Genomic DNA, 144,179 nt, shown 5'->3' on the forward strand with positions numbered 1-144,179 from the left:
TAGCTTTACCCCCTTTCCTTTTCTCTTGTCTGCCCAATGTCCCATTGCAGGGAACACTCTTCATTTCTACACATCCCCATCACCTCATCCAGACCCTGCTGTCACCTACTACATTTTCTCCAAAGACACCGTAGACAGTACAGAGTAGATCAGCAACAAGAATGGCAAAAATTCCTACCTGTATTTGGAAAAAAAGCCAACAAAAAGGCAGCCCATACTTTGTTGCCACACTTGTAGCTCGCAAGGTCAATGCTATCCTGGGCTCCATCAGAAGAGGTGACAGGGAGGTGATTGTCCCTCTCTACGCTGCCTTCGTGAGGCCCCATCTGGAGTACTGTGTCCAGATCTGGGGGTCTCAGTACAAGAAAGATGTGGAACTGTTGGTGAGGGTTCAGAGGAGGGCCACAAGGACGATTAGAGGGCTGCAGCACCTCCCCTACAAAGAGAAGCTGAGGGAGCTGGGCTTATTCAGCCTGGAGAAAAGAAGGTTGTGGGGGGACCTCATTGCAGCCTTCCAGTACCTGAAGGGAACATGCAAACAGGAAGAGAATCAACTTTTTAAAAGGATAGACAATGGCAGGACAAGGGGGAACGGATTAAAACTAAAGGAAGGAAGGTTTAGATTAGATATTAGGGGGAAGTTTTTTACAGAGAGAGTGGTGAGGTGCTGGAACAGGCTGCCCAGAAAAGTAGCGGATGCCCTGTTCCTGAAAGTGTTCAAGGCCAGGTTGGATGGGGCCCTGGGCAGCCTTGTGTAGCTTCAGGCCTGGAGGTTGGTGGCCCTGCCTGTGGCAGGGGGGTTGGAGCTCCATGATCCTTGGGGTCCCTTCCAACCCAGACCATTCTATGATTCTATGATTCTTATCCAGCTGTAACTCTCCTAGAAACATACTAGCCAATGCTCAATGAGGCTGAATTCATCCCTTTCATTCATATATCATAACCTCTCCTGAAAGATCTATTTCATGAATTGGACTTCACTTAAGCCATGGGAGGGGTATCAGATTAGTGGTTTGGCTGGTTTAAGGACTATTCTGCTCAGGAATTTGTACAATATGCTTCATGGACTATATTCCCCTCATGACTGTCTTTAAAAACTTTCTTGATGAACATGGTAACTAAATGAGGCAAGTATACCTACCTGTCTTCAATACTATTGTTCTTTTACTGTTTTTTTCTTCTCTAAACATGAGAATCTATGTTCAGAAAGTGAATGAACTGAGAATTGCCTTAATTTTTCTTGTTGGATGAAAACAACACAGGTTCTGCCCTTAGGCTTCCATATGTATATACATATACATGCCTATACATGCATATGCACACACATGCAACTTTGTGCATAAAATATTAATATAATGAAACTGATTATAAAAACATCCCCCACAGTATAAGATGCTTACATTAAAAAATATATATCATGACACATATAATAATAAATGCAATGTACTACTTTTAAGATGTGCAAATAGAAGCCTTCCTGACTAGTGGTAGTCTGCCTTCTCACTGTGCTATGAAAGGATATGATTGAGGTCATGAGTTTTTGTTGAACTGTTCACTTAAAAGCATAAAGGCTTTATTTCTGGAGAGGAGTTCCCACTGAAGTCAGAGAAGGATAAATCTAGCTGTAAATTTGGCAACTACTTTCATCTGACATGCTGCAAATGCTTCAGAGCTTCCTTTTCCCCTTATATTTCATGAAATAAATCAAATTGAAATAAAGTGAACTGTTGGAGAGAAATTTATTGAGCCATGTTTACATGTCCTGCAATTCCAGAGTTTATGACTGCACGGCATTCAGGATGAGCTTAACTCTTAGGAGATTAGAAGAAATGCTGGTTGTTAACAATCCAATAAGAAAATTCATATTCTTTACATTAACTTGAAGTTCTTTATGCAACATGTGTTATCAAAGTTTTGATCTCTGCTTGAGAATTTCCAGTATTTTACAACTCAAAGCATATAAATCAGCTTCTCTCTAGATTAGCTGTCCTGCTTAATACCAACAGCATGTTTATTTATCCACATGACAGATATAGTTTAAAAAAAGAACACACAAGAAACATCACTGTTCACTTGAGAACTTAGAGAAAATAGCAATATGTAAAAAGATGACCTGAGGTAATAACATTTGTTTGCAAATGTCTTTCTGGATACAGATAAAGTAAGAATTCGAGCCATTTATCAGAGTTGTGATTGCACTGACATCTCAAAATGCAGGAATCTGCCCTAGGAGCTCTTGGGTTACTTCTACCTCTTCTCCCACACTCTGACCGTGCCTCGCCCAAAGCAGCAAGTACTAGGAAGGAAGCTCATGCTCTTCCTAGTACTATCACATTCTACACACTGGATGTCTGTTTTCCGAAAGTTCTGCTTTAAGATGAAATAACTTCCTGATGATAACTTTACCCCAGAGAACAGTTTTTTTTACCTACAAACAGATCCACTAGGAAAAACAGTGGTGACAATAATTTTCTTCTGAAATCCACTGCACTTTTTATGGTTAGAGACCTAAGGAAGCAATGGGGACCTCCAGGATTCCGAAAGCAGCCAGCATAGGACATGCACTAGCAGCTAAAGATGTTTTCTCAGATTCACAGGTCATATTGTGGTATCACTATTCAGCACTCTTCAAATTAAAAAGTGTCCAAAAAAGATACAGATTCCCAGTTATAGCCTATCTGTAGTTGCAGGGACTCCCTCCTAACTGTGGGCAATAAGGTCACATTCCCTCCATCAGCCTTTGGATGAGTGCTCCAACCAACAGATGAGAACATGAAAAGAAAAAACTGTTGCCAGTGGCGTATTGCTGGAGGTGCCACCCAACCATCATGTCAGGTTCAGTTGTTGGGCTGTGATGCATCCAACAGGGAAGTAAAAAGCAGCATACCTTCCTTGTGAAGTGCAGGGAGACTGCTTTTGAGTTAGGTGCTTGAATGTACAACACTGTCAAGATTTTAGCTGTTTTGGCTTGCCCAGAAGCAGACCACCAAGCCCTTAGAAAACTTTTAACAGGAAAAAATACAAGCAGCTCAGGAATCCAGGTGCTTCTTGGGCTAGATTCAAGTTGACAGTAGTTTGGAATATCTGGAATTTGGGTTTTGGTGCTACAAGTCTCATGTATTAAATGTTCAAGGCTTTTAGTCATTTTAGATCTTTTTAGTATTGTGTCTGGCTATCTGGTCTTACTGATGAACGCGAGTTGACCTTGAAAGAGATACTTGCTGGAATTCTTCCTTTTTTTGCGTGACTGAAAACTTGGAATGTGGCTCTTTACAGTACAGTACACTTAGAGCAAGTTTAGACAGTCTAAAGCTCCTACAGCTGAACTCATGATTTCCCAAAAACAACAAAAAGAGCAAGAATAACATTAAGGAAGGTATTAGCCTTATTTTGACAAAACTGTTTGTTGTAAAAGACGACCTGCTGTCTATTTACATTTAGCTGAGGAGACTTGGTTTGGTTTTAGGTTATGTATCATGTGATATCTTTGTTTCTTCATTCTCTGAGATCTTGTTCCACTAAGAAAATGACTTCCCACTTCCTCCAGGAAGTGGTTTATTATAATTAGTTATTATATACTTGAATATTAATACTAAAGGTTTAAAATTAAATCCAAAACTACATGAATGTAGTACATAAAGCTTCTATCATTCTATCAAGAAGACAAAGGACAGAGAATTCATTAATATTAAAAAACAACACAAAAATTTGAGTTACCTTGGACAAGCAAAAAAAATACTCACATCCTTCAACTAAATTGCAGCTGACCTGGAAGGATGTAATCAAAACCTTCTAAATCCATATATTATGCTCACACCTAAATAATCAGTGGGTTTTGTTGTTGTTTTGTTTGGTCAGGCATGCTAATATCATGTTGCAGTTACAATGGCCTGCTTGCCTTAGCAAATTTATCAATTACATAACTTCCAAAGGTCATATACTGTGTAAATGTAAGAACTTGCACTGTTGGCTTGTACATGTGTTGATTTAACCTTGCTACGGAAACCTGCAGTGTAGTCTTCACAGGGTCCATTAAAAAACCAAACCTTTATACTTAGAACTTGTTTTACAAATTTAGACATTTTCTAAACTTTTAGAAGAGGCCTAAAAATCATATGCATTTAAAAAAATAAAAAAGCAGAAAAGCAGCCTCTCCTACTGACTTCAGATTACCTTTTCTCAGTTTACAGACAGTTTTGCAACCTCCATTTTCTTATCCGTTAGTGAAGCAGAGTTATGCTGGCTTTTTAAGAATCGTTCCTAACTGTACACAAATAATATATACTCATGTAGAACTAAGGTTACCTTGATTACCTAAAAAAAATAAAGGGTAAAGAAAAAAGTTTGATATTGCCTATATATTCCATGATAAAAAAAGAGAAGTGGATACATTAAGAAAAAAAACAAACCTGCCAAAAACCCCATGATTGTCTGGGAAGTTTTCTAATGGCAAGAGGAATGAAGCTTTGGAACAGACTGTGTGGGAGCTCATGGAGTCTGTCTTCAGAGGTCTTTAAGAACATCTCAGTAATAATTTCAGTACAGTTGATCCTGCCTTGTGGCAGATGGATAATTAAATTAAGACCTTAGGTCCTCTCTAGCCTTGTTTCCTGTAATTAGCTGTTTTACCCTACAAATTCCCATTTCAACGATAATATCATGTGATTGTGTGATACTATCAAGTGAATAATTTTTTGTTGCACACCCTTTTCTTGCAGATTTTGCAAAACTTTGTAAAAAAGCAGTTTATACTTGTTCAGCAACTGTACATAATATTGTTTAGTAGCAGAATCTAAATTCACTGCTACATGTTTTCTCCTTCATACAGGGAAATATAACAATTCTGATGACTATGAATAAGGAGTTGATAAAATTAAAAAGATGCTGTTTATTTGACATAATTTGATCTCAACTCTCCTGAAATCTCAATTTACTTCCATAAGGTAGTGCTTTTAATAATCTATGTTTCAATTGCAACAAAACCATTTTCAATAAAATTAAAGGCTATCCATGCGGCCTAACAAATTTTTTTTTCTTTAGGTATTACAATTTTTTCTGTTACTTATCAGACCCACAATTTACTAAACTTCAGATTTGGGGAAAATTGTCACATCAGATTGCATGCAGCAGGCCAGCTTCCTTCTTTTCCCCTTCAACCTTATTTTATTCCTTCAAAGCATTAAAGCACAAGGTTCATGTCAATATCATAACAGTAATTTCCTAATTCAAGGAGAATCAATCAAAATAAAACTCTTCATTTCTGTATCACAGATAATATCCTAAGAATACAAATTTATCAAACACCATATAAGCTATTTGTTTTCACTTTAAGCTAAGAAACTAACAGTTTCAAAAAGTTAATCACAAAAAAATTCTAAAACCTGATCAACATTAGCAAAAGAGCAGAGCAACATGATTTTATATGGATAATTATTTGCCTAATATGATGTTTTAACCCTGAATTCTCAAGTATGTACATAGGCTATTGCAATACCCCTGAATTCTGCAGACAAGGAACTATCTACTTTTAAATTAGCAATTTTGAGGATGTTGTTAAAGTTTTGTGCCAATTTTGGAGAGTGGGAAAACTGGCAAAACTATCCTGGGAACCAACTGCAAGTAATCTGTTCTCTAGGGATAGAGGTTCTTGGTTTGACCCCAGTTTTTCAGAAACTAGCTGTTGTATTTTCTGCCAAGAAATGAAAAATAGACATGCACTTATTGAATTTTCTTTATTTCATATCAACTTTTTCTTCAGAAGGAGAGTAAGTCTGAACTTGGGGTACATTTCAAATAGCATGCAGTTCCCATCCACTTTTATAATTCTTTAGTTGCAAGCTTATTACCATTGCTTAAGAGCAAACCTATTTTCACAATATTAAAAACAGGAAAGGACTCGTTGCCTGTAAAAATGAATTATAGCTTAACAAATGAAAATATTTTAAACTACTTGATTTCACTTTCAGCTGTGCTGCCTGGCCTAGAATCTTGCTGCAACTTAAATAAGAATAAACTTTAGTGCCATGAGGAAATATTTTTTTTAAATCTACAAAGTTAATATTTATGATAAGCACCTTGCTCTGCAGATGCTCATTGGCCATTACTGAATACCTCAGTGAAATTTCAAATCCAAGCACACCATTTGATTCTAAAATAGAAAGAAACCAATAAAAACTGAAAAGACAAATCTTCTGCAATTAAGACCCTTAACAACACCTTGCAAATCTACTAAGAGGAGGATGTGTTTATGAAACATCCGTATGTGCACATACAAACAGGAATTCAAATTAACTTTGAAAGCCTTCATTTTCTTCATTATAAAGGGCAGGAAACTTCCTAATCAGGACATTTTTCATTCTTTAAAGGCTGAGACTACTGAATCTCTTGGTGGTTTTGGATCCTTCTGTCTCTACCCCATAATTGATTTACCAGAAGTTATCTGGCTTTGTCTGACCAATTTTCTGCAAATCCAGCTCTCTCCAAAGGATGCTCAGGCTATTGTAAGTTACCAGCCTTGGCCTGCTTTCTATTCTCATTCAGACAAGTTCAAGCCTGAACAGACAAACTCCCTAGCTATATGTGTTTTTTTGGGATAGATATACAAGTAAGCGCATTGTCTTAAAGCACTCTTCACTGCTATTGCATAATTCTCTTCTTCATGAGTTGAAATGTAAACAGTTATTTCTAAGTTTAGAAGAGCAGTAAAAAGTTATTCATCTCCACATCTCATCCAAGAGAAATCAGTGCAAACAGAGTTCTCACCTCAGTAATCTCCCATTATTACCTTCCATTTTATTTTACCAGAAAAAGGACACCAGCTATTATGAACTTTATGTGGCCTCTTCATACCTTTTCCACCTTACTACCTGGCCTTCCTCCTATGACTGACTCTACAGTACTTTTTTAAGACCATTTCCTGCTGAGGGACACCACTAGGTTCTCCTCTTCCTTACTAGTTTGATACTGAACTGTCAGTATATGACATTTATTTTAACTGAATTAAGATATGAAAATAGTATCTTGAAAATTTATTCTTCTACATCCCCTTTCACATTCAAGACTCCATACCACCCATTGGGTTTAACAGAAGTTAATCATTTAAATAACTTTGACATATGGCCTTACATGTCAAAAATCTGGAAGAAGTAAAGCAGAAACTCATAGATACTCATACAAAATTGTAGAAACATTGAAGGCTGGACAGGCCCCTGGAAGCCATCCAGAACAAGCTGCTTGAAGTCAGTCTGTGAAAAACACCAGACTGGAGGTTTTTGAGAGTTGGCTACATGAAGTCACAACAGATTCAAGAATGGAATTTCCATGGCCCCTGAGCTGCACCACGTCCCCTTTTCTAATGCCCTACCTCCAAAACAGCAGTATGTAGTCACTGTCCCGTGTTATTCTGCCTTCCCCTTCTCAGAAGAGTTCAGCTCCTTTGTAACACTTCATCGCATTGATCACATTGGTGTTGGCTGCTATAAAATGGCCCCTTCACCTCCTACTTGTCAAATTAAAACCAAGTCCAGCTGCCTCAATCTGTCCCTGTAGGTGAGGTTCTGTAGACCACTCGAGACCTCAAACTTTGTTCTGAAGTTTCTTATCCAAAATAGAATCTGCATAAAAGAGCCATTCTTGCAATCAAGAACTTCAGGATTTTATTTCTTGTTTATATTTTCAGACATTTTGTGTAAGCACAACAAACAGTTCCATCTGAATATTCATTATTAGTGCTCAGATGGTATTTACCACAAGTGATTCTTTAAGTGCATGTGGGTTGATAAAAAAAAAAAAAAGTCAAGCTTCATTTGTAGCTTGACAATAAAGGGTAACTGCAAAAAAGGAGAAACTTAAATTTGTACCAAATCCTGATATTTACAACTGACATGGATTATCAGTCAGCAAGTGAGAAGGGTGGAGAAAATTCCAAAGCCTGTCTTAAACCCAGCTTTGAGAAGTAATGCTCCTTGCAACCTGTGAGAAAGACTTCAAGATCACAATAACAATGAGACATTGTTATATCTCTGTAAAACAGTCACTTTCCTGAGGATAAGGTAAGCATAGTGAGCTTTAAGAATGCAACAGGAAGTTTTAGGCAACAGCTCCCAAAACGTATTAATACAAGTCTTCTACACAAGTAGAACCACAGTGTAAAGTCTTTTCTCCCTTCCTGGAGCTGTCTTCTGTGGAAAAAAAAACCCCACGTTAATTCTTCTTCAATTCACTTAATTCTGTACAGAGCTTTCCTTTTTGAAGTGTGTTGTAAATTTATTTCATATAGTGAACAAAATCCATTAAAGTTGCAGAGCTCAGTACTGAAGATCTTAAGGGACATAAGTAAATGTCCTTGTAAAATATGTAAACTTTTGTTTTACAGAGCATGTAGAATTGCTTTAAACTAAAAATGACAGGGAGAGAACTACCAGCAGTCCTAGGCAGTAGTGATGGACAAGGTTTGCAAGGCAAGACCCTATGATGATATAAGTAAAAGAGAACACATAATCAAAACAAGTTTTAAGTGAAGTCACCTCAAACTTTCGCATGTAAACAAGGAAGTATCTGCAAGGCACCATGATAGGGTAACCCCCAGACCTTTTTTGGGAAATCGTCATGTCTCTCTGAAGTACCTACACACATACATACAGCATACAGTCCGGAGAATAAACACAAGGAATTAGAGATCTGTGTGCTATTGCAGACATCGTTCACTGACTCACATGACCAGAGTGTTGCTATGGTTCGATACAGGCTCTAGGATAGACTGGTTGGGAAGGTGAAGCAGAAGAGTTGCCCTTTATGTGTGAGCAACAGGAACGCGTGGAACTCTGAATAGGGATAGGTAAGCCAATGGAAAGTTTATAGCTCAGGATTAAAGAGCAGAAAAATATGTGTGATATTTCACTGGGTGTCTGCTTTAGGTAACCTGATGAGAAAGAACAAGTTGGGGAGGCCTTCTACAGACAGCTAGAAGTAGCCTCACATTTACCAGGCCCTGGTTCTCATGGGGGGCTTCAAGCACACCAACATCTGCTAGAAGGGCAACACAGAAAGGCATCAACAGTCCTAGAGGTTCCTGGAGATCATCTACAACTTCCTGGCACAACTGGTAGAGATGCCAATTAGGAGAGGGAGTCTGCCGGACCTCCTATAAAGAAACGCTTGTTAGGGTATGTGAAGACTGAAGTGACCATGAGATGGTGGAGGGAAAGAGCAGGTCAAAAAACAGGACCACAGTCCTGGACTTCCGGAGAGCAGATGCTTGCCACTTCAAAGGTCTACTTGGAAAGGTGATACGGAGTAAGGCTCTAGATGGAAAAGGGGCCCAGATAAGCTAGGTAATAGTCAAGGATCATGTTCTTCAAGTTCAAAACCAATCCATCCCAATGAGCAGGAAGTCAAGGAAAAAAAAACAATGAGGACTGCATGGATGAAAAAGAGCACCTGGCAAAAGTCAAATACAAAATGTAGGTATAGAGGAAGTTGAAGCAGGGACAGGTAACCTGTAAGAAGTACAGAGACGTTGTTCAAGCATGCAGAGGTACATTTAGGAAAACCAAAGCCCACCTGGACTTGAATCTGGCAAGTGATGTCAAGCATAAGAAAACTTTTCAAAAAACTTAAGTTGCAAAAGAAAGGCTGGGAAAACTGTGGGCCTGCTGCTGAGTGGAGCAGTGTCCTTTGATAACACAGGACATGAGAAAGGCTAAGGTACTGAGTGTCTTTTCCAATTCAGTCTTTGCTAATAAGATTAGCTTTCAGAAATCTAAAGCCCGGGAGACTGGGGAGATTCTAAAGCAAGGAATACATCTTGGTGGAAGATCAGATTAGGGAATACTTAAGCAACCTGAAAATACATAAATCCATGGGTCTTGACAGAATACACTCACAAGTGCTGAGAGAGCTGTCTGAAGTCACTGTGAGGACACTTTTATTATATTTGAATGATCACTGCATTTGGGAGAGGTATCTGAAGACTAGAGGAAAGTGTTGCTTATACCTTAAAAAAAGGCACAAAGAAGGATCCAGGAAACTTAAGGCCAGTCAGCCTCATCTTAATACCTACAAAAGTGGTGAAGGTAATTCTGAGAAACAGGTCCAGGCACATGGAGGACACTAAAGTGATTGGGAGTTGTCAGGATGGATTCCAAGAACACTGCACATCTTCTATAGGAGGAATAGATGAGAGAGACGGGATTGTTTAGCATAGAGAAGAAAAGGCTCAAGGGAGGTCTCATCAAGATGTACAAATATCTGGAGCAAAGCTGTAAAAAAGAACCAGGTTCTTTCCAGTGGTGCCCAGTGACAGAACAAAAGACAACAGGGGAAAACTGAAATACAGGAAGTTCACAATGAACACAGGGAAACACTTTTTTAAAATTATTTTTTTATTGTGAGGGTGACAGAGCATGGGGATAGGTTGCCTAAAGGGATGGTGGAATCTCCCTGGAAGTCTTCAACAAACATCTGGATATAGCTTTGGGCAACCTACTCTAGGTGGCCTGCTTGAGAAGGGGCTCAGATGTCTTCCTGAGTTCTCTTCCAACCTCAACTCTTCTGTGATTACATCATATACTGAATCCACCCAGAGGAGTAGTGATCAAATAAAAGAGCTCTGCAACTTTCAGTGAAAATAAGTGATCCTGAATTAATCAGAGTCCTTTCAGATATTACACACAGACTCAAAAACTGATGCTAAGATGAAAACTTGCCTTGAAGGTGGTAAAACCATGATTGCAAGATGTTTTAAGTGAATACCTTTTGCACTCAGAATTGCAGTTCGTGAGGAAAATATTCTGTTGGAGAGTCTGCGAAGCATTCTTCATTTGCATTTTCTCCTAGACTTCAGCACTGTGTGTGCTGCTCTTCTGCAAATGACTCCTATTATCATTGTCATTGAGATCATTATCTTTAACCTGTTTCCATCTTGGTTTTGTCAATCTTGTTTCAACAATTCATCTCCGGTCTTTGTATCCCACTCCATTGTGAAACAGTTATCTTCCCCTTTGCTCACTTTGTACCAGGCATCACATACAAGAGACAGTAAAGGTGAAAATTTTCTCTCTGGGCATATATTTTCTAGGTATACAGAGCAGTTTGTGAAATACTGCTTGCCTAGATCATGTATGCAGTCAAAACTATAATACACAGTCATTTAAACTGATTTTAACTTCTGTACATGCAGAGTCAGAGTTTCCAAAATATTATGTCAAAATTTTTCATGGAGACGGGAAAGAGTGCAGCAGTCTGACCAAATTTCAACTCTTTGGTCCAAAGCATGGACAGCACACAGTCAGTCAAAGAAAGGTTGCCAGCGTTGTTTTAACATTGCAACACAATGTGTTTTCTCCAGTGTTTTCTTGGAATTGGCAAAACTCTTCTGGCTGAAACATTATGGAAAAAATTAGGTGGTGAGCCTAATATCATCTAACGGTACATTTTATTTTAAAAAGGTTAATATTTGGTCAAGTTGCAAGTAAGCTAAGATTAAGGTGTTATAACAAGGAGTTTTGATAAATCTCAGTAATAGTCAATGCTGCCAATACCAGCAAAACACAGTGCCATATGAAGGTGCCATAAGGGACTCCAAGCCAAGACACCAAATCGAGCAGTAATGGAAACAGACACAAACCCTGAAATTTGAAACATGCCAGAGACTTGATCAGTTTTTAAGTGTCTTTCCTGTCCTTGAATTTCTCCATATGATAGTTTATCTGCATTACTATATAGGTACACACATTAAGTTCTGACCTGATGCTAATTTCCAACAGATGCAGGTATTTTGGTCAAAATGCACTGATCCCTAAACTGAGGTTAATTAAGAAAAAAATCAGATTCAGAAATCGTAAGACACAAGTTAACATTGCAGAAAAGTTGCTGGTGTTTGCATTTGTAATTACAGAGGATTATTCAATATCAATACTTTGCCCACAAGTCATACAGCACTAGGCCAACAAATAACGCCTGATGTTATGAATTATTTGAACAGGAACAAGTAAGCAAAAAAGCACCATCCAAGCATAAGGTTTGGTACATCAGGTTATTAACAGTATAGTTAAGAGTGAAATTACAATGAATAAAAATATCTGTTCTATTTTAAAAAGAAAACCATAAAATAGTTTTTTGGGAATTCTAAACTGGGAAAACCTGGACTAAATACTTCTATGGGTTACTTCAGTATAGGTTTCTCAGGCCATCATACCTCATCTAAATTCTTCAACTCATGATGAATAAGACTATTAATATGAACTTAATTAGAACCAATATAATATCATAAATAAAGAATTAATCATTAATTCTTAGTAATTTGTTTTATGGAAATCACAGGTAAATTAATGTATAATTTAGGATGTGAGCCATCTACATCTTAGCATATGATCCTTCCTCCGAAGTCTACACTTGAATTTCACAGCTTAGGGTCTGAGAGAATGACTGGACGAAAGCATATATTTCTGTTATGAAAGAGGCCAGATTACTCAACCTAAAGGTCCTTTCTAGCTACTGGATCTAGTTCATTAGAGATTGAACAGGGAGAAAGCACAATTTATAAGGCTATATAGCAGATGTGGAGTTCAAAGAGTGACCCACAGGTGGCACAGAAGGTAAAGGCCGGGAATGCTGTGACTGTTGCACAGAAGCAACACAAGTAATCCCTGTTCAGACACACTCCAGATTTTTGTAACCACAGGGCTTTTAATCTGCAGCCGGTTGGCTCACTTTGGACTATCAGCAGAGAAGTCCATCTTCAGGGATCATATGTGCATATGCACAGCCCTCTTAAACAGCCAACCATTTATTGCAGAGAATGACTGCACACTGGTTACTGCACCCACCACCCATGCACTGCAAAGCAGACTCTGCATCCTACTTACAGTAAGAGTGGAGATGCTGTGCAGATTCTCCTGTGTTCAGGCAGTAAATCCAGTTTGTTGGACTAGATAGCTGGGTGCTGTTGCCAGGACCTTGCAGCCTCGTAATCAAAAGCAGACCTGATGATACTGGTAGGCATAAAGAATAGTCCGCCACTGACCTACATTTATTAATGTTAAATAGTCAAAAGAACTAGTCTAGAAAGTATAGGTATACAGATGAACTTTGATGCTCAAGTATCTGTTTGAATGCCAATGACAAGCATTTTTTTAGGAATGATAGGCTCAAACCTCAATTAACTTCATAGACATAAACATCCTTGGTAAAAATCCTGGAATAAATCAGGTAAAAAAGGATGCTTGGGGTCATCTCATCCAACCCCCTTCTCAAACTAGGCCCAGAGTCAAAGTTAGATGAGGTTGCTGCAAATCCTATTGGATTTAAAAAAAAATAAATCAAAAAGTGAACATAGAATCATAGAATCTTTAAGGTTGGACAAGACTTCTAAGATCACAAAGGCCACACTATAACCCTCATGTCTACAAAGCCATGTCCTGAAGGGCCACATTTACATGTTTTTTGACCACCTCCAAGGATAGTGACTCCACTGCCTCCCTGACTAGTCTGTTCCAATGCCTGAACACTCTTTCAATTAAGAAATTTTTCCTAATATCCAACCTAAATTTCCCTTGATGCAACTTGAGGCAATTTCCTCTTGTCCTATCACTAGTTATTTGGGAGAAGATACCAATAACAACCTCTCTACAACCTCTTTTTGAGGTATAGAAAGCGATAAGGTCTCGTCTCAGCCTCCTCTTCTCTAGACTAAAAAAAAACTCAATTCCCTCAGCCACTCCTAAGACTTGTGCTCCAGACCTTTTACCAGCTTCATTGTCCTTCTCTAGACACACTCCAGCAGCTAAACATCCCACAGCATCTCTGGGAAATTGTCCAGGGCTTAGCCACCCTCAAGGGAAGAAATTTTCCTGTATCTATATGGGATGCCCTTGCTTCAATTTGTGACTGTTACTTCTTGTGCTATAGCTGTGCACCTTCAAGCTGATTTTGGCTCCATCTTCTCTAGAACTACTCCATCAGGTAGTTGAAGAGAGCAGCTGGATAAGGAATTCCCCTCCTTATGTATACAACTGCCTAAGTGGTTAGGTGATTCATACACGATTGCACACTCAGGTCCATCTCCCTCACATATATCAAGAGTTTGTGCACTTTGAAGGCAAAGCACCTCACTTCTTGTCTGTCTCAGGCTAGGACTTAAACAGAGGGACAAACACTAAATAATTTGCATTAAATGACATGTCTGATGAAATAGGAAATGAAACAAAGGGCTTATTCTAGGTAATGTCTGAGCCTTAGTCTATAAAGTTGTGTCCATTTTCTCACTCAAATGAAAACATAGTTGAGCAGTGAGAAATCTCCACCATAACTTGCTGAGAGACAAATCCCCCACATCTACATGCTCTGGTTTAAAAGGTTAGAAAATAAGTCTCCCATGTTTAAAATTATTACACATCAATTTAAGGATATCTTACCCAAGTCTGACTTGGGGCAGGGGTGGTGAGTAAATAAAACCCTAAAAACTGTAACATTTTTTTATTCCTCATGAACTTAAGTGTGTGTTGAAGGGAAAGGTCTTGGAGATGGCTACAGGATATGAGACTTTAGAGGATACGGGTAATTCAGTCTGAATTTGAAGAAATAATAAACAACTAATTTGAAGAGAAAATTATTATTTGGAAAAAGCAGAAAAATCGAAGTAAATTTTAGTTTGTTCGAAATTTTTGTTCATCAAATGTATAAGAAAGGCTGAACAAAATGTCATATATTCTGCTAATGCTTCAGTTTGTCTCACTGGAAAATTACCAAGAAAAGTTTCAAGTATGCAAATAAAGAGGAACTAGGGGGAAAAAACCCTGTATGGATTAGAATACAGGAAGGGAAGGGCAGCAAAGAATAGTAGAAGGAAGCTTTTAACTCAGATGTTTGACTTTATGTAGACAGCTCAGAAAATGTCCTGAAAGTTTAGCTGTGCATCAGTTCCTTCTATGGGATCTAATCTGAACTAGTGAGGACAACGGATATTTATCTTGGAAGTACATGCACCTTGACATTAGGTCCAGCTTCAGTGATAATTATTTGATAGTGACAGAGGAGGGCTCCAACACTTGGTGAACACTTGCAACCTCAGCTGAAGTCAGCAGATGCTTGCAGAGGTATTTATAACCTAATGCAGTCCTCTCAGCTACCTATAGGCAGAGGAGGTACCCTTCACACTGTTTGCACCACTATTCTTTACTTAGCCTGCAAAACGTATGATAAACAACAGCAACACTTGTATTTGGTTATCATTTTCCAGTCATATCCCATGCATATTAATGTAAAAGTTTCTAAAAAGTATAGATATAAAACTGGTCTCTATAGTGTATGCTAAATAACTAGTATAATTAGTACTAGTACTAAAAAAATCTATGCAATAGATGTGAAAAAGACTATTACTTATGTATGATAATGCTAACTGAGGAGGTACAAAAAGCTTCCAGAAGCCACCAGTAAGGTTTCTCAGACATTTCTGGAACACCCTTGTGATGGTTTAGCCCTGTCTGGAGGCCAGACACCCACGAAAGTCACTCTATCACTTCTCTTTTCAGCTGCACAGGGGAGAAAATATATATTGAGAGGGTTAGGAGTTGAGATAAGGACAGAGAGAAATCATTCTGCAATTAGTGTCATGAGCAAAGCAGGCTCAGCACAGAATAAAGGAAGGAAAACACTCTAATTTTTGACACTGCACTGCACACCCAGTGACACCAGAGTAGGGTAATGAGAAGTGTGACCAGATTTTAAAGCACCTCCCCCTCTTCATCCCTTCTTAGCAGACTTCACTTTGGTCATGATTTTGCTCCCTTCTTCCCTGGATTGTGGCGGGGGGGGGGTGGGGTGGGGGTGGGGGGTGGGGGGAGGGGGCAGCGACTGGGGAAATGGAGGTTTTGGTCAGTTTTTCACGAGCTGTTTTCCTTCTTAGCTGGTGTGGGGTGCAGGGCGGGGTGGGGGAGGCATACCTCACACCCTTCCCCTGCTCCAGTGTGGGATCCCACACATGGGAAACATTCCTCCATGATCTTCTCCAACATGAGTCCTTTCTTACGGGACTTCAGCTCTTCCCCAGCTGCCCCAGCGTGGGTCATTTATATGGGGTGCAGTCATAAATCATAGAATGTCTCTCAGTCTCTCACACCAGACTGCCACAGCCTGGTCCCCTACTCAGTCACAAGTGCCCCCAGCAGACCCAGCGTGGGTGTCTCTCTCACTCATCTCTGTATCTCTGTTTCTCTCCACAGGCTGCAAGTGCTGGCAGGGGCTTGCTCCAATGTGGGTCACAGCATCTTCTACATGTCTTGCCCTGCTCCAGCGTGGGGCCTCTCCACAGGCTGCAGGTGGCATCTTGGCCTTTTCCATGGGCTGCGGGGGGACACTCGCTCCATCATGGGAACCTTTCTCTCCAGCACCTGAGGCTTCTCCTCCCCCCGCTTCACCAGCCTTGGTGTCTGCAGTTTCTTACACCTTCTCACTCCCTTCTCTTGGGGCAAAAAGTGGCTTCTTATGGTTTTTTTCTCCTAAATGTGATTCCTGGAGGTGCTGTGACCATTGCTGATAGGCTCGGCCTTAGTCACCAGCGGGTCCTGCCTTGAGCAGGCTGGTGTTTGCTCTGTGGGGCCTGTTTCTTGAAGAAGCCATCCTGCAGCCCCCCCTTCTTTGCCAGAATCCCACCACACCAAACTATGACAGTCCTATATCTCATTCTGGGATTTTCACCTTCGTAAGGGAAAGGTGTTCTGCTGGACTTACACTGCATAAAAATTGGCTTCAGATTTCTCCTGCACTCCCTACAGTTTGCTACCAGTGGCATGTTTATAGAACTCACAGAAGTTTGAGGATATTTAAAACTAAATAAATCCTCCAGCCCTGTCCCATAACTCTCAGGCAATTATCTAAAAATTAGGACCTTTAAATACTTTCCACTCACAACAATACCCTAAACATTAGGCTGTAGCCTAATAGCCTCAGTCATCTGGGCTAATGACAATTATTCAATGAAAAAGAATCTTGCCAAAGCACTATGATCTAAGAAAATGCTGGAATATCCAACAGATATGTGCTCAGAGTGCCTCAGTAGGAAGGTCGGACAAAAGGGCAGCTGCTACTTCCACCAGGGAGACATTCCAGCTCCTTGGTTATCAGATGAAGAGGACTGCTGGCCGTGAAGGGGTTAATATTTCCTGCACACCAAAGACACAAGTGCCTCTTTAAGCTAAGCCCCAAGATAGTTCAGCATTTTTAAACTACCTCATCTAGGTAGCTCCCTACTTAACAAAAGGATCCCAAAGAGTTAAGTCCTTTCCATGTGCTGCAAATGATCAGAACAAAGTTCACCCCGTGGGCTCCTTAGGTAGCAGGAAATGTGAGAGCTGAATCAAGTCCTTCTTTGTCCTCTCCAGCTCTTTACTTAGGACAAGAAGCTGCCAATAGCAACTCTGCTCATCATGAACAATAAAACTGTCAAGGACAATAATGGTCTCATGAGAAAGGATCATCTCTGCATTTGGCCTGGTCACCAGAAAATCTCCCACTAAGAGGTGATTAACCGTGAATTTGGCAGCCACTGTGATGTGATGAAAGACATGGAATATGAATGATCTACTCTAACAGAAGATGGTGAGAGATGGTGGGGGTAAGGGGGGAGAAAAATTAAAAGTCACCGTGCTGCAAAGGAGCAAGAATCAACAGGTAAATTGCATTAGCCTTATGCATTTATTATATGTTCAGTTTCTACATTATCATAACAAATACATTGGATATGTTAAGCTTCAAGTATAGGGTAGATGGTACATCTCTGATCTAAATGTGCAAGGAGTACTATGCCATGAGTTCATAGATGTAAGTGCTGCTGCATCCCACTGTGCATTGCAATGACTATTGCTATGGAGAGGCAGGCAGCTAAAGCCCTGGATAAATCCACAGCTGTCTATATCTGGGAACTCAAAATAAGTTGCCAAGATGATCTTGTAGGCTTTTGGGTTGGGCCTTAATACATCATGATTTATGGTTTGACTTGAAGGCTGATGCATTTCCATTTCTGGACTATGTCTGACATGCTGAATGTGCTCATCTAGAAATGGTATTTTTAGGAAGAAATTGTTCCAGACATTTGGAAGAAGTCTTTTCTGCCCAAGTTTTCAATAGCTTGGTAGCGGTTGTCCAAGCTTTTGCAATGGAATATACAGTCACATCAGTAAAACACGTCTCAGAATTTTCCCTGCTTCAGGTTTTTTTTATGCACTTGAATTCCATTTTTACCCTGGGCAACAAATATTTTCTAGAGCCCCAGACACTATTGACTAAATTTATCTGAAGCAAATAAATTGAGCATGCTGTTTGGCTGCCATAGTCAAACCCATCTGATGGACTTGGGGGTTTAGAGGAATTTTTTAGGGTTTCTGCATATGCAAGAAGTGTGAGGATCATCTGCATTAGCTTGCCAGGCCAAGGTGCCAACATATGCTAATGCACTAACTTAGCTGGTCTGGAGACAACATTTATAAGAATCAGTTCTATGATGACTTATTGGGTAGATGAGAAGAGAGCATTGGATGTTGTCTACCTTGACTTCAACAGGGGTTTTGACACTGTCTATCATAACATCCTCATACTCAAGCTTTGAAAGTGTGGTTTCGATGAACAGAGAGGGAAGTGGGTTGAGAACTGAATAAACATCAGGGCTCAGATAAGCAGCACAGAGTCTAGTTTGAGATCTGTGGCTAGTGGTGTGCCCCAGGGGTCACTACAAGGTCCAGTCTTATTCAAAATACTAATCAATGACCTGGATGAAAGGACAGAGCGTACTCTCAGCAAGGCTGATGACAATACAAAGCCGGGAGGAGTGGCTGACACACCAGAAGGCTGTGCTGCCATCCAGTGAGACCTGGACAAGCTGGAGAGTTGCATAAAGAAGAATCAAATGAAATTCAACAATGGCAAATGTAGGGTCCTGCACCTCAGGAGGAATAACCCTAGGCACCAACACAGGTTAGGGGTTGAACTGCTGGAAAGCAGCTCTGTGGAGAAGGACCTGGGAGTCCTGGTGGACCAACTACCCATTAGCCAGCAACATGGAATGCATTAAGAAAGAGCATGGCAAAGTGGTCAAATAAAGTTATCCTCCCTTCTATTCTGCCCTGGTGTGGCCACATCTGGAGTACTATGCCTAGTTCGGGCCTCCCCAGCTCAAGACAGTCAGGAAACTACTGCAGAGAGTACAGTGGTGGGCTGCAACGATGATGAGGGGACTGCAGCATCACTTATATGAGGAAAGGCTGAGAGAGCTGGGTCTGTTTTGCTTGGACAAGAGAAGACTAAGAAGGGTTCTCATCAATACTTACAAATATCACAGTATCACACTATCACAGAATGATAGGTGTTGGAAGGGACCTCTGGAGATCATCTAGTCCAACCTCGCTGCTAGAGCAGGATCCGTCAATTTGCCTGGCAAAGTAAAACAATTAAGTATTAATTCCAACTAGCCAAGTAATTACATGGTTTTCTTTTGAGGAATATCCAAAGTATAAGAACCTTGTATCACTCTAAAGGGTGGATTTCAAGAGGATGGGGCCAGACGTTTTTCAGTGATGCCCAACAACAGGACAATCAACACAAACAGGAACACAGGAAGTTCTATCTTAATATGAAGAATAATGTCTTCATTGTGAGGGTGACAGAGCTCTGGGACAGGCTGCCTAGAGTGTCTGTGGAGTCTCCTTCTCTGGAGGGATTCAAAACCTGCCTGGAACTGTGCAACCTGCTCTAGGTGCTCCTGATTTAGTAGGGGTTTGGACAAGGTTCTTCCAACCCCAATTGTTCTATGATTCTGGCTTTCTGGGATCCCATTCAAGATCCTTATAACATTCTTCTTGGATCAGTTATCATGTGTACATGTGCTTTTGAACAGAAAGAGGGAGGGGGAAAGGGAGGCAATCTGGATTAAGTGCTTCATTTGAGGATTTTTTTTTTTTTACTCATTGCTAACACTGTAACTTGAGACAGATTAGAATTTTGAAATCATTCTGACTTTCATAACAAAATACAGAAAGAAACAGCAATAATATAACAAGTTAATTTCAAATTTACAAGAATAAACTAGCCTATCTTCAGATTTCCCAAGTTGTAACTCTTGCATGGGACGTCAGTGAGTTTCTTACCTTCCTGAACTATACAACAAAAGACTTTTCACACACAAGCAATTCAAGTTTTCTAAAATTAGTTTTTAAAATGCACTTTTTTTTCCCCACAGCTATTTCTCCATGAAAACTTGGTCCTGTATTGTAAGTAAGGGAATGCAATTCATGCAAATAATTATGTTAGAAATTAAGTTTGTAAAGCAAAAGGTAAGACAAGATTTCTAAAATAACTCCTGGGAAGACTGACAGCCTCAAGTATCTGTACCTCAGCCTTCAATTCCACCTTGCTTTTGTAACTTACACAAATTGGTGGGGAAGAACAGGTATCTTTGCTCCTCTCTGAAAACTGTATACAGCACAAGATTTTGGGGTTTTTTTTCTGCTATTGGTTATAGAGTAGTACTAACTGTTAGAGAATTTATTTAGGTCTCTCAAATACAAGGCAGCTTTAGACACTAGCACACCTGCATCAAACTCAGGACGTATGCTAGAGACTCCATTGGTTTACTTTGTGACACCCAGTCTTTGTTCAGACCTCCTTCTTCAGACTTCCGAATTAAATCCTTCAGCTGCATGTGAATATCTCCCTCATCCCCGGAGGCCAAAAGAACCTACCACATCTGTGCCCAGATGGGGCAAAGGAGGAGACGGTTTGTTTTATTGTTGTTCTATGGAAGCAAATAATCTGTGAGAACAGTGTGGTATGACGTTATCAGCTCAGATCGGCTTTACAGAAATCTAACAGAGCTAAAGGTTCCCCACTCCCTCATAAACCATTTACATAAGAGCTGTTTATGACTTCTCAGTATTGCACATAACCACTTCAAGCCACAACTCAGCCATTAGACTTTACCTCAGCTCGACAGGTTTGGCTGAAGCAGCAGTTGGCAATGGGTCTCTGGGGAAAATGGTGCCTCTGTAAGACACAGTGGTAATTTGGTGGCTTCCTTGCTCAGGGTTAGGGCTGGCTTTTTTCCACAGGACAGCACAAAAGGGAGCTGTGCTAATTCAGGTGCTCCAAGAGGAAAGAAAAACCACACCTTCATCACCAGTGAACAAAAAAAAAAACCCTGCACGTATCTCTCTACACCCTGCAGCCTTCACACACAGCTATGTACTTCCATCCAGCAAAGGGCCTGTTTTGAAAAATTAAGAAGCATTTGCTTTCTAGAAGTTATGTTTTCTTGGAGCATATACGTGTGTGTACACACACACATTTTTCCATCAGGGCAGCCCTATGTCCCAAAGCACAGCAGCAAAACACTAATCTTCAATAAACTTTGTCAAACCCAGACCAGAGAAACTGGTACCTGGAGACAGGAAATATCACCACTGACTCTGTGATGAGCAGCTCTGCAACATTAACCAGACAGGGATGATGTTATCGTCTCTGCTCATGCAGCCAGGAGATGAAGCAGAAAGCAGGAGCCAGGAAGGAAGGGTCAGATCCAGCAGGATGATGACATTCCCCATGCTGAGCATGAGATTCAGAATAAGCTTTCTGAAAGGTTTTTCTATGGCATGCTGAAGCCAGGCCTGTGTCCCTCACATTCTGCAGCACTGTATCACAGCCTGTCTACTTTTCTGTGCTTGATGTTCCCAGTCAGAAGACTGCTGTCACCTGGCAGCTCATAGCTCTTAGGACCACAGGGAAAGCAAGGCCCTGCTTGTCAGTGCTGTAGGTAGATGGTGTTTCACTATGGCCTGCTAGCAAGGAGACATGTTCTCTATCCTCCCATCCAGCACTTCACACAGCAAATCCCTGTGGTCAGGGATATGACAGCACTGTAGGAGAACTAAGGTACAAGGTTTTACACAAAGCTTGTCACCAGTAAGGGAAAGGGGGGAGATGGCCCAAGGAGGTCCCCTCACACCTGGCTGAGTGAGATGTGTAGCAGTTGCTCTAATATCTTCATCTGTGACGGCACCCTGCTGCAAACCCTGCCAAGTCCAGACAGGATTTACAATCCAACATCAGTCTCTTTGGAAGCATTGCAGAAGGCCACTCTAAAGCACCACGTTTCACAGTTATTAACCTGGGACCCTCCAGGATTTATCAGCAATCCCTTATCTTTCTTCTAGAAACATTTTCCAGATCTAACCAACCAGGTCCCTAAATTTGCTGGGATCTTCTGCATTTGGAAGGCAGACTAGTTAAATATATTCACAGCAGGGCTCCCAAGGTATAAGTTCAAGTCTTTCTTTGGGCATAACTGAAGTATATATTGGGTCAGGGCTGGCATGATTCTTCAATAGTCCGTTGACTTCAGATACCTGCAAGTTTTACCCTCATTAGCCTTAATGTATGAGTTTATCCTAATAAACTAAACCTGGACAGAGTTTAGTTTATTAGGATAAACACTATCTCAGGGCGCAAGCCCTGACATGCAACTACAGTGTAATTGTTAACACAGCTCTTGACATAGATTTGGCCTATGTCACCCAGTATTGCCCCAGCACTTCAGGGGATGGGAGCAGTCCTTATCTTGTGCTGACAGGCTGTACAGACAAGGCCACTGAGATTTTCTGGTGCAATGTAGGTAGACAGGGTTTGCATGTACTCAGACACTTACACTCAAGATGGAATCCTAACCCATTTTAATTTACTGGTAAGGATATAACTTGCATTCTCCTCTCTTCAGCTCACATAAATCCATCTTTTTCTCTTCCTCCTGTTTTTTTTCCACTTTCAGACTTTCCTCCCTAGTAGAATCAGCTCCAACATAATCCACTCCAACAGTTTCCACCACATTTATAAAAAGGAAAAAAAATGGTCCATTTCCTTCTGGGTTTTGTCATTAACACTGCTTTCTTGGCAGCCAGTTACCCACTATCAGCTGATCTTTTCTGTTCTACTATTACTTACTAACCCCATTAGCCTCACCACCCTCTTACACTAGTTCAGAGCAAATAGAAACTTTCCTGGGATGTAACGCAAGGCTTTCTTTCCTCCACTGGCAATCCTGTTCTCTTAAACATGTCGTACAGTTTTACATCAGACTGCAACTATTGCATGCAGTTAACAATAGTAAAAGATCTTCCCTGAGGAAACAGCACAGATTTCCTGGATGATGAGGTACACTCTTCTAAGCCATATCTTAAACTACCTCCTCTCTACCAGCAGACTGTCCTGCTTGCAGTCTATTCAGTTCTGGTTTATTTCAGCATGGATGTGTTTTTCTATACTACAGACATGTACCATATATGACATCCAATGGAACAACAGTGACATCCATTGGCTAAAGTAAACACAAGCTAGAACTGGTCCTTACACAGTATTTTTTTAATGGAAAAAGTGTGTTTGACGTAAGTTATTCTACTATATTTTTATGTGATCTATAATTATAAATTTTTTAGGAGTGTCAAAAAAGTTAAGCTAAGTTTCATATTTTTTCCCTCAGGTCTTTCCTTAGAAGTGATCAGTGAGCTTGTATTGCCTAGGAGAAATATACAGACTGACTGCCAGATATCTACCACTTGAGAGAGATATAATTTTCTGGAGATTGCAACACAGAAACCTCAAAAGTTCAGGCAAACACTAAACACATCTGACATATTTGTGAGGTACAGATAGAATTACCTGTGGTCTTTCTAGCTGGGTAGGTATTATCCAAAGGCTAGACCCGAAACCTAACCCTAAACCCTAAACCTCTTTTTTTTTTTTTAATTTCCTTCCCTTCATAAGAGGACATTTTCCTTAGTAACCTCAGTACCTTTTCTAGGAAACAGCTTTAAGCTCCCTGAAGTTTGAGAGGTTGTTGGCATCAAAACTGGTCACAGCATTCCAATCACACTTGTGACAAGTTATAAAGACAGAAGTAGTATAAATTTTCCCTATTCTGCTGGCATACTCTAATACAGCATGAATCACTATGGATACAGAGTTGTGCTGGGAAGTCAGGCCTAGGAGGTTGCCCATTACAATACTCAACCATTTTTTTCATGCTGCCATTTCTTGAGAATTCTTATATTTAAAGATATGACTTTTTTTTTTTTTTCAGAGGTATGGTTCTTCTTTCTGAGAAGGAAAATTTTAAAGTTGGTCAGACTAAAACACGTGGTATTTCCTTGCAGTTAGTTATAAATCAGTACACAGCACCCTCCAGTATTTATCTTCTTCTTCCCCATGCCCCAGTCTCCATGTCATCAGCTACTTTTACCAGCAGCAATACCTTTTTTTTTTACTTCCTGGTAGGATATTAATATACCTGATGCAGGTTTAAAATAAAAAAAAATGCAATTGTGACTTCTCACTGGGTTGTAGTCGACTGTTAAGGTCAATTATAATCCCACTCTAAACCCACCCAAACTAAGAAACTAGAAAATTACAAACGTAAACAAATGTTGCAGGCTACTGCTTCAGATACTTTTCAGCAGCTCAGTGTTACATTTTTCCTATTGACCAAAGCTTTTGTTAAAGGAGAAGAAATTACATTTTCTTGGAAGTATCTATTACCCACAATTGGGTTGGAGGTTTCATAGATTGATGGAATTACATTATTCTTTATTGTCTGAGGCTTCGTTAATCTACTCATTATAGTGCAGGGACTAATTACCCTGGCTAGCCTGTCAACCTTTCCCAGAGTTTGGTGCACTGTTTTCTTCATTTCTTTTATTTGGAAATTGCACACATTTTAAGATTTACTAAAAAACAGCAGTAACATCCCAGAATGGTTATTGGCTAGCTTTTATAATATTTTTTCTCTACAAAATGGAAAATCTATAATGACTTCTGCATAACTGCAATGATAAATCACCTGATAATATTATTCTTAGAATTTTTAGTGACAATATACTTTATATAATAGCAAAGTGAACTATCTTTCAAAGTTTCCCCCTTTAAAAAAAAATTCAAACCTCTTATGGGTTTAAAATAATTTCACTATTTATCTTCGATAATCCTTTGACTGACAAGCTTCCCTGCTAATACCTTGTGGCAGTGGAAATAGAGAAAAGATAAAAATGACTCCCACAGCTATTTGAACTTCTCTTCCAGTGTTAGTGTTACTCCTCACAGTGGAACACAGGAGCAGAGTAGTTGACTTCTTAAAAAGAACAACCAACAAAACAAACCAAAACAATTATCATTCTTAATTTTACTAACCTTTTGCTACTTTTTACTGGTTTAGCTTTTATTTTTATGAGAACTTTTACTGTTTCTTCCCTGGTGCTGTATCTGAGGACCTGATATCTGCTGTGGCTTGCAACAATTTCATTCTCATTTTCCCACAATAGAAAAAAATTACATGCTACTTTATTTACCTAAGTCTAATACTGGTTTGCCTTGAAACTAGCAATAGCAACTAAGGTTAGTATAGGACATTATTGCTTAATAAAAAGCACATCAGATCTACCTGCAATATAATATGATCAGCAAATGATAAGTCTTACTGACAAATACAATCTTAGTAAACAGATTTTTTTATGGTTTATAGAAGCATCTAGAACACATGTATTCTAAACACAGGATTTTAACAGTTTTCACTTTGTGTTGGATTTTAACAATATGCTACCAGTTTCAAGCAAGCAATGGATAGAATGAGAAAAATCATAAAATAGTTTAAATTGGAATGGAACTTGAAGATCATCTACTTCCAACCACCCTGCCATGGCATGGGACACTCCCCACTAGACCATGTCACTCAAAGTACCATCCAAACTGACCATAAGCCTTCCAGGAAGGGGGCATCTATGAAATTTCTGGGCAACCTCTTCCAGGGCCTCACCACCCTCATAGATAATGTATTCTTAGTTCCTAACATAAATCTACCCTTTTTCATTTTAAGGCCATTCCCACTCATCCTATCACTCCATGACCTTGCAAACAGTCCATCCCCAGCTTTCTTGTATGTCCCCTTCAGCTACTGGAAGGCCACTGTAAGGTCCCTCTGGAGTCTTCTATTCTCCAGGCTGAACAAGCCCAACTCTCTCAGCCTGTCCTCATAGAAGAGGTACCCCAGCCCTCTGGTCATCTCTGTGGTCCTCCTCTGGACTTGCTCTAACAACTCCACGTCTTTTATATGCTGGGAGCCCCAGAGCTGGATGCATTTCATGGTTTAGCCCCAGTCAACTAGCAGGCACCATGCAGCAGCTCACTAACTCTCCCTCCCCAGAAGAATGGGGAAGAGAATCAGAAAAGTGGAAGTGAGAAAACTTGTGAGTTGAAATAAAACAGTTTAATAGGACACACAAAAAGGAAGAAAATATAGAAATTATAAACAATTATATATTATACATTATAAACAATATATAAATTAATAACATATACACAAAATAAGTAATGAACAGCACAATATCTCTCCACCCAAATCCGGTGTTGCATGAGACCCTCCTGCTGCTGCCACTAGATCTATGCCCTCCAGTATGCCCAGTTTCTCAACCCACATGCACAAGAAAAGCAAAACAAGGAATTCATTCACCACTTCTCATCAGCAGGCAGGTATTCAGCTGTCACCCTGAAGTCGAGGATGTGCAAGACCCCCAGCTACCACACCAGGCCCCCAGCTGCCACCCAGCTGCTCAGCCCACCCCCAGTTACAAACAGAACATGGAAAGAAACATGTCTTTGATCAGTTTGGGTCAGCTGTCCTGGCTGTTTCCACTCCCAGCTTCTTGGGTACCCCCACCTTCTTGCTGGCAGGGCAGTATCAGAAGATGAAAAGTCCTTGACTGCTTAGCACCAACTAAAACTTCAGTGTGTTAACATGATTCTCACCCTAAATTCCAAACACACCAGCACTACACTAGCTACTAGAAATAAAATTAACTTTATCCCTGCCAAAACCAGGACAATATAGTACTCTAGGTGAGGTCTCAGAGGAGTGGAGTAGAGGAGCAGTAACACCCCCCTCAACCTGTCAGTCACACTGTTTTTGATGCAGCCTAGAATATGGTTGGATTTCTGTGCAGGACCTTGCACTTGGCCTTGTTGAACTCCATGTGGTTCACACAGGCCCAGCCATAAAGCCATGGATGGTGTCCCTTCCCTCCAGTGTGTTGATCACAACACACAGCTTGGTGTGATCAGCAAACTTGCTTAATCAAGACTTCCTACTAAAATCCTGTCAGCTGCTCACATGAGGTCAGCAAATTCAGACAAGTGCAGCAAAGTAGAAAGCATGCTATCTGAAATGCTCCTTTATCCCAAATTGACCAGATTCCAGGAGAGATGAAATAAATATCCTATTTACTCACTTCAGGTAGATGAGACCTAAGTGTTTACAATATTCAGTAGGAAGCTTGAGGGAAGTAGTAAAGGAGGAGCACAAAAATAAAGAAAAAAATAAACAATCACTGCTCTATAACCATACACTTTTGATTAGGAAATATATATTTTTGGAGAGTTTTCTTATAGTATCTCATTTAAAAGAAAACAGCAAATTCAAAATAAAATACCCAGATGCCTGTAGAGACAGGTTGAAGCTTGTGGAAAGCTGAGTGAAGAGTACAAAACTCAGAGGAGCAATTTTGTGAATCATGCATTTTTATTTCATAAAATAAAAAACGCTGAGACTTATCCAAAACAAAATGTTATAGCCTGTTCTACTCAAACCTGTTTGTTTAGACCCACAAGCACCCTGGCTAGTATCAGTAAGGGTGTAAGAGAAACACAGATATCTTTCGAGTTTATATTTTAGCTCACCAGCCACATCAAAGAAATCAATGATTCGTACAGCACTGTTTGTATAACTCATCTATTACATGGAAGGAAAAGTCTGTTTATGAGTTCCTTACTAAGTAGACTGCTGTGAGTGTTGATTTAAGCCTGTCAGTGAGAGCATTACTCCAAAAGGGACTATGTCCTCCAGCTGACCCCATTCAAGCTACACTGAAGACACTTGAACCTGGTGTGAACCTGGATGTGGCTGAGGATCTTTACAAAGTACAAGTGTATTGGAAGGGAAATCACTGCCATAGCATCTCCTTTCTGGAATTTACTTATTTGGCACCAAAAATCCACAGGCTGCCTGAATAAGGAAGCAAAATGCCTAACAAAGATCACCCTTCAGATAAATCTTCAAGCTGGATCATTCAACTTTGCATCGTCACTTGAGAATGCAATTTAGCAACACACTTGCAGGCACACTGTGGTGAGAGATAAGGAGTGCAGGCAATAAGTGTTTCTGGGTCTGCTTAGACTAAGCTTCTTTCCCATTTCCAATGACACATGTAGAGGTTCAGTCTCAGAGCAGTGTAGTCTCCTGTAGCCCTGTGCAGTACCCAAGTGTGGGCGGAGACTCCAGCATCATCAGGTTCAAGAGGAGATAAGTGTGTCCTTAAGCACTTGAGAAGGAATACTTTTCTGAATCTGAGCCAGAAAGAGCAGCCAGTATCTCCAAGGAGTCTGAGGAAACTCTCCCAGTTAAGAGAAATGTGCTTTTAAATGATTTTTGATTTTCCTGATGCTCTCTTTCACGCATCTATTTTCTACTTAAGAGGATATCAGGATGAGAACAAGATTTTTATTTAATGAGTTCATCTGATCCCTCTCTGATCTCTCAGTCTACATTAATAATCCCTGGTATGAGGAAAAACAATAACTTTGCCATCAGCTGGATGCACTATTAAAGATAAACTCACGCAACACAGCAAAGAAAAAACACAGATGTTCTCCCAACTACATTAAAGTCTCTAAAAGGCAGGAGAAAACTTCCTGATTGATATAGAAAAACAAAAATTTATGATTCTACCTTTAATTGAAGCAAATAAAACAATTGTTTAACACTCTCTGTAGGTACACATTTAAAAGGTTTGCTTCTATGCTTAGTATTGATTTCCTTGTTCTATCCTTTTTACATAGGAGGATGCTGAAAGCAGGATGTTTATTTTCGCTGCACACCCTCATGTTCTCCTACCTTTGAAATGCTCTATAGCAACGTGAGAGAGTGTCATTATTAGATCAACGAAAGCCAATATCCTTAATCTAGTTAATAGTTACATACATCACTGAAGAGAAAATTATGTGTGAGAATTGTGAAGCAACTGAAGGCACAGAACTCTGATATACACTAAACTTCCAACATGAGAAACCAAGTAACGTTACCTCGTTGTTACTTCATACCAGTATTTCTATAAATACAGACCTGAAGCTCACAGAGCTTAGCAAGAGGGTTTCTTGCAGGGGTCAGCGGGTACCGCAACAGCCTTTGGGCAGTGATAAGGCTGAACAGAGCATGTATTATGATCTTTGGTCCAGATCCTCAAACAGCATCTAGGAACCTAGTTCCTACCAGATCCCTGTGGGAATGAGACACTGAAAGAAGTAATATCCTAAAAACTTTTTCTGATCCAAGAAATATCCCAGCTCATTCAATTTCTCATGGCAGTGTTGAGGAAAGCTAGATACAGAGAGAAGAGCACTGCAGGACATGCTGTCTAGTGGTCAAAGCTTTTGCCTGCAGAAGACATGAACAAAGAATCTCCCTTAGCTCAGGGGCAAAGGGACTCCTTTTCACTTTCTAGTGTTTATCACTTTACTTTGCCAGTTCATCCCCAGTTACTCATGTTTACAGTACAAGGCTTTGAGGATTGTTGACATCAGGAGGCTACGCAAACGGGCAGAGATGTTTTATTTCATCTAGCAAAAGAGAGACCAGGAGCAAATGCTTGAAGAAACAAAGGAAAAGAACAAGTGCTCCTCTGCTCTGTGTACCTTCCAGGTTTCCAGCAATTTATGGTCAAGGAAAGTCTTTATCTATACCTTAATGAAGGGAAGCTTACATTAATATGACTAATTGCTTTTAAAACTTGATAATTTTGCCTTCACAGTCTCCTGTGTTGCAAGATCCTGCAGTTTACTCACATGTATGTGTATGAAGTAAACTGCATTTCTTTGTTCTGAACTTGCTACCATATCTGAAGATTCTTCTTGAACCGGGAGAACTAGCAAGTATCACAAAGTAGCACTCAAAACGTGAACTGGCTTCACTGACTCCACTATCTTTTTCATTAGCTGTGGTGGATGCAGTCCTCCTGTTTGAACTATCTGAACTTTGTCCAGGCAGATGCTCTGCATGTAGGCACCAAAAAGGTTAATCCTATGGCTTGAGGCCATCAGTGAGAACTCAGAATCAACACCCCCAAAAATGGTTTGGTTTGAGACTGGGCTGATAAACAGATGAAACGGAATTAACATGTAAGAAAATCTAACTACAGACAGATCAACCATAATTATCTGCAGTTATTCAGGGTCCATCGAGTTATCCCTCTACAGAAGCAGGTGGTACCGTAGTGATCTCCCGTTGGGCAGGGACTCTTCTCAACATTACCTCTCAAGGCTGAGAAACACCTTACCTGACATCAGACATTGATGGGTTGGTAAGGGAAATTTTTTTTATGCACATAACATTTAAGACATGGGTATTTACTCAATAATCTATTGAGTAAATAATCTATTGAGTAAAAAATCTATTTACTCAATAATCTATCCCATACTATTTTTTGTGTAGTATTTTTTGTAGTAGTACTGTCAATCCATATGCAATTATATTTCACATACCTAAACTTATTGATTAGAACTCAATAAACTAACTACTAGGTCAGATCTGAGTGATTTCTGATTTTTCTTCTGTTACTTTAGCAGCCCTAAATAAGAAGCCAAGGCTCACAGAGTCTCTATAGTACAGCTCTCATCTCAGCAACTTTGTTAAACACAGCCTTGGATGTTTATTTCTAGAAGTCTTTTTGGAGGCTCACTCTTGCAGAGCCTGAAGCAGCAAAACTTTGCTGCGTGCTGCATGGCCCTCTGCTCCTGCAGCAAAGGCTGGTAAAATGCTGTCAACCAGTTGCCAGAGTGTAACTGCACAGCAGCATGCTCAGTCCCAACCACCCGTTAACAAGTGGACATAGATCTGAACATATCTTTCACCTAATAAAGACTTTTGATTAATCCAAGCTGTACATGCAACCTGCATCAGGCACATTTCTTGTCAGACGCCACTTCCTTGACATTTCTGTTCCCACTGACAGGTTCTGCTTGTAAGCATAGCAGAACAAATGCCATCCATTGTAAACAAGGATCAGCATTACTTACACTGATGTAACAGAGATCAAAGTACATCCTTCCCACACACCACCAAAGCAAAGATATGGTATGGTTTATTTTTATGTGGTGTCAAGTATTTTGAGTCAATTAGAGTCATTGCTATATACAGATGTCAGAAAAAGAAAGACTGAATGAGGACATTTGACAAGGTCACGGGAAAGAGGATGATTTGCACGCTGATATGCTCAGATAGAAGTATGTTTTTATTCCACAACGAAAGACCCATCAGCAGTGCAATGGCTGATATAATGAATGGAAGTTGCAGAGGCTGCTGATGACTACAGAAAGGATGTGACCACAAAAATGGAAAGAAGTAGGTCAATTATATGAGTTCAAAAAGGGCAAGCAATTGAAAGTGGCGCATGCATGTTCACTCATACATAACATTTTTAAGGAAAAAGTCATCCTACAGCAGATAAACTGGAAATCCCGACAGTGGAAGGCTGTTTTTTTCCAATCCTGTTTCTCCTTCTACTGCAGTTCAGTCAGGCAATTTGAGCTACAATGCAAAGGTTTTAAGACATTGGCTTCAGGTTTTCACACAGTAAGTGAAAACACATTCTTCCATTGACATCTGAGGTTAAAGACTTAATCCACAGAGTGCTGGTTCTGGCCAAGATTTTTGGCCTTGCAGTTTCACAAACAGGCTTACCCGCAGGCTGTTCCTGCTATGAATTCCCATCCTCTGCTCACATCAATTTTCATGCCACTTACTGAGTGGAGAGACTGATTAACACATCCATTGAGCAGTAACTATTTTTCTGGCAATTTCTCAGCTTATTCATATGACTGAAAGCAACTCAACCCTTAGTAGCACAAGGGTTAGAGCTTATGCAAGGATAATGGTAACACTTCATTCAGAGAAAAAATCCTGCTTTACCTTCAACCTACAAAACTCCAGCCTCTAGATGTCAAGCTTGGGAGTGCGCTGATGAGTAAAACTCACCATTGTGGAAAGTACAAATATCTAGAAATCAAGTTCCTGTAGGGCTTTCACAGAGTATTAAGCAGTCTTCAGTTCTTCAGCTCAAAAGAGAAAAGCTGAAAGGGGAAAGTGTGATAAGTCCAAAATTGTTATCCTGTCCTTACAGCAAAAGAAGAATGATTCCTTACAATCAGGCTCAACAAGGAGAGGACATTCAATTTGAAAGCACTGAGACTGGCACACAGGATAGATGGTATCGAAGCTTCCCACTTGAGAAGCAGAACTTAAGCTCTATGTAGGAGCATGTATCAATATGGATATAATGTCATACTATATGACAGCAGTCCATCATGACTTTGGCTTTTATAAACCAAAGAGAGAGGAATGAAATGCATACCTAACACCAGTGATGTAAAGAGTCACCTGCCCAATGGCTTGATCACAGAATCACAGAATGGTTTGGGTTGGAAGGGAACTCAAAGCCCATCTAGTCCCAAATGCCCTGCCATGGACAGGAACACCCTCCACTAGACCAGGTTGCCCAAAGCCCCTTCCAGCCTGGACCTGAACACTGCCAAGGAGGGGGCAGCCACAGCTTCTCGGGGCAGCCTGTGCCAGGGCCTTACTACCCAAACAGGGAAGAATTTTTTCCTAATGTCTAACATAAGTCTGCCTACTTCTAGTTTAAGACCATTACCCCTTATTATGGGTTTGCATGGCAAGGTGTTGGTATTGGTGGGGAGCCAGCAGAGGGGGGCATCTGCAAGAATCTGACAGAAGCTTCCCCTAAGAACCAAGAATAGATCTGCTGCTAACCAAGGCCAAGATAATCAATAATGGTGGTAGTGACTCTGTGACAATATATTTAAGCAGGGAGAAAGGGCCGGGGGGATGGGGGGAATTTAGCAGCAGCTTTTGCAGACAGAGAGAGGAGTGAGAAGATGTAAGAAACTCTGCAGACACCAAGGTCAGTGAAGGAGGAGGAGGAGGAGGAGGAAGCGCTCCAGGCACCGGAGGAGAGATTTCCGCTGCAGCCCATGGAGAAAACCATGGTGAGGCAGGCTGTCCCTCTGTAGTCCATGGAAGATAATGGGGAGCAGAGATCCCACCTACAGCCCATGGAGGACCCCACACTGGAGCAGTTGGAGACACCTGAAGGAGGCTGTGATCTGGTGGGAAACCCATGCCGGAGCAAGCTCATGGCAGGACCCATGAACAGAGGAGCCCACACTGGAGCTGGTTTTCTGGAGGGACTTGTGACCCTGTAGGGGACTGTGCTGGAGCAATGTGGGCCTGCAAACTACACTGAGACAGCTGGTGAAGAAATGAAGCCTCCTGTGGGAAGGACTCACATTGGAGAAGTTCATGGATGCCCATCTCCCATGAGAGGGACCCCACTCTGGAACAGAGGAAGAGTGTAATGAGTCCTCCCTCTGAGAAAGAAGCAGCAGCAGAGAGAATGCATGATGAACTGACCCAACCATCCATTCCCTGTCCCCCTGTGCTGCTTGGAGATGGGAAAGAGTTAGAGAATTTGGGAATAAAGTTGAGGCAGGGAGGAAGGGAAGGGTGGGGGAAGGTGTTTTAAAATTTGTTTTTATTTCTCATTGTCCTACTCTGTTTAGATTGGGTAATAAATTAGATGCATTTTATTCCACATTGAGTCTATTTTGTCCATGACACTAATTGCTGAATGATCTCTCCCTGTCCTTATCTCTCCCACAAGCCTTTCATCATATATTTTCTCCCCTGTCAAGCTGAGAAGGGGAGTGATAGAGTGGCTTTAGTGGCCATCTGGTCTCCAGCTGGGGTCAACCCAACACACTCCTTGTCCTATCATTCCACATCCTTATAAACAGTCCTTTCCCAACTTTCCTGTAGGCCCTTTTAGGTACTGGAAGACTGCTATGTCTCCCCAGAACCTTCTCTTCATCTGACTATTAACTACATAAATTATTCCACTGTGAACTGCCATGTGTGTTATCCACAACATGCCCATATCAGCCAATAGGACACTTTTCCATGCTTAGTTAACAATGTCAAATGAAGTTTAATGAGCTCCCGAGGAAAGAGCTGTATTTAAAAAAAAAAACAAAACCGAGAACCAAACAAAAATCCCAACCCAACAAAACACCACCACAAAACTAAAACTAAAAAACCCCAATCTTTTTAAAGTAGATATAGCAGCACTTAGCAGAAAGATTGGCTGACTGCCTATTACATTATTTTGTGTACTAAACAAGACTGGAGTATACATTCTAGCAAATTTGTTGTATAAATAAAAAGTTCCTCTCCGTCCTCAAATTAAAGTCCCACCCTGATGAGATGGTGTTATCTCTAGGGCTAGATTTCAGATTAGAAGGGTCTGTTACTTATTTGGCTGTTAGCAATCCAGTTTATTGGAGATTTGCCCATTAACTACTAACTAAACACTGACCTGAACAGAAAATAGGCCCGAAGAAGACAACAATTCTTGTGATCTCCCATCTGTTATACGTTAGTGGTATTATGAATCAATTAGAATCCTCACTGGATTCAGTAAATTAACTAAAAGTATTAATATAGCATTTCAAGATGCACTGCTATCAGCTCAACCTGCTGTGAAACTTGCCACGCTGATTTAATCACCTTGCTGCTGTGCAATCTGCAGAAGACATTACATCATCCTTCACTGCCTTTTGAAGGCATGCAATGTAGCAAGACATTTCAGGATCTCTTCCAAATATATTATAGTGACTCAAATATACACTCTTAAAAGGGATGACCATTAAGTAACCACATAGATTTCAGTTGTACACCAAATAGCAATAACTGTCCTTAGAATTATGTTCTTTCCCCCCGCCCAGATTTCGGAAGCTGGAAGTGCATTGAGTAGCATCACAGTATAGAAGTTTATAAACTAATGCAAAAGATCTTAAATAAAATAGTTTGTTATGAGTAAGACTGTTAACTGCCTTAAGGTGTTTTGTATTTTTTATAACACATCATCCAGTGGGCCAGCACTGTATTTTGTCAAATGGAACTTTACTAGGTTTGTGTGGGATAATCCCTTTTAGGTCACGTGAAACATTTCCTTCCCAGGCAAGATTACTCAAAGCAGCTGTGATTTTCTCTGTCATTTTCCAAAAATGCAAACAAGCAATATGGATTGCACTCTGGTTGCCAACAGTACTCCCTGTGCCCCATGCTGAAATTCTTTCTCTTGGCTATTTCATATTGCTGGACAGAAAACCAGAGGAACTTCAAATTACAGGAATTCTTATGGTTTATTCACATTCAAGTCTTCTGCTCCAGTGACTTGAGGTTGGCTATTTTACACTGCAAATTATCCCTAGTTCTCAAACTAACTGACTCACTGATTCATACTGAGTCATATCCAGTGGTTCCAACTGGATTTTCATCTTTATGTACTATATCTTTGTCTTTGAGTCAATTTCTCAAATGTTTGGTACAAAAAACCAAATGAGCACCTGAACTTGACCAGGATGCACAGTTACCTTACTTGTCTGCCTTTCAGTTCCTTTCCTCCAGCAAAACAGGTTGAATTCAAATGCATGAAAAACTATGCATGTCAATTCTGCTACCAGTAAAATGTCCTGCTCTTTTCCTTCCCCTCCCCAATGCTGTTTTTCAAACCCTATCTCATCAACTTTGGCATTCTGTCTTTCCTTGGTCTGCCTAGAGTAAAAATAGCCATTAGCACAGGAATATGACTCTCTGGGCTCTCTTCAGTGCTCATAACATCAAACTGTGTTGAGAAAACACTGCATGATGTCACTTCATTTGCTGAAAAACATGGAGGATGAATGTTTATAAAAAGGAACTTCAGCAACCGCTTCAGCCAAATGCGGTGCAGGCTGGAACCACACAAGGCTTTCTGCAGAGCATCATTGCCTAGGCGCACAACTCCCAAATCTCCCTAATTCTCTTTCCCAAGTAGGTCTTGCCAGATGTGCAAAACTGTGGAGTTAGAGGGAAGAATCTATGTTTTTTGGCAGTTCAGACTGGAGATAACAGTGGAGTAGAAAACCCATTTCCCAAACTTTCACAGCCTTAGACCTCGTAGGACCATAGCTACAAAGGCTCTCCACGTGCTGTGCTTTCTTCTCATTCTCCAAAGGAGAGCAGGGGGAAAATTTTGTGACATACACAAACATACCCCACTGTTAACATGTGCTTTTAAGGACATCTTGCATTGAGTAAACCATGAAGACTAAACAGAATGCATATAAAGCTGAATGGAAAGATACCACTAGGGGTGTACCAGACCAAGTCATCCTTTTTCCTATCTGTCCACCACTGCAAGAAAATCCACAAATTTCCAGCACATTAGTTTAATCTGTCTAAATTCCTGATGCACATGCCTGTGCAGAGAGACAGAAAACAAGATTACAGAAATATTAGGTTGGCAAGACCTCTTGAGTTCTCTAATCCAACCTCCTTCTAAACACAAAGCTATTACCAACAACAGATCAGATAAGCCCTAATGTAAAAACCTCCAGAAATGGACATCCAGACCCTCCTTTGATTGGTGACATGTTCCAGAAATGCATCGCCTTCATACTAAAAAAGTTTTTCAGAATAGCTAAGCAGAACCCACTAAGCTGTAATTTGCTGTCCCTGGCTCTTCTTACCTTATGTGTCACTACCATGTTTAATTTTGTCATCTTTACCCAAGAAGGGAGCTATCAGATCACACTTTAGTATCCTCACCACGTTAAACAAATCCAACTCCCTCAAACTCTGCACAGGAACATGTTCCAGACCTCTGCCCAAATTATTGCCCCTCTGCCAAACCCTCTCCAGCTTTTCCCCCCCCATTCCTCTGGAAATGGAGACTTAAAGCACATCACCATTCTAACTAGACCTCCCCAGCACCAGCAGGGAGAGCACAGCCAGAGAATGAGTCTTCAGTCCCATGGTCCCACAATGGTAGAGGGTAGTTCTAACATTACAGACCCAGTGGAGGGAATGTGAAGCTTTGAACTCACTTCCCAGCCTCAGAGGTGTATCAACAGAGCTTATTTCCATTGATTTGGGCTGAAATATATAATTACAGGCAACTAGTTAACTATTTTAGGTATCATTCGTCCCTCTTTGTTCCTCTTTTTCCTTCACACAGATATAAGTTTACGAACTAGTTTCCCCTTCTAACATGGCAATTCATTCCCAGGGAATTAAGGGAAACAAATTACTGTCTATTATGATGTTGCAACTCCTAACCACAGGATTCAGCATCAAAAAGTAAAGAACAATTATTGGAACATCAGGGCTTAAATAAATATTTCAGTATTTGGCAAGACCAAATACTGAACCAACAAGGAAACAGACAGCCATGCATAGTGTGCTCATACTTGGTAGCTATAAAATATAATTTGAACTCTGGACTTTGGATTTTAATAACATTATACTGGCTTTTAGCATAGGTGATATGATACTAAAATGAAGCACTTCAAGAAACTTTTTCTTTACCCTTTTGAGTCATTTACTATTGTTAAAACACATGCTAGTACAGAGTGCACACTTTGCGGCATTTTTTGACTGATCAGATCTTTATCAGTTGCTCTGGCAACAATTTTCAGTGAGAAACAGAAGTGCTGACCCACAGATGAGCTGGTATCTCTTCCCATTGGACACAGCAGGAGAAAGCCTAAAGTACTGAAGATATAAATCCCATTTGCAAGACTCTGAGTTCAGTTTGCACTCCTGGCTAGCCCAGAACAGGCCAAGCTTCAGAAGCCTTCTCAAGCTTTCTTGAGAGAAGGGGCTAGCTTTTTCTGGAATAAAAAGCTTGGTGCCTCTTAAAAGGCTGAAACATGTCATTCTTTTGTATAGGAGATGTCAGGGTGCTCAAAAGAGGGTTTGAAACTATTGACATTAAAACCTCATGGGACACAGATTTGTCAAAATAAGAGATCAAATAAATTGGAATTTACAAGCTGTGATTTTCCCAAAGAATACATAAATGCAGAAACTAGATAAGAAACACAACAGATAAAAATTTCATTGCCCCTACTGTCCACGTAGTATCAAGTTTACCACCTTTTTAATATTTAACCATCCATAACATTTGTACACGCTAGAGATCATTAACCAGCAGCCACTGCGTTTCAGATCTGCAGAGCATATGAGACTTCTCAGAAAGAGTCACTGGCCCTGCAGCGCTTCCACCCTCCCAGGAGACATAGTCCTCTTTCTGCAGCCTGACTTCGTGGCATGGAAGAGATTTCTAACACCCCCTGCCTTCTTATAATGAAGACACAAAGCCCTTGAAGGCTGGCCAGCCCTTGCCTTCTCTGACACCATGCCACAGACGGGCTGGCCATCAGTCACCACAGGCCCAAGGCAGGACAAACATTATAGTCACACTCCAAGCTTTCCTATGTTGTCTATTCAGCTATGATCAGAGACAGGGTTAAAATCTCGCTGGGGTCTCAGATCAAGCTTTTGTGTACTGGAAGTCCTCCTTGGAGGAGCTGTCCCACATCAGCAGAGCCCCAAGGCCCTACCTGCAGCCTTAACAACACACCCTGACCTGGCACACCAGCTGCACTTCTCTTCCCACCCAGGCTCCTGCAGGATCAAACTGTCAGCCTAGGCATGATAAGCATTTCTGGTTTGGTTCTACCGTTTCTCTTCCTCCAAAAGGAATAAAAAGAAAAAACTCAAACCATAGTCTCCCTTTTCTGATCTGCATAGCACCACCTCCTCTCCCAAGCTGGGTTAAATACAGCAGCCTAGCTCCACAACTTGCCAACATGATCCACCCTATCACCATTTAGGTCACAACAGGTACTGCCTCGAATTTTCTACACCTGTTTCCCCTTCTCAAGGAAGCTTTGTGTTACTACAGTTGCAAAGACATAAAAAGAAAAGAGACCTTCAAGTCACTAAGATACTCTCTACCTTTCTGCAAGGTAGGGATGCTCAAGAGTATTTTCTATGTCTTCCTTCTTCAGAGAAGTCAGAAGAAGACACACTCCCCTTCCCCCCAGGCCATCCTGTGACCCCCTCCCAGCTGGAGTTAATAGGTCTAAGTGGCTTTCTGCTTGAGAAAGACCAGCTTGAGAGGCACATGCTGATCTACGGCAGACTACATGTGGCTGGCTCTGCAGGAGAAACCAGCCAGCCTGCAAGGTCACAGCAGCACCAGGACTAGCGCAGCTTGTGCGGCTGTTGAAGCCAGCAACAAATATTTTGTTTAGCATGAGAGGTACATAGAAACAGTAGTGCATTAAATCAACCAGGCATCAGGAGCACAGACAGACACGTCCCATTTTTTATGTCTATAGCGGAAAGTGATTAGGTGACCAATTCAACCTCTCAAAACAGAGTGTATCCAGTTAGAATAATTAAGAAAAAAAATAACAATAAATAACAGCATGTCTTCTATAGGAGTCATCACTGAAATTGGTTTGCTGTCCCAACTTTGGTGGAAGATAGTTTGGTATTTCTCCTACCCTGTTTCCAGCAGAGATGTGGTATACACTGGCAAAACCAATTCCCAAGAGGAACAAATTATGAAGTTAGAATGATTGTTTCCATAGGCACAGTGCTCTACATTATTTGCCATCAGAACAATAGTCACTAGAAGCAAAGTTTTAAGCACAGACCACATTCTAGTTTCCACCAATTTCATCACTATCTAGATGATGCTGGAAGAAAATAAGACTTACATGGCCTCGGCTGGCTGGAAGCATCTACTAAGTCCACCAGGTTATCCAAATCTGATCCATCTTGCTTCAGTGCTCCTAAGAGACCAGAGCTGATTAATTACAGCATTATCTTTACCTATCCACACCTGCATGCCATCACTAGTGGTCACCAGTTGGCTCTAAGCAAAGAGTAGGTGCTAAAGGCACCCCTGGGAGCCTGAGATCATCGTTTGGGTTGAGCGAGAATGGAGAAGCTGATGAGATCATTGTTTTTCTGCCCTTCACAAAGCATCAGTTGAAACATTTTCATTTACCATGAGATCTCCTACAGTAAAACCAATCACCAATTGTGACTTGCCTCAAAATACTACACTGCAAATTGCAAATGAGAACTTGCATCTCAGCTGCATATACATGAGCTGACACTTTGAGGTTGTAATCTCATTAGCCTCTGCTAGGCATCTCCACACATGAATCAGAGCACTAATAAAACATTTTAGAAATCAAATACACAGAGCTTGTTTGAAGTAACAGATAAGCAAGCCTTGCAGCATTTCCTCACATCTAACATTGACCTATGTGACCTATTGTCACACAGTATTTAGGATTTATGTTTTCTGGGATTCAGATTACAGTGCTCTCTTTAAATGGTACTATTCTCTAAAGTGTTAGGTTTTCCTTATTTTTTTAATGATAAACACTGTATTATTTCTTCCTCTCCATTCTTGGAGTTCTTTAAACATAATAAAATTCAGCAGTTAAGGAGATCTTGTCACAAGGATACCTGTACATTCAATACACTGTATCTGTATACTGTCATCAGACCCATCTGTGTACGTCCTTGGAAATTTTCAAGACTGGACTGGACAAAGCCTTGAATGACCTGATCTGATCTCACAGCTGCCCCTACCCTGAGCTAGATGTTGGACTAAAGAACTCCTGAGATCCACTGTAACATCTATTATTCTATGATTTTATGTCCTCTTTTTTTGTTGTGGTGACTTCCATAACATATGAGTGCCTTTACTTGTGCGTTAAGCAACATGACTAACATCTGTCACATATTGTTTGTTTTCTTCTCTATCCCCAGGGATGAAGTAGGGGAGGGTCTGGTACTGGTAGAGTGTTTTTCATTTGTTTGTTTGTTTGTTTAGCATGCATGTTGCTATGTTTTTATAACAGAAAACACAAGGTCAGAGAAATGCTTCATGGAATCAAACTGGGAGACATAATAAGTATAGTGGTCTTCAGGAATACCAAGAGTTCCTCAGATTCCCAGGTAAGACCTTGCCTCTTACTTTGTGCTATAGGAGCACAGCTCGATATGGGATTCCTCATTAATTTCTTTATCTCCATCTTAGAAAGGCTTTGAGTGTGAATAACAAGATCTTAAACCAAATTCTAAGTTCAGCAGGGAATCTGTGTGGAGAATAAGCCTAACGTCTAATGTGCTTAAAGTAACATGTTGCTGGAGAGAGTACCATTGTGTTCTGAAGATGCCTTATCACTGGTTTCACACACATGTCCAAAGCAAGCTGGGATGAGAGAAGGAAAAGATACAAAAATTGAACATGGGACAGTATATCTCAATTTGAAATACTCCTTCACTCACGAGAAAGAAAGAAGGACTGTCTAGGCATCATCTGGGAGTACTTCATGAAAGCTTCCACTTATCATCCTCATCACTTACCGTCTCAGAGCTTTAAGCAGCTGTTTTTATTAATATCTTATAGTATTATGACTGCCTGAAACTTCTCTTTATAATAAAGTATTGGATTTAGCTCCTTACACATTTGCAAATCTTCAGCTACAGGAACTGGAATTTTTCACATCTATGATAAATATTTTGGCAAACTTTCAGCCATGAAACATTGAATGAGATAAGGAAAGATACATTTTGCCCTTGTTAAAAACATGGGCAGCTCATCTGCAAAAAAGCCCTACAAACTTATTCTTAGAGAGACTGCAAAGGATTTTTTCAGCCTTTATTCATCACAGACTTTGTTTGTTTTCATGAAAACACAATTGTATTTGTGAAATTCGTAAGAATTTTAGTTCCTAAACACCCAGTAGTTTCAATGAGGTTTCTACCTGTGCCCTGTAGTCTTGTCTCACCAGAATATGTATTCACCATTGCCAAAGGTCAGGAATGTAAGGCTCCTCCCAAATTCTTTGAGAAAAAAAAAGCAACAAATTTCTTCTGCGTACACTAAGTCCTCCCTTCTTGAAGAATGGATTAATAAGCTGATTTCAAATGCCAGAGGAACATCTAAAGGTGCTAAAATGCCTGCAACCTAGACTGAGGAATTCTTGGGTTTTACACAGAGGCAGGGAGAGAGGAGATGGGAAACACAGAATTTGGGTGAAGATCACATGCAATCCTTGATCCCAGATGACTAATTTTGCATTTGGCTGTATGAGAAAAGGCGTTTCTAGTAGTCTTCATTGTCAAGCAATTATTGTTATATAATATTTGCTTAAAGGTTTAAAATGGTGGGTTTATGATTACTTTCAGCTCTCTGGAGAAAATGGTGAACCTGACTGCATTCACACCAAACTGAGTCCTCTCAGAAATAATCTGATCAGATGAGGTATCCATACTGATAGCTACTCTTGGAGATGGTCAGTTTGTCAATAGTAAATCAATTCATTGTGTGCTTGATTAATATTCATCAGGGTGTGTTTTTTTTTTTTTTAATTGTAGCATTACAATATATTAAATAGATCAGTATCCAAGCCAGAAGAAAAATATAAGTTCCATGGGAAACCTTAATTCTGGATTTCCCTATTATTTCTTCATCATTTCCCAATAATTCTTCATTATTATTATTACCATCTACCATGCCTTATTAAGCAACAGTAGGGAAGTTATTAACTTTGGCTCATTTCCTTTCAATAGAGAGAGAATCCTCTAAAATCCTGCCTTGACATTTTCTTCTGTTCATCTTTAAATAAGCACAGAGGAACAGAAAAGTTTAGATCAGATTTTTATCACTTTTCTAAGATTATGACTATCACAAGTAGATGTTATTGTCAGTCTTGACCTTGGTAGGAAAGCTATAAAACCTTTGTTAAGTTTAATTTACTGTTGAGGAAAAAAAATGCATGTTGTTCACCAACCAATTTACTGCAACAAATTCAACCTGAAACATTTTCTTTTTTGCCAGATATATAACCAGCTGATTTGAAAGTCTCTGAAAAGCATTCTGGGAATAGCATGGGCCAAAATACCCTTTAAACACCCTCAATCAGTCTTGCAAAGCCACTGGTCTAAAAAAAAGCAAGGAAAACCAAGTTTCCCATTTTTTATTTAATGTGAATTTTTTTCTCATTTTTCTATAACACATTATCAAATAGAACACAACTAACTCTTTAAAGACTAAAGGGATGAAGAGCAAGACAGGTCATTTTAAGAGGCAATTTGTCTTGGGAATCAGAAAGTGTCAGGTACAGAAGTGGTGGAGCATCTGGAACTCATGATAGATGAAGCCAGTGGAGAGGTACAAATGAGGAGCAAGCAGCCAGGAGGTCAGAGGGAAATTCAAGAACATCCTGTAGTAGTGCTAATGCTCAGTTCAAAAACCTCTAGGAATTCAGGAGAGGGCTGAGGAGACCCCATCTGCTAGACCTTCTGTTCTCTAAACTTAAAAAATAAGGCACTGGTAGGAATGACAGTGAATGACAGACAGTGTGATTGAAGGTGTGAAATCAGCATAGGTAAAAAAGATTCAAGTCAAGGACAGAGGATGTTGCACAAGCAATTGTGATTAGGAATGGGCTGACTAGCACCTGAAATGTTTTCAGTATTCTCTAAGAAATCAGCCACAGTTATGCTTTACTTTTTTCAGCTTTGCAATATTGACTACACCATGCTACTAGTCACACTGTGTGCACCCAAGCAATATTGCATGGCTTAGGCATATTGGGGTTCTTCCCATGGGTGGTTCCCACTGATTGACTATTTACTAAAATTTGATTTCTGTTATTGTTTCAGAGTGATTTTCAGACCCATCATTATGTGGAATACTTCTAAAATTTCCATGTATTTGTGTAGTGAACTCTTGCAGCAGACAATATCCAAATAGATATAGAAAGTGAATGTCACCTCAGTATGTCAGGCCACACTGTGCATTCCTACAGGAATTTCATACTTTGCAAAAGCCATTTTAAACAGAATTTTTCTAATATTGAGAACAGAAGACAAAAATGGTGGAATGTGAATAAAACTAAAATCTGTGGTTTTATTAAGATCATTTGCATCAGAAAAAAAAAAAAAAAATCCCAGGATAACTATTGAAAGATTAGCCGTAGTAAGAGAGAATTTTTTAAACTAGAGTCTATGGGAAATATTATCAAGTCCTATATTTGGTCTTGATTTGACTCTAGGTCACACTTCTGAAAAGACAAATAGTCAACTCACCAAAGTGTTCTTCTTAACCAGAGTGTTCTTATTGGGATAATTAACAGCCATGTTTTATTTTTAGATCAGTAACTAATTAACAGAGAAATAGGCCATCTGGAGCAATATTCTTTTAAAATATTTATGATTTTCTCATTCAGAACCCAGAGTTATATTTTAGTTGCACTCAAAGATAAGGCATGATTTTAGAATTATTACAATGACAGCAGTATGTTAGTACAGTCATATTTGTATTGCTTCTAACTCTAAAGCTACATTAAGATAGCCTTTGTTTCACCACCTGCTTAGAAAGCACAAGCTAAAAATATATTGGACTGTTTGTGTCTCTTCTGATCATCTTATAAATTGTTTCTATACAAACACCCACACCTACACTCATGCTTCTTATCTCTTATCACACCTTGATAAATGTCACGGTAGTGTGAAACACATCTCATTATGGTGATGATGGTGAACATCAGAAATATTATTGGTTTATTTGGCTTACAGTCACACAATCTGCTCTTGAATTGGCTTATTTCTGAATGAGAGTAGTCCCATTTATTCCAAAGTTGGACCCCAGTGTGTAAACTCTTAAATACTAATGGTCATTTTAAATGGTAAGAAAAAAAAAAAAAAAAGAAAATTGTAAATAAACATGTAAATTCTGCATTGTATGCAGTTACATATCAGACTAAAAAAAAAAAAACAAAACAAAAAACAAACCAGTTTTATCTGAATCAGACCAGAAATTTCACTTTAACTCGCAATGCTACAAGCCTGTGGAAAGTGCAGTACAAGGAATCGTAGACCCACAGAAAGGAAAGACATCCAGGGGAGACAAGGAGTGGGTGTCACCCTTTATGTCAGTGACCAGCTGGAGTGCATGGAGCCCTGGTCCTCATGGGAGACATCAACCACCCTGACATCTGTTAGATCAACAACACAGCAGGGCTTAAGCAATTCAGGAGGTTTCTGGAATGCATCAATGATAACTGTCATGTGCTATAAAATGTTTTTGAACTTTTGTTTCTCAAACATAACAGCTTAAAATCCATTTCATTTTTTTTTAACAGGAAACAATTCAGACATATGGTCTTGCAGTAGTCTGACAGTAAAAATGCAGGTTGAGAGCTTAAAATGACAATTTAAATTCCAGTGGAAATATAGACACAAATATCATACTTTTGACAGATATTTCTTTCCCAAAATATGTTATTTCAAAATGGCCTATTCTTCAGAGTTACTAACTTACTTACATTACTAATGTATGGATACTGACTTCTGAATATCAGTGAAACCCTGACAAGTATGCCTTCTCTCATGGAACTATGTCACTATGTTATTATTCACCAGGCTCATAGAAATTGCAGTCAAACTTGGGGTGTGTTCATCCTGACCAATTAAAAGGCAATGGGACTGTCACAGAGTTTCAAATTCTCTACTGACTTGGGATACTGGTGAGAATGTGCTGTGACTATGGTATACTGAGCACAAGGGATTTCATTTAATCCTTTCCAACCTGAATCCTGAACATTAAATGGGACTGGGCATATGTATGTATATATCTGAATAAAGCATCAATATGACCTGAACTAATGAACATTTTGACCATGTTCATCTATTTAGATTCTGTTATACTAGTGATGTGACATGTCATTAGCTCAAGGCCAGACTCAAAACAATATAGCCTGTTTGAAATGGAGAACTCTTGCTCTAGATGCTGCTTCATGTGCATTTCAAGTATGCCTTTTAGAAGAACTGAAATTCCTTTACTGAATCCTTTTACAAGTGGATTTATGTCATCAGTCAATGACAAATAATTCCCTCTGACACCAGCAAAACACAGGTTTGGCTATTAGACTAACAGAAGTAACATTATGTTATGTGCCTAATGATTCACTTTGCTCTCCACTTGCAATACAAACATTAAACGGCCATTCAGACCCATACTTCTAGACAGGCATTTATCAAAATAAACCTTAAGCAGAGATTAAACACAATTTATTTTAGCCTTATTAGATACTGTCTTTTTTTTATTTGAATTGTTCTTTAGCTCCTAGACAAAACAATATAGGCTCTAAGATAATGGGCAAGTGAGTAAGTGGTAAGTGGATTTAACAGTAAGAAGTTGTACTTGGAGAAAGGGAAAACATTGTATAAAATAGACATTACTTAATGAAACTAAAAGCCATGTAATCCACTTGAAGCAAAGCTTACAACTCAGATGGGTTTTAAGAAAGGAAAAACTAAAAGAAAATGTGAAACACTGTTCTGAGGTAGTTATGCACCTCTATTGAAGCAAAAAAGAATTGGTACATCAGGGAATAAACAGAGCTGATTCAGTGACTTGTCATGTCACCCTGAATATGTTGATTAAAACCCCTGAAGTTATTGGAAGAAGTTTTCCAGGTGTAATCCTCAAGAGCTATTGCTCAAGATGGGGATTAGTAGCACAGTGTGCTGAAATACTCTTTCCATCTCATTAAATATTCACCTTTCTGAAGTTCACTTGCCCCCACCATCTGTGCTTATGTAATCAGACCACGCTTGCTCAGCCGTCCCATTGCGACGGTTTCCACTGACTATTTCTGTTTCCTCCATTAGATAAACAGATTTGTCATCCCCACTGACACAAATTCAACAACACATGTGTCACGCAAACTTTATGGTTTAAGAGCCGTAACTGTCTGATGTCCTATAGGCATAGGTCTCAAAACCTATGAGTAGGTTCACTTCAGAGGCTTGTCACACAATCAGTGATAACAATTTGGGAACTGCACTTGGGTCCATAGCTGCATGCAGTCAGCAATAGCAGGTTGGTTTACAGAAGTAGGCTCTTTTGAGAGTTGTTTCAGGAAACTAATCACTTCTTTAGACCTTTTTGGCTTTTTTTAGCAGTGTAAAGTTACATTATGGCCATCTTCAGTAAGATTTTCATCTTCTTGAAATCAAAGCCGTTGCACATCCTTGCATGGTTTGGACTTTGAAGGGGAAATCCACACCCACTCAAGGGATTTTGCAGAAGTCCTATTCCATGACTTATCAAGTCTAGTGGCAGTACTGTACTCATGTGCCTGTATCAGAACCTAAAGTGTCCCAGGGTCATAACTGAACCTGTCATGGAGCTAATGAAATACCAACAGACTTTATAAAGAGAAACAAATGTTTCACCAATAATAAAGTCCCAAAAATCTGCTTAGGCCTCATCAACAGTCTATATTTACCCCTCTCTGAGCAGCAGAAATGCTGAAGCTGGCTTTTTGTAGTCTAAGTAAAGCCACTGCATATTCGCTTACACTCTGTTCATATCACAGAGCTTCCTCACACACTCAGTTTTGCAGGGCATTTTATGTCTCAAGATGCTTGTTTCATGTCCTGCCAAATCAGATGGAACAACTGAAACTGCCCAGGCAGATAGCTGTTTGTGCAAGACACTGAGCTGGAACTGAGACCTTAAGGCTGGAATTTATCTCACTAATTTGAGATGTCTGCAATTTAGATTATGACTTCTGAGATAGCTGTCCTCAGCTCCCAGGTGGAGTGATTCAGACCTATTTGTAGACATCTGCTTCAGGGTAAGATGACTTAAGCTCCAGAAGTGTTATCTATCTCTCTACTGAGTATAAAGGAAGCATAAGGTGACTAAACCAGTGGGAGTTGTTGACATTATCAGATGTTTTCTCTAGCAAGCCTTCTGAACTCACCTCTTCCACTCACTCCCATTTAATAAAACACAGTATAACAGGAACTACCACATAATTTCTTTTTCCTTCTTTAAAGTCACATTTACATTCAGTTATTCCTGCACTAAACACAGTCATTTCTGCCAGACTGTATGAGATTCCAAAAAAGCAGCTAGTCTCTTCTATCTGACTACAGTATTCAGAGTTGGTTTGTTGAGCAATACCTTCCACCACAACCAAAGGATCATTGCTCTTGCTCTTATTCATGTTCATCTTCTTTTCCAAGTAAATGGTTTGTACAATGACAGGTAAAGAAAATGTACCATCTTCCTCCTATCTCCAAAAAAAGGTAAACTACTTAGGCACCCTGACTTTCAGGAAGACTACTTCTGTCATAAAAAGATGCCTATCATATTTACATGCCATGCTTTAACCATGGCTCCTCCATTGCCAGAATAAAAGCCCAGCATAAGTGATCTCCAATATTCTGCTGTTTAGATACATATCCAGCTATGAGATACAGGAGGAATCTAGTTAATACGTTGATCTCATTAAAATTTCCCTGTGATCTTAAAGATGGTGGAAGATAGTAGTTGAAAAAGGATGCAATATTTTTAAACAGAACACAAATAGCTAACAGCCTAACATCTATGCTAATGCAATTCGAGATCTTGCATTCTCCAGAACTTATCAGTGAATACTATGTATTATCCAACTCAGTTATGGAAGGGCAGAGTAGGAAGAGAGCAGGCTGTTCTGCTTAAACTAGGAACATACAGGCCTGGATGGCATATGCTGGGACATCAAGTTCAGTTTCTTGTATTTAAAGGCAATCATGACTTATACTCCCCTATCTGCTATACTGAAGCTTCCTTGTTAGACTCTTTCTAGACTGAAAATAAAGCTCAAGCTAAATCCCTGAGAGTTCCACAATTTCAGAAAAAATACTCCACCTGTACTTAATACACAAGCCTAAATAAAACAAGTAGCTCTTTGTTTCCATAAGTCTATTACTCAAATTATTATTTCAATACATATATTTCCCAGTTGTAACTCTCTATCCTAATCTTGACATGATTTCATCTATGCTGAGATACTGGTATAAGCAGACACACAAAAGACAATGCCAAATTCAACACAAAATTACTTGATCATACACTTGTGCTGGCAATATGAAATTTACCACAGGGCATGATTTGTAATGATGGCAATTAATCACATGGGGGGAAGTTTGCTTTAGCTTCAGTGGCCATTACAATGTCTGGTTTTCATTATTTTAGAAAAGCACTTAACATCAGGTGAAGGTCAACAGCTCATAAATCTATAAAGAAATAATAGATACTTTTCCTTTGTGCAATAACAGCAATTTGTGGTTTTTAAAATACTGTTTCAAATTTGGTTTATGTTATCACTATTTACCAAGAGTTTGTAAGCAAAATCCAGTGAAAAAGACTTTTTCTAAAAATAACATACAAGGTAGAAAATGGTAGTTAAGGAAGAGTTAGTTTAAAGGAATTAAATGCATATGAAAGCTATTTATAAGGTTAAAGTTGAAAAACCAAAGCATTTCAGCTACAGATGAGAAACTGTGCATTGAGCATATGAGCCTTCTAACTGCTACTTGTGCAAATGTTCCTCTAAATCTTACTCAAAACTCATTTTTAATAAAATGGAAAGGTAGCAAAATACAAGATAGCCATCACAATTGGAGTTGAAATAATTTTACAGATCTCACCACAATGAAACATAAAAATTGGAGATTTGTGTAAGAAATAACAAGAAGCAAGTATAGCACTATAGGAATTGCATTTCAGTATACTACAGTATATTGTATTGTCTGAGTAGAAGTCTGGGAACAATTACATTTCTCACAATGCTACATAGTCATTTGAGCCATTTTTGTGAGGTATCTGTCCTTTTTCACATTCATTAAGATCATGAAAGTGCAGTTCATTTTGCTTGAGATGCTAATACTCTTCCAAAATGTACCTAGGGGACATAGCAGGAAAAGCACACCCTCGTGAAAGCAGTCATGTACTAGACTTCCAATCCTAAAAGTTCTGAAGGTATCTTTGGTGCTTTAGAGAAGACCTGTCACCAGAAATATGTGCACTGCACCATGCTTTGAAGAAAGAGAAAAGTCACCATAAGAATTACAACCTAAGAAGGAAGTTTTATAATTGGTTCCAAATTGTGGTTTAGATTCTAGATAATATCTTACTTTCAGTTTATAAATCAACAGCTAATTTTGTAGTGAAAGAGATGCCAATACATGCCAGAATAATAATCCATCTGACTGAAAACAGATATGCTATTCGGGGCCCCTCCTGATACAAAATTAATCCTGGCTATACCAATTATAAGTCGTCAATAGACTGGCTTTGGTCTATATCTTTACCTAGGTAGTAGACCCCAAAGGCCTAAGATCTTGTAGAATGCATAAGTGAGGATGAATTAAATTTTTTAATCTTATTATTTAATTTGAAGATTTAATTCCAGGAAATACTAAGGAAAAATATTGGTTTATAGATTTGATATTATGCAAATTCAACCTCAGTTTTATTTTATATCAGTTTGGGTTGGTTTAGGTTTTTTCATTTCACTTAAGCTGCTGTTGATTTCCTTAATTCACAATGCTGATCCAGAACATGAGAAGACCTAAGAGGGTACCATCTCCTACACCTATATGCCAGCTTGCTAAATAATTTACCCTTGGTTCATTTCTGGGAGTAGGAAAAAGCATCCAATAAAGATGACTATTAGAAGGAGAAGACAAGAAATAACATGAAAGAAGGAAGAAAACAAAAAGCAAACAATTTAAATCAGTATTAAAAGATCTGATGATTGTGCAACAAAAATCATGGGTCTACAGAAGAAAAGAGAGTTTCATTAGTCATTAGCAGCACAGTCTGAAGTAAAGCAAACTTTGTATATACAGATATTTCATGCACAATCCAGGTTCTCCTCTGTGCCACTCCTCATTCCCAGTGCAATCTCATCAAATATCATTCCAGATAAAGCACAGTTTCAGAGTCAAGCATGAGAACATGATGAAAACTCAAACACTGGTAAATACAGACTCATCTACTTTGTCAATATGACACACTTCAGTAATATCTCATTGAACTCATTGGCAACAGATATTTTATTTTCAGTTGGTAAACTAATACAGATAAAAAAACTACTTGACACTTATTTTTTTTATCTTGGCAAATTTTCCCAAATGTTTTCAACTTTTGGATCATTATTACACGGTCTTGCATGCCCATGATTATTCATAAATAAAACAGTAGAATCCCAATCCATTCTCAAACTCACAGCTACTGTACAAAGTTACTAGAAGTCACATTTCACATTGACTTAGAACCATCAGATATGAAGAAAAAATGATGCATATCCAAACTGAAATAGATGAATTATCACTCTCACTGTCCCACACAAAAATCATGTGTAGTGGCTCAGATCAGAGAGCCTCCAGAAGTGGATGTCTAGAAACATAAGAACAGAGCAAACACATAGCAACCCTTCCTGTGAATACTTTCCCAGGAAACAGACTTGAAAACTTCCCACGCATTTATAAATACCGCTTTATCACCCCTGACAACATGACAGCTTCTTATTTGCACACTCCATTAAGAACACTGAGATGGAAAAGGGGGAGTCAGCCTCAGATTAAACAAATCTGTTTATTCACAACTTTCACCTTATTATATCTAGAGTACACATGAACGTTCTGTTTTTCTAAGCATCTTTCTATCAGTTAAGGGACTGATTTATTTACATACATGACCGACTGCTCATACGAGGAAGAGCACTTAATGGAAGATAGGTAATACTATTTATTATGTATTATTCTGCCTGATGTGTGTTGTCAAGTAAAGATAATACTGTCATTGTTGTTCTATACATTCTTACTGTAACAGCACTCAGCAATAAACTCAATCTTCTTGTTGCATTTAAATTTGAATAGATATGAGACAAGACTTACATTTACTTTACCAACAGTGATCCTATTGAATGCAACAGAACTAAGTAAAAATATTTTGTATTAACAGATTCATGCATGGAGAGACCTAAAATCTATAAGACACGCCCCTGTTTTCTTAGTGGGGAAAAAAAAAAAGACTCACATTTCATTCTTTTCACCCTTTCTGTTGAACCCCCAAACACTGCTGAACTAGTCAAATCCATACTCAATATCAGCTGAAGCACTAAATAAAAAATGGTTATGTCTTAAGAGCATATTCTCAAAGTACATCTTAGAGGAGTTCAGAAAACAGGACAACAAGACATAGCCATAAATGGACAATGAAGAAAAATTAATGACACCGTATCATTCTTCTGCCCATGTGATCCAAAGGCTTTGCAAAGGGTCAGTGCTGGAGCTGGGAAGGGGGGGAAACTACTCTCGCTTCATTTGCTCTAATATTTTGACTGGGGAAGGTAGCTCTCAAAATACATGCCCCACATGTCCCAGAAAACCTGTTGTAATCAAAAATTTGCCTTGATGTCTTCAGTCTGAAGACAGTATTCCATCCACTTGTCTTTTTCTTGACATTTGTGCCCAGAATATTCAGAACTATGGTCACAGAATTACATTTCTCAGTGCAGAAAAAAGGCGTGACACAATGAAATAAAGGCAAATATTACCTTAATTGGAGGCAAGTTTGAGCAATTCCATCAACCAGTCAATGTGAAAGTTTTCTTTCTTATCTTCAGAGCACACAGGTGTCCCCATTCAGACAAGCACAGTGAATAGGCTCAACTGATACAGTCTCCAGGACAGGTTAGTGGACAAATCAAACTTGTTCCAGACTGAAAGATAAAGGCTCTTACCAATCCTAGGTCAGATCAAAACAGCGTTTGACACCAATCCCCACAAATGTTGTGAATGTTTGTGTGTGTTATAAGTGCTCCATTCTTCAAAAACAAGCGTTGTTGTTACCTGACTGTTTTTAACAGTTCCTGTTTTCTTTACTCAACTATAAACTGTTTCTCCCTCCATTGCTGCTGGCTGTTCAGTAGGACTGGCAACTTTTCATTAATGGACATGTTATTTAGGGAACTAGTGGATACTCTTAAGACAAAAGTAAAAATATATATCATTCTTGTAGTGTTTTCATAGGCAAACTCATCTGAGGCCTAGAATTGGGCTGACTTTCTTTTAATAAATGGAGGGGGAATATTGTATGTATACCTGATAAAACACAAAGAAGTTGGAAGCAGAAAGTGCTGGAAGATTTCACATTGAAAGAGGTGTATGCACACAGCCAGCTCCTCCTCCCATGCCTACATGCACCCACTGCATGCATGGAGAAGCTGTAAAAGGGCTACAAGATAGACAATGTGTGTTAATGCAAGTTTGGGCTCTGATGTTGTGGTTGTTTGGCCCTGGCTGGAGGCCAGACACCCACCAAAGTCACTCTATCACTCCTCTTTTCAGCTGGACGGGGAGAAAATATATATTGAGAGGCTTAGGAGTCAAGATAAGGACAGGGAAACATAATTCCACAATCAGTGTTACAAGCAAGACAGACTCAACACAGCATAAAGAAAACTCTCTAATTTATTACACTACACTATACATACAGTGACACCATAGTCAGATTATGAGCCCAGATCTTAAAGCACCTCCACCTACCCCTCCCTTCTTAGCAGCAATTTCACTCCATTCTTCCCCCCGCATTGTTGCATGGGAAGGAAGAGTCAGGGACTGGGGGGTTCAGTCAGTTCCTCACGAGTTGTTTTTCTTCTTAGCGGGGAGGAGAGGCCATTCCTAACACCCTTTCCCTACTACAGTGTGGCGTCCCACCCACAGGATGCAGGGTTTTTTCTCCTAAATGTGATCCCCAGAGGCACTGTGACCGCCGCTGATGGGCTCGGCTTTGGTCAGTAGTGGGTCTGGCCTTGAGCCTGCTGGTGTTTGCTCTGTGGGGCCTGCAGAGAGCTTCTGGCTGCTCCTTGCAGAAGCCGCCCTGCAGCCCCGTCCTCTGCCAGAACCCAGCCATGAAAAACTACAAGAGAGGTCACTGGGGAACTATCAGCCATCTGATTTCTTTGGCTGTTCTAGAAGAGTTAGTGTGACTATCCGAGCAAAAGCAAAGTGTCTTAGTTCAGATCAAAGCTGAAACCATACAAAAATGAAATAAACCTGTGCCAGATGATCTTCAGCTACTGTAAGCAGATAGTCATGTAGTCCATTCCTTGTGAAGAATTTGCTCTGCATTTAAAGTGATGAAAATGAAATCACGATCTACACTTAATGTAAACACTACCAAAAAAATCTTTCCCTTTCTCAATTATTCTTTCACATTTTTGCTTGTGTTCATCTGCTGAAACAGGCAAAGCTAATGAAAACCACCAGAATAGAACTAAAACTTTATAAATGTTTTCTTTCATTCATTTGGAATATACTGAAAGTAGTATTTTTTCTTTACTACCAAATTTGTGTGTGCACTCCTCACTGAAATTACTACTCTCTACACACAGGCATAAATAGCAGAACAATGAAATTCCCTTTTCCTTGTAACTATGTATTTTTACAAAAAAATAGAAAAATGGTTCTGATATAATATTATTATACATATATCAGGAATTGAGATAAGTATTAGGATTGCAGTTTAAACAATAACTGGGATCACAGGTGACCTGATGTGATCCAATCCTTTACAGGCAATGCTGGGTAGAACTGGTCGTGTTTTCTGCAAAAGGCTGGGGGGCTTCCTGTCTGCGGAATAAAACCTCAAGACTGATGCTATTGTCAATTTATGACAGCTGAGAATATAATAATATTATTCTATAGCAAGCACTAATTTTACTTGTATTAACTCTCAAGAGCTGAAGAAGGGTGAAGAATATGACCGAGACTGCTACTACCAAAGACACTAATTTCTTCTTATGATGAAATTAGTATGTAATATAAACACTGTGTTAATACTGTAGCAAGGGTGATTTAATTTTCTTGGTTTTGGTAATGAATTAAAAATAACACAATAGGTGTTTTTCTTGGAGTAACAAGAAACATTCTTGAACCATTAAATCATTTCTGTGGAAGATGCTCTGCATTCACAGTAACGTGGCTGTGGTAGTAGTGGCACTCTTCACTTATAGCTACTAACTAACAGTGGCACTGCTGGTTGTCTCACTAGTCTGAGGTATTGGTAGCAAATGGATTTCAGATTCATTATGTCAAGTCCATGAAGAAAGACAAGTTTAGAAGATTGTAAATAGCATTTTCCAGTTTTTAGTGGTGGAATGAAACTGTAATAGCCTATATATAGGCTTCAAACTTGTAAAATCTAAGTCTAAATTGAGGTATCTAACCTGACTGAAAACCTTTTGTTAGGAGACTAAGCTCTTTCCATGAAGAAGACAGCTTTGGTGTGTACAGTGAGGCACTACCTCATTTTTGACTATGTAAAATAATTGGTAATTCTGGAGGGCGATTAAGTGCTCTTACAAGCAGCAGCCTAGAGATGCCCACAAGGAAATACTAGATGTGATATGCATCACTGACTCAGGACTGCAGCAGAGCACCTCCATATACTTGGGATTCAGTATGCTGATTCCTGGGAGGAAGAGACCAACTCCTCTGCAGTGTACCCTTGAGGTTAGACATCTTGGTTAGAGAGAAGCAGGTGTAGGCTTAGAACTTTCTGACTCAAATAGGTTTTTATTCAATGCTCATGTATCAACAGCATTTTTGTAAACCCAGGCTATGGTTGCATTATATATATGTCAAAAAACAATAGAAAAACTATCTAGAGAATATAGAAGAAAACAGCTCAGCAGCAGACCCTACTAGATTTAAAAAAAAAAATACTCCACAATAAAGGGAGTTTGTAACATCCTGTGTTTTAAATATTAAAAAATATCTATGAAATATGTAATAAGCACTTTATTAGTTCAATTAACATTCTTGGTATTGAGCTAAAGAATGTGTTGAAACCTGTACATAATCTAGCTGTAAGACAAGCTCTAAAAACCACTGACCCAGAGTAACAATAAAAAACCAAACATATCTTAACTAGGTGTTCTGTTTGAAATAGTACATTGCCTGGGGATATTTCATTAACATAATTATGTCTGGCTGTAACCAAAAAAAAATCAGAATAAAAGGAGGTGAAAACATTACCTTGCAAACTTGAAGCAGAATGTGTGTACCCTGAAAATACAGAACATCTGATATTTATGTTTGTATACACTATAATGAGTTCAGGAGCCAGATGGTATGATTTTGTTCATGGTGCTGGGCTTCTGGGAGGTATGCATGTAGATTTAATAAAAGCCAGGAAAAAAGATCCATTGCAGTAACATTTTCTACTCACTAGAAAATGAACTAGGAGATAAAGAAGTCTTAAATGGAGAATTTGTGTGAAGAATTTCTGCTTTTTGGAACTAGATTGAATCAAAACTATATTAAATATGCAGACACAAAAGTCATCAATTAAAGACATGGTTTTAAAGATGAGGAGATGAGGATAATGTTTCAATTATAGATGGTTCCCCATTTCCCTGCTCCAGTCAGTCTAACCTGGTCTTTTTCATGTGTCGATACTCTTCAACTCCATCTCTACCCTCTGAGTGACAGTATATATTCTCATATAACAGCAATTATCTAGACTAAGTTGTGAAAGAAAAAAAAAATTACCTCAGAATATCAACCCAAATGGCAGGGAGAAAGACAAATAATGTCTTGCTGAAATACCAAACACTAGACATTTAATGCTTTTCCAGCCTACACATATGCAATTTCCAGAGAAATCATATCCCAAACCCTCTAAGATGAGGTTTACTTTAGTGTTCTATTCACATATGTAAAACTATATATTTGTGATCCAGAGTGTAAATTGTTTAAAAAATCAGACTTTGACTTGTACTTTGGACTATATATTTGTGAGAAGCCCAAAAATGGATGGATTTTGTTTTCAGATTTAGAAATAACTCTTAACCTGCTAGGATAACAAAGTACTGTATTTTTCATGCCTTGAACTACCAATTAAATCAATTTCTCAAGTGTTACTTCCCACAGGTATAGGTCAACTTTGATCATAAAAAAGTTACAAACCTGATTCAGTTTTGAGATTATTTGGTTTCAGCTACTTCCCTTCCTATTTTATTGCAGGTTTCTGTATCAAGATATATGAAATACTTTTATCCAACATGGGAGGTCATTTTTGATGGACTTTATTTTCTTGGGATTTTTAGAGGTTATTGGAACAGAATATACAACATTATTGTAACACACTGTGGTCATGTCAATATTTCAAGGATGTATATATGGGTAATGTAAGCTATGCACTATGGTTGACACACTGGAGGAAAGGGATGTCATACAGAACTATGTTAATGTATTTAAGAGGTTGGCCCAATGGAACCCCATGAAATTCAACAAGGCCAAATGCAAGGTACTGCACATGGACCAGGAGAGTCTCAAGAACTACTACAAGCTGGGTGGAGAATGGATTGAAAGCAGCCCTGAGGAGGAGTAGGGGGTGCTGGTGGATGAGAATTTCAGTATGACCCAGCCAAGTGTGCTTGCAGCCTAGAAAGACAACCATGACTTGGGCTGCATCATAAGAAGTGTGGCAAGAAGGTGAAAGAGAAATGAGTCTCTTTCTCTATTCTGCTCTTATGAGACCCTCCATGGAGTACTGAGTCCAGCTCCAGAGCCTCCAATGTAAGAAGGACATGGAGCTGTTGGAGCAAGTCCAGAGGAGGGACATAAAGATGATCAGAGAGCTGGAGCATCTCTCCTAGGAAAAAAAGGCTGAGAGAGTTGGGCTTATTCAGCCCAGAGAAGAGAAGGGTGTGGGGAAAACTTAGAGCAGTCTTCCAGAGGGGGCCTAAAGGAAAGCTGGAGAGCTCTTTATCAGTAAGTGCAGTGTTAGAACAAGAGGTAATGGGTTTAAACTGAAAGTGGGTAGATTTCAATTAATTATTAGGAAAAGAAAATCACAATAAAGGTCAGTTAGGCCCTGGCACAGGCTGCCGAGAGAAGCTGTGGTTGCCCCCTCCGTGGCAGTGTTCAAGGCCAGTTTGGATGGGGCTGTGGGCAACCTGATCTAGGGGAAGGTGTCCCTGCACATGGCAGAAGAGTTGGAGACAGATGTTCACAGATTCACAAATTAGAACAAATTAAATCAGAACAGTATGGGTTGGAATGGACAGCTGGAGTTTGTCTAGTCTAAACCCTCTGCTAAACAGGATCATCATCACAAGATCCATGTGGTTCTTGAATATCCCAGAGAAGGAGACTCCACATCCTCTCTGGGCAGCCTGTCCCAGTGCTCTGTCCACATCACAGTAAAGACATTTTTTTCTCATGTTCAGACAGAACTTCCTGTGTCCCAGTTTGTGACACAGAGGAGTGTAGCCAGTGGGTCATTGGAGGTTATCCTCCTCTTCTAGTCTGCCCTTGTGAGGCCCTATCTCAAGCACTGTGTCCAGTTCTGGGCTCACCATTTCAAGACAGATGGGGAACTATTGGAAAGTCCAGCAGGTTGCTACAAGGTTGATGAGGGGACTGGAACATGTCTTGCATGAGGAAAGGTTGGTAGAGCTGGGTCTGTTCAAACTGTGAAAGACTGAGAGGGGATGTGCTCAATGTTTATGAATATCTTAAGGGTCTAGAGGATGGGCTTAAACTCTTCCAAGTGGTGCCCAGTGACAAGAAAAGGGGCACAGTCCTTCAGTTTAAAGCCCAGTTCACCAAGTTGGGCAGCCTGCTGCCAAAGATTCCCTTGCATGTGTCTTCTGGACATGTGGATCCTTTCTAATGGGTTATAATCATCAAAGAACATCCCATCATCATAAAAAACAAAACCCTCATCATGGCACCAGCCACATAGCCAGAAGTTGATATGCACTATACATGTATTTGTGGCTGTGTCATTTCCTCCAACTGTAGGATGGATGAAAAGATATCTTGGGCACCTATGTTTTTCACTTGCACTCCCAGGGCTTTATAGTCTTCCTTGACTCTACCCAGGTTCTGACTTGCAGTATCAATCATGCTCCCATAAATAAAATTCCCTTCTGACCTAAATCATTATATGATTCTATGATACAGTGTCTCCAGCAAATGAATTACAAGACTTTTTTTGGTCCTAATATAACTGAAGAAGTGTAGGATTAAAGGTGACCATCTCAAGCAACCTGTACGAAAGACAGCCTTTTTAAAACTTCCTTTCCTTGCAGAAAGAATATTTAAGTTATCCACCAGCAGCTGTTTTCTTGTGCATTTCCAAGTGAAAGTTGATGCCAGAAGAGGTGTGAGACTTGGAGCCACGCAACTGTTCTGATTTTGTGGTTTACTTAGGAAGAGTTTAACCGCCTCCACTCTTCCATCTTGTTCTAGGTCTTCTCCCAGAAATGCGTACTTCATTAACTTCTGGAAGAAGTGGAAAGGATTTTCTAGTCCTTCCCTTGGATCTCCAGAAGTGTAAGGTTCCTTATGAAACTCTTCATTAAAAATACCATCTTTCAATGAGACATTCAGAGAAGTATGAACTTGTGATTTACAGTGACTGGTAATTAGCAATTATTTTTTTTAAAAAATAAAAGGGAAGCATAACATTCCAGTGATATTCTGATGTGCTGTGCTAGAACTTCCAGAGATCACGGTCTATGATAAATATGACATTTAGTTTAAATTGAATGATGATGCAGAACTATTATTAAAATTGTTCATATTTTGATTTAGGCATAAAATTCCACTACTAAAGTTGACACTTATTATTCCCATTTTCCCAACTAGTAAAAAAACCCCAAACCCAAACCAAAAGATGTTTTGATACCTGTGATGAACAACTTACTGTTGGGAAGTTATGGTTTAGGAATTCCTACTCATTTTAGAGACAGGAAACAAGTTCCAATTCCTTCAGTATCTAAACAACTAATTTTCATGCCACTATTATTACCTCTTTTACTGCTGTCTAGGTGAGAAGAGTGGTAAGGGCTATTAACATCAAAAGGCTTAAGATGTCATGAAACTGGATTTATTATGGAAACTAAGGTACTTAGACATGGAGTAACTGTTGTAAGCTTACAAATTTTCAAAGATTTTTGTATGCACAAGTCATATACATTATTTCAGACTTGGCCAGAATAGACTGCCAATAGAATAGGCTGTTTTATTCATAATTGTCCATGACCCTGAAATTCAGCTTTAGTGCTACCTTACACATAAGAATGAAAATTTACCTCAGAGGTCTTAGTACACTGCTGCCTTGTTTTCTCATAAACAGCATTCTGCAAATGACCCTTCTGCCCCAGAAAGACCTCATGATGACAGAAGGAAGCTAAATGGAAACAGAGAAAATAAAAATCAAGGCTTCACAGATAGCAAGCAACCTTTCATGTTTCCTAGGTCAGTCAGGAGTGTACAAACATGTGAATGTATAGTTGATATAAAAACTGTCGAGCTCACCTCTAAGTAAATTACTCAGATTTGCCTTTGTTTTGGTAAAGCCTAGGAGCCTCATCCTGACTCCTGATCTGGAGTAGTGAATGTGGGTATCAGCAAAACTCCCAGTAACTGACGTTTTGAAGGATTTTTGAGCAGGTGATTATATAATGTCAGCTGTTGTTTGTTAAGGACAAATTTCCAGCTTGCATGAGAAAAATTTTGAACATATGATTCAAGAGTACCTTCAAATTAAACACACAAACAAACACCAACAAAACACAACAGACAAACACCAGAAAATCCAACCACAAGAACCAAACCAAACTTAGCTACACAAATTACTCTTTTTAAGCATTGCAGAAAATTCCTGAGATTGGTCTTGGGACCTGGAAGACTTTCACAGTAAAATGAGGTAAGCCTAGCTACCTACCATCTAGGAGATGAAATGAAACCAGAGGAAGGTCTAACACAGAAGCATACCATAATGGTGGATGTACCTCTGGCAACTGGAATACTTACTTGGAAGTGGATGTCAGCTGCAGATCTGAATTAGAATTTTCTACCCCATTTGGAAACACTTCTGTGAAAAAGTAAGGAGGAGGCCTCATTCTCCTCTCCTTCCTTCAGGCTGATGTCATCTGGCCAGAGCTGTGAAATCAAGGAACAGGCAGGTATTTGTTAACTAGAAACCTGATCTTGAGTGCTACCAAGAGAAAGGGAGACAGCCTGTAGAGTGACGATTTGTTCTGTTGTTTACAGACTGTGAAGCTGCTGGAAGGGAAAGTGGAGGAGGTAGATTCTTCTTGTTTGTTTTTGTTTCGGCTGAAGCTGAATAAAAAGTCTCTATGAATAAATCTGAAATTCTGGAGACGCGATGTTCTCCATTGAGTATGCAGCTCCCACTGAGTTTGTATAGCTGAGTGGCCCTGACTCAGACAGAAGGACTTTAAGACCGCCCTATCTACATGAAAAAGTCCCAGTACCTGCTAAGGCAAGAAAATCCAAACATCTACCACTGGCAGATTACCAAGAGCCAGAGGGCTACATCTAATGGCAAAACAGAAAGGATAATCCAGCTCTCCTTTTCCATTCAGAGAGCCTCTGCTCTGAAAAGAACAACACTGTGATGCTGGGAAAAGGACTGTGAGTCACCCAGGAGAAACTTGCTGCATTGCACGACTCCCCAGGAGGCCCCTGCTAGAAACAGGCTGTATTATAAGGCAGCACAACTGTTCAGATGGCAAGGCTTGAAATAAAGAAGAAAACAGAACATCAGGAGAGTTAAACTGCAATCCTGCTAGGAAATTTGGCCACTGTAAGGATCTAGATGAGAAAAATTAATTCATTTAAGCTTTCATTTGTTAAGAAATACTCCTATATCTGATCAGCCAGAACAGACAAATCACTATGCTGTTTTTAGCTGAGAAATTCTTCCAGGAAAATCACTGCTTTGATTTATCGCCATTGTTTTCTAAGGTTTTGTAATGTGATAAGGCAATTATCAGAACACTTCTGTTAACTTAATCTGGGACCTAAATCTCACCATTTATCTTTATTTTCCTTTGTTCTTACACTTCAATTGAAATTTGGTCAATAAAATTCTATTGTTTAAGTCTATGTCTCATCCTGATAGCTCCAATCTTAAACTGGAAACCACTAGAAAAGGAAAAAGAAATGAGACATAAAAGTACGTTATCTGGACATGCATTACCATGCACCAGACAGCTGAAGATACCGCATAGCATTTTTCAATTAAAAAATAAGGGAACATAAATAGTAAAGCAGAAACTTTAAACCAAAGTTTATTTCAAGGACTAGATATGCCTGAAAACATCTAAGTTTCCAATGCATCTCCTACCATTTTCCTTTGAGTATAAAGTAAGAGATAGGAGAGCTAATGTTCAGTTTATGGACTTCTGTCTATGAGGTGCCTACTCTATAATGGCAAATATAGTACGATATATATGACATGAACCCATACAAACATTGATGACCTTCACAAACAGATCTTCATCCCAGCTCTTCCTCTGTCTTGAAAAGTTAAACCCTAAAATCTAGATTAAGACTTAATACTTTGGATTGCAGCCTAAATTTAGTATATTAAGATTAATGAAACACTCAGAAGTCAGAAATCAAGTGCCTAATGCTGAAGAAATCCAATAAAATTGAGTTTAAAAAGTGAAGATATACACGTTCCAAAATGAAATATAAAAATTTTTGAATATGACTTGATTAAATGGCTTAACTACATTCAGGAAGTAAAAAATCCTGGCTACTCACAAAAAAAGTAAATCGTGAAAAAAAAAGCAGAATTTGGAACTAAAACCAAGCAACACGCAGCAAAAAATTGTGATTGGTGATGAATGAAAATGCAATAACATATAGAAGTCAAGTGTAAATCCCTGACATGGAGGGATAAAAAGCAGGTAAAGTATTTAGAAAGATAAAAAAAAGTAGCGATGGTGTCAGTGCACTGAGCAGGAACTAAGTAGAAAAGGCAAATCAGTATTTTGTGTGCCATCAGGGTGCAGGAAAGTAGATATAGACCTGTCTAGTTCACGGGTTATTTAGGAGGATGCTATGTTCAGCATTGTCAATGGAAATAAATTCCTTAAAATTAGCAGGACTTCCACTCAAGAAACCAAGAACATTACTCTAATATTAATTTTAGACATATCTTACAAAACAAGGAGCAAGATGACACCTTACACATAATTATCCACAACAGTGGGGAAATGGCCTAAATACTTATCACCTGATTAATCCAGGTGAAGTAGGAGATGAGTTAATATGGAATGCAAGAGATAAAAGATGAAAGGATGGTAATATAATTATTGCTTGTAAACATCGTGTTATAGAAAATAGATCTTGTCAAACGAAACTGCTTTTGCCAATCAGACTACAGATTTGATGGAGGTATAACACACAGGGAAGATGAATGAAGTTCTAATAAGCTGTTTGATTGGTACTACACAACATTCTTGTTAAAAATAACAGCATGCAATATCCTTAACATGCCAAACAAGCAGTTTAGGAAAGCTGACTGGTAGACATCAAAGTAGATGTCACTGAGAAAGAAACATGGAATGATGATGGCTTTAGCTGACTACAAGGACTGTGGTTCTTCAATGATAATCAGACTTTTTAGTAATAATCTGGATGTAAATACAAATGTTTCTGCAATAAAAACATGTTCTCATAAAGATGGATGCACTGGAAATAATGTTGAGCTATACCCCAGAAATGTTTTACTTCACTTGCCAAAGTGCAAACCACTGTGTCACCCTTTGACACAAATGCAGGGAGTCTCATGGGATGGGTCAGGAGACTTTGTTCTGCAGCTCTGCAAGTTTGTTCTGACAGTGGGATGTCACCCTGCCAACTACTTCCCACAGCAACCAGATGTGTCAAGACACATCCCTCCACTGCTGCACCTTGATTTTTTATGACAGGAGGAGCTTTGTTTTGCTAACATTGCTTTTCAGAGCGACACATTTGGGAAAAATACCCCAAGGTCCACTATCCCTTTTCAAATCCGTCTAAGGAATTTCATATATCACTTCCATTAAAATTCCAGACTGTTTTGAAAATCCAGAGGTTCCACACATAAACAAATTATCTCAGAGTTACAAGTTACTGCACATTAGCTGTCTATCTTCTCTGAGCTACAGTCTGAACTTTAAGATTTGCATCTGTAACTATCCTGTAATCAGGACAATCTTAAGGTCTGCAATTAAGCAGTGTCAGACTTTAAGGTCAGAGTATTTTTACACCAAGACCACTATAATTTTTTATAGATGTCCTCCTGAGATGAGGACCTTTTTATTTGTTGAAGGAAAACGACATTGCAAGAGGAAGAGAAAAAGCCACATGCCTTCTTCCTTAGGGGTCAATAAAAGGAAAGGCAAACATACTTTTCCAGACTTTGCTATTAGACACCTTTTCTGATCGGTTGCCTCATGCTGACAAGCCAGACTACATCCTCTCCCACAGGCCATGTCTCCTCACTGCAAAGAAGGGGTTTGGCATTTGCTTTATGAATACAAGACTTTGGCATGTGTTTTGGCTAACTATTTTTAAAACCAACCTTTCTAACTGCCAACCCTTCTACAACTGCAATGACTCAAGTGAGCTAATGAGAATGATAGCTTTGTTTTATCAAGTGTATTTTAGAAAAAGCAGTAATCATTAGCTGTATCCTATAGTTTGTAGAAAACAGGCCTGTGCATGGATGTACCTCACATGTTATTTACAAACCAAAATGTAATTTCAATAGGTGAAATCTTACATTTCTTTATTTCCTTCAGGTTAATCGCCCTGTCTCAGTCTGAATCTGGAGTAATTGTATTTTATAATGCAAAGTATTTATCCATTTGTTCTACCTTCTGTTCTGCGTCATTCAGACTAATGGGTATTATGGCAGGACTGGACAGCTGCAGCTGAAAATATTGCCTCAGGAGTCTGCCTGTTTCTTTTAAATGAAATAAAGGCAGTAAGGGATAAAACTGAAAATGGAGGCAAAGCACATCACTGCCCTCATGATAGGAAATGCCTGCCAGAACTCTTATTCAGCAGCTAATTGGTTTCCTTTATATACAATGCCCTAAAAGTCCAACAATCCTTAAAAATGCATTTCTGCTAATCCTCATAGCATTAAATCATAGATCTTTTAAATCTATTTTAAAAAAACCAAATGCCACAGTGCATTTCAATCAGCACATATTCATACCAATTTTAACAAAGAAATTTCAAGTATTGCAGATTTTGTATAATCTGCCACCTCTCTGCAAGGAGGACTTTACCTTTCAACAGGAGGAGAGCGAGAGAGCAGTACCAACAAGTGAGGGAAAAGCTCTTTTCTGCACTTCACCCACCCTGTCTATCACTGTAACTGACATTATACTCACAGGACTTGCCTACTGGAGACATAATTTTTCCTGCTTCCATTATGTATCACTTTTCTTCACTTTTCAAACTTCCCAAGATCATTTCTATGTAAGGCATTATTTTGCTTTGGGAATACATTTCATTATCATGCTGCAGAGCAAGTTCTAATCACAGAAAAGAAATTAACTTGGTAGCCACCTTGTTGCTATCACTTTTCATGGAAGGACAGTGATGTGTCTGCCTTATTCTGCATGGAAGCAACTACTGTTGATACTGTGACTTATCTACAATACAACTCCCAGCATTGCATCCTGCTTTATGTTAATCATGCTGCCTCACGGTAACATATTTTCATTGAAATGAATAGCAAAGTTTTTATCACAACAGTTTACCTACAGAATCAATTTATCACCTCCTGATGGCCAGTTTTTTGCACCATGTATGAGATTTTTCTGACCATCAGAATGAAGATAGGCAAAGATGCTAGAGAACATGAGTAATGGGTATTGGAACGCAAGATTCAAATTACTCATTACAACAGGATCTATGTGGTTTTGTGGTGACTGACTGTGTGTGGGCTAGTTGGCAGGAAAAATAGGTTTGAATTTTGGACAAGATCTTCTAGATACAGCAAAGAGTTTACAGTCAACAGAGTCCAGCACGAAATCCATACAGAATGTAAGAGACCATTCTCCCAGAGAGAAAGAGCACTCTTTTATGACTTGCATGGATTTGTACCATGGAGCACTAAAACACACTGTTACTGGCAAGAAAACAACCTCCAGGCTGAAAAAAGTATCCTTTCCCTTCTACTCTTTTACTTGTTCTCTTTCCTTGACAATTACTTGGCATTAATAGTGAAACAGTAGTGTTTGCAATGATCACCAAGTTACAGAAGAGAAGGAGGAAGCCACTGATGAAGAGAAATACATCAGATCCATGTATGTGAGATCAAGAACATAAAATGAGGGTAAAAAAAGGACTGACTTTAAATGCTTTTAAATAAAATTAACCACATGCTCAAATTTCAGGTAATTATGGTAATCTAGATGAGATTAAACACACTGTGGAGAAGAAAATAGAACTGATGTTTAATATTAAAATTCTTTTTCTGAAAAAAATGCTAGTTAGTAAACACACAGTGTTACAGTTATAACAGGCTATAATGAATGATTCATTAACCTGTATGAGATGTTTAGACATGAAAACTTGCTAATAAAGATAAAAGTCAGAGACTGGAACTGAGGTTAGATAAGTCAAACTTTGAACTGAAATGAAGTCTACTAGATTTCAGAGTAATTAAAGATTCTCACGGTTTTCATGGGGAATTATAGATTCCACTTAAATGGAAGTTTCAAGGCAAAATTAAGTAACTTCAGTTCTGCACTCATAAGTGATCATTCATCATCAAATCAAAAAAGAAAAAGAAAAAGTCATCTACATATCAGTCTCTGAGAATATACAACCATAGACACAGAAAAAATATTTAACAAATTTCCTTTTCCCTGCCAAGTCATAAATATTGTTAGAGTTATCAAATCTTCCTCAAGAATCTTCACAAAAATCTTTTGAAGTTTGTATCTTCAGAAAAATAGAAGATGTCTCATGAGCAGACAAATAAGCAGCTAGAGAAGCTGTATTTTTAACATAGGGAAGGAAAAAATAATTCTAAAAGGCACTTATTGTTGGGGATTTTCAATGTACCTGCAAGTCACACAAATACTGAACTACATCTTAACATACAAGAAGTCCATATGTGTGCATCTCAGATCTATTTGTCTCAAGCAGGGTCCCTTAGGGAGCAATACTGGGTCCCACACTGACAACATCTCCAGAAATGATCTAGATGATGGGGTTGAAAGCACTCTCACAAAGTTTGCTGATAACACCTAGCTGGGTGATGAGATGAACATGTCAGAAGTGAGAACCATCTCACAGAGAGATCTGGACAGTCTGGAAGAGTGGCTAGCAAGAACTGTATGAAGTTTAACAAATATTATGCCAAACTTCTGCTCCTAAGATGACATAATATCTCAATACAGGCTGGGATCTGTGTGACAGGGAGCATCCTTGGGGTGCTGGTGGACAACAAGCTATGTTCTACTCCAGCAGCAACAGCAAACTGGATCCTGAACTGCATCCACAGAGCATTGCTAGCAGAGATAGAGCCATGATCTTCCCACTTGACTCAGCACTTGTCAGACCACACCTGGAGTACTGTGCCTGGTTCTGATGCCCGCATTTCAAGAAACACAGACAAACTGGATAGAGTCCAAAGAAGGGCTATAGAGATGATGACAAGGCTAGAGAACCTTGCCTGCAATGAATGACTGAATGAGTTAGTAGTTCTCTTCCTGGAGAAGAGAAAGCTCAGGAGGAGTCTCATCACAATATTATAGTACTTAAAGGCTGGCTACAAAGGGGATGGAGGTTCTCTCTTCACAACCAACCACGTGGAGAAGACAAAGGTTTCATCTGCACATAAGAAATATTTTCATTGTAAGGTCGCTCACTGGAACAATCTCACCAGGGACATGGTAGAGTCCCCATTTCTGAGAATTTTCAGAATGTGATTGAAAAGGGTACTAGATAGTCTCATCTAGTCTCTCCTCCCCACAAAAGGTTACATCAGATGATGTTTTGAGGTTCCTTCCAACCTGGCCATTCTAAATTATATTTGTGGAGAGGGCTGTGCAAGAATAAAGACAGTTTTGTCTGTATTTCTGCCATAGAGACTAATGCTAAAGTGACACTCAGCCTTGTATCCACATTTAGTAACTATGCTGAAGACCTGAAAAATGTGTGGAAGAGATCTATAAAACCATCAGAACTTAAAAAGTTGGCTTATAATGGAGAAAAAAATAAATTAAAAAAAAAAAAAATGCCTCTACCCTTTGACCAAAATTTGTCCTGGTTACAGCATGAAAACAGCTTCACTAGCCCTAGGTAACAGCAGTATCAACCAGAGAAAGGTACAGGATAAACAATGCAGCTGTAGCTATAAATGAAAACCCCCCCAAAAAATTAACCTGCAAAACATTGCTGCAGCTGCAAGTAACCAGTCACTGGTATAGCTTTGCAGAGACCTAATCAGGACTTCCAGTGGACATGTTTTGGTGAATATGCGTTACTATGAGCAATACAGTGGATGGGTGGAATATAGACGTGTCCTATGTGGAACATACATACCTTCTGGCATAACACTACAACACCTGTTAAGGCAAGACCAGTTCACCATACAGCTATTATGTTCCCATGATGTGTGCTTACTTAAGGAAGCAGCTATAACCAGGAAAATCATGTGAAATGCAATCTAAACTTGCTGAAAGTTTCTACAGTGAGAAAACTATAACTAGAAAGATCAATTATTGCAGACCTACAACTTGGTTATTTAGATAACTTTTTACAGAACAGCTTCTGACTGACTTGGTGGACAAAATGACCAGAGAGTCTTGATTAGCATCTTTTGTCATCTTAAAAAGAAATACTTTGGAAGTTCCACATCAGTTTCCTGCCTTGTCCCTTAAATAAAATCATTTTCATCTGTCTGCTAGTAGATGTTAACTTAAAAAAAAAACACCTCTGGTTTTGTACTGAACCATTATATAGATAGATACAGTCAATAGCAAGCAAAATTATGGTCAAGTCTCTGAATTCAAAAATTATTCATCTTGAGTTATGAAGGAACAAATTTCCATTAAAAAACATCAAACTGAACATTTACATATATTAAGAGTCTGTGAGTCTTGACACTTGACGTTGACTCTCTCCCATACTCCTCGATCACTTAGTACTAAATTCATTTGCTTTTGAAATCATCCATCCTTGTAGGTGAAACTCTGCTGATATATATTAGTGTCTGGAATTCCAAGTTGTGAAGGAATAAAATCATTCACTTTCTGGCAAAGGGAAAGTGACATGTTTTAAATCATACCTGTCCAGATGGAATGCTGCTAGGAATCTGTAACCTGCCTATACTGCTTGTCTGTTCCTATGAAAAGCATATCAAGTAGGGTGAATTCAGCATGGGGTTAGCACTCTACTTGTTGATGTAGTAGTGGGCCCATCTGGTCATGCTATGTATCTCTTCTTTAAGCAACAGCAGTTCCCTGTTGAATTAAATTGTTGTGTCAACAGGGTGTCTAGTGCTCTAGCAACCTTTTATTAAAGTGCTGAAGATATATTGCAACATCTAAATTACTGTACTATTTCCTCGTCTGTTATTGTGATCTTACATCAATGTTTTCTTTAATAGATTGGCTTGTTGAATGAAACATACTAAAATGTTCCCAAAACACTTCTATTTCTTGGTCTGTTTAGATAGAGAATCTTTCAGTTCTCTCAGTCTATAAACTTTTGTTAAAATGGTATCTCTACTAATTTATCTGAGAAAATCTTGGTGCTATCCCTTGAAAAGGTGCAATGTACTATGTAAAATAAATCTTATTAATAGGCTTTATCCTTTACACATTAGGATAGCAATTATGGAGAGTCTTTCCTGCCTACCATACCATCAGTGCTTCCTTTTGATAAGGATGTGGTACCTGGTGATTCTCAGGTGTAGAGATGTACCCTTTTAGATAATTAACAAATGCCACAGCCAGAAAAGTCTGAGTCAAGGTCTAAGCATCCCTCAAAAGAAACCCACTTGAATTGAAGCACTTAGGAGGCCAGTGTGGCCTTTCCTCTTACATGAGATGTCAGATTTCTGACACAGAATTATCTTATCATGCTGTGCATTTCTCATCAGGCTTTCTTACCTTTTGGTATTCAGCCTACAGCAGTAGTATTCTCACACCCTATTATGTCTTGAGAAAAAGTATTGCCTTGTAACTTTATAAAAACATGCACTATGTTGACTTATTGTGACTTTCTGCACTACTCACAGACAGAAACTCTCACATTATTTGATATGTTACATAACTTCACAATGAAGTGCTCCACTCTTTCTCTCAATTAGACCAAATACATGCGAAGTATAAATCCATTTTGAAATATTAAGCACTATCTAAGCACCTGGATGGACAGAATTATACCAAGACTGTGAAAATGACAAAATGCTTTTTTGGGGTTTTTTTTTGTTTGTTTGTTTATTCTTTTGTTTGTTCAGTTTGAGGTTTTTATAACAACATTAATTCAATAATATAATTGTGCTTACAAATTGTCCATACACAGCTCATAACAGTTCTGCACCATTTCTCTCCCAGTATTGTTTATTAAGGGCAGATGTTGGAGGACGTGGTGGGAAATACAGCCAGAATATTATCATGTCTTGCACTCCTATTGTCACTTCCTACCACAGAACAAAACACCAGAGAACATGTTGAATTTTGCACTTAGGAAACCCTACATAGGTCTTTTAAAACCAGAAAAAAAAATATTCAGACACATTCAGGAATTGGTGATTTCCAGGCTGCATTTATGACAATAATACAACTTGCTGAAAGCATTAAGTTCTGATGACTGATGAAGAGGTCACTGCTGAGCTCAGTCAGTGAGTTAATACAGAAGAAAGGGAGCAAGAACGATCAGCAAGATTTGTCAGGATTTCTGCAAGGCTCATTTGAGGTCTTGTTTTCCTGGGTGTGTAAATACTGTTAGCATGTGAAACAACACAGGAGTGAAAATCCTGATCCCACTCTCAAATGCATGGGTTCTGCCACTAAATTGAATGTCTTGGGGCCAGTTTTTCATTCTAGAATAGATGAGGAAATGTGTGAGGACACAAGGGAAAAGGAGGGACAAAAATATTTAATCACATTCCAAACACCTTCTTTCAAAACTCCTACAGTTCCACATTTGTTTGCTTCAATAAAGAAGCAATGTAAAACACATTTAAAGGCTTTCTTAAACACCCACAGGCTCACAAGGACAATAACTCTTCAGAATTATCCTTTGCCTGAGCTGATTTACTGTGCCCCCCATACCTCTGACCTGTGTGATGGCTTCCGTGAGAGTTGCACTACCCAGCTGTGCAGTGCCATCTACCATGTTTGCTGTTGAAAGTACACAGGAGAGCTGGACAGAAATACTTTGCTCACTTAGTGACACAAAACTGGCCTGAATGAGGCTGTAACATAGCAGACACTGGTGGAATAAAGCACCTTCACTGTATATCATTTTATGCTAATTTATAAACTGAATTTAAAGATCTTTAAATGAGCACTGCACACTTAGCATTGCACTGTTCATAAGACTGCAGGAGTTTCCTTCTTTCTCCATGTTTTCTGATGAGTGAGATTTCTATGAATACCTGTCACATTTCCAATAATCACTGTTCCTAGAAGCTTGATTATAGTGGCTATAAATTTATCTCTATATTCAACCAAGTTTAAGAACACGGCCCATCTCCTATCCTTTAATTGTATTAAAATATGTCATATTAATTGTAGTTCAGTTATATTTTCTGAAGTTAAAATTTTGTAAAGATGTGTACAAAATCATGTAAAGATTAGTTTGCCTGTCCAAAACTGTGCTGTTTTCATGGACTAGTTTAAGTCCTCTGTAAAGCTATACCCTAAATTTATAAGTGGCATAAAGCACACACACAAAAAAACCCAACCCAACCCACACCATAAAAATAAACAAAATCCCCGGCCCTGGGTTGATGTGATACAGGAAGAATGCCAGCTTAGATAAAATAGGCAGGCCACTTGTTTGGATTAAGAACAACACAAAGACTAATGTCATTATTGCCATCTTCATATATGCATAGACATAACAGAAAATGATGAGAAAGAAACCTCAAAAGCTTAAAAGTGAGGTACAATTCAGCTGAAACTACTTTCTGTACTGTCTGTATTGGGTTTATGCTGTGCCAGTTATGACAGTGACATCATGAAAGCAGAACTGGACCACTGAACATTGAATGTTCCTAAAAAATGCATATTAGTTATGTCTGTTCAGTGATAAAATAAAAAACAGAAGTCAACAACCAACACTGTATCCTATTTTCTCAAAGCTATTTCAAGCAATTTGCCAAATAAACCCAGAACTTGGAGGGGGTTTGATGCAGTAAATCAGTGAGTTATGCATTAACCCAGGATAGTTTCTGCTTGCTTTTTCAGCTTATGTTATTTTTCCTTCATTATTCAATTCTCAGGGTATTCAGTATTTCTCATTTTCCTAGATTTTTAAACTAAAATAGATGGACTATCTAGTTTGAAAAGGCAATGTTTAACAGTAAATGGAGGACCATATAGATTATTGATCTTTCTATAGACCTGTTGGAATGAGCCCAGATGAGGACCACAAAGATGGTAAGAGGGCTGGAGCACCTCTCCTATGAAGACAGGCTGAGGGAGTTGGGCTTCTTCAGCCTGGAGAAGAGTCCAGGGAATCCGAGCCTTGCAGTATGTGGAGCGGCCTACAGGAAAGCTGGAAAGGGACTGTTCACAAGGGCATGGAGTGACAGGACAAGTGTTAATGATTTAAACCAAAAGAGGGCAGATTTAGATTAGATATAAGGCAAAAAATTATTCCTTGTAAGGGCGGTGAGACACTGGCACAGGCTGCCCAGTGAAGCTGTGGCTGTCCCCTCCCTGGCAGTGTTCAAGGCCAGGCTGGATGGGGCTGGTGAACCTGCTCTGGTGGAGGGTGTCCCTGCCCATGGCAGGGGCGTGGGACTAGATGATCTTTAACATCCCTTCCATCCCAAACCATTCTATGAGTCTGTGGTTCTATACCTGACAGGTGTTTGCTGTGAACTGACTTTTTTGTTCAGTCCTGCACTTTTCTACTCCCTTGGCCTCTGGTGCCTGCCTCTGTGTAAGGTTTCTGCTGTATTTTACCCATACAAGGGTGTACAAAGACAAAAGTGTCATTTTCCACAGAATAACTGCAATAATTAGAATTTCATGAATCTAAGAGTTAATTATGTATATCATCAGAACAATTATGCTTTCTGATGGCTAGGTAGTTAAAATTCCCCAGTGCCTGAGCATGCTTGTTCACCAGGAAAAATCTGAACAAGTTAATTTGAAGCACTAGAAATAGGCCAAAGAATTATGATTAGTTTCCTCAGCACTGCAACTAAATGTTATGGAGCATACACATCCTAAAGAGCATTTTATTACATTCTTCTTCTCCCTCTTTGGGGAAAAACGTCATCAGTCTAAATGTACAGCTTATCACATTTGCTAAAGACATCTAAAGGTGTTCATTTGCTGGATGATGTGTTCCAGAATTCACTACAGCAGAAACTCATCATGCTTACCCTTAATTTTTCATGTTTCAGCACAGAGGAAATGAAATCCTAGCTTTGATATCACTAAAATTAGAATTCTGATTATAGGTTCCAGTTTTCCAATAGTTACACATTTTAAACATGTTAAAAGCTACTTATTGTATTATTAAAGATATTTTATCCATTTTCTTTGTTGTTGTTGTTATAATTAGGCAGTGTAGCTTTCACTGAACATGTTACTTTCTAAAGACATAAATTATGTAACACTTATAGTATGTTGGTTTCTGAAATTCACTCCTTACCCTTGTATGTCAGAAATGGAATTCGTAAATCTTGTGGGTATGCTACAAATTCTCTCTCTTAGGAGACAGAAAGGGGACAAGGTCTTTGAATCAAGTAGTCTAGTCCAATGGTTTGAATGTTAAATGTGTATATCATTCATTATCGTTAATTTAGGGTTATTAACTTTAAGCAGATGGATCTGGTGAAGCAGTAATTTGGTGGTTTTGAAGTTTTCTATATCTGTATTTTAATCTACCTGGGTCAAGTTATAAATAAGAAAACATAGTGAAGAGGAACCACCAGGCCAAGAGATTAGGAATATACAAAATATTTCACAATCTTCACTCAATATTTTACCCCGATTTTTCATAACCTGTGTGCTCTTTCATGGCCCATGTAAAGTCACTTGGCTTTCTGTCTGGTTCTGCACATCCCAGAACCACAGCTGACACCTAATCATGTTGTTTTTGTTGAGGAAGAACAGGTCTGAACACTGAGCAATCAGAAGCGCAGCATGTGAAGCAATCCTGGGAAGGCTGTGCTAAGCATGTCTCTGCAAGGCTCTTCTTTTTAGCTTCATGTTCTATGGCTTTTTTTTCTTTCTTTTTTTTTTTTTTTAATTGCCCGTATCACATCTGTCTCATTTAACATTGAGTTCCTTGAAGCAGGAATCCGTTCCAGATATAAAGCACAAAACACTATAAATTCAAGGCCACTGATCACTGGTTATGGAAGGAGACTTGCCACAGGTGAGCTGAAACAGATGTGTTCAGTCCTTACTCCTGGGTTGCTCCATGTCAGCTTAAGGAAAATGATCACAGTTCTTTTGCCAAGGGGCTAGAATGAAAGACAGGAAAAATGTCATTCGCAGTCATCTGCATCATGGAATCTGAAAGCTTTGTGTATGGAGCAGAAAGTGAAGATGAATGACAGGTGAGCCACCATTGCCAAGAAGTAATCCTGAGGTAGCCAAACTGCTGCTTTGAGGATCCTTGCTAACCATGAAATAACTTATACCATCCTTTATCCTCTATGAAAATATCCTCTAATCTCTATAAAACTGCACTTCACTGGGGCTGTGGATTAACAGTGAAAGGAATCTGGACTCCAGTGCAGTAGCAGACATGCTAGGTCAAGTGCACCAAATGGGAAACTGCATCAGCTAGGGTAAAAGGAAGAGCACCTTGTTCTGCTTTTTTAAAATGAACATATTTTAAATGCTGTGCATCACCTAGAGTGCAGGATTGATACTATAAAAGTTACACAAATTAATGAAATAGCTGAAGCAGGAGAAAGAGATTTTTAAATCATCAAAGAAAGAAATGAGCAACTTCCCCTACTAACCCTTGTGTTCAAGTAAAACAGTATACTTTGTGTTAGAACAAATTCCTGCTGCTACTTCCATCTGTTTGAAAGATAATGCGAGCAATGTGGTGCATGAAATTGATGTTAGTGGGCAACAAGACAATTATGAGATACAAATCACAACACTTAGAAATTACTTCAAATAAAAAATAGGTTTTTTACTACAAGGCTCTACAACAATCTTTAGGTAATAATAGATCCCCAACACACCACAGAGACATATCTACATGAGAACCAAACTAACCATGGCTGTTCCTTAGGACACAGCTCAGACTGTCTGTGCCTTAATGTCCCTTCTCCTGTTCATTCTCCCAAGCTGTGCTTGTTGCAAACTTTCTGTTCTTTTCATTCCCTGCTGTCCAATGGCATCACAGCTATACCTTCATAGTCCCACTTCTTCATTACAATTCATTTATTGTGACAGCTGCCTACAGGATTCTCTGTCTTAGCAGTTGCATCTAGGAGGCCCTTACAGTTGTACAGGGGCTCAGCTTGCTGTCTTCTCTGCAGGGAGAAAAAAAAATTCCTGGTGCTTGAACAGTCTAACCAGTACTTAGAAAGACACCGTGCCCCAAAGCATGGCAGTGGCAGGGAAAACTGCGTAAACAGAAGTTTTACCTGTTAATGCCAGTGGCAGACTTGGCCCATAATGTGTGTAGTTCACTCTGAGAAGGTTGCAGGCGGGAGGACTTTAGGTGGGAGTGGCAGGGAAGCATTAGTAGGTATGAAGAGCATCTAGCAGTAACCAAGGTGTGGAGTTAAAGCTGTGGGTTAACAGTTACTCTGCACAACACATGCCTACGTGCAATACATGAAGGGGAAATGGAAAAACTGATTTTTCCAGAGCTCAAGAAAACTGAAACAAAATCACACGGTGCTTTTAAATTCTCAAAGGCTGTCTTATTTAATAAAGAATAGTTCTAGTAAAAGTTGTGGAAGCAAGCTTTTGAAAACAAGTCTATAGGGACAACCACCTGGATATGACCAGGATTTTTTCTTTCTGCAGAACAAATAGGTTACTGTAAAGGATTCCTTTATTGTCAGGTAAAGATCCAAGATTAGTGCTAATTTTTAGGAGCAGGACAGAATTCAAACCAACATCAGGAAACCAAGTGCACAGTACCAGTGAGAGGCAGAAGGAAGCCCAAAGGTTAGGTTTCAGGGACACTAATCACAGTTTCTAAGCATTACAAAGGGACTAGGAACAGTGGTCTAAATCTGAGTTTTAGGCAAGTGTTTTAGGAACAAAAAAGTTTTCGCTGTCCATTCACCTCCTCTGAGGTGCTGTTGCTTTACAACAAACCATGGGTAGCAAGCCAAAGGCTTGGAGTGCACCCTGCAATTCAAAGATTTGCAAGACCCGATACATCACTTAGAAATTGAGTGCTAAATATCAACTGGGATATCCAGAACCTCCCAGTGCTAAAATTCCTTGTGAATGATAAATGCTACACTTCAATCCGTTCTTTAACTTAAAGCTACATTTCTCCCTTCATAGATGAGAAAGAAAGGCCTGTATTTAAGAAAGATCTCTGGTTCACTGAAAGGGAACAGGATGAGGGTTGGATGTGGCTACTTATTAAACATGAGATAATAACATTTTGCTGCAGATCTGATTAGGACTATAAGGACACTGGCAATCTGAGCGGCCTAATGTGATTTCCCAGTATAAAAATGTAAGGTAATCCTAGGATTTAGGGCCAGCATTTCTGGTGTCTTGATTTGCTCTTTTTAAAATTTATTTATTTTTCTTTCTGCCTTGTACATAGTTGGATGAGAAGAAAATCAAACACTAGCAGTCAGTTAAATTCCATGTCTTTTGTATCATGGAACTTTAAGAAATAAGAGAAAATTTGAGAAGACTTTCTTAAGGGTAAAAGTTTATCCTCTTAAATGCTCTCCGTGGAGAAACCATGTTGAGTCATCTTCATTATGGCACAACAGAACATTACTTCAGACCTAAAACGATTAGTGTTATGAGTCAGTTCATCAATTGTTTTAGATCTAAAGTCATGTTCCAGCATTGTCATGTAATGCAGTAGGTTTAACCAGCTGGGGAACCGGGCAGAACGGTTAGACTAGCAGAGAAATGTAGCTCTCATGGATATTTCTTCTGAAAAAGAAGAAATACCACACCCATGTGTTTCCCAGCTTCATGTCACACCTAGGTATCACAGCTCAAACACCTCTCATGAAACAGGGTCTCCTGCCCGCAAGCAAGACCCAGGGTCCAAAAGAAATGCACAGTTCCTCCCAAAATCAATGTGCATTTTCCCAGTAGCTCTCTCAAAGTCTGTGGTAAAATCTGAAAATAAGACTGGAAAAAACAGCTTCTAAGTTAAAAAAAAAAAAAAATCAAAACCAAACCAACCAAAACCGTACACAGCACCTTGTAACCAACATCTAGCTGCACCCAGCAAACTTCCGCAGGTACAGTAATTGAGGGTTACAACCCCATGATTAACAGCAGCTAATTTTAATGTACAGATTAGGCTCTTTTCAGGTATTAAGCCCTGAACAAAGCCTAATTTGCAAGAGTGCTCCAAGGCAGAAAAAAAGTTCTTGATCCCAGTGCCCTTGAAAAGATGCCCTTTTTGTTTTAAAACCCATGGGATTCTGAACATAGTTCTGCTGTACTTGAGGAAAATTATCATCAAATTACTCATCAAGTTTAATGTAGCTGTTTCTGACATTTTTGAGTATTTTAGCAAAACTGTAAGTTTAACAAGAGCCCTGATTAAAGAGCAATGAAATGGGCCTTTCCTAAAGAGTTCGCTACCCGAAATCAGAGGCAACAATAACAAATAATAAAAACACGTGAGAGAAAAGACTGCAAAAAAGAGTAGAACATAAACAAAAAATATTAAAAGGCTACAAGTTCCCAAATACTGCACACACATATAACTTGAAAGAACAAAATCAAATAAACTACTGATCAAGTTGTTAAATTTCTACCTCTAAATTAATGCATTCCCTCAAGGTAGACTACACACTTCCCTGAGTCTCCCCTATTTGTGATTTACATTGCAGGTGGCTAAATTAAGGCAATTTCATCCATAACAGTTTACACTTGCCAAACCTCTCAAGGTAATATTCAGCAAAAGCAGCATCAACTCAATGCTCATTCATAACTATACTCCCACTCTTACTAAACCAGCAAGATTATCTTTGCAACTTCATTTCACTCATCTGATTTTTAGCTTTGATAGTAAGGCAGATCCCTCCTCTTTCGCCTCTTCTGCATTCACTTTAGAATAGGATGTTTCAAGTTGTTTCCTCATGAGTAAATCCCACTCCTTGCCTGAAAATCTCCACATTCTGGGGTGTGTCTCCAGGTGAGGCTAAAGATTAAGACAGGAATTTGCCAGAGCCCCAAGGCAACAGGGTTGATGAAACAGGAATGTGCCGGGTTAGCTGAGATCAGAGCACCACTCTCTGGACAAAGATTCACAGCATTCTCTCACCACCACATGGTAGTTATTCCTGTGCAATTGTTCTTTAATATACAGCATTGTTTCCAGAATTACTGAAGAGGGGATGTCATATCTTCAGCACTGGATACTTTTCTACCAAATCTGCTTTTTTTGAGCAACAATAATCTCAAGGCTGAGATCAGTAGGACTGGTAATAGCCACTGTCTTGAACCATCCAAGCTTCTTCTGGATGTTTAGTGCGATGAGAACAATAGTATCATCTGAAAGCCTTGGCAGCTGAAGTAGAAATTTAAAAAGGAAAAGAGTGCTTTTCCATATCACCCTTGGAGAAAGGAAAATATTTTGATTCTAAGGACAGTATGTCATTCCCATCCTGATCCTGGATGTCTTAAAAACAGACTGGTCTGCAGCCATGGATATGTAATGATAAACTTTCAAAGTTTTCTTACATTTAATACCAAAATGTCTGGAAAAAACCCTAAGATTTACTTCAACAATACTGCCAGTAGCACTTTTTAAGTCCTACCATGAGAAATGTTTGAAGTTGAGGGAATGCCACAAAATACAGTGAAAATCAGTTCAAAGTTAAGTTTTCTGCTGAACGAAATTTCAATTACACAGGGTACAGCTACTGAACTATTTGTGAATGAAGGACAGTGGTACAAAAACATTCCCATGAGAACCACAGCAGTGGCTTAGAATAGAAAGTGACTTCATGGATAAGAGATATGGAGGTGGGATGCTATGCATTACAGCATCATTAATAGCAGCCAATATGAAACAAATAAAAGAAGACGTGAAAGTGGAAGTCAATAAGTGAGTCATGGTTGAGCTTGCAAGTGGTACAGTGTGGTTTAGAAACAAAAGAAGGTAGCAGGCCCATTCTTTAGTTACTGAAAAATCATATAATTTCATCATAGCCAAAGGAAATATAACAGTTGCTCTCCTCTAGCAACTTACCAGGATTTAAGACATATTGTATGAGTTTAGGACTTGAACAAAAACCAAAGAACTAGAAGTTGTTGTGCAGCTCAGTGGATGGAGAGCCAACAAGCCCGGAAGTGGGGAGGCGGCACACAATAATTAGAGACAACCTGTCTCTCAAGGGACAGCATCCATACAGGTCCATTCTATTGCATTTCTTTGCCATACAAATAGTAGAATACCAATGCTCTAAGTAAAAAACAATGCTGTATTGAAATAGGGGTTGTTTTTGTTGGAGTTTTTAATTTGGGTTTGTTTGTTTCGGTGAAGTTACAGTTATTCAAATCTACTTTGGCAGTTTTCACTTTTGTACAATGCAAAAGCATTGAAAAAATATTTATTCATATGTGTACCAAGTGGTATGCTTGTTTTAGACATAACAGAAATTTGATTCAATCCTTCTGCCTCTATAATGAGTTTAGATTTTTTAGTTCTGTAGCACTTCTTATGTTCAGAAAATTGTATTTTCTATTGTTCTCCTAGAGCTATTTTAATGTTCTGGAGCTGTATGTGAGCAAACTTCTTGTGATTCAGTACCCTTAGCTTCTTGCTCGCCATTGGAATTTGCCTATATGAATAAGCACCTAGCTCCTCTCTCTCTCTCTGAGCTGAATCAGAGATTTTTCTCAAAGCTCAGAAGTGTTGAGTACACACCTCTACTTCCCTGTATATCCAGCCATATTTCAGACTTCCACACTTCTTTATGAGCAGTAGCAGAGCAACGTTAACAACTTAAACCTGAGGTCTGAAAAGATAAAGGTGAAGAGATTGTCAAGAAAACTCACAAACAGACTGCATGTGAAGCAGGATTTTCCATCTTCTAGCAGCAGATTGGATTAGATTTCTTGTAACGATAAAAGGAACAAACCAATACTGATCTACCAAGAAAAGACAGACTCTTTCATGAGTGTACATATAAAAGCCCATGCTGTTGTGTTTTTTCCTTAGATGCAGAATCAACACACATCACAGCACTGTTGCTGCAGGACAGAAGGCTGCTGCTCTTTCCCTCTTAGCAAGTGACAAATTTCTGTTAAGATTTATGGTCTCCATCTCTGTAGGTCAGATCCCATGTGAGAAGTCTTGCTTATGGTGGAGTTTAGATGTCAGTTCCTCCCCTGTCTTCTGGAAGCTCCAAAAATGGAGGTCTCCACACTGTCTCCTTCAGAATTTTCACTCTACATGGTTAAATGGCATGATTATGGCCTGTCAGGTTGTTCTTTTCCCTGTCATTTCCAGGTAGTTTTCAGGAGAGAGCAGGGGCCAGAAATCACAGTCTGATATGCAATTTTACTCTAATCCACATGCAGAATGGGTGAAAAATACTGATGCAAAGCATTTTATTAGTTTTATAAATATCCTTAAAGACCACATGCTCTCTTGAAGGACATATTGCTCCATAAAAATCCAGATTTTTATCACATGAGAAATACAGGGGATTTTTCCTCTTAGAAAACATGGATATTGTAGGCAGAGCAAAATAAATATAAGCAAGATGAGCTATTGTTTTTCTGTTCTCTAATAAATACATTGCCCTGTCCCAGTCCAGTAGTTAAATATTCTTATTATTGACTTAGAAACTGAACAAAATTCGTAAGCAAATATGGTTTCATTAACAGTAGAACTCTACCCATGCTGTTGGTATATTTGGACCACTGAGTCATGGCCTTTAAAAACTATACTTTATCTAATCTTAATTAATAAATTTAATTTTACCATCTTAAGTTCCTTAAAGCTGGGAGAAACTATTTGAGATATAATTTTGGACATTGGCTCACTACAGAGCAACTTTCAAAATTCTTTATGTTAGGAAAATTTATCTGCCAGAACAACTAGCAAATTTACTGAAACACTAAATTTCAGGAGCTGTTAATCTTCTCACATTCACAGTATCACTCGGCATCCCCACTAGCTATGGATCCTTATGAACTGTCCCACATGTCATAAACTGAATTAACAGAAGTCTGGTGCTGGCAATGTCCCATACTAGCATCTCACTCTACCTCCTGTCTCCTATCAAAACCCCAGTTCATTTCAAATGAAAGGTTCTGGCTACTTTGCATGAAAAAAATTCTGTGAAATATGATGGTGTGCATGAGCCTAGTTAACATAGTCTGCAAATGTAAGTCACATAGATTTTTTGGTGGTTATTCAGCAACATGTAACATTGAAGTGTCAGTACTGTCTGTTTTTGTTCTCCACAGATAAGGCAGGAAAAATGTGGATGTGTATACAGATTACATGCATGCCGATGAATATCCCACTTCATTACATGGGATTGGTAAGTGTGACAGGCAGCATCTTCCACAAGAAGAAACCAATCTCAGGAGGCTGACAGAGCCATAGGACTATTCAACAGTTTCAAAGTGGAACAACAGCCAAACAGGAGTACACGCAGTCTTACCTGCTGAAAAAATGTGAGCAGAACCTTTGTTACTTCACACGTATAAACTGTATTTTGGGGAAATTATTTGGGGATAAATACCTCCTTGAACATTTTATCATATTTTACCTCCTTACATCCCTATAAGCCAACAACTATTTCATATAAAGCATCTAATGCATATTACAAAAATTTTATTGCATGGCTGTCCTTCCTGAGCAAGTTCAGCAAAAGATGTGCCTCACTAGAATGTATATTGGAAATTAGCCTCAAAGTTAAAAGCATAAACTAAGACATGACACAATAACAGCAGGTCAGATCTTTAAAGTGCTCCCAGCATTCGGCGATTACCTGATCATTCAGGCTTTGTTCTTGCTGGCACCAGGTTAAGAAAGGATGCCTTACCAGCCTTCAGACCACCCAGTAAATCTCTATGCCACAGAGCTCCTTTGACACTAAGTATAATTATAGAATTTGTCGTATTTTAACTGATTGGCAGATTACAAGACAGTTGAGAACAGACAAAAGTTTTGGCAGTGTCTTTGGAGAAGCATTCAAAACACATAGTATACTAAGACCCTAGAATTTGTAAGCACAATATTATTGTGCACTGGAACCCATGAACAGCATACATCTGAGCACTGGACATACCCAAAGCATTTATAAGAATTTAAATCAAACACAGATACACACACACACACAATCAAACAAACAAGCAAAAAAACCCAAACACCAAATTAACAGAAACAGGTTGTGCAGTCAGTCATTTCCTGCCACAAAAATATATGACTGCTTCCAGATTGCTCTCAGAAGGCATCTTTGCAATATACATAGGCATACACAAAGCACTACCCCCTTGTTTTCTTAGCCAGAGAAATCTAGTATTAGCTAGGCTTCAGCAACACTTGTCAGGGAGCTCGAGTTTCAACCCTAACTAGAAGATTTTCTCATTGAGGTAACTTATCTTCATGTTACTGCAAGGTTAAAATTATCACAGATTTGTCTAATTCTGTTCCCCTGCATTTGCAGTTCAACTCAGCTGTGTTCAATGGGTCAAGATGTTATTTTGTTTCTTTTATTCCTAAATTATAATAATACCAGACCTCCAATAAAATAGATGCCATAAAGAATAATAATTTCTTCCTTTCATCCGCTTTTCTATACTTTTCCTCCTAACTTCAGCAATAAAGATAAAAGTGAATTAAGGGGGGTTTTTTTGTTCTTGAAAAGCACAAATAACTTTTAAGTAACTACCACCCACACCACATTTGCATGCATGCAAAAACTCGGGAGACATTTCAGAAAATGCTAAGCTTGTTCACAGAAACATTTTGGTGCAATATGAAGAGCTCATCAAGCATTCAGACCCTCCTACATCCCATAAGGTTTTTTAACCAAGTAGTGCAAGTTCTCTAAAAGTGTTTTAAAGTATCCTAGGATGTCTGATCTTTATATTCTCATTGTAGATGTTTTTACAGCATCAGGGATGTTTTGGGTTTTGTCCAGCTTCTAACACTAAATACTGAGCCTTAGTTGACTTCTACAAACTAAAAGGAAAAGTCAAGCTTGGCACCAGCCCTCCCTCCCATGCAAAGAAAACTTGAACATGCAGCAGTATTCTAGGAAATGCTCCATCAAAGGATGCCTTGACATAGAACTTCTCATTTCCAGTTTTCTTCAGTGAGCCAGGAGGTTGTTACTTCTGAAGTGTATTTTCAGTAGAAACAGAGAGTCTTCTCACCATGTTGCCTAAACTAGGAAATAATAATGAGACTTTTAAAGAATAACTTATCAGTTCTTATCAAGAAAACAAAATAACACCAAAACAAAACAAAAAAATCCAATTAACACCCCCACTCACCCCCCAAAAAAAAACACCAAAAAAACCCCTACCAAAAAATCCCCACCAAACACTGAGACCTCTATAAATTGTCCTGGTGCTCCAACTCACTAGCTTTTTTTTGTATTTAATTTATTTACCTATGATACTAGAGCTAATTTAACCTAAAATAACTATATTTAAACTCCCTCCAAAAATGCTAACCCCTATTATTCCAGGCAATAATTTGTGAGCCTCTTGGTCTACACCAGTCGGCCCACTTTCTTTACTCTTCTGGGAAATGATCTCTGCAGTCCCATTGTGCTGTGCATATGGGATATTGCAATCCCAGATGCCCCTGCATATGGCACTTCCAGGGGCAGTAGGAGAGCCAGAGAGATGTGAAGGCAACAAATGAAGCTGCCAGAATCACAAATCTCAGACTTGAGGAAACAGAGAAGACTACCCAAATATACTAGCAGAAAAAGATAAAAAATATTCTTAAAGCCTAAGTACTAATAAGTAGCATGTAGAGACAACCAGTCATCACTTAGGAGACTGCAGAATGTGCAGAAGTGATGCCTCTTTCTTTTAGAGAAAGGAGAAAGGCATCATAAGGTATTTAATGTTTTTCTTGAGCATTAAGATGACAGTAAACAACACTTGCAAACAGGTTGCCATCAGAGCAAAATGAGAAACAGGAATGGGGTAATGCTGCATGCTAAGAGGAAGAAGAAGTGCTAAACTAGTAAGTCCTGTGTCATTCTTTAATCGGGACCAAGTACCAAAGAAAGACTACTTCGTGCCAAGTGCTACAAAACAACACACTGGCTCCCACACTAAAACTTTCTTACTATACTTGCAGCATCCTTGGATATATTAAGAACATGAGTGGACGTGAACCTGAGCATTGTTGAGCTGCCCCTGCTTTGAGCATGGGGAATTGTACCAAAACTTTCAGAGAAAACTTCTCACTTAATGATTCTGTCATTTTGTAAAAATATTGTTTTAACTGATAGTTTTCTTAAAACCTTGCTGCCCAGTGACATGTGATTATACAAAATGCACGGTTTTCATGTTTGATACAATTTTAATTCTCCAATCATACAGAACAGTTTGAGAAAAAGATTACAAAACATTCTCATAAGGCAAGATCCTGAAAAAAATAAAATTAATACAAAAGTTAAAAAGTGGTAAATTTTTATGATGCAAGATCACAAGGTTTCTGACTCAGGATCTCTACAATTTTATGGTTCACAGTATTAGCACTGAGGAAAATTTCTCTGTAAGTAATACAGTTTAGACACCAATCACAAATTTTACTTAACACTGAATAGGGGAAACAGTTACATAAAAAAGGGTGTAAAACAGATGTAGGGTATTCCAAACCCTAAATGGGAGCAGATGTTTTAAACAATGCCTGATTATATGAGATTTGTTGTCCCTTATTTCAGATTGTCCTCTGTTCTTGGACAATCTGTAAACACTGTCTTTTAATATTAACTTTTAAGAAAATGGAATAAATATACCAATTATTAGGCCCCATACAATGTGAACACTTGCTCATTATTTAAGGATGGAAGTTCCACATCTGCCTAACAGCTGTCCTATTTGCTTGAAAAGCATGTACATTTCACAGTCATTCAGACTGTTGCCTAAAGAAGAGTATTCTAGGAGATTTCAATCTGCACTGTTATTCTAACAGGGAGCTTTGCAATTCTTTACAAGCATGATACTTCATCTTAGAAGTAGCTTGTAGAACATGTTCACATATAGCATGTACTTTTCTTACCCTGGAACCACACTAGCTAAATGTGTGGCTTAGAAAAGGCTTTGAGAGAAAAATTATCAATTGTTAAAAGCCGTTAAATCAAGCACTTAAGCACCAAAGCTGCTTTTATGGCTGTTGCTGTTGAATTGAGCAACAAAGAACCTGCTAAAAGCATGAGAAATAGCCAATAGGGGAGTATTATTAGTATCTATTAGATAGAAAGCAGGAAAGTGCTGTATACCATCTGCTCTTGTCAGGTGTTGAATCAGATGAGCCCAGAAAAAGTGCCTGTCTTCTAGATTTAAGTTTCCAGGAATTATACGCTCTACTTTCCTTTCACAAGCCTCGTGATTTAGAGGGCTCTGGTTTTTGCATTTGCTTTTTGATTGCAGTGACCGTATTACTTTTCCCTTTCCTTTCACTCTCAGCCACTGAAGTTGGCCTGCCCAATAAACAAAATTCTTACAAAATCCTGCAGGGCTGAATAAGACTGTAGTGGGATAGATTCCACCTAGTTCCATCTTTTCAAGTCCTCAGCTTCCTTTCCAGCCAGCAACAACAAAATACACAGTAGCCTTTCCGCCCAAGGCAGGCTAATATCTTTTCTGCTAGAGGCTATAAACTGTGTTGAGTGCAAAAGGACTCAATAACTTCTCTATTCACAAATATGTTAATAATATTATAAAATTCCTCTTATTCGTTCTTCCCCTAACACTGCTGCTTCCCACTGTTACTTTCCCAACAGTACTTCAGCTCCTCAGATTTCTCCACTTTTCATTTCCTTTCTACAAAGCCAGATGACTTATAAAATTAACTAATGCAACACAGACTTTTTAGCTAGTAGCATCACATGCACAGCATATAGCATGGACTAAATGATGCTCAAGGACACTCTGCTATTCAAGTGTCATTTGGACCATAACTACCCCAACCAGTCATTATCAGTTTCTCCTTTCTCTGTGTATTAAACCTTTCCCCTTTCTTCCAGGACTCCCTACTCCTGGATGCAAAAAGACAACCAGTTCTCATACCAGAGATTATGCAGACATCTTCCACTGTAGCATCACTCCTCTCTGAGTAACAGTGTCTTCTAAATCAGTGTGGAGACCTGTGGGTAAGTGGGAATAATTTGTGTCCAGACAGTTACCCAAATACCTTCTGCTTCTACTAATTTTTAAGAGAATTCATCAGAACTTACATAACCTTTTTCAGAGTCCACTATGCTCAAGACATGTTTGAAGACAGAAGTGCCAGAAGAGTCACCTAAGTCATCAGTGTACTAACAGTACCACACCATATGGAAGATGAAGCATGCCCAAGAGGCTCACCTGATGTCCCACTGATCACTGATGAAGTAGATTAGTTTTAGGAAATCTGTTATATTCATTCATCTAATTTTAGTTTCTGTGAATTTTGCCTCAAGTAAAAAACTTGAAATAAAATGCAGGCATACGATACATATCACACAAGTTAGTACAAGTAAGCTAAGTAATCATTTAAGCTCCCAATAGCTACAGCTCTCATGCTATCTCATTACTTGAAACAGTTGCAAAACATTTCTTGTAACATCAGTCAGTTAATAATAAATAGTTATAATCCTTTCTAAATTACAGTGCTAGAAAGTTAAAGACAAAGTTAAAGTTAGCATCTTCATCCATGCCTAGTGTCACAATGAATACAGGGCTTTTAAGAGTTAAAGAAATCAGAGAGGGAAGCTGTAGCTCCGCAAGCTATTTCACCATTTCCCCTCCCTTCATCTGTATTGGATCGTATTAGTGTATGAGTCAGCTAATTATGAAAGACTTCTCTGAAATGAATTAGATGAACCCAGCATCTTTAAGAGAAACAGATCTTGTGACCTGGCAGAGTTCCCATTATGGTCCAAATAAAGCCCACCCAGATGAGACCACTTCCTTTACTGTAACTCAAAAAATGGAGCAAAACACCAGTATGAACTTCCTCAGCTAAGCATCTTTCCAGTGTTCTTGACAGGAAAGTAACCTTTCCAGTTTACTCTTTGCTACTACAATGAATCAAATCACATGTGGCACTATACCCAGATATAAACGAGTTCAATGTTATTCAGATCAAAGTTAGTATTTTGCACTAAAATATCTCAGTTTACTATTGTCTTCAAAAAGTGACCAGGACCTCTCAGATGGAGAAAGTACTTATTTTAAAGTGGAGAATCTAGTGAAGTTATCGTTAGGTTGCAAGGCTGTGCAAAGGTGCTATTATCCCAGCTTTAGTATTTTTTGAAACTAAATGTACCTGGTGTATTTCATTACCTGGTGAAATGATTGACCACTTTGGTTCCTGGTCTGATCTCAGATTCTTCCACGTTAGTTTCTAGATTCTGCTGACCTCAATCACTGTTGAACTGAAACTGTGCCATAGTTCACTGGTTTGAAAAAACAATGGGGAAAATATGAAACTTTGGTTGGTTTTGTCTCTATGAGTCAAGCCAGTAGCCTAAGACATTAGCATCACAAGCTATGCTGTAGCAAATCACAGATTTGCAACCCTAACTCCCTGAAGCTAAGACACTGAGGAGACAGAACTTCTAACCTGCATTCTAAATGAACATTTAATTCATTTAGCAAGTCCAGTGTGTCAGCAGCACTGGCAGGCTATCTGTTTAGACAAGTGATATCACTTGCACCTGGCTAATATCAAGTAAAAGAACTTGTGGACAAAAGCAAATTCAGAACTAGAGGCTTTCACTAAACACTCCAAAGCTATCAGAGCAAAAGTTACACCTCTCTATCCTAAACAGCTACTTAACCTTAATTAACTATATAACTTGATGCATTATTAGTGGACCTTAGTTTATAAAAATTCACAGTAGACATGATTAAGTTGGTCACATGGGTCTCTGGAAATATTCTTCAGAAGTTCATGTCTTTAATGCACTGCTTTTTCAGTAGGACCCAAAAGTGTGAGAATAACAAATCAACAGAAGGTATTTTGGTTTAATTTAGATTAAAACCTGAATTTCAAAGCCTGAAGAATTAGCTTTACTTACAGTACTAAAAATATAGCCAAATATTAATCTTCCTTACACGATCTAAAAATTATAAAGACAAAATTTCACTTCTTACAGGACTCAAAAAATAAGAGCTATTTTAAAAGGTGCTATCTATCCTTCTTATTCCCTAATCATGTTGACCCATATTAGTATTGCTAATCTGCAAGATTAGGGGGTGAATTTGTTTATTTGAGGAGGTTTTGGCTGTTTTTATGTTTGGGGGGGTTGTTTGTTTGTTCTAAGCATAACCATTTGACAGTTTCCCTTTTTAACCTTTTCCCTCACTTAGTGATTTGGTCTACTCAATTTTTCATGAGATTTCATATATATTCACTGTGTTCATTAGTTACACTGGACCTAATAGATATTCTTTCTGTTGTTTCCAAGCGATAACCAATGATGTGACATCTGCTGATGTGATACATGTCTATTTCCTTGGCCTTGAAGTTAACCAGGTGAATGATGCACTTTCATTGTTAGATCATGACTTCTGGTGAAGACACTGAATAATTTCCATCTCTTCTGTATTTAATTAATTTCCTGCAACTAAATCTACACTAATGCATGATATTTCTCTCCGAAGGACTGTTAGAATCAGGCTTTTTTTTTCTGATTAAATGTTTATTTTACAATATTTGCCATTAATTTCTTTCTGAAAGTCTTATTTATACAGAAAATCCTATTTTTCCTCTATGCCTGTATTATAGCATGGTCCTGTGAGGTGACACTCCCTGGTAAGCCAAACCAGAGTCTGAGTTTGAATGTGTTTCAAATTTTATTACATGTCACTTTTACTATTAAGCGTTGTGAACCTTGTAAACAATTTAAATGCTTTTCATTTTCATTCATTATTAAAATATTCCCAGTGAACCTAAAAGGACTTTCTGCCAACAGTTGGGGGGGGGGGGAGTGGAAGGAGTTTAAAAGTTTATCTTTTATTGAATTTAGTATTTGAAATCCCACTTCAGGATCTCTCCATGTGAAAATTAAATCTCTGGTGGGCCCCCAGAGGACATATTGGCTGCACCCAGCTTGTGCCACATACCTCAGGGGTTACCACAATTTCTGAGCAATGGGATATATCATTTTCAAACCCTCTCCGATTTGGAGCATTTGAACAAGGTCTCATTAGCAGTGTCCATTCTCAGGACACTGCTAACCACAAGAATTCTAGAGCACTAGGATGGCTACAAGAACCGTCTCCTCTTAGCCAGCTTTGTCAGCAGTAATGAGCCCACTTTACGAGGCAAGTATCAAGAATTTAAACAAACAGAAGAAAAATATTTTGGGAACGCTGGAACTTCAAGGCAGCTGTTTGGGCAAAATTACTACCCAAGACCAAATGAAGAACATGAATACTTTTAGTGAAGTAAAACTGCATTTTTCTATAAATAAATAGTTCTCACAAAAATCCTGCTGATCCTGACAAACATGTCTGTGTCCCTGCATGATGCTGTCCATCCAGAAAAACAACATTCTGCATTTCAGTATCTTTCATACCTGAATTAACTGGGTTTTGTACAGAATGGTGATGGTACAATAATTGGTGCCCAAAGCATGAAGGTATTTAGAAAAAGAAAGCTTTCCCTTTCTAAATAAAGTTAATATTATAGAAATTAAGTTACTCTGTACAAACTATTAAAAAAAAAGCAAAGGTCTTTTAGTATTTTAACAATGGTTTAATTTCTGTTTAATCTGGATGTTATTAATTCCACCCATTTCCTCCTTTTATATTATTTATTATTAATCTCACCCCTCTTCTTGCTTAAGAAGAACCTTCCCAAATCCTCTGTAATTCTACTATTTAAACTGTATCGAGGGGTAGTTTTTTTCCTTAAAAAAAATCAAGTTGGGGTTTTTTTAATCATAACTAGTCAAAAGCTAATGAATTTTGGCTAAATCACACTGTAAAGCAATGACCAGCAAGACAATTATGACTTTGATCACATTTATGCTTGTATCAAGCTTAATCCTAGTATCCTGCTACAATTCAGCATATCAGGGCACTCACAAAGACTGGTTTGCACAGACCACAAGGTAGAGCATATTGACAACTGTATACGCATATGGCTGGTGTCTAGCCAGAACAGCTGCTTTCCTGCACAGGTCCTGTTCTAGTTCTGCTTGACAGAGTCAGAGCTTGCAGCATTTTTCATAGAATCATAGAATCATTAAGGTTGGAAAGACCTCCAAGATAATCTAGTCCAACTGTGCCACTACCACCTATATTAACAACTAAACAATGTCCCTAAGTACCTCATCCAACTTTCCCTTGAACACCCCAAGGGACAGTGACTCCATCACCTCTTTGAGCAACCCATTTCAATGCCAACCACTCTTTCTGAAAAGAAATTTCTCCTCATTTCTAACCAGAACCTCCCCTGGCACAACTTGCAGCCATTCCCTGTTGTCCTATCACTACTTATCTGCAAGAAGAGGCTGAGCCCCAGCTTACCACAACTTCCTTTCATGTAGTTGTAGAGACCAATAAGGTCTGCCCTGAGCTGAGAACAGTCACAGTTGCCTCAGCCGCTCTTCCTAAGACTTGTGTTCCAGACTCTTCAACAGCTTTGTTGCCCTTCTCTGGATATCTCCAGGGCCTCGATGTTTATCATGTAGCGAGGGGACCAAAACTGAACACAGTATTTGAAGTGCGGCCTCACCAGGGCTGAGCACAGAGGGATGATCATCTCCTTGTTCCTGATATTCCTGAAGCCAGGATATCATTTGCCTTCTTGGACACCTGAGCACACTGCTGACTCATGTTCAGGTGAGTGTCAACCAACACAATCAGATCCTTTTCCTTTGTGTAGCTTTCCAGCCACTCTGCCACAGGCCTGGGGTCGTTATGACCAAATTGCAGGACCCAGAACTTCACCATGTTGAACTTCATCCCACTGGCCTCTGCCCATCAGCTCCCAGAAGAGACAGTGGCAATTTTCTGCAAGGCAAGGGGAGGAGTAGTAAATTTGGTTCTCTGGGATTTCCCTCCAGATGCATCCTAGATCAGCCCTCTTTCCTATTCTCTTGAAACAGGAGAAAGACCTCCTCGTGGAACATAGGTAACTATCAGGTGCTGATGAATGTCAAATATAAGGTGAGTGAGAAGGATAGGGATGCAGCTGAATAAACAGATTCACAGTAAAAGAGAGAGAATATATGTCCCTTCCCTTCCTTTCAGGGATCTCAGAAATCATCCAGTACATTCAAAATCTCTAATAACTGCCCTTAGAGTCCTTTCTCCCAGGGTCTACTGTGTCTCAAACAAAACCCACCATGTCACTAGCACTTGATTGATTCTACCTGCTAAGAAGTTTTGAGCCAGCTCTGAGGTTGAATAAGAGAGCATAATACTCAGTCTTATCTTGGTGTAAGTAATATTGGCCACAACCAGTCCAGGATCTGGAACTGTAATTTGTAAAGGAGAATCATCCGGTCTTCAGAACCTGCCACAATGACATAGGTCCCCAAAAAAATGACAGCAGGAATCTTTTCTAATGAGAGTAACATGGGGAAAAAAAAAAACCCAATACTTCTATTCACAGTCTAGTGCATTGCCACCAGTAAGGCTTATCTGCAGAATACACATTTTATGCTGTGGTTCTGCATATTAATAACTCTTTCAGATGGAAGAGCACTGAGCTTCTGCAGAGCTGTCTACAGATTTAGGCAGGCAGCATTTGCTTACACTAGGCTTGTTTGTTCTAACAAAACCATAATGATTACAAATTTGCATTTTCTTAAGGGCAAAATGGGGTTCTGATGCAATTCAAATACAGAGCTCTAAACATGTAGCTAATATTAACACATGAATCCAAGGTCAATTCTGTGCTTGTTTCTGGAAATGGACATTAGCACCTTTTTCTCCTCGAGCTTACTTGATATGGAAAGAAGTTATGGAAAAAAGAGCTCCAACTCTTTTTTGGCACAAGAACATATAACTATGCACCTAACACCTGCCCCATACTAGTCATTTCTTGTCCAGTTTTAAATGGAAAAAGACCTTTAAAAATTACACCACTATTCTTTTGATGATTATAGCTTGGTGTCATGGCCACCCTCAAAACAAATAGTTGCGCCAGCCAAAAGCACATATATAATTATTAATATATTGAAGTTTGCCATGATGACACATACTTCAGCAATCTATTCATCTGTGGCCTCCAGGCTCCCTTCTTGTAAACAGCAAATGCTTGTGCTGAGAAATGGAGAGCAAATTTGGGGCGGGTGCATAAAGGCATATTCAACCTCATTTTTAGAACCCAAGTCAAAAGACTTAATCCTCAGACTTAACATTTAGTTTACATCCAATCTAGAAAGACCCTAGACTACCTGGACATCTATTCACTTGCCACATTTACTCCTACATAATGTGAGATTTTAGGCAGTGATATAAATGCTAAGGCCACTGAAGTACTACACTGATCTATGTTGCCTTTAAATACCAATTTGTTAGGGAAAAAATATGCTTAATCCACATCTTACTCAAAAGCACTGCTAGGTAATCATCTATGTATGAAAGACACAGACTCAAATTCTCCTTTACTAAATGAAACAGGGATTTGAACTTAGTTTTCCACAAGGACAAGAAAGGTGAGCCAACTTTGAGGATATCAAGTGTTCACATGTGATAAGACTCTCCCGGTCATGTTGTTCTGTTTTACGTAAAGTTCATAGATATCTACAGAAGAAAGAAGGACTCTTTAGGATGTTGATTAAGGCATACCTGGAAGACAGTGTGAAACAAAGAGATTCAGTGTTCAGCTATTAGCTACAAAACATGGACGTAAAGGGGGCCCCACAGGAAAGATGAAGAAGGATTCTTTGAGGGATGTAGTGACAGGATAAAGGGTTAAGAGTTTAAAATTAAAAAGGGTAGATTTAGGTTAGATATTAGGAAGAAATTCTTCCCTGTGAGGTTGATGAGGCAGTGGCACAGGGTGCCCAGAGAAGCTGTGGCTGCTCCTTCCCTGACAGTGTTCAAGACCAGGTCGGATGGGGCTTTGGGAAACCTGGTGTGGTGGAGGGTGTCCCTGCCCATGGCAAAGCAGTTGGGTCCAGATATTCTTTAAGGTTCTTTCCAACCCAAAACATTATATGGTTCTGTGATGAACAAGTCCACTAAGATGGCCAAGGGCTGAAGTGTACAAAAAATTGCAAGTGGAGAGAACTGTGTTTATTCAGCCTTTAGAAGGGAAGGCTAAGGGGAAACCATATCACTGTCTCCAAATATCTGACCAGAAAACATGAAGACACACACAGATTTTTCTTCTCAAAGTTGCATGGTGATAGGACAATAGGCAACAGACTCAGGTTGGAGCACAGGAAATTCCAACTAGCTGTAAGGATTTCTTTTTTGTTTAAACTATGAGGGTCATCGAACACTGCAACAGAGCCCAGAGAGGATGCTAAATCTCCATTACTGTAGGTATTCAGGAAGTACCAGATACAGCTCTGATTTCATCAGACCTGCTTTGAGCAAGGCGCTATTCTGGCTGTCCTCCAGAGATTCCCTACCAACCTAACTTATACCTACCAACCTACAGTTCAGATCACAGCCTGACAGAAATGGGGTAAAGCTAGAACATTTTTCCCCTAGGCAGGCTCTTCCTCAAGTTCCCTTTCCTCCTCTCTTAAGACCAAGCACCCTCCATTTTAAACTCTTTTCTTAAACTGAAATCTTCCACGCCACCCCAGGTCTTAGTTCTCTTAAAGCACTGTAGTGCTTAGTGGTTAACTAACCAAAGAGAACTCCTGAAAAGTCACAGAAGCAAGGACACTCTTGACCATGCTCACAGTCCAAGTCTTCATTGTGACTCTCAGTTGTGGTTTTATGTGACCAGGTTATGTGCAGGGGCTGCAAGGCTTCTTCTACAAGAAGCAGCGAGAAGCTCCTGCAGGCCCAATTGCAGAGCAAACACCAGCTGGCTCAAGGCCAGACCTGCCACTAACCAAAGCCGAGCCCATCAGCAATGGTCACAGTGCCTCTGGGAATCACATTTAGGAGAAAAAGAACCACAAGCAGGCACTTCTTGCCACCAGAGAAGGGAGTGAGAAGGTGCAAGAAACTCTGCAGACACCAAGGTCAGGGAAGAAGTGGGATGAGGCACTCCAGGCGCTGGAGGGAAAGATTCCCCTGCAGCCAGTGGAGAAGACGTGGTGAAGCAGGCTGTCCTCCTGCAACCCATGGAACAGAGATCACATCTACAGCCTGTGGAGGACCCCACACCAGAGCAGGTGGAGACACCTGAAGGATGCTGTTACCTGGTGGGAAGCCCGCATTGGAGCAAGCTCCTGGCAGTGAAACCTGCAGCCCGGGGAGAGACCAACTCATGCTGGAGCAGGTTTTCTGGGGTACTTGTAACTCTGTTTGGGACCAGGCTGGAGTAGTCTGAGCCTGAACATTGGTGAGGAGCTGAAGGCCCAACAGACAGGACTCATGTTGGAGAAGTTCATGGAGGACTGTCTGCCGTGGGTGGGATCCCACGCTGGAGTGGGGGAAGGGTGTGAGGAATGTCCCTCCAACTTCTAAGAAAGAAAACAACTTGTGAGGAACTTACTGAAACCCCCATTCCTCCAGTCGCTGCCCCTCCCCGTGCCACAATAGGAGGGGAAGAAGGGAGCAAAATCATGACTAAAGTGAAATCTGCTAAGAAGGGAGGGGTTTGGGGACATGCTCTAAGATCTGGTCTCACTTCTCATTATCTGACTCTGGTATCATTGGGTGTGCAGTGCAGTGTAATAAATTAGAGTTTTCTTTCCTTCATTCCTTGTTGAGTCTGTTTTGCTCATGACTAATTGTGGAATGATCTCTCCCTGTCCTTATCTCGACTCTTAAGCCTCTCAATATATATTTTCTCTCCTGCCCAGCTGAAAAGGGGAGTGATAGAGTGACTTTGATGAGTGTCTGCCCTCCAGCCAGGGTCAAACCACCACACTCTCCCATTGACATCTACTTTCCTCCCTGTTGCACTTAAAATCTTAAAGCAGAGAAACTGGATCCAAACTCCCAGATTCAACATGCTACAGCACCTTAATAAGCCCCCTTTTTACACGGCAACCAAGAGATAATACTTGTGGAAAACATGCTAAGTTATTAAAGTAGGTAAAAGAAAGAAGCCCAGCAGCCTGAGCTTCCTAATAACAGCATTTCTAAACTTCATCTTTTACATGTGCATTTTGCTGTAATGGAAATTACAGATTTTTTTCAGATGTAGCAATATTTTCCAACATGCACCTTAAATGTAGCTGAATGAATGGTGCAAACCGAAGTACTATCACTCAAGACAAACTATTAATTCATTCTTTACATCCAAGATGTGAACAACGAGACAGAATTCTAGAAAGAAATAATGGACTTTTGGTGTAACCATCTAGCAGCCCACTGAATCTTTGCATTACTTGGAGCTAATCCATGCGATCCAATATTGGATGAGAGAAGTCCTTTGTCAAAGACTTCAAATAGAAACAAACTGTCACAGTATAGGGGGAGGCAAAATTAAGTAGTTGTCCTTATTTCACTTAAGCAAAATAAGGGCTTAGGGCAGGAACCGGTGGAGAGCTTTCCATCAGCTGTTAAAATAAAGTCAGACTAGAACAGAGATCAGACATGGAAAAAGTTTCTGTCAACATAGTTAAATTCTGGCCTGTGAAAGGAAGGAGCACAATAACCCTAAAATACAGGCTTCCTACTGACTCTAAGTATAACTGTAATAATTTGTATTACATGCAAACAACAACTGCAAGCAACCTGACAACATTATCTCATGATTTTATTCATATAAGCTAACGATTTTCCCTTTGTCATGATCATAAAAATGTCAGTTCTGGATGGGAAATGATGAGACAAAAGAGACTTGACCTTGAAGAGGAAAATTGGCTAAATTTAAATATTTTTCCTTACACACAATGGAAAAAACATGAACTGGTAGGGAAAGTATTATATTCTCAGAGCCCATTTGAAGGTCAGGAAAGCAGAAGACAAACTACCGAGAAATAAATCACTGGGACTCATTAGAATTTCTCTCAAGCCATATCATTTGGGAAAACCAGAGGAAAAAATATATGCTTGAGTCAAATGATAGCAAAGACATACATAAATGTAAAAGAAATACAGATAAGTTAAACTGATTAGACATAAGGTAGCACAGTGAATTACAACACCATCATTCAAACCAATCAGGGAAGTAAGCACAGGACAGCTAGTGTTATCTTTGGTGAATTTGTTAGGTTTAGAACAATTCCAACCTCTACACCATAATCCCTCATGTCTGATTAAATTTGAATGATTTCAGCTTTCAATGCTGAGCATTCAGATTACCTGAGCATATAGTTAGTTCTTTATAGGCTCTTCAGAGAGGCTGCCATAATAAAATTGACTGTGATAGATTCCTTTGATTAGACAAAATCACACAATCACAGAATTGTTGGGATTGGAAGGCACATCTGGAGATCATCTAGTCCAACCCCCCTGCCAAGCAGGTTCACCTAGGGCATATCACAGAGGAACACATCCAGGTGGGTTTTGAAACCTCTCTTTTGAAACTTCCTCCTTTGCCAGAGAGGGGTATTCTACAACGTCTCTGGGCAGTCTGTTCCAGTGCTCTGTCACCCTCACAGTAACGAATTTTTTCTTCATGTTGAGGTGGAACTTTCTATGTTCCAGTTTATGTCCATTGACCCTCATCCTATCTCTTGGCACCAGTGAAAAGAGACTGACTCCATCCTTCTGGCACCCAGCCTTCAGGTATTTATACACATTGATCAGATCTCATGTCAGCCTTCTCCAGGCTGAACAGACCCAGGTCCCTCAACCTTTCATGAAAAGAGAGATGCTCCATTCCCTTAATCATGCTCATAGCCCGTCATTGTACTCTCTTCAGTATTTCCTTATGAACTGGGGGGAATTGGGTAGTATTTCCTTTGAATTGAGGAGCCCAGAACTGGACACAATACTCCAGATGAGGCATTGCCAGGGCAGATTAGAGGGGCAGGAGAACCATCCTTGACCTGCTGGCCACACGGTTCTTAATGCACCCCAGGATACCACTGGCCTTCTTGGCCACAAAAGCACATAGCTCCCTTATGGTCAACTTACTGTTCACCAGGACTTCAAGGTCCTTCTCCATGGAGCTGCTTTCTAACAGATTAGCCCCTAACCTATACTGCTGCATGGGGTTATTGCTACCCAGGTGAAGGACTCTACACATGCCCTTGTTGGATCTTAGTTGCCACCCAACTTTCCAGTTTGCCCAGGTCTCACTGAATAGCAGCACAGCCTTCCAGCCACTCCTCCCAGTTTTGTATCATCAGCAAACTTCCTGAGAGTACACTGTCTCCCCTCAACCAGGTTGTTGATGAAGATTTTGAACAAGACTGGACCCAGAACGAAAAGCTGCTAGCTACAGGCCTCCAATTGAACTCTGCACTGCTGATTGCTGAGCTCTATTGTTTGGCCAGTTTAGACATTTGATGCAATGAGATTCTGGTGGTCCCAATTTGGTGAGACTGCAGTGCTTGATGTAAAAAATGATTTAGAGTAAAAAAGAAGTGGTATTTGTAGTCTTCACAAACATTTTTTCACACATGTTAAGTGTGGATGTAAAATCATTATCAATATACTTACTGTAACTGTTTTGTGAAGTGTCATTTGTGAATAGTAAGAGACTTTATCCCAGCTTTATGACCAAGTCCCAGGTATGCTAATAAATTCTGTTCATCTATATTTTCTGTGCAATTTTGAGATGATACTTTTATTCTTTATCTCTTTTTCTACAGGATGAATAATAGTGTTGTTGAGTCCAACACCATCATAAGAATCCCCAGACACTAAAGATCACTAGTTCAGATCGACAAACATAGATATTTCTTCACAGAAAGCAGTTCTCTAAACTCGTTTCCAAAAGATGGACAACTAAGTGAGTTAATTATCAGAATTCATGTGCAGGAGGAAAAAGGGGCCTAGAAGCTAGAAGAGAAATAATCCAGCCATTTCAGAGCACAGAAAGCACATTAACACTGCAGTGCCAAAGTCAACAAAGCTGCATTAACAAGTATGAGAAGGAACCTAAACTGGCCTAGGCAGATTACTTTATCAAAGCTGTTATAATGCTGTGAAAGGTATTCCATCTTATTTTAAACCCTTTTCTGGAAAGCACGGACATATGCTAGGACAGAAACTTATTCCGAGAACAAAATGAGGTCATTGCAAAGGGTAAGCATCCACTGCCAAGTGATGGGTTGAATCTGAATGTTTTTACTCTCACCAGCTGCATATTCCTCCTGTTTAGTATCACTTGTTGCAGGGCAGTACTAGACTGTAGGTACCAATGCTGAGACGACCAGATTTCTTCTGCCAGTGCTTCACCACTTCAGAGAATTTAGAGCTCTAAGGCTTGCTACATGGCTCTGCACCTGCAGAAGACTATGCCTGTCTGAAGAAGAACAATCAGCAATTTCAAGGTTTATAAAACCCCCTATGGATTACAAATTACATTCAGAAATTGAGAGACTTAATAGAACATTCTTACCAGTAAATTAAATTAAAACTATTCTGCATTGTACTACCACGGCAGCTGTAGTAGGATAAGTCAGATTTCATCTACTGACCTGAAAATGTAAGCCACCTGGAAGTTTTCTAACAGTGAAGTCAGGTCACAATATCAGAGTTTAAGGGTACAGTTACATGTGGAGGAGTGATGAGGAGATTTGCAGTGGAGGTCAGCACAGCTTTTTCCCAGACTCCTTATAATGAATCCCTTTATGCTTTCTTAAGGTAGCAAAGATACCTATTCCACATTGTAAAATATCGTTACCTATGCTGTCCTTGGCCAAGTTCCTCTGTCATGAGCCATCTCTGAAGCTGGCCATCCACTTTTTGCATGTCTGTTTGCAAGACTCTCCATTAGCCATCATGTCACACAGATTTATTACGCATGTGAATTCTTACATAAAAGCTTCATAAGCTCACATCCATTTGTTCCTCACCACGGATCATTGTTCTGTGGTGCTAGGGACCTCCCTGCTTGTTGCTTACTTCACTTGGGAAACTACTGGGGAATTCCCCTCTGGGATGCTGAGGTAATTAAAGCCTTTTGATCATGGGAGTGTGTATTGTGCTTGTGTATCCGACCTTGCTTGGGTCTTGTTTGGTGTCACCACTGGCAGAGGCCAGTCCGGTGTCACCATCTGGCTCTGACAAGTGGCGTAGTTGACAGGAGCAAGAGTGGAGCAGGGGAAGAATGAGTAAATAAAGTCACCACAGAACACTCTTAGAAGTGTACAGTACTCATAAAGTCAACCATGCAGCCATCGAATGCCATCTGATGTAGCTTTTCACAGAGATATATCAGAACAAGCTTTACCTCCCATCTCCTGCTGGTGTAAATGACCATATTGGCCAAGGTGAAGAAGAGATCCCATGACTTGGTGGTGCACAAAGTAGGGATGGTTTAAAGTAAAAGTTTAAATTAAAAGATGTGAGAAAAAGCTTAGCAGAAATCTCAAGACAAAGCTCTGAAATCTGGCACATTTGTTGCACAGGTCAATGGAATGGATTGAAAGGACATATTTTATGTAACATTTCCTAGCAGTGTTACTTTCTAGAAATTATTATTTTTCAGTTTTACTAGCCTTATGCATAAATAGAGAACATAAGCATTTCAGCATTCATTATCAATGTTTCAGGATTTCAGTGACAGACTGAAGGGTTCAGTAGTTACAGAACTACAACTGTTTAGAAACCCGTACATGTTCATGAGTAGTGGTAAGAATACAGCAGCCCTGAAATTTTCAGGGAAGGCAGCACAGACTAATTTTGAAGGAAATGTTCAATACCAGTACAGCAGGGTTTGGAAGGGACCTCTGGAGATCATGTAGTCCAATCCCTCCTGCTATTGCAGGATCACCTAGAGCAGGTTGCAGAGGATCATGTCCAGGTGATTTTGAACATCTCCAGAGGAGACTCCACAGCCTCTCTGGGTGGCCTGTCCCAGTGCTCTGTATCCCTCACAGTGAATAAGTTTCTCTTCATGTTCAAACAGAGCTTCCTGTGTCCCAGTTTGTCCACATTGTCCCTTGTCCTGTCGCTGAGCACCACTGAAGAGAGCCCAGCCCATCGCTTGACATCTCCCCTTTAGATATTTAGAAGTATTGATCAGACATTATTGATGTAAGTAATTGTTAACAATTTCTCCTGAACCAGTAGTTTTACCTATTCTCCATGTATGAATGATAAATACTTTTCCAAAATGAAGCAAAATCAGTTTCTAATCTATTGACGCACCTATCTGCCCTAATGCAATTACTTTTAAGCAAATTAAATAGCAAGACACATCTAAAAGTACTTTCTTTTTTTTTTTTAACAAGAAAAGGACTGCTCTCATGTATTTTCTCAATAAAGTTACCCCTGCAAGATATGCATCAAACCAACATGCACAGCCCCAGAGCTCAGGGGTCATCTATACGCCACAGAAGAAAGCCACTTTATACTTTTTCTTCTTTTTTGGCTTAATGATTTTGATCAATATTTTTCCTGGACTAGAACCAGGGAAGCTAATAAAATGTGAGGCTTAATACCAGCTAGCAGCTGAACTTCAAGCTAATAGAGGACTTTCAGGTGAAGCTGAATTTTGCTGTTGTCTGCTATATAAAAGTATTGGCCAGCCTGACCTGAGAACTCCTCCCTTCATTTTGCAGCTCAGACATACCCAACCATATCAATAACACCCTCAAACCGCTCCCAACCCTGAAGTCAACAGGTAGCTTCTGGGGTCTTTTAGATAACTGAGGGATAGAGAGCAGGGTGGCTGGCTCTGGAAGCTTACTGCGCAGCTGCATATTGTCCTCCAGTTTCAAAAAGAACTTCATCCCCATGATAACCAGAGCGCCCATCCTGATTTGAGGGTTTTTTTCCATAATCGCTTTTTTAAAATAATGCACTATAGCTTCATCCAGTCTTTTAATTCAAGACTCCAGAGACAGGACAATCATTGAAAAATGTTTTTCACCTTCCCTCCTGCCACCACCCCAACATGCTTATTATTGCCAATAAAAATTTTCAACACTCCACAAAAAACCAGAAAAGAAATCCAGTCTTGGCATTGGTGCCAGTACAGTATGCTGTCTATAAATGTTCTCTATACAGAAAAGCTCCTGTTACCAGTCAAGACAATAGAGAAATCTTAATGACAGAAAAACCTTGTGTATTTGAATTCTTAGGGCAAAAGACCTAGTATTTGCATGGACAAATTTCAAAAGTCTAAAACTTACTTTGTCCAGATAGAATCAAGAACTGCTCCTTTGGTCAGCAGTTGGTACAAACCACAAAATGCAGTGTACAGTATTAGTGATGAAACGCTCATTATGTTGCACTTAAAAATATATGTTATTCTGAAAAAGCCATGTATGTGAAGTCCATACAGCAAGGAGAATGAACAGATAGAACAAAGTGAGGAAAAAAACCTATAAACAAGTCATTACCTATTTAAGTCCATCTCATAATTTCACTGTAAAACTAAAAGTGTATTTGAACTCAAGTATCTCCTGTTTAAATGAAGTGATGGGCAATGGGGAATGCTTGTGTTTTATTTACTCATTTGTTCCTTTGACTTTTTTTCTTTTTAAACAGGAAAAGTCATATGAGCAACTTCTAAATTACACAATCATTTATTTAAAACATGATTAGAATTTTATTTTGAAATAAATCTGTATTTATACCTATTTATTCTATTCCCATTTTTTATACGTTGGGCAGAGAGAAGTCTTAATTTTACAAAAATCTCATTAAAATTTCAGGTCCCAATAAGGCGAATGTCAATTTTAGAGTTTGTTTGAAAAGAAGAAATTCAGAAATATCTAAAGTCTTTCTCATTACAACAACAGTTATGACTAACCACACTAAAGATGAATGGTAAATATATTTTTGTAACCAATTTTGTAATTACTGGTATACACATTCAAGCTCACGTATTTCTCACTGACCCATCACACTGGAAGTCAAAATGCAAGTCTTGATTCCCCTTGACAGTTTCATTTTTTCAAGAAGCTGACACACATCTAATTTGGGATTATTCTGTGGGAAGAATAAGCTCAAAGGAGGGGAATTCACTTTATTTTTCATTTTATACCTTTAAAAAACCCCACCCTTTTTAAGTTTTTTAAGGTGAGAAAAAAAACCCACTGAAAAACAGTTAACATAGAATAATGAATAAGAACCAATAGGCAAGGTACATTAGCATTCCTAACAACAAGGGTTGGTAAAAAAAACCCAAAAACATATGTACCTTTCTGCCTCAAGAATATGCACGTGCACTTTTAGCTAGCAAAGGCTGGATCTTCACCGCTTTGTGGGGTTTGACTATATCAGTATGTGCTGGAGATACTGAACTTGCAGAGGTTGCACATGTACTCAATTGACTTTAATTAGCATAAGATTTGGCCTCTGAGAAGTTCCACTGACATGAATGGTGTTAAGCAGCTAGAATAAAAGGGCAAACACTTTCATAAAACGATTACTTAATTAATAGACATGTTTCCACAGGATCTGGGTCAACAGCCTCCTTGGTTCTTTCTCAACAGCTCTTACTCTGCAGGACCAAAAGGGAAGCATTAAAATCATTAGATGAGTGAGCTGTTCTCAAGCTATAGAACGTGTGGATCCCTGTATCTGCAATGGCTGTGATACCATCTAGTGGAGTAACTAGTTACTCAAGCAGTAGCTGCAATCAGTATGTCAAAGGGTAGAGGGAGAGTTTGAATCTATAGCTGCACTGTTGGTATCCATTCAGCAAAGGAAAGATCACAGCACAAGAACATTTTGGAAGTTCCATGAGATTCATGACGACAGCCACGTTATGGCATTAAATTAGTGGCACCTGAGAAAAGCATAGTCTCCATAACAAAGTGGTTATGAAATTATAAACTGCTCTGCTAGTCCAGGCTCAGTAGTTTTAAGAGCTTTATATTAAAGCTTGAAAGGAAAACTTGTAGATAATTGAAAACTGGAATAAAATTAAGTATGGATTTCTTGGAAGAGAATTGTGCCAGACTGACTTAGTAACTGGATCTCCAGATCAAAAAAAAAAAAAAAAAAAAAAAAAAAAAAAAAAAAAAAAAAAAAAAAAAAACCCAAACCAAAAAAAACCCTAAGATTTAGTCTATCAAATTTTGGTAAAATGTGTGATATATAGTGCATAGGAAAATGTCACTGCTGGAGAAAATAGGCATTATTAAATGAGAATTATCAGATAGGTTTGGACCTGGAAATAAATTGATAATTTCTGTTAAAAGAACAGGTTGCATTTTAATTTCAATATTTTCAAACTTTTTCACAACTTGATAATAACACAGTTTTCAAGTTTTCACAGAACTGGTGCCTTGCAGGCAGCACTGTCACTGTAAGAGAAAGATTGGAGTATGAGAAAGGAAGTCGCATGATCTCAAAAGTTGAAGTGGTGGAAAAGGGATAGAGTTAAAAAATATTTGCAGTAAAGGCTCACCAAAAAAAATCAAACAAAAAAATAAATCCTGCAGAAAGCAAGAGAATCGTCAACTAGAACTGACCAAGAAAGAAAATAAAGAAATATATTAAATCAAAGGATGATTAAACCACACCTGTAGGTGCAGCATAGAAGACAGCAAGTTTGTTTTCACTGAGGGTAGAATGTGCAATATTCCAAACAGTGAAAGGCATTGATATAAATTAATTTGAAAAGCTGCATACAATTATGACCACTGTTCAAGAAAACAGTGATTTAATCTGGAGCAGGTGCTACTAAGATGTTGTCAGAAGAAGAAATCAATAGTAGCATAAAAGTTGAGACTATTATATATATATATTTAGTAGCCCTTTAAGAACATGTCAGAGGCATAAAAACCTAGAAGGAAGAAAAAACATTAAGAGCAAAAGGCAATGATGGCAAGTAACAAAATAGGTATAAACCACTCATCAGTGCATTATGAGCTGCAAATGGATGTAACCTTATCAGGACTGGGGTTGAGGACAGCCTTCTCTAGAACAGAATGAGAAACAATCTAGCTTTAAGACAGAGCTGGAAATGCTCTCATAATATAGCTGCAATCCATCTCTAAGCAACTAAGGAAGGAGTAACTCCAATTGTATAGCCTGAATCTGAACTGGTCCTAGAGCAAGCATATAAATCCTTGCTCCGGTTTATTAACTTTCAGGTAGCTATTGAGTTTTATAATGTATTTGATTTATTTATTGCTGAAATTGTTTTTCAGTAAGGTGATGCAGTATCTCTTCACATGTTCAATTTCTAGATGGACTGAGTTTCATTACTTACATTCTTAAAAAGGCCTTTAATCAATTTACTCAGTCTTTCTTTGTTGGAATTTCATGCGTTACGGTCATAATGAAGAAATTAATTCTACTAAAATTACGAATCACCATAAAACTATGTGAATTTATTGTCCACGCTAGAAGTAAGTTTCTTCTTCTAGACTGTGATCAGAAATGGAGAGGTAGTAATCTCAGACTACAGAGGTTTCCCCATTAAAGACCACTTTAAGGCACAGTCTCTTGATAGCTTCTGGAGCTCTAACAAAACATATTGAATAAAAAGGAGACAGGAAAATGTTAGTACAAAAATCAGTTCTACAGCCTGGACATTGAAATTAAATTATTGCATTTCTCATTACAAGATTTTTTTCTAATAAATGTCTGAATAAGTGTATGGATTTGAACAGCAACAGATTCTATAAAGGGGATTGGAATTAAGTTTTGGAAAATTTTGCTACAAATTTATGCTGATAATTAGACGTCTATTTATTGGAATAACATTTTTTTTTATTAGAAGATTGAAAGAGTATGCACCCAAGTTTTTTATAAGATGGTTTTTCCATTTTCACAGAATAGAAGTGAAAACTCAGTTCTACAAAATTATATATTCTTCCATAAAAAAAAACCAAACCCAGGTATGCTCTCTGTATTTTGACACAGAAGCACAACTCATTTGCCATGTACTTTTCCTTCTCACTTCCCTCCTTCTTAGGCAAGGAGTGCAGTGTCCTTCAGTAGGGTCTTTCCAGCTGTGACGTGATGGACACTGCCACACTTAACCTGTGTTCTGGGTGACAAACTGGACAAATGTATTACAAAAAGATTATGGCTGGTGCTTCTAGAATTTTTGCTCCTGTGAAATACCCCTGACTCCCCAGGCGTGGAAGAGCTCGGGTGAGCTGATTTTATATTTCTATCAGGAACTCTAAGCAGAAGCAACAGAGAAAACTACAGTAGGGGGTGTCTCAAACTGTGCCTCCCTGCCCTGTCCTGGGGAGCATCGTTTGAATGCATGGGATATGGCACGTAAAATCGGTTCTGTCAGAGCTAGTAACGTCTGCAATCCATTCCCGTGTGTGCTGCTCGCCGGTGCTTTTTGTAGTTCCCGACAGAGACCGTAGAGGGAACTCGGGGATAACTCAGGAGTCAGGAGCGCCAGGCCGGGAGCCGTGGTGCTCGGCTTTCGCAGCCGCCTCAGCAGGCCTGCTGCGCTTCACTCACGGCAGGTGAGCCTGCTTCGCAGCCAGCGGGCACAGCAGGGCCGGTCAGCAGTTTTAATTCTAGACTGGCGATAGTCTGTCCTAATCAAAACATATTTCGGTCGGAAGTGTTGCTGATGTTAAGATGCCTGCACAGAACTGCATGGAGAGAGACTTGCTCGCACTCCTTGCACTCCCTCCCGCTCCTTCCTGCACTCCCTTCTCTAAATAAGCCAAGCCTTGAACATTTAAAATTTAGATCCTGAGCCACATCCATCTCAGAATATTAAATAGACACCCCTTGGGAATGTAACTTCATGAGCTGCTGTGCCAAGCCTAAGACCTGGGTTTAACTGCCCCCAGAATCTCTTCAGTAGCACCTTTTTTTCCCCCTCAAATCTCCAAACTTCCTAGTAACTATTACAGCATAATCAGGTGGGTACATGTGTTTCAGAGGCTCTGCCAGGTATTTTTTGAACACACATCCTTGTATTTATTTTAATGTAATTCTGTGACAAGCAACAGAACCTCTGTACCCTCATCCCTTTGGCTTTTGGTTGATTTATCCAAGATACCAGAATAGATTCTCTATTTTTCCACACAGGGGTCTCCTTGTCCATTTCTGCAAGAATTCTTTCTACAGCTTGCCACAAACAGCTTCCAAAGCAATTTCTACCACTCTAAAGTAATTTAATGGAGATAATATGAAAGAGTAAGTTCTTTTAGCTCAAACACTCTGTCCAGAATAGCCAGCTGTTTGGCCAGAATTGTTCTTTATTTCTTCTAGGAAACAGAAATGGTATGCAACACAGTCCACACTTAAAAAAAAAAAAAAAAAAAATTGCTGACTTAATCCACAGTAAGCACTAAAAAGTTTGTAGTTGCTTAAATACAGCTTAAGCAGTGTCACTGCCCTATCCGTTCCCACTGAATCTAGTGCAGCAAAACTTCTGAACTGCTGGCAGCTTTACAGACATGGGGGAAAAGTGGATCAAACACACCTGCCAATTCATGCAACCACTCTGCCTTTCCTCAGACATACCCTCTGTATGGCACAGCTGAGACTCCAGCATTTGGATGAGACATACCACCATAAAAAGCACTCATTCCATTTACCTGTATGCCACCTTGGGTATACTTGAAGTCTGAAAACCTGCTAGCTCAGTTCAAGAAGCACCACAGTCACTGACAGCTAAGAAATACTGCTGTATGCAGCTTTACCTCTTCACACTTCCTCTGGTGGTTGCTGCAGGCCATTAAAACACACTAGTAGACACACAGGTATCCTTTCATGGGGTGGCTATCACAAAGAGGACAACAGTATTACCTGCTTTTCTTATCAGGAAAGTAGCTAGCTACTACTTGGACCACTTAAGTTTCTGCAAATTATGATGGTATACAGTAAGCAAGTGGTCATCAGGGTATTTCTGCATTTAGCAGGACTCAGGGCTGAAACAGAGGACACAACACGTAGGTACACAGCAGGCAGTGAGCAAAAGTAGGTTTTTTCCTTTGTGCAAGTGTATTTTTCCATCTTTAGTTTTCATAAAGACTCACTGAATGACTTTATATGGGCTACAAATATTCAGTTACAATAATAACATACTAACAAAATTGCCTCTCAGCACATCATATGCAGTACCATTTACTATTATATTCATTTAAAAAAACCCAAAAACCACTGCCAAAACTTGTCAAGATTTTGTTTTCTCATCTTACAACCCCCTTTTTTTACTGTCTTTTTACTGCAAATAAATGAATGAATATAAAAATGAAATAAACCCAAGATAATTATTCAAAAGAAATCCAACTGCTCAGATTAGTAACATTTTACTCTCAGAATAGCATGATCTGGTTATTTCTGACCACAAGCTTTACCATCCTTAAAAAGTCTGATTCTGGATCTACATATAAATCATGCACTTGAATTGAATCACCTGGAAAAGAAGCAATCTTAGTAGAGCCTTTGCATTTTTACTGTGCAGAAAAAACCAAATCCCTATCTGCAGCAGAGGGAGTCTGTAAATTAATCATTGCACAGGTGCCACAGCAAGCCAGACCTGTAAGAACATTTAGGGGCTGTGAGAGAGATATTCTTCAAAATCTATTGTAACTGTCTAAAGAAACACAGAGAGAAATGTACCAAAATTCTAAAAAACCTTCAGATATCTGAGCACCCCCCTACAACCACTCTCATGGACAGTTGGAGGGCTGCAAAAGTCAGGGAGTAATTAGGTAGTATAACTCAGCCTCCCCCTGCAAGCAGGTGTCAAGGAATGTTTTTGAGTATCTCTGGCCATCAAACACTCTTGTTTGGGCTGGAAAGGACTGATAGGTGTAGCTAGCATGACCTCTCCCACCCACTGTTTCAGGTAAGGATCAAGAGAAGAGAAGCAGAGTTCTGGGTCACTGTGTGTGGTGCTTGCTGGACACAGAGGCTACGCCATGCAAAACCATTTGTCTGCTACAGTCAGATACAGGATTATGCAGCTGTCAGTTGTTACAGGGTTCCTAGTCCTAGAATGCTACTGTCCACTGGTATGTCTGTCGTGAGCATCTCTCCACTGCAAAGAGACGAACAAGGAGTACAAGCACCTAGACAGTTCAGGCTTACCCCATCATTAGCACAATAGAAGCAGAGCAGAAATATTCCATTTAGTGACAAGTGCCTGCTGCTGAGAAACTAGGTACTCCCTAATTCAGTACTTCAAAGTATTTATAAAATATGCAGAGGAGGCAGCTGGAGCTTGCAGGCGGGAGAGTAATGTGTATGTACCAAGAGGGGCTTGCCTTTGAAGGTCAGCTGCAAGTAGATAAGATCAACAAACCACAGTCTTGGCTGAAAATAAAGCAGTAGAAAAAAGCAAGCTGATTTTATAATTTCAAACACTAGATTTCTAGTGGAATAGACAAATACTTAGATTTTTATAACCTGATTGCTTTACTTTTGAAACTCTTGGGAGATGCCACATCTTGCAGCTGGCTCTGTCTAGGTAAATGCATTATGGAGCTCTTTGTAAAGGCCTCAAGTAACTCCTGTATCCATGCAGGACATAGTACCCTGACTTCAATTTGCACATATTTTGCAGATTATTTGCTGTTTAAGCACCAGAATTAACAGGATGAGGGTCAACTGATAAAGAAACTCTTAATTGTTTTCAATCCTAGGCGCCTTTAAAATTAAAGTAAATCCACTGTTCCTGTAAGAAGTTGAAGGTTCTTGCAAGTCAGCCATAAAGATAACACTGAGGATGTGTTTGCAATCCTAACCAAACACTGCGGATTCAGAGCTCAGTCTGACCAAGTGCTCAAGGATGCTATCTCTTTAGAGGACAGAACCAGCATCTGTTAGAACAAAATTTTGTATCAGGGGCATCTCACAGAGACCATGTTTCAATCACAAAAATTTTGCCTCAGCCCTTACTACACTTTAGGTGAGCAGAGAGCAACTGAGGCAGTGATCAAAAGCATTGGCTGAAAATTTGGGAAAAAGCCTCAGTCTTATCCTTCCAGCCTGATAAATTCAGAAAATGAACATATTGTGCTGTATAGCAGTCATGCATAAAGCAAATGATCAAGTTGAAAAAATTCTCCATACCTCCATAAAACTTTGACTGTGCTGCAGTGTCCCCAGCATGCCCCAGGGGCTAATTGCACACTGGGCTGTATAAACAAGCATATAGTCAGTAGTCTGAGGAAGTGATTATTCAGACCAAACCTGCAGTATGGAGGACCCCAAAACTGGAGGCTGTAAAAGACAGACATCGACATCTTGGGGGATGTCCAGTAAACAGCTATGAAGATGGTCTCAGCTGAGAACACATGATATACAAAGACAGGCCGAGGGAAATGTGTTTGAACAGCCTTGAGAAAGCTCAGTCTATCTCTTCTGCTGGCTACAGTTCCCTAATGAAAGGTGTAGAGAACATTGAATTTGACTCTTCTCAGAAACAGAACAAGTAGCAAGTGACATAAGTTAATACAAGATCTGTAACGCATGCCACGTAAGGTATGAGTGCTTTTGATCTAACTAGGACCATTTTTTCTACCTGCATTTCTTCCATATTAGCAACAAAATTTGCATTATAAAGACTCCATTCAGCAAGACTTAGGCAACCAGAACCTGAACCTTGGTGGAAGAATGTTATTTATTGTAATTACAGTTGGCTTGGTTTTTATGAAGCATGAAATCAAATAAGAGAAGTTCCACACAAGCTCACGATAACATTCACATAAGTAAAATAACTCAATCCAGTTGAATTTATGAGGTTACCACATTTTAATTAAGCTTTGGTGAAATGCTACTACTATTCAACTAAATTAAAGGGTAGATGCAACATCAAATTTTTCCTAAAAATTATGCATTCCATCTGGAAGAAGGAGGCCTTGTTATTGTTATAGCCAGCTCATGTACTGCAATCACATTGGTATCACAAGGATACTATTACTTTGAGAAGCAAAGCAGAAAAGACTGCTTCTAAAGCTACATCATATGTGAACACAGAACAAAGAAGGGATGACCTTCAGTACAGTTCAATACAGTTCAATAGTAACACTGAAGAGCAAGGAAACATGGTTGAACACTGTTATGGCCTTCCATAAACTCTTCCTTGAAGTAATCTTTAATATTGATAGAGGGACACAGGAAGCACACCTGCAAATGCTTTGGTTCTCTGGATAACTATGCAGAAGTCTGGAGTGCACCTGTCACAAAATGAAATGTTTTGATCCTCAGCACTAGCCCCAAACATGGCTTTGCTCTAGGAGCTACATTTCTCTCCCTCACAGCTAATACATGACCAAGGGAGCTTTCCCCTGAAAATAACAGATCTTTACACATGACAATGTGTACACAGAGAATTTTTGTATTATCTTCCTTAAATGTTGTATGTGCACAAGGTGTTTGTGTTGCTGCTGATGGCCTGGGCAACTACACACATTCTCTCTTTCTTTCTCTCATCTCTGGGCCTGCTGGGAGTCAGAGAAGTATTACCACAGGAGCAACAGGAGCATGTCTTTTCTCTGTTCACCACCAACTTCCAAATCCCTCCTATGGGCTAGCTTGAGTTTCATCTTTGCATGTATCTTCATTTTTAACATATTGTTATCATCAAATCAAAGATTTTTTTCCTTCAAGAGTGGGTTTGTGTAAGGAATTTAAGTTCTGTTGCAGCATTGCTTATATCTGTACTCATAACGCATCTAGAAAGTGTTCAGAATTCAACATCAGCCTCTATGGAATGAGTCTGCAGAGGGACGTAACAACCCCAAGAACTTTTGCTGACTGCACATACAAGTAGGAATAGAGAAAGTCCTCCTCCTCGAAGTATTAAAAGTCATCAGTACACAACATATCCTATATGCAATGCTTTTGCTCAGTAAATTAATGATGTGGTTCTGTGAAAACATATCCTTCTTACTAGATCAGTAAGAAGTGGAGAGCATAGCTAGTCTTTCTGGTTATAGTAAAACTATAAAAGTTACTACTTTTGAGAAACTGCTGATCTTCCAAAGAAAATGCAGCAATTGACACCCTCCACCAGCTCCCCATAACAAACTCAGCTATCCCACCCTGGTAGATTCAAAAATAGTATTTTTTGGGGTTCTCATTTAGAATAACATTTGAAAATGTTGGTTCAATAGCCAAGAATCCTCAAACATGTTCAGGAGGCCAGATGGACACATTTGAATTGCGTTACTCTGAATATGAGATGGGAAAACACCAATGTTATTAATCCCAGCTCATCAGTCTGCCTGGTTTAAGATGTGTTTGTCTCCTTGTTACTACAACAACATTTTGGCTTCATGATGGTTTTCTGCTTCATCTATTCCAGGCATGAATTGCAAGTCTTATTTAGCATTTGCCTATATCCAGGAGGTAAGTTGCTTCTTTGCACCAGATGAATATTACCTATCATAAATGAAAATACACGCACTCAGAGGTTAGGCATAGGCATAGGTGGCTTCCTGACTTTAATCCTCTGCTGGAGGTACCCATGCAATATCTTAATTTGAGGGAAAGTCCTCCAGAAAAAGCATAGAAAATGGGGACATTTTCTAGGCAGGTACAATAGGTGGCTTTTGGATTATTTTTTTCTCTGTGAAAAGGACATCCTAAGTAACTTCTAGTCTGTTCAGAAGAACTTGCAAGTTCATATGAACAAACATAAAAATATTGAAACATCAAGAACTGGGATGAGAAAAACAATCATTGCTCCTATAGCAATTCTGAGAGTCAGAAAAACTGGAAATTCAAATTTAGGAAAAGGTATTTGAGCTAGCTGGCATTACTCAACTGCAGTGGTATGACTCACATGACATGATATTAAACTCAATGGTTACAGACTATTTAAGAAAGGCAGCAGGGATATTATATGGTTTAGAGTTACAAACCATTTAGAAAGACAGGACCTTTATTGTATACTAATTCATGTACTAAGTTATAAATCACAAAATGGGATAACTCTAAGACAGCGAAATAAGGCTAATGAATAGGCTGGGGAAATACAAATAGCAGTCCCTCTACATCCTAAAACATTCTAGGAAAAAATGTGTCCATCTACAGTATGTCAATTTAGGAGGTTTGGGTGCTGTACAAGTAGATCAAGTAGATAAAAGCATACTTATGCTTTCCTCATGTAAAAGCAGAATACAGTTCTGATTAATATATATACTGGGCGCTTTAAAAGATCCAGTCTCTCAAAGCTGAAGACAAAAATTGATTGGAAAGAAACATTTAAGTCCAAAGAACTGGAAGGAATTAGCTCGGCTGCTGCATGGTCTTTCCAGTGTCACAGCAACAACATTCCTGAATTAGTTGAGCATGCTTCACCAAAATGTCTATGGGTCTCAAAAAATACCATGTTTTCTGCCAATCCAATATAAGTGGAAATTCTTTCTTAACTCATCACCTGGACATCAATTCAATTTTGAATACTAGAGAAGATATTAAGCATCTACAGGACATATAATGCTAACAGCACCTTACCTGATATACAAGCCCCTCCCCCAAGCAGTTGTAGTAAGTTACTAGGTGTTTACAGGAAGGCACTTTTTGCCTTTTTCTACTGTTTATTGAAAAGGAAGAAAAAAGAAAATGTGTTCTGCACCACAAGATGGTCAGTAGCACTCCCGTAGCAATGCTGGGCCTGATAGTTTGCTGTAACAAGAAGAACAAATACTGATCAGGAATCCTTCAATCCTTCTTTGGGATACCAGGTAAAGAATCATTCCTTGATGCTCCAAACTGAAAATCATTACTGAAGGTGGCTGTAATTACAAAAAGAACCCAAAAATAACCCTAAAAAACCCAGCACCAAGGGGAATGAACATATTTGTAACAGCCAAGTACATATGTGGGTATGGAAAATACTAGGCCACCAAAAAGAATAATACTGGATAAAAACACAGAAAAAGGAAAGTGGAACTGAAAGAAATTACTAAAACTTTGTGGCTGGTAAAATTAAAGATGGAAGGTTTGAATTATTTGAACTTACCAGGCAAAAAAATCTTAGTGAATATTATAAATATAGTAAAACTATTGAGCATGTTGACTGCTGATGGCCACCACAGAATAATTTATACATCTATGTGTTTGTATTCAGCTTGGAATAAAGTTGAATTTGGAATTAGCTCCTCTTCCTAGAAAATCACATAATTTTTATTCCAAAAAGAATTAGAGAGGACCTTAAGCACTCTGTGAACTGCATTTTTATAAACCTTCAAAACAGCAAACTAAGATCAACCACAGGCAAGATCAGGGAAAAACTGTTCCATCAGAATAGCATTACAGTGAATGCAGGAAATCTTGCCTTATGGAAGTCCTGGGCAGCTGGTATATCAGGAAAAAAATATCGGGGGGGGGGGGGGGGGGGGAGGGGAATGGGTGTTTCTAATGGGGTCCGTTCAAATCAGAATTTGACAAAAAGACATAAACTCCTAGTATTATCTGTGTTTCCCATCATGAATCATTGGACAGGTAAATGACATGTGAACAAATATAGACTGGCCTGGGTGACTTCTTACGATGTATTAATTTCAGCAGCATCACTTCTAACATAGCTAAATGCTGTGACATATGCCTAGAAAGACAGGCTGCTAGACACACTGTTAGGGTAGCAGATTGTATCCTGGAAAGCAGCAGCACTAAAAAGCGTATTCAAACATATGTTGCTTGTGTAAGAAACTAAATCCAATTCTCAGATGCATTAGCAGGAAACCTGAAGATGGGAGTAGGGAAGTAATTTCATACAGAGCTTTTCATTGGAATAATTTTACCAGATCTAGTATCAACACTTTCTTTTCATAAGGAAGCTGACAACTTGGAAAATTTTCAGATAGATCTGCAATGGTGATTCAAGGAATTATGATGAAGACTGAGGAAGCTCAATGCATTTTTTTTTGCTCAAAAGATGTTGTAAAATAGGTGGTGCAGAAAAATTTCCAGCAAGATCAGAGACTTACATGTGAGAGCATGGTACATCACAAAAGATGCAGTCAGGCCAGGTTTATAGTACATGGAAAAATGGCATGAACTCCAGGCTTGTGGAAACGGGATTTTTGAACTATGGCTTTTAAGTGCCTGTTTGAAAATCAAAATTATCTATGGATTTTTGGCTGGAAGTAGTCAAGAGGCAAATTCTTCATGCTATGTATAGATATCAAAGGAAGATTCTACTGACAGATGGTGTATCTGTAATTTAGCAAAAAGTGTATACTTTGACGAAAAAAATAAGAGTATTTTTTATCTTTTGTCCTAGTTTTGAAAACATGGGAAATGTCACCAATCCTTTACATTTTGATAAACATCTTGCTACACATCTTGGAAATGGAAGAGAATTTTAGTGAACAGTTGATGTTTAAAAAATAAATGTTATACTCTGCTAATATATTGTATTTATATCATATTCAGAAACTTCACTCCTAAAAATAGGTATCTGTATTACCTGAGTTAAAGAAGTAGTTACTAGTGGTTATCTTCTTGTCATTAAGGATGGGTCATTAGTAGGTGAAAAGAAGTACACTTCCTTAAATAAAATGTTATGTTACCAAGTGAGTCCTGTAACCTTTCCAGTAATGGCAAAAACATCCCACTCCACCTGTATCATTACTTCACCGAGATTTGGTGAGGTAAATTTATTACCATTCTTAAAAACATCTTAATTTTCCCTGGAGCTGAATCAGAGAGTGACTATAGCAAAAGAATTGCAAAGGCATGCAAAAATATGAAGTCACTCAGTTTAGGACCAGGATCTTGGATTTGCAGTCAGATGCCTGGAAGCATAAGTAGTCATAAGGGAAAAACATAGGAGAAAGCAGTCTTCTGTGGATGTCACTAAGGAAAATCTTGCAAGAAAACCTTTCTTTCATGAATTGCCCACTTTCAGGATCTGAAAGCTAAGTCAGGAATGAATTATTTGGATTTCCTTATATATGTCAGCAGCACTTATTTAAAAATCACTTTTTCAAGCAATGAAAGAGCTGTGAGTATGTATTCTCATAAATACAAATTAGATTAAACCAGAAGTTTGATTTATTCAGTCCTTTGTTGTTCATATACAGAAATATTTGGTTCATGCAGATGATTTTTTTGCAACACGAGGAAGATGTGCTTCTTTATAAACATATGCAATGTCACCTAAAAGTACAGTGTAAGCATGATGAACAGACTATGTCTCTTCATACAAAAAAAATCCATGTCTTTTTTTCCGACAAAATTGGCATTGCCACTGATTTTCATTCACAAGTAAGGCAGGCTGCTTCCTTTAGTACAGCAACTGTGAGAGATGGCGAGTCAGATTCTTTCATCAGATACAGTGGCATAAACTTGGTATTCTCTTTATTATGTTTTTGTTTCTGAGAACCTCGTGCACATCATAAGTCCTTGGAAGTCTGCTTGAATTGTTTTCTTAAGAAATTGTAACTGCAGAAACAAAAAAATACGAGCAGAAACATAAAGATATGAGTCTTAGCTGTGTCTTTGTGAGGAACTGCACAAACTGTTCTTCTTGAAAAATGTTTCCTGCTGAAATTTCCAATCTGAGAATGGAGTATTTTCTTTAATGACATTAAACTGTGACTTATTTCTGTTTTGGCAGCAAGTGCCAAATTAGTTGTTTAACTATTTATCTCTTTTTATAATGGTGAAGATCCTTGATTAACTATTTATCTTTTTTTATAATGGTGAAGATCCTTGATTAAAAGCTGCATTATTGTATTTACCACTGCTTGTTTTCTGTCCTATGTGAAAAAAATACATCTGCGATCCTTTCTTACTTCCTATGAAGCCTATGTTTTTAGATAAGCAATGAAAGGGAAGAAGAAACTTTTCTTCATTTTTTTAACAAAAAAAAAAGCACATGAAAATTCTCATTAGTAATCTTTTAAAGTGAGATAACAGGAGGGTTTTCCTGTGTAGGAAATACCTATAAAAGAATCCAGGACAAATTATCCGCTGAGAGTGCAATCACATGATTCCATAGGGAAGGAAAAAGCCTGGTTGTTTGAGGTCACAGTTCAAGGGACAGAACAGTTATGTCTATCCCACCAAAGCCAAGAGTTTGAATTGAGCTTGGAAGACATTCTAAAATTATACCACAATGACAAGGTATGACTGCGTGGTTGAGCCACAAGGCTAAGAAAAAAAGACCCAACGTTTTCATGTCTGTTTGTTCCCAAGGAAAACAAATCATTAATAATACAGTAACTACATTTGTAATTTTGTCATCCGTGTTTTCAAATTTTAGCTGAAATACATTATTGTCAGGAGTAACGTTTGTGTGGCTGCCTGTGACAGCACTCTCAAAGTAGAGACGTGAACCTCCACTTTTACAAATGGAGCATATTAAGAAAATAGTTTCAAGTGGCAGACATATGAAAACTTGAATAATTTCTCTTTTCAAAAAGAAGCAGTCTCTAAAAGAAATTGATTGGAAAAAAACAGGGAGGTTATTTCACATGGTTTTCTCAATATAGATTTGAGATGTCACTGAAGCTTCATTAAACTATGTACCATAAAATTACAATTGAAAGGCAATGCGATGGTGTCATCAGCTGTTTAGTAGTATAGAACTTTCATTGGAATAACAAATATGCTCTATACAAACTTCAGTAAATGAGAATGGATATTCCTTTGAAAAGAATTCAACTGATCTCATTCAACCAGATCCATAGCTGGTAGGCAGAAGTACATTTCTATTGAGGTCATTGGCCCAGATTTGCCTGGATCATGGACCCATGATCACTGTTTTTGTAACTCTGCAAATAAATGGAGAAGGCCTGGGGAGATCTCTCTCCACTGCACAGGCTCTTTTCTAGTCTGAGTTTATTTTAAAGCACTGCTGTCTCTGAAAGCTGACATTTAATTCATGATTACTCTCTTAACCTCATACCAATTTCTCCTAATCCATAGTGCCTGTCTCTCGACTCTGCTGAGAGCAGTGTCCTTTGCCCTGCTCCCTCAGCCTACTTCCTTTTCCTTTGAGTGGGCATAAGGCATAATGAAGATTCGAAAGGAAAACACCACAACTGCAATGTTAGCAACTGGAATGGAGAATGGTGAAAGGGTAATTTGTGATTTTAAACAAAGGAATATAGTGAATACAGTGCCTGCATAAGTAATGGGTCTGTTCTGATAACAGATACAGTGGTTTTCTCGTCTCAGTTTTGATCTCTGCATAACTGCTAAAGCATTTTCTTTCAAAACCTCCTGGCACCTGGCCATGTCTTTCTCTCTCTTCCACATTGTCTAAACCCAGTGATTAATGCAGCACACTGGGTATAGAATAACAAGGTCACATCTTCTCCCTTCAGCTTGGAGGAAGGTTTTGATTTCTCACTTGTCAAGCAGACATCGTAAATATTGAACAGTGCAGTATGAAGTGCCTGCCTCAGTGTTTTCCATTGAAGGGACAGCAGAATAAGAGACTAAAGCAGCAAGGGAGAAATGTGGAAGAGGTATGAGAGAGGAAAATGGAAATCCCAGCCCGAAAAACTCAGGATTCCCCAGGCCTGTTGGAAGGCTCCATTGTCACCAGTGCACGCTGACAACTGACGCAATGGTGACACAGAAACCCATGTGCTCAAACACATAGCTGACGAACTGGCCTAATGGGGGTAAGAGAAAGAGATATTAATGTATATATACACCTCAGGTCTTAATTCCTTCTTTTCAACATTTGAATCTGGTCTTTAAGCTCAGTGGTACCTCTCTCATTGCCTGTGACCTTAAATGACAATTAAGGGCAGGAAAGAGAAAATCATTAAGGCAAAATATTTTTAACAGTGAACTAAGGAACACACCACCACCAATGAGGAAGGATTTATCTAAAAATAAAATAATCAAGCATCCTAGAATAACTTTCCAGACTGTTTCATTTTATAAATGAGGACGACCAGCACAAATATGTCAAGGCGTATTATCTAATACACACAACTAAATAAATGTTGATAACCTCTAGCTGACAGAACATGAATCGGAAAGCCTATGCTGCAACATTAATTTGATATATTGTTCTACTTTATTTTGTTTTCTGCAGGTGCTGTTGGCAGCTCTGCCTGTTCTGAAAGGAAAATTTCCAAAAGTCACTCTTTCCCTGCCAGCACAATGTTTATATTCATGCTACAACTTGTTGGCATATAATTTTGAATTCTATGAATGATTATGCACTGGTGCATTTTTTCTCTTAATGAATGAGACAGATTCACAGAGGATTAATACTGGCCTTTAATTCTTATCCCAAAGATAATTTTAGTTTTATTTGTGCAAAATAATAGGAAAAATCAGTACTTACAGCAAGATTCTACCTTCTTAACATTAGCTAAAAATTATAAATTTAGTATAATCCATTTATATGGTTTTATAATCAATTTTATAATCAGTGATCTATCCATGTAAAAGAGCGTGTAGAGTTAATTTTCTTCTAATGGATCCTGTGCCTCTACAGTGTTGGTAGAGGAAACAACTAGTTCTTAGTACCTGATCAAAACTGCCCAAGCTAGGTGAGGTAGATCCTAGCTAGCTAACAGCCGTGTAATACATACCAAGAGAAAATTAACAGTATACATATTATATTCATACCGCAGGATAAGACTGATTTTCCATCTTGAGGGTTAATCTTTGTCTGACAGTCTCCTGCTGAGTATGACTAGAAATTAAGTGATAAAGAACAAGAACCTTATTTGAGTTCATGGAGCAGATTCTCCCATATTCAGGTACGTTTTCAGCAGGCTGAAGAAGCAATGGCAAGCAGAATCACTTTTCGTGAAGTACAACCACCAAATTATTAGCATTACATAGGCTGAAGTAGCCTCTGTAGTGTTTTGACACTTAACAGCAAAGACGTCTTGTGTTCATTCAGTTTGCAGAATACCAATAAATTACCTTAAAAATAATGCTAGTTCAGATTATTTAGCTCCGAAAAGTACGTGAGAGCAATGGGCAACACCAATTGTCTCATTCCTTAGTGACAGTTCCCCACAAGAGTGATACTACATGGGAAATCAGAGTATTTGTGTAATAAATCATGTCCACATACACACAGGCAAAGAAAGTAGCCTGTGGTGTCTACCTGTACACTCCCCATTTAGCCATCTGAATGGTGGTAGAGTTAAAAAGGGCATTTGAGTATGAAAATATAAATATATAGACCCAGTTGTTGCTTTTCTCGTTCACAGATAGTTGCACTACACCACTGTGTGTTTTCCTGCTAGCTCAGAGCCTGTTCCACTGTCAGACACTGTTCCTTTACAACCTGAGAGAAGTTGATGACATAAACATATCCTTTTCCCAAACACTTTGGTTGTGTGTGTTTTAACCTTTAACTCCTGCTTGTTGTTATGGGTGAGATGTCAAATATTTGTTGTGAGCCTTTGGCAAGGGTTTGAATATGTTTTCATCACTCTTCCTCTAAGTAAGTAGGCTGCAGTCAGAGAAGCACTGCAGGGAGGTCTCCCTACCCCCATCCCCCCTGTCCACTTCCTCAGAGCTCAAACAGGAAAGTGAGGACAATGCAGAGGGACCAGCCATGGGCTCACAGTAAATCTGCAGTTACTTGAAATGTCACTTCCTGTTTTTGAAGGCTACAGAAGAATAAATACCTTTCTGGGCTTCGCTGCAAAGCTGAAGGGCCCTGGCATGTGTATTCTGAGTGTTGCCTGGTCTGGGGCAGCAGGAGCACAGAGCCACGCTGCTCAGACAAGCACTTCCAGGGGCATATAAATACTATTTTAAATGTGTAAATGGGATTTTATCCCAACTAAGGCTGCTAATTTTGCCTTAGGAAAATAGGCTTCAAAAGGGAAGTACTTTGTACACATTAAAGGCAAATTTTCATTCCCAATCTGTATGGATTTAAGTTGTCCAAAGTTTTCAGCCATGGCAGCCCCTGTCACTTTGTCCCTGTGTGGTTTCAGTAGATCCTGCTGGAAACAACCACACACACAGTCTTCCCCCTAATGTTTGGGAGGAACTTTTTTCAACTGTATACAATCTTCATCCAGTTTATCACAACATCACTCCAAAGTGGGCTGTGAGCATAGGCAACAGAAGAGGCAGGAATGAGTTAAGTCAACACTGGCTTAATAGAAAGCTACTTATAGAACTGTGGTGTTAGTGCAAAGGATGTTTCAACTCTGTAATCAGTATCCAAGCTGTAGAATAAGGATTTACAGTAAATTTTAGCATCACAGTAATGCTTTACCAACCCCATTTGTTTGCAAAACAGTTCTGTGTTTTGGAGAATGGAGAAAAAAGCTCTCAGAAATAATTTTTTTCACACCTCTGAGAAATGTGGTAAGGTGCAGTTCCATGCCTAGCTCATCGTGCCTTGCCAGGTCCAGGTATAGTTAATTCATAAAGTAATATACATGCATATTCTGAGAATGCCAGATCAGGCATAAGGGGGAAGCCAGTGCTGGTGATTTTGAAGGGCTGATGGTGGAAAATATGTTGCTAAAGTGAGTAGATACACAGTCGAGTCAGGAACTGTTTTGTGGTAAACTTGGGGTTTTCACTGCCTAAGCAGTTTTCAGAGAAACCGAATTTCAAGAATATTGCTTAAAGGTCTCAAAAAATATTCAAAAATACTTCCTGGATGTTGTTCCTGGTAAATCCTACTGACCAGAATTTTTCATTTGTTGCTGTTTTCCTTATTTATATTTATCACTTGTTCTTGCTGCTTTTATCTAAATACTCATTAAAGAAGGAAAACAAATATGAGGAAGATAGGAAAAATTAATTATTAAATCATGATTGGTTTTGTACATCAAAATAGCATGTACAGTACAACCAGGAAAACAAGGCCCTGTCAGCATGGCATGGCAACTCTTTCTTGACTAACCTGGTCTCTTTCTATAACAAGATTTCCCTCATCAGTGGGTGAGAGAAAGGCTGTGGATGTTGTCCATCTGGACTTTTAGTAAGGTCTTTGGCACTGTTTCCCTCAGCATTCTCCTGCAGAAACTGGGTGTTCGTGGCTCGGATGGGTGTAGTATTCTCTGGGTAAAAAATTGTCTGGGTGTGCAGGCCCACAGAGTTGAATGGAGTTAAATGGAGTTGGCAGCCAGTTACAAGAGGTGTTCCCCAGGGCTCAGTGCTGGGGCCAAGTCTCTTTTGTGTTTTTATCAATGATCTGGACAAGGGCACCAAGGGCACCCTTAGGAAGCTTGGAGGCAACAACAAGTTGTGTGGGTGTGTTGATCCGCTTGAGGGTAGGAAGGCTCTGCAGAGGGGTCTGGACTGGCTGGATTGATGGGCTGTGGCCCAACTGTATGAGATTCAACAAGGCTTAACAATCCCAGGCAATGGTACAGGCCTGGGGAAGGGTGGCTGGAAAGCTGCCTGGCAGAAAAGGACCTGGGGGTGTTTTTTGCCAGCCAGCTGAAGATGAGCCAGAAGTGTGCCCAGGTGGCAAACAAGGCCAAAAGCATCCTGGCTTGTGTCAGAACTAGTGTGGCCAGGGAGGTGATCTTTTCCCTGTACTCAGTCCTGGAGAGGCCATACCTTGAGGTTTTGTTTCCCTCACTACAAAGAGAGATATTGAAGCGCTGGAGTGTGTCCAAAGATGGACAACAAAGCTGATGAAGAATCTAGAGCATATATCTGATGAGGAGCGGCTGAGGGAGCTGGGGTAGTTTAGTCTGGAGAAAAGGAGGCTGAGGGGTGATCTTATCACAGAATCACAGAATCACAAGGTTGGAAAAGACCTTTGAAGATCATCGAGTCCAACCATTCCTATCCTAAGCTAAATGATAACCCTAAGTACCTCATCTACTCTTTCTTTAAACACATCCAGGGAAGGTGACTCAACCCCCTCCCTGGGCAGCCTGTTCCAGGCTCCATCAACTCTTTCAGTAAATTTTTTTTCTAATGTCCAATCTAAACCTGCCCTGGCACAGCTTCATGCCATTTACCCTTGTCCTATCTCCTGTCACCTGCCTGAAGAGACCATCGCTCACCTCTCTACAACCTCCCTTCATGTAGTTGTAGCTGGTGATAAGGTCTCCCCTCAGCCTCCTCTTCTCCAAGCTAAACATCTCCAGCTCCCTCAGCCGTTCCTCATAGGATTTGCCCTCCAGCCCCTTCACCAGCTGGGTTGCCCTTCTCTGGACTCGCTCCAGGACCTCAATGTCCTTCTCATGGTGAGGAGCCCAGAACTGGACACAGTACTCGAGGTGTGGCCTCACCAATGCTGAGTACAGGGGTACAATCACTTCCCTAGACCTACTGGCTGCACTGTTTTTGATACAGGCCAAGATGCCATTGGCCTTCTTGGCCACCTGGGCACACTGCTGGCTCATATTCAGCCTCCAGTCAACCAACACCCCCAGGTCCTTCTCTGCTTGACAGCTCTCCAGCCAGTCTCCTGTAGCACCGCATGGGGTAGTTATGTCCCATATGTAGGCCTCTACACTTGGCATTGTTAAACCTCATCACATTGGTCTCAGCCCATCGGTCCAGTCTGTTCAGATCCCTCTGAAGAGCCTCCCTACCCTCAGGCAGATCAACACTTCCTCCTAGTTCAGTGTCATTTTACTGAGGGAGCATTCCATCCCTTCATCCAGGTCATTGATAAAGATGTTGAACAAGACTGGACCCAGGACTGAGCCCTGGGGGACGCCACTCGTGACCGGCCTCCAGCTGGATTTGGTTCCATTCACCACCACCCTTTGGGCCTGGCCATCCAGCCAGTTTTTCACCCAGCTGAGGGTCCACCTGTCAAGGCCAGTGGCAGCCAGTTTCTCAGTCAGAATGCTGTGAGAAACGGTGTCAAAGGCTTTACTGAAGTCCAGGCAGACCACATCCACAGCCTTCCCCTCATCCATTAAGTGGGTCACCTTGTCGTAGAAGGTTAGTTTGACAGGATCTACCATGTTGACTGGGCCTGATCCCCTGGCCATCACCCATGTGCTGCATGATAGCTCCCAAGGTGACCCTCTGATCTTCCCCAGGACTGAGGTCAGACTGACAGGCCTGTTCCTGGATTCTCCTTCCGGCCCTTCTTATATATGGGTGTCACATCTGCCAGCCTCCAGTCAAGTGGAACTTCCCCACTCCAGCAGGATTGCTGAAAGATGATGGAAAGGGGTTTGACAAGCACATCTGACAGCTCTCTCAGCACCCTCGGGTGAATCCCATCTGGCTCCATTGACTTGTGTGTATCTAACTGGCCAAGTAGGTTGCTAATCAGCTCTTCCTGAACCATGGGAGCTTTATTATTCTTCCCCTCCCTGTCAGACAGTTCCTGAGGATGAGTACTCAGGGAATACTCTCCACTATTTCATGAAAAGAAGTTGTAGCCAGGTGGGTGCTGGTCTGTTCTCCCAAGTAACAAGTGATAGGGCACAAGGAAACAGCATCAAGTTGTGCCAGTGGAGTTTCATCCCATTCTTAAATAAAATTTCAAAATACTAAATCCTCCATACCACAAAAAATGCAGAAATGCAGCTGAGAGTTTGTTGGAAATGGATTTACACACCATGTTTTGCATTCTTTTTCATTTAATATTTTCTGCCCTACAACCATTTATTTTTTTCCACTTTTATGGAGAGTTCTACTAGTATTCCTCTGATACTATTAGGTCTAAGGCTTCTTCCTGTGGGATAGATTTTCGTGTCTCAAATCTATCCCTGCTGAGGCTTTAGGTTAAAAAAAGCCATATTTATATCCTTGCTCACCTTGTGACCACAGCCATAATAATGAGAGCAGAGGTGACTTCATCAGAAAATCCTCAATATTGTGTGCTTGTCCAATTCAAAGCAGTCATTTAGGAATACAAATTAAAGTCCTGGAGACATACTAATGATACTAATGGTTTGCCCCTTTTTTTTTTTTTCCCCAAAAAAGGGCATAGATTTTCATGAACGATTATTCCTGCCAAAAATTTTAAGAGACTTTTTTGGAACCATGCATTGTTTTCTGCCAGCTCACCTGCTGGCTCTGGAGTCTCTGTGTTTAAAACAAACTTATCACTAAAAATCACATTAGAGTTAGGCATGCCAAGGTTTCTATATTCCCCAGTGAGGCTCTGGAGTCACAGTTCTACTGAGGTCACTCAGAGTCCATGCCTAGTTGCAGAACTCTTATGAAATAGCTTGAAATAAGGATCCCAGGGTTTTAAGACTTTCTGCACCTTAGCTGGTAACCTAGAAAAGTACAGGATTACCAAATTAAATTTGATCCCACATCATGCTAGAAACTTCTCCTTCCCATTACAGGACCCCTCAGCTCTGGCTTACTCAGCTAGGGTTCCAGAGCAGTGTGAGATCTTAGGAACACCAATGGGTCCTGGTTTCTTTAGGGAGGAAAAAAAAATACATTTTTCCATAACTATAAAACTTTCTGAAGAGAGTATCACCACTTCCAATAAATTTGGAAGCACGTGAAATTTTAAGGAAAATCAGTTGGCTAAAAGCATATGTACATTAGGTAGAAATTCTTACTACTTTTAACGTAGGTGTATGAATACTTGGAACTGATCATCCTTCCCTACAGTGATAACAGAGAGGGGGCAATCCCATTCGTTGGGCCTAATAGCCGGCCAGCTTCTCTTGCTACTGATGTGAGGCATGGGAATAATGGTTATGAACTGGAATGCTCTATAGATGTGCACAAATAGGGGCTGGCTGGATCCTGCCTTGATGTTACTTCAGCTTGCACAGTTAAAATGACAACATCTTTGTTTTTCTAGGTGCATTTCATGTTGATGCTTTATAAAAAATACATTAAGGAAGAAGGAGGTCATATAAGGCTAACTTTGAAGTTGGAAGTGTCCTATATTTGAACAAATATGTCTGCCAGCATGTTACCACAGCACTTAAAATAAGCAGGTATCACATCCGCTTTATATAGGTTTTAATAAAGCTCCATCTGCTCTGTACTGCTCACATCTTTTTCATTTAGATAAGAAAACAACACTTTTTTCTTTAAAATCTACATTCTGTTTTGACCAAAGATGAAACTTCTTGATTTGAAAAAAAAAACCCCACCAAAAAACCACACCCCTAACACAGACACACAAAAACCCCAAAACAAACCAAAACTAACCAATGTGAAATAGTTATCCCTTGCTGTCACATTTCCTGGTTTTTTTATAACTGACTGTCACAACTTGATCCAGTCTCCGTGTAAGCAGGGGTAAAACTGGTGTTCTTCATTGCACAGCAACTGCAGTATTATGTGACTGATATAAAAGAATCCAGTACACCTGTCAAGAATAAAGATGGAACCTGAATTCTTCATATCCCTCCTGCTAAGAACGAATCCCGATCTAACCTCTATACTGAATGTAAAGGGAGCTTTTGAAGAATCTGAAAATAAGGATTAAAATGTATAAATTAATTAATCTATCTCACACATTTTATAATCCTTCAAAGAAGTGTCTAAAAAGACTTTCTATTTCTTATTTCATGTCTGGCTTTTTCAGACTCACTAGGCTATCCCATAGGTGCTGTAACTGGGAGGAAAAGCAGAGATTTATAGTTACCAGTCATTCATTTCTGGGGATTTAGTCAAAAATGAGTTCAACGTTTCAGACATTCCCTTAAGACTATATCACATTCACCCTTCAAAATCAGAAGATTCAGGAAGCTTGGTGATTCAATAGGCTTACTGCTAGTTTATAGGAATACAATTAGTGTCTGCAAGGAATGCTAATTTTACTGCAGTACTCCCATGGTAAATATCTCTAAGAGCAAATTCATTGTGATAATCACTATATTTTTCATATTAGTTCTAACTATTGGATTTAAAACTGAACCTTTCTAAAACACTGATTTCAGTGCTGACTAAATTATCAATGAGTTCAGTATTGTCTTATAGCAATTTCATGGTTTATTAATACTGTTAGACAAATAATGACATTCAGGTTGTCACTGACATGATTAACTTTATTTATAAGTACTCAACTAGACAAAGGTCTCAACTCCTGCTATGAATTGATTCATACCAAATAAAGACATCATTAAATTTGGCATTTAATGGACAACTTTTATTGACTCTAGCCTCGACATTCTGTACAATTAATCAGATGGAAACGAACCTCTTTGTTTCTCATTTCTCTGGCTCCATTAGACACCTATTACTATTAACATATAAGACCACAGTTTTTTAGCCAATATCTCTCATTTAGCAGGTATCCCTACCTTGATATTACGTAGATTTAATTTCTTTATGGAGGCAGAAAGTTTAGCAATACTTTTTGTACTGTTTTGTGGTATTTTCAATTGGATGGGTTGACTTCTCAGAATTTAGCATATTCTGGAGAATATACAATGCCAGACATAAACATAAACTAGCAGATTATATTAATTCCATAAATTATTAAGGGTCATCATTAGCAAACCTTTCATCTCATTTCCATTTCCTTTTGACAGGAATAACAACTTTGTTATGAAAAAATTTGAATAGTATAGGAGTGTTAAAAATAGTCAGCCAAAATCAGTTTAATAAGGTAGGCACAGATTAAAGTCCAGCTACACTGTAATTTAAAGGGTGACTGAATAGTTTCTCAAAAGCATTTTTACAAACAACAGTCAAGCATAAAAAATAACTCCTGGAAATTGCAATTTGTTTGTCAACAGTTAATGTTAGCATTAAACATGAAATGCCTCAAAACTATAAAAGTGATTTGAAATTATACCTTCAGCAGTATGTCAAAATTCTGCCAGTTGAAGCTGGCTTTTGTGGAGCATGAATCACAGAATCATCAGGGTTGGAAAAGACCTTCAAGATCAAGCCCAACCATTAGCCCTACACCGCTGAACCACTAAACCATCTCCCAAAGCGCATCCTCTACATGTTTTTTAAATATCTTTGTTCCAATGTTTCACCACTCTGGGAGAAGAAATTTTTCCTAGTTTCCAATCTGAACCTCCCCTGGAGCAATTTAAGGCCATTTCCTCTTGTCCTGTTGCTAGTCACTAGGGAGAAGAGGCCAACACTAGCCTCATTACAACATCCTCTCAGGTGGCTGTAGAGAGCCATAAGGCCTTTCCTCAGCTTCCTCTTCTCCAGGCTGAACAACCCCAGCTCTGTCGTAAGACCTGTTCTCCAGACCCCTAATTAGACTAGTTGCCCTTCTCTACACCCTCTCCAGCACTTCCATGTCCTTCCTATACTGTGGCACCCACAGCTGCACACAGTACTTGAGGTGTGGCCTCACCAGGGCTGAGTACAGGGGTAAGATCACCTCTCTGGCCCTGCTGGTCACACTGTTCCTGATAGAAGTCAGGATCCTGTGGGTCTTCTTGGACACCTGGGCACGCTGTTTGCTCAAGTTTAGCTGAGTATTAATCAACACCCCCAGCTGCCAGGCAGGTCTCTGGCCACTTTGTCCCAAGCCTGTAATGCTGCTGGGGGCTGTTATGGCCAAAGTGCAGGACCCAGCGCTTGGCTTTGTGGAAATTCATACCATTGGGTTAGGTCCATCAATGTAGGCTGTCTAGGTCCTTCTGCAGAGCCTCCCTACCCTTAAGCATATCTACACCTCCACACAGCTCAGTGTCATCTGCAGACTTACGAAGAGCACACTCTATCCCCTGCAGATCATCAATAATGATGGCAAACAGGAGCGACCTCGGCACTGAGCCCTGGAGAACACCACTTGTGACTGGCTGTTAATTGGATTTAACTCTCTTTAATACAACTCTTTGGACCTGGCCATCCAACCAGTTTATTATCCAGCAAAGCATATGCAGATCCAAGCCACAAGCAGCCAGCTTCTCTAGGAGGATGCCATGGGAAACTGTATCAGCAGCCTTGCTAAAGTCAAGGTAGGCAACATCCACAGCCCCTCCCTTGTCCAATAGGCAGGTCACTCTGTCATAGAAGGAGATCAGCTTAGTCAAACAGGACCTCCTCTTCATGAACAGTTGATGATTGGGCCTGATCACCATGGTTTCTCTATTTTGCATTACCTTTCACACAAAGAAAATAAAATGCAAACTCCAACCAAAACTCTCTGGAATCATAGAATCATAGACTCCAGACTGGTTTGGGTTGGAAAGGACCTCAAAGATCATCCAGTCCCAACCCCCCCTGCCATGGGTAGGGACACCCTCCCTTAGGCCACATGGCCCAAAGCCCCATCCAACCTGGCCTTGAACAGTGACGGGGAGGGGGCAGCCACAGATTCTCTGGGCAACCTGTGCCAGGGCCTCAACACCCTCACAGTAAAGAATTTCTTCCTAATATCTAATATAAATAAATTCTCCTTCAGCTTCAAGCCATTCCCCCTTGCCCTATCATTCCATGCCCTTGTAAACAGTCCCTCTCTAGCTTTCCTTTAGGCCCCCTCCACATACTGGAGGTCTGCTGTAAGGAATTGCCAGAGCCTTCTCTTCTCCAGGCAAAACAAACCAAACTCTCTCTGTGTGTCATCACAGGAGAGGTGCTCCAGTCCTCTCACCATCTTTGTGGTCTTCCCCTGGACTTGCTCAATCAACTGCATATCATATACTGAGGACCCCAGTACTTCAGGTGGGGTCTCAAAAGAGTAGAAGAGAAGAGGAAAATCACTTCTCTGAACTGTCTTGTCACAAGACATAAATAACCATTCTACTTTATTTGGGCTGCTAGCTAGGTGATCCAGTGGTCCTTAAGTCACTTGACAACTTCTCTAGACAAAGCAGGCAGTTAAACAGGAATTACCAGCCAAGAAAGAAGTTTGAAAATTTCCTGGCAAGACAGAATAGGAGGAAGCCCCCATGTGATGTAACTCAACATGGTTCAGCTGAAATCACCAGCTGAGAACCTTTATAGCTCAGTGGAGATTTAAAACAAATACCTCAGAACATACACAGCCTTTATGCAAACTCCAATAACATAAACCCAAATATGGATTTGTACTAAACTGCTTAGCTTGTATTAATACAGTTGTGGGTTTTTGGTTTGTTTTTTTCCCAGGCATGACAAATAGCTGTTGCTCTTTCACAGTCACTGGAAAGGACTGAAGCTTCACCCAGTCTAATTTGAAGTTGCTTATCTTAGTTTTTGCCTCTGTTTTTTGATGGAGGCATGTTACAGGTTTTGCCATTGTACTAGTTTGGTCCTGTGTCACGGGATCTCAGCAAACGTGTAGGGTAGAGTGGCTGTCAGTCCACTGCTAAGGGCATGTGTGAAAATGTATGTGAAACAAGTGGAGTTTTCTAGGCTTGCCATTGCTTTGAAGTGATGGTCAGAGCACTAAGGAGAAGTGTCCTACTGTATAAGGAAAAAAGGTCTAAAAATACATATTGTATTTATTGTTGATTTTATTTCCTCAGTTTTGGCATTGGTAATATTCTTCAGGAAACTAAATGATGTCATTTCCTTTCTACAGTCAAGTTACATAAATGCTGGAATACAGCCACTTCAAACAGCCTTCAAACAGATGGCCATGTGTCTAAAAGCCAGAAAGTGAGAGCAGCCACTTGCAGTAAAAAATGTTACCTCACACATGGTATAATGTTTATTTTATAACCTCTCTCATGGACTTACATGGCTCATTCTTCTAATTTTTCCAGGCACAAATCCCTTAGGAAGTGGCTGCAGAATGCCAAAGTAAAATAAATTTAAATTATATAAATAAAATAACTTGAGCATAACAAAGCCTAATGTCTCAGTAGATATCAGCCACAACAGAGAGCAGAATACAGACAAATCTCAATATCAAACATCTAATCTGTTTAGTTACTCCAGAACTGTACTTTGAGTAGTAAACCACTGAGACTTAAGAAAACCCAATTCAGTTTAAAGGCTTCATAAGGCTGAGGAAGGAACTTTAACTGGAGGCGTGATAACTGAATTCCTTGAACACAAACCCATATTTACCGTAACAAAAGAAAACCCACATGCTGTACTCTGACACATAGTGAGGAGGACCAAACTGACCAACTTGGTTCTTAGAAACACAGCCATGAGGACAGAAGCCAGTACTACATGACTAAGCTTCCTGGAAAAGCTCAGGACCATGAACAGCTGGTAACTATGGTGATACACATCAGAAAAGGGAAGACAGCACAAAGGAAGAGACCATCCTACAGGATGCACTGCCACCCATCCTAGTAGACCTATAGCCAGTGCAGCTGCTGGAGGTAATGCTGCTCCTTCTTCCACAGGTTGCTCCTCACATTTTTTCAGGGGTCAGTTGCAGCGCTGCTCTTGGTGTGAAGAGACTCATGGATGCTCTGAAAGGGTAGGGATAATATGAAGGAATCAGGGAGTCTACGTCAGGCCATTAGAAAATCCCACGCTGCTTTCCAGCACCAAAATCTTCTGGCTTGATAAAACCATGCACTGAACATAGTGGGTGAGATTTTTTTAAAGGAGTTCAAAATTGTTCTGACTCTGTTAAAACTTAACACAATGGGAGAAGTCCCTGACTTCAAAAGGAGTGGCAGAAGGCCAAAGCACAGCACTTCTGAAGTTCTATCCAAGCAGTTTTGAGGCTATTTTCTTCCTGCCTGCATTACAGCAGGAATATTGCCTGGTTCCAGAACTGTAGCTCCAGTGTCATGCCATTGCCATGCGAAAATTTATCTCTTGAATGTGGAAGACTGATTTTCCTCAGGTGGCAAAAGTCAGTGACAAAGTCAACTGGGATTATATATACAGTTTAACTTGATTTACTCATTCACTGCAGCCTGGTGATGGAAGCAACCAAAAACGATTACAGGCAATTTCCTTTTTCAAAAGTTTATACTTAAATAGCAATGTCCAGTTCCCAGGAATCTTTTCTGTCCCGGAGGTCTCTTCCAAATACAAGGAATACAATAAAAAGGAAAGTTTCTGCAGCTTATTTCAGGGGCCTTTGCATAGCAAAAAACCCCACAGCATTTCTTCAGAGTAGATAGAGTAGATTGAATTCCTGGTTGTAATGACAACAAATAAAATATCGTGATATTGCCAGCTATAACATTAAGCTTTCTGGATAAGGATCAGTGAGGTTTCCAGGGAGTCGTGACTGAAGGCAGAGATGTTTCACTCTTCCTCCTTAACAGGTCTGGGGGTTAAAACCTATTTTTGGGCTGCTTTACTCTGCTGTAGTAAATCAGCATTGAGAATGTCAGGATCCTTCTCTATAGATCCTTGGGGGCACCACATGAGCAGCAGCTTGGTCTGGCTTCAAGGGAATGAAAGGCATGTTGCCTGCTGGAGCATAGCAAGCAAGAGAGAAGCCTGTCTCCAGCCCTTTTTCTCCCACACTCTCCCCAAGAAGAAAGTCCATGCACACAGCAGCATCGTGTCCTGGAGGAAGCAACGCAGGAGACTGAAAGCAGGAAGTCAGGACTGGATTGGCCAAGACCAGAAGTGCAAAGATGATGTTTATGACAGATGTTTCAGGTATCTCGACAATATCAATGGCAAATAACTTCAGCATTTATAGGGTTCAACAAGGCCAAGTGCCAGGTCCTACACTTTGGTCACAGTAACCTCAGGCAGTGTTAGAGGCCTGGGGCAGAGTGGCTGAAGAGCTCCATGGAGGAGAAGGACCTGGGAGTGTTAGTTGACAGCCAGCTGAACATGAGCCAGCAGTGTGCCCAGGTGGCCAAGAAGACCAACAGCTTTGTGGTCTGTGTCAGGAATAGTGTCACTAGCAGGAGTAGGGCAGTGATAGTTCTGTTGTACTCAGCTCTGGTGAGGCCGCAGCTCAAGTACTGTGTCCAATTTTGGGCCGCTCACTACAAGAGGGACATTGAGATGCTGGAGCATGTCCAGAGTAAGGTGACAAAGCTGTTGAGGGGTATTAAGCACAAGTCCTATGAGGAGTGGCTGAGGAAATTGCGACTTTTTAGTCTAGAGATAAAGGAGCCTGAAGGGACAACTTATTTGTAGGTAGTTGTAGAGATGTTGGGATTGGTCTCTTTTGGTAATAAGCAATAGGATGAGAGGGAATGGCTTGAAATTGCACCAGAGGAATTTTAGGTTATGTATCAGGAAGAATTTCTTCACTGAAAGGGTTGTCAAGCTGCCCAGGGAGGTGGTGGAGGCATCATCTCTGAAGGTATTTAAAAGGCGTGCAGATGAAGGACATGATCTAGAAGTGGACTAGTCAAGCTTAGGCTATAGTTGGACTTGATGACCTAAGTGGTCTCTTCCAATCTAGGTGATTCTATGATTCCATGATCACTTGATAGGACAGTACTTCTATGTGATGGGGCTATTGTCCATCACTCCTACAAGAGCTGCAAACTTACTTTGCCTGCTAAGAACAGTAATTGTGAGATTTTGTGTAACAGTGCCATAGCTGTCAATGCCTGCTATGCAATTCAATTCTTGGTTCAAATACTAAGATAACGAAGACCATACTACACTATAGAAATGAATGGCACCTGACTTTAAAAGGTACTAATCCAATTTTAATACTTCAGCATCACGTTTTGTCTCTTTGCACTACAGTCACACAGAAAAGGGACTATCCTTGAGTATGAATACATCAACAAGATAAAGTTCCAAACCTTAGATTTAATTTTTTTTATGGGACAGAATAGTTTGGTCAGAGGTCTAGAAATAGTTTGTTGGTCTGTAACACCCAATGGTATGAAAAAGTACACAAGAACAGGTAGGTATCCTTTTAATTCTTTGCAGCAGTGATTGAAGGTAACAGTGTGGCATAAGGCACAGGCCAGGTTCATGGTCAGAGGAGTGACAGAGTAGATGAGAGGAAGAGAAAGGGAGTGTAAGGGTTACACAGATTCCTCCACTCTTTTCTGTGCCCCCAAGGACAAACTCCATGTAATAGTCTGCTCTAGTGGTACCCTCCAGCAGAAAAACTCGGTGTTTTCTCTTTAGTGGCTGCCAAAACCAAAATTTAAATCGAGTCATTGGTGCATTTTGCCTTATTGTTCAATACTGTGAGGGGAAGGTCTGTTTTCTCTGGGGTCACTGTGCGACAGGGACAAGGAGTCACTTGGAAGAAGGTATGAGCAGGTGCTGGAAAAAGGCAGTTCATTCATTTCTCTCATTTGCTGCACTGTCTTTTTTCATCTCCAAGGAGACTGATTGATCCTCACTGCCAATGCACCAGAGGCACAGGAATGCACTGCAGTGAAACCATGAGTCAGAACTCCTCAATACATCTTGAACTGTTAAAGAGCTGAGAATCAATACACTCCACCAAGGAAACAGAACCAAACGTACCAGTCATTGCTGCAATCAAACCACTACTTTTTTACTACAATTACAAGTTCTTTACTTAGGGTCTTGTGACTGTTTGGAATGTCAAATGTCTCCATTCAGGATGTTTCTCGGCTGTATTTTGTATGTATTTGATTGCAAAAGAACAGTTTAGAGATCCTATTACCTTAAGGTAGAATTGTGTCCTCAAATGTTTTTATGCTTCTCTTGGGCTCTGCTGCCTGAACTCCACCAAATAGTCTAATAAGTTCCATATGCCCATTTTTTTTGAAGAACACATTTTCAAAGCAGCAAATGTTTTGACGGATTGGCTCACGGAGAGCCTGAATGCTGTTATACACATCGTTTAGCATTCCACAAGGCCCCCACTGTTAAATTCTGGGAATGTGGCCAGACTGACCTACCTAATACTGCACTAACTAGCAAAAAAAAAAAAAAAAAAAAAAAAAGGAAGAAGAAATTCTTAACCATTGTGCTGCACTAAGGCATATTTGGAATTTGAACGTGCATTTGCTGCCCTGGTAAATTGTGTTTGAGGTGTGTGGGAACTAGGCTGACATGTAACTGGACTCACAGAAAGAATGTTGTGCATAAAACTAAAAATATATTTTTTAAGTAGTTCACACACTTCATCTAAAATAGAAACCAGGGCCCCAGCCTTTCAAGAAGTTAAACACCACCTGAGAAGCTGAGCCTCCCACACACATTGAGTTCAGGTGAACACGAGCATGTCCAACACTGTAAAGAACAAACCAATTCATTATAGAGCTTGACACTTCATTCAGAGTGCAGTCGAAATATTTAAGAGAATGCAGCAAACACGTATGCCTGTAATTTAACTCTATAAGTGCATCCAGCATTGGAAAAAAATGCTCTCACATTTATTTTGGTTAAGGAAACGTTCTAATATTTTTGTAAAGGCTTCAACTCCCACATCAATTTTTCTTTCTCCCTTTTCTAGTGGCATTTTGTTATTTCTCTTTTCATATAATAGTCTCAGCTCAAAACATTGTGGGAAGCAGGTGCAATTCCATATTGAAGTCAAGAGACTTGAGCAGACTGAGAAACAAATGATCAGTTTGGTGCTGCAGCCTCTGATCCCCCATGCTGAAACCAAGTGATGCTTTCATTTTCTCCTGACAAAAAGAAACAATTACAATGCGTTTGTTTATTTGGAAGGGAAAACTTCTTGGCCTAGCATACTAATTCTGTTTATGTAACCCACACAAAATTCAGCACCTAGCATTATACCAAAGAGAGAAGAGAGAAAAGCAGCGAGGAGCATATGTGGGTGCTAGGATATTCTGTGTCTCTGCACAGAGGATAAAAGGCAAGGCAGGGTTAATGACCCAGGAGAGTTCATCAGGATCTGCATTTGGGAGTGGCAGTTACTAGACATGTTCATTAGCTGATGTGAAAATTGCTTATGTAGTTGCTATAAGTCATATATGGCATAAGCTCTTTCGCCTATGCCAATTAGACTGCAAATACAGAAAGGATGAAGTGTGTACATATGTTTGTGTGCATGCACATGTGTGTGCAAAAGCAGCTGTTTCACACAGGAAAACATGTACCTGCAACAGTAAACTGCATTTCCCAGTCTGTACCATCATCACACCACGTTATTTGTGTCACTCCTCTAGGTGGGACTTATCGGAGACAATTTTTGCTGGTCCAACAAGTGTTTTAAGGAGGGAATATTACCTTGCAGACTGAAGGGCTCACACAAAATCTGGGATATTTTATGGGCTGATCCTAATAATTGCTCCACTTCAAATACAGGCTACAGATTTCTGTTGCCATTAGCAGTTATGCTGACCTCTTACCCCAGAGGCTGGAATGTTGCTGGTTGTACCTGTTGCCAAGATCCTGGAGGACTGGAAAAAAATGAGACCTTTGCAAGCTCTTAGCAGCCTATAATGACAAATACAACATGTCTGGGACATGCTGTCAAGAATAAGACACCAGGTCTGGACAAAGATCAGTGGGAGATGTACGTATTTGTGCTGAAGTACAAGGGTATAAATGTGATGTTGAAACCATGTATCTGAATACACACAACAGCAACAAACTGGAGGCAGAATAAGGAAAAATGGTAAATTTGCTGTCCAATATGTTTTGTTTGTTACATCTTCTTTACATTCTGCATACTACCTTATGGTGCCCTATACAATTTACTATGTGGCTTTAAAGGATGAAGTCAGAGTTTTATCTGCTCAAAGATAAAGTCATTGGCAGCAGTGCCAATTTAAGATAGTCTTATCCTTCCCACCCATTACTCATTCCCACCCTGTCCTCAGTTGTGCTGGCACAGCTGTCTGTGCAGCAATGCCTTAAGGCACTGTGAACCAGCTTATAAACAGAACCCATTTTTAGAAACACTCCCAAAAACTGTGCTTTCTGAGGCTGATGATCTTCTCAGTCTGATTCATCGACAGCTGCACAAACCGTTGTGTTGGAACATCTGAAGGGGTGATGCATTAACTAGTATAATTAAGTTGGTGGAATTGCCAAAGACTTCATCTTCTTAAATCACAGGGTGCTTTCTATGTGCATTAGATGTTTCTTCTCTTAAGTAACTGATTCCTATTTCTCCTTTGAGAACTGTCTGGGAATTACAAAACTATATATAGAGGTTCTACACATACACAGCATCCTCAGGGTTTACTGTCCTGTGATGCTTTCTAAAAAGTCCTGAGAAGTCACAATAACAACTGTTGCAGCACAAATCTACGACTTAGAAAAAATGCCTCTTCTGTACCACTGATCCCAGTTGGCTGCTATGTAGAACAAGTTTCACTGAGTATTTAGGAATTAAAACCAGGGACAAAACTATTGTACCTGATTGCCCTGGCTGCATTAATCCCAGTGAGTGTAACATTGATTTGCAGATGTTTCTGCTGCTCCTGCTCCCATCAAAACTTCAAAAGTAGTTTGCTTAGAAAAGTTTAAGGAGAAACTTCGAAATTACTGTGTTATCAGCTCTTTATTTCCTCAGAATACGTGTTTTCAGAAGAAAAAATAACCCTCGATGTTATATTTGAACAATCCACATTCCACTACCAAGCATTGCCACATAAACCCCTTTCATTTATCAAATAGTAATACAATCCCAAATTTGGGGGATTTATGATGTTCTAGTTATAGGCACAGAGGAAAGAAACATAATCATATTTTTTTAGCTCACCTGCCTACTCACCTATGTACAACAATAAGCATTTTTTCAGCTCATCCTTTAACAGGCAGGGATTTTTTGTGAAGAGAAGACCAAAATAAAGTTATTTTCATGTAATTACAGAGAGTACTTAGAACATTTCTTTCAGGCACACAGACTACATATACAAAGCTCTCTATTTCAGATGGCTAGATATGTTTTGTCTGGCCTTTAAATTCTTGTTTATTTAAAGTTGTGCATGCTATTCTTTGAGGGAATGAGAGAATTTTTTCGTTGTATTTTGGCTGATAAGAAAGTCAGTGACCAGATATCTCTCTAACCACTGGGGAATCAGGAAGAGTTGCAGATTATGGCCTGAGACAGCTCTGGGATTCAGGGACTGTCTCAACATGAAGATCCCCAGGATATCATATTGTCCCAACTCTTAGTAGGGTTTGTGATTTTCCCTGTGGGCTAATCTAAAGCCATGGCCACAGCCAAAGTCTTCCCAGGACCAAGACAAGGCAGCAAAAAAAAAGAGAAGAGGGTTCCTTATTACTGCACAGTGTGAATGGCACCCACCATGGGGTCCTACATCCTGTGGCAAAACCTTCAACATGGAAGATATTTTCCCTTAAGTCCAGTTCTGATTTTTTCAGCCTGACCATAAAGTGCGCATTCTCCAACAGTGCCTCCTAAGAGGTTGGAGAGAAGGCACATATGCTAAATACATTATTCTGTACTTCCTGTCCAGCAGGTCCCAGCCAGCTGAGAGCTACAAGTAGTTCAGCTTTTCTCTAGGTTGCTACTGGGTTTGGGACTTCAAGCAACTCCGTGGTCATACAGTTGACACTAGCTCTTTTATGGTCAACATCTTAGTGTTTCTCGAAAGGTGAAAATGTGGGTCTGTGCTGCAAATTTAGCAACAAATGTTGAAGGAGTGAAAGATGATATACTGGGGTTTCTTAAAGTAAATGTACACATGATGCAAAAATGTCATTAAGGCACATTTGAGTATTATGGCAAGACATGTATAGAGCAATTATAGAAAGAAGAACTTGACAAGGCATTTAAGTTCAAAATCTGCAGGGTTTAATTTTCTGACAACAATGCCTCTTATTCCTTCACCAAATCTTGTTGCCCTTCTAGGACACCCACATCACCTTTGATGCTGCTACTTGCAGTCATTTGGAATGAGCCATAGCAGTTATTAATAGCTAATGGGCTATTAAGAAGTGACACATAAATCTCTACCATCTCCTCTGTCTGGTACTAAATATTTCCCATTACAAGAATTTCAGACAATTGTTTAAACTTGTCTGCATGTCTAAAAATGTGTAGAAAGAACAATACATTTGTAACGTCCTTTACTAAAAAACAGAATCCAAACAGCGAATCTGCAATAAGAACCAAGTAGGATCTGTGTCCTCTGTGACCTAGTTTATCAGGGCGTTCACTTGGTCAAAATTTAATGTAAATAATGGTGGCTTCCTCTCACTGACAGTCTGAGTTGTTTTGCTTGATCAGCACTACTAGGGAAAAGGCTATGGAAAAGATGAAATTATCAGGCCACAGAGAAAAACTCTATGTGTAATACTGCAGGGCAACAAGGACCTATCAGGGTGATGTTTGCTTATTTCTTGAGCCTATTTAGGATTTGGAAACCAAAGCAAAAGGAGTTACACACACCTCATTCAGCTAAGCAGTATGTTACATTGTCACGTGATGATTTGAAGTGGGAGATAATTTTTAAGTGCAGGGAACCAGGAGGAGCTGAGGTCCACACTAACAAACCTTTCTAGAGGCCTCATGGCAGGGAGACCTGTGGCTGAAGGTGCCCTGTTAGCACGGCAAGCTTGTGAACCCAGGAAGGGAGGTTGATTGCTGGTAGTACATCTGCTTGGAGACACAGAACTTCACAGGGCAACAGCAAGGAGGGCCATGTCCCCCTCAGCACCAGGCTGGAATCACACCTGCAGAGGAGGCAAGTTACAGAGGTCGACCCACATGCAGCCATGCAAACTCCACTCTGGAAGCTTTGATTTCTACAGGATGTAGCCACTTGTCTCAAAACAGTTTCAAGTACAGCATCATGATTAAGGGAGTGGAACGTCTTCCATGTGAGGACAGGCTGAGGGAGCTGGGTCTCTAGCCTGGAGAAGAGGAGGCTGAGGGGTGATCTCATTAATGTCTATAAATATGTAAAGGGTGAGTGTCAGGAGGATGGAGACAGGCTCTTATGAGTGATGGCCAGCAATAGGACAAAGAGCAATGGGTGCAGACTGGAGCATACGAGGTTCCGTATGAACATAAGGAGAAACCTTTTCACTGTGAGTGTGACAGAGCTCTGGGACAGGCTGCCGAGAGAAGCTGTGGAGCCTCCTTCTCTGGAGACATTCAGAACCCATCTGGACATGTTCTTGTGTGAATATAGGTGATCCTGCTCTGGCTGGGGGTTTGGACTAGATGATCTTTCGAGGTCCATTCCAACATTCTGTGACACTGGGATCATAGTTGTCCCACTAAAGTGTAACAGTCAATCACAGTACGAAACTGCTCACAGTTTGTCTCATACTAGTAACTGTTTAATTTCACTCAGCAGCAAGACACATTTAGATGGCAAGGGAAAGTGGGCATGGAGGGACAAAGAATGTAGGGAGTTCATATGAGAAAAAGGGTCTAGAAGAAAACAACACTTTGCCAAGGCTTTCAAAACATGAAGCCCCTTTTCATGCCCATGAAATCCTTCTGACTGCATACTACGGTTATTAAATTATAAAACCTAGTAAGATAATAAAAGAACATTAGAACACGGAGGAAAATATTCATAGCCATAGCAAAAGTACAGCTATCCAAAACGATCTGCTCAGATCTAGATAAACAACTCTGAATGTACTGTATTTCAGCTGTTAAATACATCTATATCAGGACATTGCAGACCAAAGCAAGAAGTATGATAAGGCACCAGCCAGGGTCAAGCTAGACAGTCACACAGAACAGTTTGGGTTGGAAGTAACCTCAAAGATTATCTAGTCCCAAAACCCCTGCCATGGGCAAGGACACCCTCCCCTGAATCACATGGCCCAAAGCCTCATCCAACCTGTCCTTTAACACTGCCAGGGACAGGGCATACACAGCTTCTCTGGGCAGCCTGTTCCAGGGCCTCACCACCCTTCTTAATATCTAATATAAATCTACCCTCCAGCTTAAAGCCATTCCCCTCCTGTAAACACTACCAATCCAGCTTTCCTTTAGGCCTCTTCCACATACTGGAAGGCTGCTATAAGGACTCCCTGGCACCTTCTCCAGGTCAAAAAACCTCAGTTATCTCAGTGTGTCATCACAGGAGAGGTGCTCCAGTCCCCTCACCATCACTGTTGTCTTCCATGGACTTGCTCAATCAGCAGCATGTCCTTCATTAATTGGGGAACCCAGAGCTGGGCGCAGTACTCCAGGCAGTGGAGGGTGGAATCACAAGCGTGGAGGGTTAGAATCACTACTGGCCAAACTTCTTTTGATGCAGCCCAGGATACAATTGGCTTTCTGGACTGTAAGGTGCATCACTAGGTCATGTTGAGCTTCTTGTCCACCCACACCCCCAAATCCTTCTCTTTAGGACTGCTCAATCCATTCTCTGCTCAGCCTGAAGCTGGGCTTGGGATTGCCCTGACCCATGCACAGGACCTTGCACTTGGCCTCTTTGAACTTGCAGTTATTTGAAAATTTTTGAAAATGTAGTTTGCACAGGCCCACCTCTCAAGTCTGCAAGGTCCTTCTGGATGGCATTCCTTCCCTGCAGCATGTTGACCCCACCACACAGCTTGGTGTTTTCAAATGCACCGAGTCCCACTGTCCATTTCTCCAACGGAGACGGTAAGCTGGTCTCAATACCAACCCCACTTGTCACTGATCTCCACTTGGACATCAAGCCTAATATAATTACCTTGTGACAGGGGCTAGGAGAAGCCTAGGCACCAGAAGCTCATCCCCAGAGCTCAGGTAGCCTGAGTTCACTAACTAAGCAGTAGTATATGCAACCAGGGAAAGCTTTGCACACAGTAGTCCGAGAGAGAGAGGAAGAAGGAGCGGGCCTGCTTAAGAAGGGAATGTGGTGCAAGATGATTTGTCTGTGATGCTGGTGTCAGAGCTCTAGACCCCCTGCAGCTCCTTTCCCTGGTGCTGCCCACATTCCTGCCGGGCCCCTCTGTCCCCTGGCTCCTTCCAACCCCTGTATACTCTCCCACTGCCAGACTCCTGCCAGTTGCCTGGCACTTACTTCTCCTAGCCACCATGATGATGAGCCTGGTAACCCTTCACCTTGGAAGGTGGCAGAGGAAACGGGCAGAGGTCAGATGTATTTTCAGATATTCATCACCTCCCCCCACTTTCAGCACTGCTATTGTTGTTGAACCCAAACACTGCACACTGAATGCTATGGCCACCATTTTCCCATTCTTTTCTCCTTCTTCATCTTTCTCTTACTAAGGACACATCTGCCTTTTCTGATTCTAGACCACAATATATGCCCTATCTGTCAAAGAATTCCATGGTGACAGAAATATACTAATTTATGTAGTTTTAGTATTTCATTTACATTGCCCAGCTGCTCATCCAGCAACCATATGTCCTGGTGCTAATTATTAAAACCCTGTAGTCTCTTACAGCCCACCAGCAAAAGCCATGGGACCTGAATAACAGAGCCAGACACACAGCTTCAGCAAAACTTGGCAGTAATATTCAGCTGGTTCTCTTGCTTGTCTTTTCCTCCTCCACTTCCCTGCCCTGACTTCTCTTTTGTTAGTTTTGGAGGCCCTCATTGACATATGTGAACACACAACAAAAATCAAAACTGAAATTCCACAGGGTTCTGGAGGACCTGGAAAGACCTGGTAATAGCACTAAGATGGTCACTGTTGTCCAATTCACCCTCCTGGTGCTAATTACAACAAAATGAAAATTCAGCTCCAACCCAGGGATAGTGCTTGAGCCACAGACATCATTCTCACTCTTCACCACTTCCAGTGCCCAATCCACCCCCAACTGTGAGTCATCAAAATTGCCTTTAGCCTTCTTCACTACTGACAAATGGGACAGATGTTGCAACACTTCCAGGTCTTGGCACTGTAGTGATCCAATCAGCAGAAAATGAGAGGAAAGAAGAGGCAACCAAGTTCCACTTTTGGCACTATTGAATATTATGGCATTGTCATTCAAACAGCAAATTCTGGTACTACCCTGTGCTGAAAAGGTTTTCCAGGTTACTACAGTGACCTGTACCATTTGCCAGTAGGCAGAAGTCACTGGCCAAGATAACAAAAACAAAGTACAGGAAGGAAGCCACTGGTCCAAGCCTGCTCTCAGTTAAGTCAACAGAAACATTTCCACTAGTTTCAGCTAGAGGAACGTTATTACTACAGGTCTGAAATGTCTACAAAATCCATAGATCTCATAAAGCAAAGGAGACTTCCCCATTACTGAAGAGCCAGAATAAATCCTGAATCACAGCACATGGAGAGTGGAAAGGGTAAGCTGTTCTGTGCCTGCGAAGCAAAGACTGAAAGAAGCCCAGGAGCTATCAGTGCTCCCAGCCATTATGGAGATGTGGCGAGGGAGAGCTGTTTAGCCTGGCAGCCCCTGGCCACTTTTCAGCACGCCCCCCCAGTGCCCTGCCAGACCCAGTGGGAGAGGAGAGTTAGTGCTCTACTTTTATTCCTTCATGGCAAGGACAAGACCCGTGCATTACCCCAAGAGATGTCTCACTGCAGTGTGAGATCCCGGTTTAGCATGGTACTGAGGCAATTAGAGGTAAACAAGAGATTAATGCTAGAATGCTGGCTGGATGCTCCAAGTCAGGAATAAGTTCACATTCATCTCTGGGGAACTTAATCTTTCAATTATGCACTGGTGTTAGAAGACCCAGGCTTCAAAGGTTTCCAGGATTTTATTTTGTTTACCTGCTGTACTACATACTTAACAATAGAGAAGTACAGCTACTGAAAGGCTTACACTATTTTATTATTCTGACATCAAAAAAGTTATCTGTTGCTGTTCCCTCTCAAAATGGCAGTTTGCACCTTGTTATTTTGCTGCTTTTATATCTGTTTGCAGATTCTGCAAAAAAGTTCTGCAACTTTTTGTACAGAATATTTATGAATTAATAAACTGCTGCCGTAAGAAGAACCTACGAGAAGAAGTAATAGTCATCTCCTTCACACATTATTTTTAAAGAATAAAAAGCTTTTTTTTTATTCTTTTGCTGTCATGAAAAGGATCCTGTGACTCAGCCAAAGGCGTGCAGGACAGTGATGTTTATCTTACTTCATTTAATGTTATTCAACCACATCATTATGCTGGCTGCTGAAAAATAACAAGGAATGTCTTAGGAGAGCTGGCACAACATGCCCTGCAGGCAGTGTTCTTCCTCCTGTCTACTGGAAAGAATCCCTGTTTAAATATTTAGAAAAACAAATCTTGTATTATTTTTAACAGATTTACTTACGCTAGCCTCAAGAGAACAAGAAAGACGGGAAGAGAAAGAATGAGGGAGAAAGAGAGACAGATAAAGATAGAAAAAAGGAGAGAATTTAAAAAATATAATTAAGAATTGAAAGAGATGAAAGTGAGGAGATTGTTTTTCAGATTAGCCAAACACATGATATTTATTTCACATTTTACAGTTGCTTGATGGTGAAACTGAGACCTTGGATTGCCTTTATGACACAAATAGTTCACATCTGAGAAAAAATGATTTTAAAATAGGAGAGAAACTGTTTGAAGACCTGAGAAAAACAAGACTGGTGTCCCAAACAGCAAAATGATTACAGTAATGTTCTGTGACTATGCCAGGCTTTGCTTCTATGTCTGGAGAGAGGGAAATGGTCTCAATGATGTGCTGAGACTTTGGATAATCCTGTTGATCTCCTGTTTTCCCATCTGTAAAATGGAAATAATTATACTTGTCTCCTTTCTAATATTAATTTGACTTTGTGCCTGATTCCAAGGGGACCATGACTTATTTTATTCAGCCTTAATGAAAATACTATTTTCAGAAAGGCAGAACTTTGCAGCAGATTTCATTGAAATCCCTGGCTGAATGAAATAGAGCTAGCCCCCAAAGTTTTCATTTATGCTGTCAGGAAGTACACCAATTCCAGTCTTACATCTGGCTGAACAAATATTCATTACATCTATGGGCACAATACATTACATTAAAATGCATTTGGCAGCTTTTTGTTCCCATACATGCAATATCAAATGGTGGCTGCCTATATAAAATGTGAAATGATGCTGTGTTGAGTTAGCTTTTTAGGTCTTTTTAAGAGAATGACAAATATATCCCAAAGGAGATAATGAATTAGAGCAGAATGGGCTTCAATGGACATTAGGAAGGAATTCTTCGCTGTGAGGTTGGTGAGGCCCTGGCACAGGCTGCCCAGAGAAGCTGTGTCTGCCCTCTTCCTGGCAGTGTTCAAGGCCAGGTTGGATGAGGCTTTGGGCAACCTGGTCTGGTAGAGGGTATCCCTGCCCACAGAAGGGGGGTTGG

The sequence above is a fragment of the Gallinula chloropus genome (assembly GCF_964237585.1).
Source record: "Gallinula chloropus genome assembly, chromosome: Z".
Classification (NCBI taxonomy): domain Eukaryota; kingdom Metazoa; phylum Chordata; class Aves; order Gruiformes; family Rallidae; genus Gallinula; species Gallinula chloropus.